Below are 137364 nucleotides of genomic sequence, written 5' to 3'. Positions count from 1 at the left end.
TTTAAGTTTGTCACTACTAAGATGTTTTTTTATTCAAGCAGTATAAGTGACTTATTATCTTTAAGTCGGTCATTATGTGTCAAGCAGTATATCTTCGTGTTCATGATATGTAAAGTTGGTATTTATTCTAAAAAAATTATTCTTGATTATCTTAGAAATACAATATCGACTTATTAAATAGAAAGCCACATAAAAAAGTAAAATGGATTGTTCGGAATCATTGTCCTAAGAAAGTTTTACCCTCTAATTTTCACTCAATCATTTCAGCCTTAACCTCGCCAACAATATCAGTGTTTCACTAGGACCACTAACTAAAACGTGTATAAGAACCCTTAATTTGTTGCCTTGAGCATTGTTAAAAAATAGGTTACCTCAGATATAATGTTATTTTATTGAATCAGGTTTGTGTGTGTGCAGAATTTTCAAATAATTTTTTTTTATCAATTTCACAAATTGCAAGTTTGTAACACAGGTGCCAAACTTTTTCGGACTCACAAACTTAAAATGTTGTGTCTCGATGATTGGCAGAGCTTAATTAAAATTCATGATTCAGTTGGGTTTTTAAAGTAATTATATTAAAGAGCTCTTACCACTGTCATTGAATCAGTTGTTTCTTTGTCTTGTGTGATGTCATGTGTTACCTTTCTTTAAGAAAACTTTGCACATTGCAACTTTGTGCTAATGCTCACAATCAATCATGCAGTTTGGTAATATGTGCTTGGTTGGCATTTCACAGGTCTGGGGATCAGAGAATTTATCGTTCCAATCATGCGAAAATTCACAGGTTTTGGTCGAAATAGAGTCATTTTAAAATAACATTAGGTTAAATTATATACAAATAATTAAAAAGTAATTCTTTTGAATAAATTTAGAAATAATTTGTCTTTACTTAAATATTTCTTTCACTTAAATTTGGGTCAAAATCTTTTTAGTCCTCAAATTTAAAAGTGATTATTTTAGTTCTTTAATTTAAAAATCGTTCATTTTGATTGTCATAGTTAATGTTATTACAAAATTTGTTGATGCGATTAATAATGTGTTTTCTAATGATTTTAAACCTTAAAATTAATATTAACAAATAAATTTCAAAACATGTTCTATGATAGTTTTAAACCGAAAAGTCCAATAAATTAAAACCAAAAGATCAAAGTAAAAGAAAATCGTTGCAATCTTTAATTCAAACACCGTGTTCACACATTAATTCTAACCACGAGCAATCATGCCTCAATCTCAAAATAAAATGCAAGTCAAAACTCATTTCCATAACGAGGTGACGAGGTGCAAAGGAGGGAGAGAAAGACAGGATGAGCAAAAGAGATGAAAAAAAGGTTCCTTACAAATATGTTTAAAGCCTATTTATAGTATCACTAATAAAAAGGCAACAACTAAAAATGTCCAAAACAAAAGGAAACTCCACTAAAAACATAATTGGTATAACAAAAGGCCTGAATTAAGCCCAAAAATATAAATTTATTATAAAAAATAAGTTTCACTCTAAGATATCTTCTTGTAGCTTTCTAATCCTTCATCCGTAAAATATAAAGAATAAGAGAAAAAAAGATGAGTATATAAGAAGAAGACGAGATAGGGTCACATTGTTGAGCGGCAATGGCAACGATCACCGAAAGGAAGAAAAAAAATGGGAAGAGAAAATTAAGAGGGGAGGAAGAATAGAGGCAAAGACAACAACCACCTCTTTCTTTCTTAGCCTCATAGAAATATTGACACATTCTTATTTTTTGGTGAAGACAATATTTCTCTCCACATTCACTGCCAACAACTTTTAAATTTGGGAACCAAAAGGAAACTTAACCCAAATTTGAGGAAAAAATATGTAATATTTTTACATGGCATGTTGTGATTACATTGCATATTATGATGTAGAGATTGTTGGTCAAAGTCAACAATGATTATAATGTTATTTATAACGAGAGATTAAAATGAGTTGCTATCATATTTCATGGGGGAAAAGTCTTTTTTTTTTATTTAATTTGGGAGGCCAAAAGAAAATTTGTATCATAAGATGAAAAAAATATATAAATTAATAAATTATTATAATGATAATTGATAACCGTTGTTATATGTATATCAATTACCGGTAGTATTATTCTCGGAGCGAGACGTATACGTATCTTTGTATCGTTGTTGATGTCCCTCTCATACTTAAAAACAGGGGTTACCCCACAAATGCCATGTTCCCATTCCCTTAATATTCTTCGCACGTAATTGAATGTGAGAATATTATAAAGTGACCATCTAGTGATATTATTGCCAGTTATAGATACCATACGAGAAGCAATTATACAGATACCTTACGAGAAGAAATTAAGTATTCTCTATTTTTCTGAGTAATAATATGCCCCTATCATTTGGGGTTGGAAAAAAGCCCGGTATAACAAAAATGTAATTAATTTGAATAAGTGTAGACTCTAATATCTTAAATAAGTTTTCAAATTTGAGTTTTATAAATAAAAAATATGATTGAAGATGAAAATTTTACTAAAAAAAAACAAATTTAACAAAAAAATCATCAGCACACAATTCACCTAAATAATATAATGACTCAAAATAAAGCCTCATTTGCTTTGCACATCTCAACAAACGACCATTGTTGTTTACAGTCCACTGTTTTAATTCTATTTGTGTGGACGGCTTGCCATGAGATAATGAATCATCTACAAGTCGGCCCACAAGCTGCATAAATAATAATAATAATAATAATAATAAAACCCTTTTCTTTCCATTGTTTTTTTACCATTTTCTAAGTCTTTTTCCAGAGAATTTTAATGTAATTAAAGGGATGGAAAAAAATTCTAAGATAAGAAAAATCTCAAAATTTAAAGAATATTTACATTCAAGATTATATTTAGCTTACTTTGAAGAGATAAATGAGAATTAGACTCGTGACTGAGCCAGATGTGCAATCTTATATTATTTAACTCGCATAGTACTACTTAATTAGAGTTCTATATCCAAATGTTAATACACATTTATTATTTTACAAAAAATATAATTCAAATTTATATATTTTTAATGCAACTATTATGATTCATCTTTTATATATATATATATAAACAATGCTGTTGTATGTTGTATAACTATAACTAATTATTTAATCTGTTGAGTTACTACATGATGATTTGACTGATTAGCTAACAAAACATATGATTTAACTTATTTGCGCACAAAATGCTGATCACACACACACATCAAATACAAGTGGTCGAACACACCAAAATAAAAGTGTTCGAAGTACCCTAAAAAGAGAATCTTGTTTGTGTGACTTGATACACACACCAACCCCCACCGAATACAAGTGTTCGAAATGCCCTAAAAAAGAATCTTGTTTGTGACCTGACATCCATATAAATGAATATGCATTGGCAAGTCAAAAAGTTAGTGTTCTAAACACGAACTATAATGAAAATTGAACCAAAAAAGAGAGATATGAACCTTAATTAAACCGAGGTATAACTAGTTGCATATATGGCTATATTATACATACATAAATAAAACATAAAAAGAAATGAATGGAATTAATTATAAACGTAAAATGATGTGATACCCCAGCAGTGCTATAGTAAATTTTAATTCTCTATAATAAATGTAAAATCATTTTGTATAAATTAAAATCAGAAAATTTTCTTTTCAACAAATTTACAATTTATTTTGTATCATATTTTTTTACTAGGCGTACATATTACTATCTCTTTGAACAATTACCAGAAAATATTTATAATTGCTTCCACTATGCATGTGTTTACAAAATTTGGAAAGGTTAATTCTCTTTGATTGGAGAATTCAATGCAACTTTATTTATCACTATCTAAGTAAATAATACATTTGTGTGTTGCATTGATGGGATGCTCACTGGGGTTTGAACTTTGATACCCATTCCGCAACATTTTCACTACAATACTTTTATATCCATATATTATGTAAACAGACAAAAATGCATCGTCGACTAAACCTCAATATATCTTGACTTGTAATTCTATACAAAATGAATCCATTATTTTGGCAGATAATGGAGTTTTTGCCGATTGAAATATAAACTATTTATATTTTTATTGGTGCGCATTATAGATTTTCAGAGTTAATATATTTTTACTTTGTTGGAGACGTTTTTCTCTGTATTCCATTATACATACTCTTTTTTATGTTATCATATATAGTAAAAGTTCTAGTATTCAACTAACATTTTTAATCCCAACAAATTCATAAAAAAAAATTATTAACTTTTAAAAAATTAAGGAATTCAAGATTAAACTAAATAAACTAAGGAGTACACGGGTGCTGCTGTGCTGCGATGCTTTTGAATGTCTTTCACTTGTACATCTTATAGCATGGGCATATATTGAGTAAGAAATAAAAACAGCAGTGAGTAGCTCTAGCGTTTTCCTAATCAATTATAAAGTAGTACTATTATATATTCAAAAACATTTAATTTTTTTGTATAAATATGTTTAATATTATTTTTTGAATAAAAGCATAACATTTATATTAATGTAGTATTATTAACAAAAATGTAAAACAACACCAAAATCTAAAAATTCCTAAATTATACTAGTAGTACATCATGGCTAACTAAGCTGGCCCAACAACTCTGCTCATTATCCCAGCTAGTGGTAACATTTTTTTGCATCGTGAATTTTTTGAAGATTAGTTCTTTTTACAGATTTTGAAGATTAGTTGTAGCATGCTAATCACGTACTAATAATAAACCATTTGAATTTTTTTTTGGTAATATCATAATTAGGACATTAGGTTTCGTACCGATATTTCAAGTATTTTCATAAATTTTGATTTTTTAATGACTGTGAGACTAATTTTATATTAAAATTTAATTATACTTCAAAATTTATCATCTTTTCCTAAAAATATATTATGTGAAAATGTTGAATATGATAACAATAAAAAATTAAATACCACTTGTAAGTACTCCACCATCATCATCAACATTTAACCCCATTTACTGATAATGATAATAAGTTAACGAAGTTATAAATGCCACTAATCATTCTGTTCAAAGTATCATTCATTCGTTCTTTCACTTCTTGATCTTGAATAAAGTATTTGCAGGTGAATTCCTTCCTCTAAATCATAGGAAAAGACCTTATTATTGTCCACCATTCCTCTTTTTTTTTTTTTTTTTGGTAATCTCCTGCGGATTCCTCTTCAGAATGAGAAGAACAACACCTATATAAATTTTGTCCTTATTTATCGTTAAGTTAAGCTAGCTAAAAGGAAATGAGATTATACCCTTTTAGACGTGCATATTTGATTCCATAAAAAAAAAAAAAAAGACATGCATATTTGACATTCGTTTGGGGTTCATTTAAACATTATCAGTATTGAACTCTTTTGTTTAAGGATTCTAACTCTGGTTTATAAAAAATAAAAAAAATATTAACGATTTATTTGCAAGCCACAATAATTTATTTTGGTTTTAGAAATTAACTCAATCTAATAATTTTTGTTTGTAAAACAATATTAATGATTTTATTGAATTCTAATTGTGAGCTATAAAACAATAAAGCAATGAATACTAATGATTGACTTATACTCAACATTAAGAAAGATAGTTTATTTAATTCAATTGTCTCATTTTCAATTAAAAATAAATATTTTTTCTAAATTATCATTCATTGAAATTTGATATTAAACATAAATTTCTATTAAATGAAGGATATTTTTTAATATAATCTCATTAAATAAGGTAAAAATAGTTAGGTTTTGTTTATATTTGAAAACAAAAAATTAAGTTTTTTTTTTACTTATAAAAGAGAATGGAGGAAATAAGAGTTAAGAAATTAAACAATGAAATGATAATGTCTCATTACTGATTTTGATGGGGGGTTTAATTTCTTTGTTAGTAGTTAAAAAAAAAAGAGGTGACAATAATTTTTTTTAATTATTTAACATGATGATCCAACCCAACCGAATTAAAAGACATGCATAAATTCAGAAGCATGAAACTTGAAAAAAACATCAAGTCCTCATTCAATCAAAGCAACCAAAAGAATGAATATTGAAACACAAACATTGCATTTGACAGAATAAAATCAGCACAACAAAATACCCTATAGAACAATCTTTAAAAGACATCCCATGACATGCTCAAGAAAAAAAATTGAAGGTAAGTCATGAGGAATACACTAAGATCAAAGTATATTTCAATTCACTAAGTTATCTCTTATCTCTCGGTGGATTCAACTGCAATTCGAAAGATAACCCTAATTATATTTTTGAAATCCATAATTAAAGATATACATCTCCCGTTGTAACCACATAAGAAAAGAGTTACTTTTCCTCCTTCCCTCCATTAAAACCTCCTCCCTCCTGTCTCTAAACCAAACAGGACATCTAATCAAAATCTTTTTCCTTCATTAAAATTTACCTTCCTCCTCTCTTTTGAACCAAGCAGTCCATAAAAAGTATCTGTCATGATTAATATAATTTTTTTATGAAACTTTAATAATACAAAATGAGTTACTTGAGGTCTGGTTACCAATTTAATAAATTAATTTGGGGTATCTATGTTGTGTAATTATTTATTTTAGAAAAAAACAAAAGGAGGTTAATTTAGACATGAGATCTTATTAATCTTACATTTTAATGAGCCATACATGATAGTTATAAGTTGTAACAAGTCAGTGATGTCAAATTTAATTAAAAGTAACAAACACATAATGTTTCTATTATGCAGAAAACTGAGAATCAAGCCCAATTTAAAAACAGATACTTATTTATTTATTTATTTCAAAATAGATAAAAAAATATTCTAGACATCTAAATATCAGTAACCATTTTAAGATAGACACTGTAAAATACTAACATCTTTTTTTACCCATAATCTACTCCTAGCTAAACTTTAAAAGACCATTTTTCCTTTTTAATGGTTTTTTCTAATATTTTTCAAAAAACAGAATGATAGCGACTGTTGTTTTTATCAATAATCTTTTTTATTTGCCGTCCCATCTCAATGTTTGCTGCAACAAATGTTAATTAACAAAAGGTTCACGAATGATTTTTTTTGGGAGATCTTATGGAATTAATTTATAAATATGATGTTCATGAGTTTTTTTATAATTCCATTTAATTTGTCTTAATAGATCTTTCAGTTAACCAGTGGAAAAATAAATTAATCATTCACCTGAATTTATAAATAAATTATCATTGAATAAGTTTTTTTAAAAATAAACACTTAACAAAACAGTTGGTGCAAAAACACGTCTTCTGTATTTTGAATCGGTTTGTTTAATTTTAAAAATCATGGTTCCATAATTTATATGTTTGTAATTATTTTTCAACACATTGATGATGACGAAACCATGCACTAAGCATGAAGGTCCCTCGCCACGTAGATCACACTCAAAAAAAGATGACGAAGCAGAGCCTTACGCCGGCTTTCGTAATCGGATCCACCCCGACGGTGACTGCTTAATTACCTCTGCACTTTTTTCATTTCTCCCCGTTTTTTTGTTGTCAATTTAAAAAAGAAATAAAAACAAACACAAGAGTTTTGCTTTTCTTCCCACATAGTTTTGTCCATGTGATGTTGTGCTAATAATCATGATTTCTAGGAACTTGTTAGTGCAAAGATGAGTAATGTCTTACTCGGCCAGAAATATAATAATAACATCCTTCTGAAACTTCAATTTCTATTTCTAATATAGTTTTGGAAAAGGTGATAACCAATAAGGCAATAGTACACACCAGTATAGTTATCTAATTTTAGTTCAATTCCCTTTAGATAGATGAGCATGTAGTTATCAATTTATATTATTTATTATTTATCTAAACGCGCTCCTATATATATACACTAGGGTATGCACTTATAATGATTATTATATTTTGTCCAACCACCTTATTTTTAGTAATCCCTCGGTTCCTATACATGATACCTAATTATTTAATTTATGAAATTAAAAAAATTGGTTAATTTAATTGATAATAATAAATTTCTTAAATTTATAACTTTTTCTAAAATTATTTTTATCATTAATATTCTTTTCTCTTTTAATTTTTTTATCAATATATTCTTTTTCTTCTTTTAATTAAAGGTATTTTTAGTCTAAAAAAACATTATACATTGAATCTTATAAAAAAAAATATCATTTTAAACTTCTTAGGAAGAACGAGAGTATTTTTTAGGGCGGACATTATTGTAACATTTAATTAAGGCATTTGTGTTTAAATTGAGATTTTCAAGGTTAAAATAATACTCGTAACAAAATATGAAGAATTTAAAGCTTACAACGTATAAATGTACATTAATTCAAAGTCATTATTACAAGAATTTTTCCAAATCCTTTATATTTATTTTTCTGTTTTATTTGCCCTTATATAGTAAAACTAGCTTATAAGCTAATTAAAAGAACTTAAAAGCTCCCCACGTATTACTTAACATATTATTCCATCTGTTCTAAAATATAAGTTGTTTAAAGTTGTTGCACAAGTATTAAGAAAAATAATTAATTTGTTAAATTTCATAAAAAAATATCAATGACTTTTCTAATATATCCTTCTATATCTAATTAAACAGTATTCCTACTTATTTATTCTCAGTCCAAAGAATTTGAAATTAATCAATGATATAAATGCATGAGTAAATACTAGTGATTTGAGAAAAAATTTACAGTATTAAAAAGACGGTTGTATTAATACATCAAGTATTGATTGAGAGTAATTATGAAAAAAATATTTAATGTAGTATTGATTTAGTAAAACAATTTATATTTTCGAATAATTTTTTTCTCTAAAATAATTTATATTTTGGAAAGGAGGAGGGAGTATAATAGATCGAGGATTAGAGTTATGACATTTTGAAAATCTATAATGGAGTTATTCTCTATAAATGAATGTGGAGTTTCAATGGAAAACTTACATAGCTTCTTCTTCTCTATCTCCATCTTATGATAAGTTTTTTTCTTTTTCTTTTGTTGTTGTAATGGTTGAATCGTTGTTTTGAACTTTTAAATATTTTAATCGAGTTTTAGTTAATTACATGCTTTGTGCTTCAGTTTGATGTGGTGGAAATCAACCAATTGAGTCTAGCTTAGGCATAACTCATAAGAAAGATTTTGAGTTGATTTGAGATTTAAAATGCATAATTTTTCATAGGGTCTAAGAATGAAGATGTTTAGGTTATGTGCGCTCTTTCAAAATCCCAAACGTAATCTAATACATGAGTTCTTAGTGAATGCATCTAAGGAATTAGGGTTCATGATTAGCCAACTAGGACACATTATCAAGGGAATTTAAGTGAATTTTCTTGAATGAATTTGAGTGTTGAACTAAGGTGCGGTGAGGTTGAAATTCAAGTGAGCAAAACTAGAAGCTAAGATTAGGGATCATAATTTATTTTATATGTGTTTATTTATGTGGCCTTTTGATATTGAGTAAGAGTGAGTAGATTTGGTGAGGCATGAAGTCCAACTTAATTTCTGAAACTAACAACTGACAATGACAACTTTACCTATGATCCACTTAATTTTTTTTATTGGCAAACAAAATTATTAATATAAATAGAAGGGTACCCGGGGTATCAATGAGAAGTACATGAACAAATAAATTATATAATCAACCCCATATATATGCATTGACATGGTCGATTCTGAATTTTTTTTGCCCTGGACGGACTAAAAAAATTATGTCCTCATAATCATTCAAATATTATCTGCACGAAATTACTATAACAATGTAATCAGTTTCCCTGCACCATGTTATGCCTGCCAGCACCCCGAGATAAATTTATAGCAACATATATAACTGTATTCAATCATTATTTTCCTCATTATATGATCCACTTAATTAAATGAATCAACATATGGAGGAGTTAATAACTTACTGTTTTCTTTTCTTTTTTTTTTTTTTTTTTGTTCTGTTATGCCATATTGGTTAGAGTTGATGCTTGGCTAGATTCGGTTATTGATCTACCTACGGATAATGGACATTCTATATCATGTTGGATTCAACAGGGGCATGAAAGCCAAAGTGGTATGGCATATGTTATGGACTTATTTATGATTTGATGTAAATATTGGATACTTATCAATGTACGAGACTAAAGCTTTCTGCTAGATTCAATCTCCATTAATTAGGGTTGCAATATCTGTATTCCTCTTAACTGATTAATCACTTGAGTTAACTGATCAATATGCTTCTAAAATTATGTTAATCAATAACAAATAATGCATCATTGACCAAAACAATTGATTATATATAGAGGCTTCCCAAAATTGATAAGTATCCCCCCTATTAATCCACGAATTTGATAATTTAAGTATGTTTCAGGTCTCACAACTTAAAACAATAAACTCTCGGTTTTACCATTTTTATCACCAAAATCACGAAAACAGAAGGTAAAATAAAAATAATGTGTTAATTGTTAATCAAAACATATCATTTAAATAAAACAAACCAAAATTAATCTCCCCTGATTTTTCACTCTCCGTACTGTCAAACAAAAGCAGAGAACCTTCTTATTAACACAGTCAAATATTTTAAAGCGAGCTCCTTTATGCTTTATACCATGACATAATAAAGATTAGTATCAAACTACAACGAATCAAGCATTAAGTTAAGGGCGAAGAAGCTTAATATCGTGGTGATAATTGGCATACAGAATACTTTATAAGTTAACCAAAAAAACTGATAATTTAAGTATGTTTCAACTACCTTGCAATTTTTGCTCATGATTGGCCAAGAGGTCTGCATATCTACAACCTCTTCCTGGATGTAGTAGTCTAGTCTGGCATGATTTTGTTGGTGCCAGTAGTGTTTTGTTACTTGTTAGTGATGTTTTGGCCTCCAATGCAGTAAAAAATAAAATAAAATAACAGGTCTCACAACATAAAGCAATAAAATCTTCTTTTTAACATTTGTGTTACCACAATGGCTATTGTAGAAAAGGAAAAAAATAACTAGCGTACCTTGATACTAGAAGCCCCTTGCTTGCTAACGGTATGGAAAATAGTAAGTTGTTGTACACAGTCTTCTCTATACGTATGCAAAGAAAATCTTTTTGAATTCGAACTCATGACTGATCGATCATCAAGACACAATTTTACTGATCAAGACACAATTTTACTGTTACAGTAGTAAAGAAAAACAAAATAACGTGACTTCTTAATCATTAATAAAACATGTGAATTAAAAAAAAATGATAAAATAATCTCAAGATTTTTCACCTTCCCCGAACTATCAAACAAAAGCAAGAGAACCTCTTCTTACTTACACCAAGTAGAATATGTAAAAGCAGGTCCCTTTATGCTCTATACCATGACATAATAAAGATTACAGCACTAATTGATATATAGTATCAAACTATACATCGAATCAAGAATATAAAAAAGCTCATATCTATAATGCAATTTTATTCCACGAGCACGTAACATCGATCCGAGCAAGTCCTTTTACCTTCATGGCTCGTTTTTCCTAACAAATAAATAGTGTGGGCCACCCCTTTGGTGTCGTTACCCTAAACGAACTGGTGGGTACACATGCCTTGCTTGTTTCATGTGTATTCCGTCAAAAATGACTCCTGAGGCTCCCTTTGGAGATAGGGTTGGCGAAATTTAACATCATCCGCGACAAAGGTTTTTGTCTTTGTACTTAGACTAACAATTTTAAACAAGAAAAGGCCATAGCACATGTTGGTGCTACCAGCCTACAACACTATATGAAAAATCAGAAACGGGATTATAATATGGTTGTCTTGAGTCTCTTATGATTGTCTCTCTGGCCACCCACACTGCAGATCAATCAATTCATATGAACTGGACTAGCTAGAGGTCAATGGCCATGTTGTTGTATAGATCATCGTTCCAATGATTCATTGGAAATATCGGTCATTTATGATACTTTTTTTAAATAGGTCATTCCAAATATTTGAAAAATATTTTGGCATTATTTATTTATATCTTTAATGCTACACGATGAGTTCAATAGATTCTTATTGCCCCTAATCCCATATATATAAGGGAGCTGACTAAAGTCAAAGTAGTAATGAAGTTGCATAGATACACGCTGAAACATTGTATAAGGTACAGCTGGTAAGAAACTCTGGGTGTATTGTCATAGATTCTAGTCCATGCCTCACACTTGTATAATATGCCCCTAACATCATTGTAAATGTATTTGTATTTATTATTATTATATTTTATGTGGATTCCTTGTTAACTTAGGCCTTAAAGCATCTTTGCAAGTATTTCATCATCATTTGCATCAGTTAGAACTCGTGGAGTTCAGATCAATACACTCACATGTCAAGGACATTTATTCTCCAGTCTTGATCACCTAATTGTGAGAGTCCGGACGACCACATTGCACACTTGGGATGAAATAGTAGAGATTGCACTGCAAGACGCAGTTACTTTTTTAGATGAATATGATTATTATAAATAATAAAACTTCACCTGTCACTCGAATAATTCGTATCAATTGATTCACACGTTTAAGAATTATTATTGCATTATTTTTAACCTATTTTAGATTAATGTCATAAAATAGTAAAGAAATTAAATTGATAATACACTTGATTAAGATTATTATTTTTATAGAAGAAATAGTTAAATGACGACTAGCGAATGCCTCACAATTATATTAATATTAAGAGCTTAGACTTGAGTATAATTATTTAAGAAAGTTGTGATATTTTGTATACTTCACTAATTGTCTTAGGAAAATTTTCTTATTTTTGGATATTTTAATGTTTTGCAAGTCATCATTCGACTAAGATGTGGCTAACATATTATAAAATTGTCTTCTCTCTCTCCCTCTCTATGCATTGATTTAAAAAAAAAAAAAAAGGTATTATATTTATGTATCGTATCCATAGAAATGGTAGCTAGTATCTATAAACATATTAAAAAATAAACTATTAAAATAATAAGTGGAGTTCCCTTAAAAAATAAAAAGTGGACTCTAAATGAGACTTGGAGACTAATCTTTTACCAACTCTGTCAAATTATATTGATTTTTGATTTTCATTTTGTACAGGATATATGTCCATTACGTAGTATGGAATTGGAAGAGATAGACCAGTGAAGGTAGGCAAAGTGGTCATGGTTGGTGGGATTAATTTGAGACTAAGATAAAGTAATCTCCCACGAGATTCACTTGTCGACATGCTTGAATTAAAACAAGCTCGTTATTTGGCTAGTTTTCAGTTGTTGTGTTTTTATCTTCATGTCCAAACCAATTTATTTTGTCACTTTTTGTCCGGGTTATTACTTAATTATTAGGTTTATGCAAAATTGATCGAAAATATGAAAATGTCCAAGTGGACCTACTAAGTGTCTACATCAACATACAGTTGCTAGTGCACCCAAGTGGTCAAGTTATATAGCAATTATGGCCTGACGAGGGATCACGAACCAAACGCAAAACAAGTTGCTATTTTATTGATGCTCGTTGAGAGAGAAGCATCTATAAAGTCAATGACGTCATGATTACGCCAAAAATTGGAGTGTGAACGTTGGCATCAAAAGGGTGCTAAATAATCAAGAGTTTCAGTAATTTTCCAATGTCGTGGACCAGTTTCCTTTGTCAGTTAGATTCCAATTGCAAAATTAAGGTATGTAACTATATGTATCACCCTGAGCAAGGCTAAATCTCAGCAACTCTTGGTCCACTCCCTTTCACACCAACAGTGATGTCTAACGTAATTACTTCTTTCACTTCATATTATTTTAAATGCTTTCTTAATTTTTTTAAGTGGTGATAAATATAATATTGAGACAATATTCTAATCAACCCAGAAGGCGTATTATATGAGACAGAGAGAGTTGTTTTTAACCATGTTCTTACTACAAATTTGTTTCTTTTAAATGAAAAGAATATTGCAACTTGAAAGCCCTTTGTGTGTTGCCAAATATGGATGAAAATATTTAGAAAATGCAAAAGGGAGAAAAACTTTGTAATTAGTAACTAAGATAGACACTTATGATATTTAAACAGCCAATATTGAGGCATCAAATTAAGGATAACGATCCAACTTTTATTATGAAAAACTTTCACTAGGAAAATGATTTGTTTTTCTATTTATCTTTGATTTAATCAGATAATAAAAATATGTATGATAGTGGACAGAAGTGGGTGTGCGTGTGTTCGTGGCTATAAGCATGAACACAAATTCTGGCAATGGAAAGAAAGAACAAGATAAAACAAAACTTGCAGACATTAAGTCAGCTGAAATTGAGAATCCAGTTCTCTTTTCTCTATTATTGACTTCAATCATTTCATATCATGATGCAAGTTGTAACCATAGGAAAATAATGAAACGTAGCCAGTGGTGAGACCAAAATGTTGCTTCTGAAATATTAATGGTAATCAAAAAAGCATGTGACACTAATGTCCCAAAAAAAAAAAATTCTAGCACTTCTTTGGAATAAATGTAAACATCGTTAGGTTCGCTTTAGGATTTTCTTTTTTTTTTTTACACTCTGTCTCTAGAAGAATATAATTTATATATACACTTGGTGATAGGAAAGAACATAACGATATCTTTAAATTCTCTTTCTCAATTTCTTTCTTACGAAAGAACCTACGATACCTTTGGGATAAGAAAGAATCTAGCAATATATACATATTTTGGGATAAGAAAAGAACCTCACGATATTTTTGGAATTAAATGTAGATATTGTTAGATTCAATTTAGGTTCACTTTGCAATTTTTACATCTCTACCTAATGCCCAAGAACTTATTTTTCTTTTTCAGATTTGAATTAAATATGGAAAACTAAAAGGATATATGTACTTGATGATTTTGCATAATCCTGTGGAGATCTAACAAATCATTAGCAATGTGCAGGCAACATATAAATATATTTTACAATGTAAAGTTTGTAATTAATGAAGTTTATAAATTATAGACAATAATAAAAATGTTGACAAAATATTAAACATTCAATTGTTTATAATAATGCAGTAATACAATTTTAAATTTAGCCTTTTTAATATTTATTATACATGACACCTGATAACCAAAACTTAATTATGAACATTTTGTTAAAGCACAGTCTACAGTCGCATGCTGGGCCAATCAGTTGACAAAAATTACAAACCCGACTCTCCTGTAGTAAATTTAATTTATTATATTAATTGAAATTGCTATTTGATATTGACAAAAAGAAATATTATACGACAGAGAAATCAAATTTTAAAATGTATTGGACGTATTGCATGTATTTGTTACTACCATAATAGAATCTGACCTTTTTTTCTTTTTGGTAAAGTATGAATAAAAGGACAAAATTCCAAGACAGAAATAGAATCACGTAACAAATAATCCAAAACATCCAGTGGAGGAATCTGGGCTTTATTTTCCATGACAATGAAATTAATTACTAGGGGTTTATTTATTGATCAATTAAAATGAAGTATATCTATAAATATCCCATAAAAAGAAATCAAATTAGTCTGACAAAATGAAAAACATGAAAACTATTGTGTGTTAGGATTGGGTTGTATGACTAAAATTTTTAGTGTATTTTTTTGTTGAAACAGCTTATAATGTATTTAATATTAAAATGTAATAATATGTAATTATTTGTTATTTAAATTGTTGATATGTGATATGTCCCCCACAACATATAATTAATATCACAAACACGACTTTCTCTCTCTATCTCTCTCTCTCTTTTATATATATATATATATATATATATATATAACTAATTAGTCCTTGGAATTGCACTATGATAGTGATTTGATGGTGTTTTCTTTGGTCAACTCACGTGTCAATTTGCTTTTGAATAATTATATGAACTAAAAAAGGGATGTCCTTTTTACTTGGGTCATAGCACACCCATCCCCATCTTTCTCTCGGTACTTCTTACGGCATTATCGTGGTTTTGTTTTCTTTTGCCTTGGTCGTTGCCAATTGGCTCTTTGGTTGAATACGAAAAAATGATGTCTGCATGCTCAGCAAAAACACAGCCGAAAAATCAACAAAAATACTCGAAAAGCAAAATAGGAGTAATTTAAACGGAATGAATTCACACTAATTTTGACTTTAATGAATGTATTGGGATCACTCATTTTATTTCTAGAGAGCGAGATGAAGAAAATTTTGGATTAGTAAGTTGGAAAATTCGCAAATTGTTTATTGTAAACATTCTAAGTCAATAAAGCTTCTATAAGACTATATGCCATAAGTTGGAAAAGTTTAGAAATTGTTTAATGTAAACATTCTAGTCAATAAAGTTTCTACAAGACTAATGCATCTTGCTAAAATAATTGTCGTGCTTATTATGATAGATAATACTACATTATAGATAATTACTTTTAGACTAACTGATTAAATTGAATAAGTTCATCAAAACAATTCATAGCAAATAATATAAATCATATAAAATATTATAAATACATTGTTAAAAAAAACATGACCTAAGATTAAAAATAAATAAATAAATTACTTGATGATACAATTTTTTCCCAACAATAACATACCAATCAACATGGCTTCATTTTGTCCAATTCTTGATTTCTGTTCTATTTTTTTAAGCAATAAAACATCAACACGTAAATTCCTATTGGGATCTGTGGATTTGGCTCTTCTAAATAATTAAGCAACTCATTAATAAAAATCAAGAGAGTTATCTAAAATCAATATTTTAAAAGATAAAGTAAGTAATCAAAATCATTATTTAAAAAAATCAAGAGAGTTAACATTATATTTACGTACATATCAAATTATGAATGTGTTAATATCAACAATTAATTTTCTGATCTTTAATTATGGATTTAGATTACTTATTTTACTCTAACACTTTAAAGAAATTAAGTTTAAGATTTTTCATACAACATAACAACTCCCGTAAATTACTTTTCGGTCACTGTAGATGGTTTCATAGTACTCGTTTTGATTTTTGGATACAAATTCATGGATGGATCATAATTATATCTAGATGACCAGTTTCGGATCGAAAGAATCAATTTTTTTTTTTATATATTGACCATAGGTACGTATCTGATAATTGTTGCGCTTATTAATTTTTGTATTCAATTTCCACAATAATTATCTCACTTTCTTCATTGATCATATGTTTAGATCCATTTTGTTAGGATTTATTTTCTTTTAGAAGTTAGATTTCATGTAGTTAGTTTTAGGAAAGTTAGTAGGCTTTTATTGTGTTTTTAAAGAGTCTTAATGCATTTGGAAGAAGAGTTGAGGAATTGAAAATGAAAACTATTCACCGCGAGGAGCAAATTAAAACATTTAGAGGAAGTACATGTGACAGTTACTAGCCAAGTAAGAAGTTATGTTCGATTAGCAAGGCCATTTAGTGAGCATTTGCTGTGCTAACCGAGTAAACTCCTCTACTAAGGAAGAATGATTTCTTATCACGATTAAGTAATTACACTTAGTTACAAGAAGTTATTTGAGTAGTTAATTGATTATAACAGTTATTAATTTTATAATACTTTGATGAATGAATCCTAAAATTATTTTTCATCTATCTTTCATTCTTTTCATTTTTAATATTTCTCTATAAACTCCTCTATCAAGGAAGATTTGGAATTTCTCTATAACTCCTTTGCGAATTGTTGCTCATTGAGTGAGTAGTGCATTTAGGAATGAATGATAAAAGAGAGATTTTGTGCAAATTTCAAGGGCCTCATCATTAGGCATATATAAGGAATCATTCTAGGATTTTGTCCGTTTGAGTTAAACAAATTAAACTCTTTTACACGAGTAATCATGATTAGAGTGCTATAAAAGATTAAGATAATATTAGAATAAAGATTAGATAAAGAAGATCTTTATAATTACTAAAATTATTGATTTAATGTAGTCAAATCTCCAATACTTCATTTATTTTACATTTAGTTCATTTTGTCCACCAATTAATTGTGTTTTTGTTTACCTTATATTTCTCCTATTTTTACTTTAAAACCAAACTTTATTTTCTACACTTTTATCTTAAAAACAAAATCTTTGCCTGGTTGGCTAATTTGCATGAATAGCCTAGCACAAATAAGTCCATTTGAAAACGATTTTTCTACTTAGTATTAAAAATACTATACCAATTGGTATGTTTCTCAATGATGTAAACAATATCTTTTATCTAAGGCAATTCAGATTAAGTCAAGTAAGAATATTATAAATAATAAATTTTTTTAAAATATTTAACACAATTATATTTAAGACTCGAATTTAAAATCAATAATTAAGTTAAAATTATTTCACGGCACTTACTTCATGTGATTCGGTACTGAATTGAAACATTAAGTATATATGATGAATGCATTGAATAGTTTTTATTTTCTCAACCCTTTATAATTTAGTTTAAACATAAAAATTAAGAAAAACAAAGTATGAAACGTCTCAAGGGAAACAAAGAAAATAATGCTAGCTAGAAAATGACACCACTATTACTAGTAGCTATTTAATGTCTATTCTTTATTGATATCATTGTATTTACGACCCTCAAAGTCATCACCATTTTGATCCACTATATTTTCGTACGCTTGTATCCATATATTCATTCCACAATCATCAGTTTCCTTATGGTCGAACTTCACAATGTTAAATGACACCAAGTCATTTTTCCACCATAATAATATTATAATAATTTCTAATTAGATTGCTATGCCCATTATCAACGTTGCTGCCACAATTTAATCCATGATCAACAGAACTCTTAGTCATGATCCTCAAATTTTCATTTAATTTATTAATTATCGAATACAACTAAAAGGTAGCCAAGAAAAATAACCTTATGTAAAAGACTGAAAATCTGAATGACGTGTGGATTTGGTAGTTGCTACATGATGTACTTCTTAATAATGAGAGCAACTCTTTTTATACACAAGCAGATTCAGATGGATGATGATCTTGTCTCCAGGCGTGGAGAAATGTCCGACTTAGATTTCCAAGTTATTCGCTGTCCCTGTTCTGTTGATATTTGGTTTAAGACCACTTATAGACACACTAGTTGTATCTAACTCTAAGGATGACAATTCATCATTTGGCAGGGATTATAACTTTTCTTTTTTAAAAGTAACAGGGATTATAACTATGTTTGAATTAGTTTTTAAATATTTGAGAATTTTCATGTAGATCCCAAAACTAAAAAAGTTTTTTGTTGGGTTCCCCACAAAACTGATGACATGATGAAACTAAACCCAAGGACTAAGTTAAAAAAAAAATCTTATAAAAAACTGTTTAAAAAAATAATTTAGACAAACATAAAAAAAAACATAAAGTTACTTATTTTTATTAAAAAAACGTTTCTTTAAAAAATAAGCATAAACAAAGGGGATCTTACTCATCTTAGTCTGTTTTAATTATTACTTACACAGACCCAATACATTTGTCGACGTCTCATCATTGACGTCTTTGAAACAAAAATTTAAGCGTAACTGCGTAAGATGTATTTTAGTAATTACAAAAATTAAATTTATCTTTCGTCGTCCAAATATTTTTGTTGCTTTTGATTTTATAATTTTTCTTTTAAGTATTAGTCTCAATAATCACTTAATTATAATGTAGTATACATGTCGATATGTCATATTACATGTTAGCTAAGAATAATTGCTTACAGACACACTATTACTAAACAGTGATAAGAACTATTTTTAAAATTTATAAAGATTAAAACGAAAACAAAAATTGGAGAACCAAAAAATAATTTCATCGTATTTAAGTTAAAAAATTAAAATAGAAAAACAAAAAACTTTATATCATATTCACATAATATAAGCACTTTACACAATGCAGCCACAAAAGCACATTAGCCATCATATGTTACAATCAATATGATAAGCAAAAGTAATCAAACACGCACGCGCTGTAATTTGATTATATATATATATATAATGGGACTAATCCTTATCTAAACAATTTAAACTTTATATAGTCAAAGTTTGATTGTTCAAATTTATTTTATATAGTGGGACGACGGAATATATGTTTTACATGAAATACATACTTATGAAAATAAATTTAATTCTCATAATATGCATGATATATAGTAAATATAAGAGTTGCAGCTAACATGTCTTATAAATTGTGAACATTTATTAAAAGTTGATTATATTTAGGGTTGAACATTTTCTTATAAATATTTTTTAATTTTGTTATTGGTACATAATATTTACTAACTTTGTTAATAATTAATTTTTATCAAAAAATCTTATTGATTATTTATAATAAATTTTTTCATTTTAATTATATTTTCTTCATTTACAAGACTCATATTTGATATCTTATTTAAGGAGATCAAGTTCACTATTAATCGGATCAATATTTTGTTAGTAATTATTTATTTATTTTGATAAGTATATTACTTATATGTCTTTTTAAGTATTTGTCCATTAGAAGAAAAAATACTCATCTCTGTAAAAGAAATTCAAACTTCTCTCCTGACTGTAGTTTTAATTTTTTTTTTTTCCTCTCAAGATTCTAACGATAAGATTCCTAATCTTTTTAATAATGTAATTTTTAATATATTAGTGACCGTGTATCACACATATGAGATGATGAAGTGCAGAAGAAATAGGCTAAGCCTTTTGGGGAGCAGAAGGAAAAAGTTGCCAAACGCATTTAAAAGCACGTTTAGCCGAGAAGGGATTCACGCAAATCTGTATTCGTCCAATAAGTTGAGACGTAGTTGGTATCCTTGTCAGCACTTGTGTGTGTTGTGAAATTGAAGTTTATAAAAAAGTCAACAAGTCCGGTGCACGTTCAAGTTCTTCAGTCTTCAAGTCCACACTAGTCTAATTTACCTTGGTCTTCAGTCTTCATCATCATTGACCCTGATCCAATGGCCATGAGTGCCCCATGGAGAGAAGAGAAATATAGAGCTGATAAAGATATATTAGATAAATATAAATAAAACAGAAATGAAAGATGCTTATTGGGAAAAAAAAAATAGGGAGCAAATGAGAAAAAAATAAAGAAATGAGTGAAAAATATAATAAAAAAATACATGTGAAACTCCTCACTTTTTAGTTATCTCCTCCCTATTTCTATTGGAGAATAATTGTAGAGGGAAAAAATGTTTTCACGAATAAATGCAGTATATTTTGTACTGAATGTTTGGCAAGGTAAATGTTAATTCCTCATTTTATTATAATTATTGTGTAAGAAAACATTATTCTAAAATAATTATTATTTTAACTTATAATATAATATTTATTATATTTTTTATTTATATTTCTTATAATATAATGATGATATAAGATTAATTTTTATAAAATTATCACTCTTTTTATTTGTATAAAATAATATAAGACAATAATTATTTTAGGATAGATAATAATAACTTATAAATATTTTTCAAATCATGTGTAGAATTTGTGCTAAATTTAAATTACTTTTATTCTTGCGACTATTGGTTTGAAATTTCTTCTATATTTAATTATGTCATGTGTTGATTATTTTTTATAGTACTTTAAGTTTTCTATTCACAAATTACATTTGATTTAATAAACATATTTATTGTCTACGTATTTAATCATATTTGATACATCAATGATCATTAAATGTGAACACATCTTTAAATAAGTTAATTCATCAAGTTCGTAAAAGATTAACTATTTCTACTAAATTCAACTCTTGGTAATATCTATTTTTGATTTTCTACATATGTTTATAAGATAATATATATGCTAATATCTGACTTAGAAAATATATACCAAGAAAATATAAACCTTACTATTGTCATATTAGATAGATTAAAAAAAAGATAAGTTGTGAGTACGTGATTTGAATCTCTTGTAATGCATTATATTTCTTTTTAATTTGTTTATTTTTTCTCTTTTTTTTCATTTTAAGTTTTATTATGAATCTTTTCCTGAAAAAAAAGAAATATATTAAAAAAAATGTTATTATATCACACCGGGCTCACAAGAGCTTGGACGTGATAGTAACCAATCTCCATGATCTAGTACGTGGTAGTAATCGGGCACTGCAGTCCGATAGTGTTCGTAATTAGTGTTGTGAACAGTTATTGTGTTCGAACTCAGTCTTATTATTTATACAAGAGGAGACACCCTTGAAAAGTTAATGACATTTTATTTCTACTAAGCTCTTAACTCAGGTCCTGACTTGAATGTTGAAGTCTTTTTTTAGGTACTCACCACATTATCATTAAAGGAGTTCATACACTAAGAGAGAAGGAGAAAAATATATCATATCAGGTCTCGAGATAGTGAATCTCTGATAAAAATAACTATATAAGTAGATTATATAATAGGAAACAAAAACTTCTTTGAGATCATTTTTAAGATAAATATGAGAGATCATAACATATTTCAAATTAATCAAAGAGTTAATTTTTAATATATTTAACTTAGTTGGTTAAATATGGTGTGTGAATATTATTGTAAATTTTCTGTTATTGTGTTAAATTTTCATGAATAAAAAACAAAGAATGAGTTAATCTCTATTTATCATGTTAGAGAAACTTTATTCATATTACTTAATTAGAAAATTCAAGTCTATGATAATGAAGCATCGAAGTGGAGAGTGATCATGTTCAAACTAAAGTTTTAATCCACGTCAGAATACGATTCTTTTTTATATAAAAAATAAAATAAAATTGATAACGAAGAATGTTTTGTCAAACCTTTAATAATATATATATCTTAAAGTATTAAATGTGTGATTATAAAACTGCCAACTAGAAATATTTACACGGTTAGAAAATAAAACTGAAAACGGTTCTGCACGCGCATTCATATTTTACGAATTAAAAGGCCAAAAAGAATGAGGTTATCATATTTAATTAAAGAGAGAGAAAATGAATAAGAATGCCGAAAGAAAAAATAACTGAAAAGAAAAAGTTGGTGGATAAAACCACCGACAACAGTTTGCCTTTGATGCCCAAACCCAACAACCACCGACTCCTTAAGAAAACTGAACGATAATGTGATGCATTTTGCGCAGTTATACAAATCTCGGAGTCATAAATATGTTAAATATTTTGTGTATACACTTTTACAGAATTTATGGTATTTTTTTTAAAGATTGTATAACTTTTATTGGTTAAAAAAATTAGAGGATGAAATATATTTTAACCTGTGTAAGTATAGTTTAACTTTTTTTTAATAATCAATCCATATATGATTCCTGATGTTCCTTTTATGTGACTTTACTTCTCGAGTGATTCAACCCCATGCATCCGAGTAGATAGATCTTTTAATACGAAAACTGCACATCTTCTTTTTATTCTTTGTGCTGATGACAAAAAGAGTAGTATAGACTACTAGCCTTTTTGCGTTTTCTCCTGGATTGATTATAGGATTTTCTTTTGGTTTAATTGTATTTTTTTTCAATTTTTTAAACTTTTTAGTGAATTTTATTCTTAAAAAAATAATTTATTGTATTTTATCTTTAACTTAAAAAAATTATAGATTTTAACCTCGGCCATTTTACTCTTAATATAATTGTATTTTTTTAATCTTATTTTTTTATTTTATTTTACAAATTTTATCTTTAATTTTTATGTTCATTAAACTTAAAATTCATAAGTTTCTTAAAAATTAAAAAGCTCATATAAAAGGGTAAACTGGACGTCTTACAGCCTGAGGAGGTCAATCTAAGTATAAGACAATAATTAATACTTTAGACATCGTATCATATTCTCATTGATTCAAATTTTCCTGCAAAGCTCATTCTTTTGTACTAAACTAAGATAAGCAGCAATAATTGATTAACGACACTTTTTCAAACGATATGTATCCAAATTTTAAAATGACACTTTTACTAGTCTTTTAGAGAAATTATAATTTATTAATTCAATTATCGTTTTAAATGTTTTTATGAAATATATTAAGATATTTTAATTAATATTGCATCACATTATTTTATTTAACATATAATATATTATTTAAGTCTACAAAATTAAAACTGTATGTATACCTGATATGATTTATCTTATATATCATCACGTGATTGGTTTAAATAGTATATGTTTAATTCTCTTTAAATAAAATTTCGCATTTCAGGATTAAAAAATCATTTTTCAAGAATTAACCTCATTATATTGTAAATTTTCTTAATTCAGATAAATTAATTCTGATATATAAACAACATATGTAATAAAAATGATACATTAATATGGTATTTAATTAAATATTATGTTATATATATTCTTAGAAAAAATTACGTTAAATTATTTAATTTTCAATTTAATAAAATGTAGTAAATAGAATAAAAGTATTAATGTAAAATGTAAAAATACTTACACTAAGTCAAATTAAAATCTGATTATCTTCCTTAAAATATCTCAAAATCAAATCATATATAAATCACAGTCATGGTACATCGATCCCGCCAGCTAATCTAAATCCATCTCAGTGATCCCTCTTTCCCACTGATCAGTGCATGAATCATGATTCTTCAAGTCATTATTATTTAAAATCCCTTATGCAAACTCAATTAAACTTATTTTACATGATAATCTTAAAATCTGAAACTCCCCATTTTCATTATGCATTTTTTATCCCAGGGTAAAGGACAAAGTGCATGCAGCATACGTTAGGCCTCCCTCAGTCCGTGTTCCAGGTCTATCTTTGTCTTTATTATCATTTTTCAAAATTCCTCTTGCTGTTAATACTAATTAAGTCTCGTAATATTCCTTGTCAAACAATAAGTCCGTTATCTTAATCCCCAGAACGAACCTCCCTCTTATTTTAACAGTCACCAACATAGCTCAATCAACTCATGCATCTCACTGTACATCTGTGTCCGTATTTATAGTCTGTCCTATCTTCTAACTCATTCCCATACTCCATTATTAATATATCAACACCAAATTGTTATCTCTTTTTTTTATTATTATTATATTATTATTTCTTATATTTATATTTATTTTTAAGTGTTTAGTGACACATAAGCGTTCATACATGATACATCACTTTTCCTACTCGTAAATATCCTATGTTTAAGTTTAACCGTGGAGACCAAAATTCATGCATTAAAGTTAAAGGGTGTGAAAGGATAAAAGTAAAACCCACGTCAGTTCGAGGAAGCAGCGAGAATAGGACCAGCTTGCATTTTAAACTCTCTCTCTCTCTCACTCTCTCACTCTCTCCATGTAATATACCAAAGCAACCTAAATTAAGCGAAAAAGGGATAATAAACTTAAAATTATCCATTATCATAAAATTACATATATCCACACATCTTAAGTCACAGTTCCATGTCCACGCTATAAAACCCCCCCAGTCCCTCCTTGGTTCTACACAACACATCTTCTATTGTTCCTGCTCCTCGAACCCTTGAGAGCGAGAAACCACGTTTCTCTCTTGAGGTTAATTATTATTATTATTGAGTATTGAGCATGGAGGCGCCATCTCTCACCAAACCCAACGACCCAACAAAACCTTCCAACACTTCCAGCACCCTTAGTCTGGAGGGGGGGCCGGGCGAAGCGAGCCCACTCCGAAAAATGTTTGCGGTGGCGTCCATCGCCGCCGGCATACAGTTCGGGTGGGCTCTGCAGCTGTCTCTCTTAACCCCCTACGTTCAGCTCTTAGGAGTCCCCCACGCGGCGGCCTCCTTCATCTGGCTCTGTGGGCCCATCTCGGGGCTGGTGGTGCAGCCCATTGTGGGCTACTACAGCGACCACTGCACCTCTCGCTTCGGCCGAAGGCGCCCCTTCATCCTCGGAGGCGCCTTAGCCGTCGCCATCGCCGTGTTCCTCATCGGCTACGCGGCCGACATAGGACACTCCGCTGGCGACGACATAACTAAAAAAACCCGACCCCGTGCAGTTGGGGTCTTCGTCATAGGATTCTGGATCCTAGACGTGGCCAACAACATGCTCCAGGGACCCTGCCGCGCCTTTTTAGCTGACCTCGCTGCCGGCGACCAGCAAAAAACGAGAATCGCCAACGGTTTCTTCTCGTTCTTCATGGCCGTCGGCAACGTGCTTGGGTATGCTGCAGGGTCCTACAGCGGTCTCCACAAGATCTTCCCCTTCACGGAGACCAAGGCCTGTGACGTCTTCTGCGCAAACTTAAAAAGCTGTTTCTTTTTCTCGATCCTACTGCTTCTCTTTTTAGCAACTGTTGCTCTGCTCTACGTTAAGGACAAGCAAGTTGAAGCAATTCCTCTGGATGATGCCACTCAACCCTCTTGTTTCTTTCAGCTTTTCGGTGCTCTGAAAGAGCTCAAGAGACCGATGTGGATGCTGATGCTGGTCACAGCTGTGAACTGGGTGGGGTGGTTTCCTTACTTCCTTTTCGACACTGACTGGATGGGTCGTGAGGTCTACGGTGGAACTGCTGGGGAGGACGCGTACGCGAAGGGAGTGCGCGTGGGATCGTTAGGGCTGATGGTAAACGCCGTCGTGTTGGGCTTCATGTCGTTGGCGGTGGAGCCGTTGGGGAAGATGGTTGGGGGAGTGAAGAGGCTTTGGGCGATTGTGAACTTTATTCTCGCGATTGGGTTCGGAATGACGGTGGTGATCACCAAGGTGGCGGAGCACCAGCGCCGGATGAACCCCGCCGCCGTGGGCCACCCCTCCGAGGGGGTGGTGGTTGGGTCCATGGTTTTCTTTGGGGTTCTTGGAGTTCCTCTTGCGGTAATGTTTTCTCTCTCCCTTCTCTCTCAACTAACTACGCCTGAACTAAACGACTGCGTTTTGTGTAGTAATTACTAACACTTATTAACAAATAATAACAAATTTTAGCTTTTTCTTTTAAAAATTATTTCAAATCATTACACCATCATTAGGGGAATTTAAATTTAATTAGCGTGTCTGATTAATTTTTGGTATTATATAGTTCTCCTTTTTGTTTTACTTTTCTTCGTACTTGGTTGGAAATGATTCTGGACGGTAATTTTAGTGGGTGGTGTTGTACAGTAGGGCCCTTCCCAGTAATATTATTTACATGATTTTATATAATAAATTTTTAGCGCTATTTTTTTTTTTTGGTTTAATACATGAGTTTTTTTTTTTGAAATTTTAATTAGTTTTTTAAATTAAAATAAAATTGTAATTGTGTCCTTTTTTATAATGAGTTACTCAAGTTAGTTTATAAAATCTTGAAACTATCATAAAAGTAACCATTTGTGATAGTTTTATTAATTTGAAGGACTCAATTATAAAATGTATGAAAAACTAAATAATCGATTACAAAAACATTAGTTTCTTTAAGGACTTATTTAATTTTTTAAAAATAATTTAAGGACCTACTAACATATTAAAGCATATATTTTATAAGCAAATAAATTTTGTTGACAAAAATGCAAATTGAAAACATACAAGGAATGGATGCGACAAGAGAAATTTTAGTACAAATTTATATCTCCTTGATTATTAGTTTTGTATAAAGAATCTTGAAAAGTCTTAAAAGGTAGACTGTTTTGACTGGTGGAATTTCTGTTTGGACTTCATGTCAGTCTTAATATGTTGGCAGGTATTACCTAATTTATGTCTGATATTTGCATAATTCAAATAGAGATTTAAAAAATGATAAAAGATATATGACTCTTTTTTTTAATGAAATATAGACATATGACCTTTATTCTTGATGTGAAGAGGAAGTCACATAAAAAACGAGGTTTACAGGACAATTATAAACACTGAAGCATGGAAAAAAGTTGAAAACCTTGAATAATGACCCAGTTGCTTTAAACTAATATACACCTTTTGTTGTTCTTGTGTTCAGATTACTTTCAGTGTCCCTTTTGCTCTAGCATCAATATACTGCAGCGCTTCAGGAGCAGGACAAGGTAAACAAATCACCAATTCACAACTTGTTTGAAATAGATTATTTTAGTTTACAATGATTTATACTTAATAAAGTATTTTATAAAAGTAACTTTAAAAAAATTATTTTTCACAAATTGGTTTTTGCTAAACACACTCAATTGTCCTCAAACTTGGGTGGGCAATTTCAAGTAGCCAATTGGGTTTTACACTTTTACTAACCTTAATTTCTTTCTTGCTTCAGGTTTATCTTTGGGAGTTCTCAATCTTGCAATTGTGGTACCACAGGTTAGAATCCACTTACTCATATATTTTTCCCTTAGTTACTTTGTCTAATTCATATATGGAGAAATTATTCTAAATAAAGAATAATAATATTATTAATAGGCAATTATTTGACTATGTTGTATACACATGTGAATGTACAGATGGTGGTGTCTGCATTAAGTGGTCCTTGGGATTCCTTGTTTGGTGGTGGCAACTTGCCGGCTTTCATGGTGGGTGCTGCGGCAGCCGCGTTGAGCGCCATAATGGCGATTGTCTTGCTGCCAACTCCAAAGCCAGCTGATGAGGCCAAGGCTTCAAGCATGATGGCAGGGGGCTTTCACTAGTTAATGGAGTTTTGCATGTTTCAGTTTTGTCCCCTGCTTTAATAGAAAGAAAAAAAAAACAGTAATAAAAGAGGAAAAATTGGATAGTCTCTTTTGATTTGAAGCTGGTGTGTAATTATGTAATAGACCCACCAAGTGCTACATTTGTAACTTTTGTAGCACCCACTGAACATAGTAATTGCAGAGTTTGGTGTGATTGTACATAATTGCAGTGGTTGGAACTTCTTGGAAGACCCTTCCTCTTATATAATTTTAGTCTGTTTCAGTGTTCAGAGGAATGTGGTGATTAAGGATGAGTCTTAGTTTAAGACTTTACATCAATTAATGATAATAAGGGAAATGCTACTTTTTACAATGTTCTCTCAAGTACTTTTTTGATAATTTATTTTTCTCTTAATCTCTCCTTATCACATTGCTTATCTTATTTATACTTTTCTCTCCTTTACTTATCTGTTTCTTTACATGTAAAAAGTATTATGAGAAAGTGTTATAAAAATAATATTTCTCATTTGAATAATGCTATTTTCTCTCACTGTTGATACAATATATTCTTTACAATATTACTCATAAGTCATAACAGAGCTACTGCCCCAAAACTTTAAGCCTCTACGGAAGAAGGTGCTAAGGCATCAGCCAAAAGACCAAGGGATAAAAAAATTGGAGGAAAATAAAAATAAAAATTAAATTACTCTTTTCAATCTTCATGCAAGACAACCCATGCTTTACAATTGTGTGTGGTACGTGTGTAGAAATGTGAATGAGACAACTGCCACGATGAGCCATATTCCGTATTTCTCTCACACTACTCTTAGCATTAAATATACTAAAGTAATCTTAAAAAAAAAAAATACTAAAGTGACATTTAAATTGATTTAAATTAACATTATAAATAAATATTCAAGGTATTATTACACTTGAGCTTTATTCTTATACTTTAACACCTTCAAAAAGAAAATTGCTTATACTTTAACTACCTGTTTGACTAAACTCTCGTACTAAAGTGAATATGGGTCAAGATGGATTGATTTTGGCATTTGAGGTGATTTTGAATCTGATGTGAGGTGTGGGCAAGAGTGGGTCGGGTCAAATTTGCTTAGATTAAATTTGAGCCTCTAAAATAAAGTTCAATCCAATAAATCTTTTCTTTTTTAGTGAGTTTTTGCAAGCAAAACTTACATTGTGTTACACAATCGGATTGAGCTAAAAAAATGTATTTATTTCAAGTTTAAAATTTAAAGCTCAAACCTTACATTTAATCAGATAGGTTAGAATTGACCCAGTTAGTTCAACCCATTTTGTCATTTTTAATTTTGAGAAATGTTTGCATTAAAAGAACTAAAATTATTTAAATTTCATAAAAAAATAAAATGTAATTAACACTATTTAAACTCAAGGGAAGTAATAGAGGACTAAAAATAGTTAATCATCCACGATTATATGCTTTTTATTTATTTAACTAACTTCAAAATTTATTAAAGTCCTTCGTGAAAATTGAATAATAGATTAATTTTTAATGAACATACTTTGTATAATAAGGGTAACACTTAATAGTTGTTGGGGGGCACTAACTTTCCCTGCCTGATTTCCTTTTTCTCTTACAAAATTTAGAAGATATGAGCAGAACAGTGGTCATTGGTTTTTTATTGGTCCATCTCCACCACCATAACTTTTGAAACCAGCCATGTTGGGTAGGTTAACATTTAATAACTCGTAATACCAAATCTAAATGTTATTGGGCTGGGAATTTCCACCCATTAATGACTGGGCTAAATTTAATGCCAATAGTTTTGTACATGGGGTAGAACGGCAGGTTATGGCTGGTTCCTTTGAGACTCCTACAAGTATTGTTTCTTCGGCTTTGTATATCATAAATATAAATATTAGTAATATTGTATATCGTAAATATTTTGTATATAACCAAAATTAAGAAAATCAAATATACAAATAAAAATAAGTGATAGTTTGATGAAATGGGTGAAAAACATGTCTTTTGGCTAGTTGCAAAGATATATAATGTGTGAAATGAACATTCCAAAGAAAAAAGAGAGTAATCGAGAGAGTGAAGTGAGCAAGAGTCATATTGTCCAACTTGAGGATTTTAATTATGATAATCCTAAACTGTTTCATAACATATCACGAATGCGTTCGTTTCAGTTGAAATCTATTTAAATAGTTTATTTAAATTTTACTTAAGATTTATTTCAAAGAAAATTATTGCTGTGATTTAAAATTCAAGTGATTCGTGATATTGGTTTCGTACCAAATAGCATTTTTTTTTTAATTTATAGTATAGGAGTAGGATAGCAAAGTTTGGTCCATGGTTATTTTATATTAACTAATGATCTCGAATTTAAGTTTTGACCATGTAATTCATTGATTATGTTGAAATACTTTGAGAAATTTTTTTACTACCAATAATAGTCTTACTTGATTCAGATATATATAATTGTCTATTAGAGAATATTTATGGTATCATAACAAAAATACCACAATACCTATTATAATTTTTTGGGTTAATCTTTATTTTATTGATGGGTGGTTTCCTTAAACGAGTAGTTTGACAAATTTTCAATGAGAGCATAAAACGATATAATTTTTTAAAAACATAGCAAACCTGTATATATATTGCGTTTGGACCCAATTAACAAGTGTATTTTCTGTAGAGTACGCTAATGGTTCTTTTTGCAAAAGAAAGTCTAATGGATCTAATATACATGATCCATGGATATTAGGTTGCATGAGTAGGATTTCAATTCAACCCTATAACATTCTCACTGTATTATCAATAGAAAACTTGCATGTATTTGTGTACATGAGATCAAGTAAAATAATGAAGAGAAGTGTTAGGATCAGACTCTTTCAAATGTTTTTTTTTAATTAGTTAAAATTTATTGAAAATTATAAAATCATAAGAGAATAATTAAATATGATGTGTGATTCAATTTTTTTTTATCTTTTTACTAAATTTTAATTAATAAAAGAAAGTATATTCAAAAGAGTGTCCGATAAATGTGTTCTTAATCAGCTCTCAATAATGAATTTAAGAATGATTTTAGAAGACATGCAATTATATATAAATATTGAGTATTTTATTATTTGATTAACCGTTTATATGTAGGTTATATTAGGTTTAGAATTCTAAAATTTATGTTGTGAAGTTTTTAAACTATTTGAAAATTTTGTGAATTTAGGAGTTGTTAGTGTGAATATTGGGATTGCCTAGCCATTGTGACGACTATGCAGTGTGTATCAACAAGTCAATTCTCACTTAGGCAATTGATTTAAGGAAAAGATTATGTGGTCAATTGAGTTCTACTATAGTTTTTTCATGTGTAATTATAGTTTATTCATGTTTTATAATTGTATGATTTTAGTCACTCAAATTTCATAAGTGTATTTCTAATATACATATGAACCACTTGAACAAATTCTAATATTACACTGTATTAAAAAATTAAAAATAATTTAATATAAATAAAAATCTATTTTTTATTAAATATTTTATTATTATACTTAGTAATTTTTTTAGTATTACATTATAATAACATATTTACTATATACAATAATATATTTATTAGTTTGTTAATATATAATAATAATTTATATTTCTATAGAAGTACATTAATAGTATATATCATAAAACAAATTATACTATTTTATAATCTCAACTAATAAATATAAACTATATATATACATTATTAAATATACGTGTAATAAATGTATTATTATTATTATTATTATTATTTAGAGTTAAATAAATTTTTCATCCTTAAACTATTTTTTATTTTGGTTTGATTTCTAGTCCTTTAAATTTTTGACAAGTTTTGGTTCTTTGTTAATTTTTCGACATGATTTTTTAATCCTTAATGTTAAACTGGTCATATTTATTAAATATTGATTTGTCAAACAAAAATATTCATCAACACAACACATGACAATCACGAGACATGAATGTCACATAAGATGTAATATATTATCTCACATATCACACCCATAATATTTACACCAGACACTAAATGGACATATCACGTATAGGGTATGTTATGTATCATCTTCATGTTGTATCACATAACAATATTTTATTTGACTTTTGACAATTTGATTTTAATTCCTATAAATTTTTATTCCTTAATTCTGGTTCCTAAAAATTTAAATTATAGTTTATAGTCCTTAATAAATAAAAATTGTATTACTTTAGTCATTTTTAATATATTTAATATTTTTAAATCATAAAAAATATTTAATATTTCTTTTAGCTGCGTTAGTCTCACGAGTATCATCACACAATATTATTCAAACCATTAATAGCAAATGATGAAATAGGAAAGTGGAATCACATGGCCTAGACATCAACCCAATCCACTCGAAATACCTTAAAGACACCTAACCAGAATTCCCTTAAACGAAAGCCCACCATTTGACCAGAACATTTGGAAGATTAACACTATTTTTATTAGGAACACTCGCCGATTATAGGTTAAAAAGCAAATGATATTATTTGTGGATAATGGTTTGAATGATAATTTGTGATGATATTGGTGGTATGATAGCAAGTGAAAAGAAGATATTAAGGATTCTAAAAACGACAACAAAAAATTAATTAAGGACTGAAATATTTAGAATTTAAAATTGAAGAATGAAAATTTATTGGAACTAAAATTTAAGGATGAAAATTTTATAATAATTAAAATTTCATTTTGAGTTTTTCTTAGGATAAAAGTGCCACAAAAAATATTGTGTCACGTCTATGTGTTAACATAACCTCCATGTGTGTCATGTGACATTCATGTTATGTGCATGTCTTTCATGTATTGTGTTATGTGAATTTTCGTTTAACACATCGACACTTAAAGGATTAAATTCAATGTTAGAGATAAAAAATGCTAATGAAAAATTAACGAGAGATTAAAATTTATTTCATCCTTTTATTTATTACTAAATATATGTAGTAAATGTAGTAAATGCATCATTAAATGTAGTAAATATAATATTATAATGTACATAAGAAAAAACTTTACTGAACATAATAATATATTTAATATTAAATATATTTTTATTTTATATATTTATGCTATTGTTCCTTACAACATAAATATTTGTGTTACTTTTAGTAGGTAGAATAATAGAATTTGGTCAATTGATTCAGATTTATAACAAAAGTTGCTCTACTTTTTATGTTATATATAATATACTGTAACTCTTATATCTATATCTATATATATTAATACAAATGATGTTGGTATAGTGGTTAATTTAGTAAAACCTATTGGAGTGTTTTGTAAAAATCAACTTATGAAACATTTAAAATTACACAGTTATGATATCCTCTTAAACCCAATTCATGCAATTAGAGCTTAAAAGTATAATTAAATCTTAATCTTACTTTTTATTCTTTTAAGCATAAAAAAATCTTAATTTATTATTATAAAAATAAAAAAATCTCAACATATATGATCATTCATACTAAATGATAGTGCAATAAACTTTTATACAGTGTGTAATGTGTGCGTGTATATACACATTGCATGCTGAAAGCTTTTAGAGATTTAATATTTTATTCAGTATCTTATGGCATAACAATATTCTATTTATTTTTATATTGTGATTCTAATAGTTGAGTTGGATTTAATTTGGTGTATCTTGAACTAGAAACCTTGGCAAAATTAAACTGGAAATGAAAAAGGAGAAATTTTGGGATTGTTTTAGGGGGTAAAGAGATAGAAAGTATATGTTGTAGTCTGCTTAAAAAAAAGTACATGTTATAGTCTTCTAGAAACTATGACGACTAATGGAGGCAAAGTTTTGGAGCGTATTAGGGCAAAAGGAGAGGAAGTATATTTTGTGTCGACTACTTTGGTGAATTTGACACGCAGAAGAGGGAGAGGACCGAAAGGGTTACACCATTACAGCTTTTTGGCCGAACAAAGAAAAATAAAAAACGTTAGTTACCTTTTGTAAATGAGTTTTATTTGGGAATAGAAAAAGAAATTAGTGTGTGGCATGTGAATTGGGTCAGTACAAGATTTGAGTTTGAGGTTCAGCATGAAAACTTCCACGAATCAATATTTTCAAGAACTAAAGACGGATGTAAATTTGTGAGGGCCCAGAGGGTAAAATACCTTTTTTTTTAACTCAACTAATTATATTCCTCACATTTAATTATTTTTTTTACAGAAATTTAATTATTTTAATGGCCAACTAAGTGTTCTGACAAACATATAAAATTTGTAAATCTTTCTTAGACAACCTTCTTACTATTTTATCCTATTAAACTTTATTTTAATTCCTGCACACATTTTTTATTCGCCTAAGTCCATCATATATATTTATTGTAAGGTATTTTAACTCTTGTTTTTTTGGAAGCACTGTTAATAATTATTTTCATTATTTAAGCTTAATTAAAATACATTTCCACAATTAATTGCAAGCACTGTTATTAAAAATATTGACCATCATCGCATAATAAAATAAATTTTTGATTTATTTTTGTGAATAAAAATAGGAAACATAAAATGGCATACAAATAATTAAATTTACAAAGAAAAAAAAATAGGCTCCATTTTGAATTTATTTAAGGCTATAAAAATTTGTCTAAAAATAAATAAGAGTTTTCTCACCTTTATTTTAAATCAACTTTTAAAAAAAACTAATAATAATTCATACATCTACTCAACCAACTAAGCTAGACCCTCTTGAGAGAAGCTAATGTTATATTATATACTCTTGGTAGAGAGGGAGACATGAGGACGACACAAAAATAATTAATAAATGTGTGTTCGCACATGCATGCATTTTTAGAAGAAATACATATGTTAGCAATCTATATACAAGTGTATTTTAAAATAAGTCAGTTACAATTGGCCAAAATACTAATTTTAAGAAATGAGTGGGTATATGTACACACCTACTTCTTTATTAGAAGGTGTACCTTAGTTTGCAAGCTACACTCGGGTACATTTTAAGACTAGTTGTAGTTATAATTTGGTAACATATTCATTGTGTTTGTGTGTGTGCGTGCACACTTTGTTGACTATAGTATCTTGTAGAAGTTGTGGTGGTCATGGAAAGATTTTATTATTGTAAAGCTTTTAGGGGAGAAAACTCAATTTCTATACTATATTGGATAAATTACGTGCTATCTAGAAATTATCAATAAGGAAGTTTCAAAGTAATAGACGTAGGGCATGATTTTTATATGGTGAAGTTTGACCTAGATTCCACAAGACTATGAATTGGTTAGTTGTAGGACCAGAACCCTTAGATTATGTATGATCACCATTCAGTTGTTAGGCCTTAGATATTAGACTTTGTTTCTTTTAAGGTTAAAAATAGAAAGCACTTTGATTTAGATAAGGTTTCCATGCTTAGGGATGAAGCATAATTTTAAATAGCATTTTGCAATCGCAATTATGACTGAAATGTCAAGGAATTTTGACTCACCACAATGTAATTGCAATCGAAATTGCGATTGCATTAGGCACATTTCCTGACAATATAAAGGCTTTCTGACTCACTAAAACACAACCACAACTGCAATTTAAAACCACGAGATGGAGTATTATGGTTAAAGTAACCTATTGGCTTTGGCAACTATGGTAGGTAGACTAGTGGAGGTGAATATTAGAACCATTGATGCCCTTGAGAGGAAAGTTTGCAAGAAAGTAGTGTGTTGAGATTAACTTGAGTCAACCAGTGGTAGGACAAGTGTGAAGTGAATCAATTGACCACTAGAAGGGGGTTGAATAATGACAATCAATTAATTGACCTTGGTCTTTTTCTGCACAATGAAAACACTGCTTTTGCTATATCTCATCAAGCTTGTATCTTGGATATCATAAGTTTATTAGAAGGGGATGCTTCCTTTATTATTTAAGATATTAAATGATAAATCAAAGTATATTAAATATCTTAAAGGATACTTCTCAAGATATCTAGAACCATCGATCACAAAGACATCCATCATTCCCAACATGCTCCTATGACACCTTTGGGATGCTCTCTTTAGTAAGGATCCTTGAGTGAAGGTGATTACAAACACTCAATGGGTTGGAAGAATTTGGCTTTAAATCCTAGAGAGTGTTTGGGCTAAGGAAGACTAGTATCATAAGAAAATTATTTTTTTGTACAACTTTTCTTCATACTTCTTGATCAAGTCCTATCTTAATTAATTCAAGTAATCGAAGAAAACCATTAGTAGCATGAAGACTTAGAATTTTCTTCTCAAAAGTTTGTAGTCTTTAAAACATTTTAGTTTAGAAAGGGTATTACTTCAACAAAGTGTGGTACAAATTTTTTTGGTTCAATGTAAAATATGAAGGTCTTCATATATATGCAAAAGATGTGAATCATATTGTATAGTCATAGAGATTGCATTTGTCCACACTCTAAGGCTGAAGCACAAAGGAAGGTAGTCAATTCGTAAGAACTTAAGCAGAACATGGGGGACCCAATGAGAACACGACAATCAACCCTAGTATTAATTAGGTCATTAATAAGGATAAAGGAAATAAGGGTCATAGGAGGAATCGTATGGATATTGGACTATTGTTACTAAAAATAAGAAACAACAAAAATCAAGAAATCGTGTGGTGGTGTGGAATCGTATAGTCATAGAGAAGGCAGCTGTCCACACACAAAGGCCAAAGCACAAATGCTCGTTGTCAATTCACAAGAACATAAGCAGAACATGGGGGACCCAATGACAACACGACAATCAACCCTAACATTAATAAGGTCATTATGGAGAAAGGAAATAAAGGGCAAAAAAGGAATTGCATAGTGAAAGAGAGGGCAATTGTTCATGCACTAAGGGTGAAGCACAAAGGTTAGTAGTCAAGTCATAAGAACATGAACATAACATGGGGGACCCAATGACAACACGACAATCAACCCTGACATTAATGAGGTCATTAATAGGTATTGAGGAAATAAGGGGAAAATGAGGAATTGTATGGAGATTTGACGGTTGTTACTAAAAATAAGAAACAACAAAAATCAAGAAATTGTGGCGGTGTGGAATTTAAAGGGATTATCAATGTTGGGCGACAATCAATGGGTAACAAAAAGGCTTAAAAACTTTCGAAGGAGGTAAGTTGACATAAATAAATTTTCAGAAAGGTAGCTCTAATGTTGGTGAGGCTCCAACTAATAAGGATCGGATTAAGGGAGGAAAACAATCAAAAGGACTACTCTTGATCTAGGTTAAAATGAGAATTTGCACATGACTCGTGTAAAAATAATTGCATGTGAATCATGTCCTTCTGAATATCTTGTAACAAAAATAAGTATATCCTATTAGACTCGTGAAATTGACTTTCCATCATCTTGTATTTCAAATATGTTTCTTTTTCATGGTAACCAACCATTTGATGGTTTTTGTTTTGTCATTTATTGTGTTTTGCACCCCAATAAAACAAACTTGGCTTGATGTTCTTTGGATAATTTAGGAAAAACCTTTTCCTTCACTTTTGTAATAAATATTGACTAGTTAGACATTAAAAATTGAAGGCCTAGGCTTGCAAAGTTGGAAGAGGGTTACTTGCCGCATAATGAGATGATGATGATGATGATGATGATGATAATAATAATAATAATAATAATAATAATAATAATAATAATAATAATAATTATAATAATAATATGTTGTTATTGTTGAAAAGAAAATAGCAACCAAAATAGTTATTGAAAATTGTAGTTACTAAAATTAATAATTTTTAAATTTATTATTTATAATTATTACTAAACAAATGAATTAAAGACAGACATATTAGTCACTAATTTATTTTTTAAAATTAAAATTAATATATTTTAGCAACATATTTGCTACCAAATTACTTTGGTAGTTATATTAGAGTGACTAAAATAATTTTTTTGTCCTCATAAATATACAAATATTTCAAATTCATCCCTGTAAAATTTTCAATATATTTTTGTTCTTCCAATATTGAAATATATCATTTTTTTGTTTGAATATAGGTTCAAGTAAATTCAAACCTATAATAATAACTTTTTATATCAATTATACATATAATTAATATATAATTAATGTAAATGTGATATTTTTTTATATTAATTATACATATAATTTATGTAAAATGTGATATTTTTTTTACATCAGTCATACATATATAATCAATATAAAAAGACAATACATATAAATCTAGATTTCAGATGTAAATTGGCCTTAATTAAATTATTAATATATATTTGATTTAACAAACACGTTTTATAAGGTAAAATTCTTAATTAAAAAACAAAAACCTTCTTAAAATATATCTTATTCGTAATTACTCAAACTCAAGTGTTAATTATGGGTGGAATGTTTTCAAAGAAAAACGGATACATTTTCTTGGGACAAATATTTTTGAATATTTTTCATATAATTTTGAAACCATTTTTACCATTCAATGCCAGTAAATGAAACCAATAAAGATTACATTTATTAAAAGAATTAATTGGTCCTCATAAATAGTCTTTAGCATTGAATGTCCAACAATATTTTGGTTAAAGTTACGTATTGTGAAAATAATAAAATTTAATGAACCCACGTTGACAAATGGATAAGGATTGCCACTCATCACTAAAAACCAGGCGAATACGCGACAGAGCTCTTCTAATTGACTCATATTTTGACTTAATGACTTATCCATCCCAATCCCTTACACCCTATAAACTCACCAACTCTCTCCCACACTCCTTCGTTCACACTCTCTGCTTCTTCTCTCCAAAGCTTTATATTTCTTTTTCTTTTTCTGCGTTTCACAATGGAACAACCTCCTTCGTCGTCTCTTCAGGTGGAGACAGCACAACAAGCAGGACCTAGTCCTCTCAGAAAAATGATCGCTGTCTCGTCAATCGCCGCGGGAATTCAATTCGGGTGGGCCCTACAGCTCTCTCTTTTGACACCCTACGTCCAGACCCTGGGCGTCCCCCACGCATGGGCCTCCTTCATTTGGCTCTGTGGCCCAATCTCTGGGCTGCTGGTGCAGCCCATTGTAGGGTACAGTAGCGACCGATGTAGATCTCGTTTCGGTCGCCGCCGTCCCTTCATCTTAGCCGGGGCCGTTGCTGTTGCCATCGCCGTCTTCCTAATTGGCTATGCAGCCGATATAGGACACGCAGCTGGCGACGACCTCGCAAAGAAGACCCGCCCACGGGCTGTTGCAATCTTCGTGGTCGGCTTCTGGATCCTGGACGTGGCCAACAACATGCTCCAGGGTCCATGCCGGGCATTTCTCGGCGACCTCGCCGCCGGGGACCACCGCAAGACGAGAACCGCCAACGCATTCTTCTCGTTCTTCATGGCCATCGGAAACGTCCTCGGCTACGCAGCAGGCTCCTACGACAAACTCCACCGCGCCTTCAAATTCACACAAACCGAAGCGTGTGACGTCTTCTGTGCAAATCTCAAGAGCTGTTTCTTCTTCTCAATTGTCCTTCTCCTCGTTCTTTGTTTCGTTGTGCTCACTTGCGTGGAAGACCCTCAGTTTACGCCACGTGGGGATGAGGACAATTACGAAAACGACGGCGTTTCGCGGTCGTGGTTTTCGTGCTTTGGTGAACTCTGCGGTGCGTTTAGGGGTCTAAAGAGGCCAATGTGGCTGCTGATGTTGGTGACCGCTATTAACTGGGTGGCGTGGTTCCCTTATGTGTTGTTCGACACTGATTGGATGGGGCGAGAGGTGTACGGTGGTAAGGTGGGGGACAAAGCATACGATTCCGGAGTGCATGTGGGGGCATTGGGGCTTATGCTGAACTCTGTGGTTTTGGCATTGATGTCGTTGGCGGTGGAACCCTTGGGTCGTTTGGTTGGGGGAGTTAAGTGGCTGTGGGGGATCGTTAACGTTATTCTCGCCGTTTGCATGGCAATGACGGTGCTTATCACAAAGGCTGCAGAACATGAACGCTTAAACGCCGTTTCCCTTGTTGGATATCCCTCACTTGGTGTCAAAGCTGCTGCATTGACTTTCTTCTCCGTCCTTGGTGTTCCTCTTGCGGTAAGCTTTTCTCATCATCTATGGAAATTCCATTTTTTTACTTTTCTTTTTCTTTAAATGTTTCTTACTTTCCTCATCTAGAAATACCAAAAAATTACTATTTCGTTGGCATACTAAAAAAAATACTTTTCAGATCTAGAAAACATTTAATATTTAAAATAATTAAATTATAAATACCTCTTTTTATCTTTTTAAACAAACTTTTTTTTTTAATTGGAAGGTTGAGGACCCATCAATAATGAGGTTTACAACTGACCGTTAGTAAAAATAAGAGTGAGAAAAAGTTAAAAGTTCAGATTTTTTTAGATCTATAAAATATGAAAAAAGGTTATGTAATATAATTTTTTTATAAGTTAACCAATTACAACCTATTTTATATATATATATATATATATATATATATATATATATATATATATATATATATATATATATATATATATAATATATTAAGTTTGTTATTTTTTAAAATAATTATCTTAAAATAAATTTAACACTAATTTATAATTAAATAATAATATAAAACTGTTTTATACTATAACACATTAACGTATAAAATATTTAAAATTTAAGATCAATAAATGATTATTCAGTAAGAGAGAAAATATTATGTTTCCTTATCCGTAGCAGTAAGTTATTTCATACCTTGTATGAAGATTGAATTTTTAAAGATTTTGAAAATGTATCTTATTCTTTTTATAAACTAATTCATAATTTTCAGATCCACAAAACATTTAAAGTTTTTAAAATCATTAAATGATTATTATTTATCATGATATTTAATATATAATTAAGAGAATATTTAATATTTTCACCCAAAAAAAAAGAGAATGTTTAATATTTTTATTTAAATATTTCAGTCATATTATTATTATTTCTTCATGTGGACGATACTTTTATAGCCGCCAAGCGTTGGTAAGTATTGCATATAATATATATGCAGATTTAACTAATAACCATAAACATATGAAAAATACCTCTTGTTTTTTTGTTTTTGTTTGGAAGGTTGAGGCGACGTGAAAAATGAAGTTTTCAATTGTCAGTTAGTACTTTGTAAGAAGAAGTATGAGAAAAGTTAAAAGCTTGACATCAATATATGTCATGCAAAATTGCAAATTAAACTAATACTCTCTATAATCTGCATGTGTGTACCCAGATTACTTACAGCGTCCCATTTGCTCTGGCATCCATATACTCCACCACTTCAGGAGCAGGCCAAGGTACAGTAACTCGTATCATTTAGACATTTAGTGTGTTTTTTATATTTAAAATAGTTACCAATAAATATTACTATTATTATTAGTTAAGTATTTTTATTTATAAATTAAGCTAGTTAGTTAAAATTTATAGAAATCGACCAACTGATATAGTCAATCATAAATCAAAATATATAACCTTTCTTTTTGCTTCAAAATTTTCAGGTTTATCTTTGGGTGTCCTCAATGTTGCAATTGTCGTGCCACAGGTTAGAATCCATTTACTTGGTATATTAGTCATCAGCAATACATTATTATGTCACAACTATATTAAGAACTGTACATGCTTTGTTTAGCGTAATCCTTAGCAATGAAATGAATTTAATTACATTTTTGGTAATTATTTGACTAATTATGTATATGCACACATTTATACACAGATGATAGTATCGGCTATAAGTGGACAGTGGGATAAATGGTTTGGTGGTGGCAACTTGCCGGCGTTTGTGCTGGGTGCCGTGGCAGCCGCCGTGAGTGCCGTGCTAGCGGTTGTTCTGCTGCCAAAACCAAAGCCAGCAGATGTGGCCAAGGTTTCTTCCGTCACTGCTGGGAGTTTCCATTAGTATATATAGAGTTTTACATGGGACAATATTGGATGGAGACTTTTTATTTAAATCTGGTGAATGTGTATTATTTAGGTATTAGACCCATCAAATAACTGTTTAGGGTGGGCTAAAGTTTTCTCCTTGTTTTCGATAATATATAAATGTACAACAACAACAAAAAAAAATAAAAACCCATCAAACGCTTCCTATTGCCATTTTTGCAACATAAACGTGTATGAACAGTCATCTTGCCGGTAAAGTTTTGTGAAGCAAGACATACTCTCAAAGTTTGATGATCGGAACCAAGAATATTCGATTATATATGTAACTCGAGATCTAACCATAAAGAAAATGAAGCAAAAATAAAAAAAATAAAAAAAATCCCCCATGGATGTTTTACAAACTACAGAACCTCGGCAATGCTTAGTACAATTGGTATAATTATAAGAATATTATCATTTTTTTAATAGAGATCGGATATTATCATATATAAATTTTTTAAAGAATTTTTATTACAAAACTATTATATGTAGAGAGTTATTAAGAGAGTCTTAGAGTGCAAATACTAATAAGCGTTGTGCTGTTACTTTTGTATATAACAATTTTCAGTTAATAACAAATTATCTTAACGCAAACTTATAAATATTTTTATACTTAATATAATTTACAAGAAAAAATTAAGTGTTGTTTAAATAAATTAAAAATAGTTATATTTCAATTGAATATTCCATTAAAGAAAAATTATTATTAATTATAAGTCATGTCATCCACAAAAATAATCTTAGTAATTTGATTATTCACTTTGTATTTATTTTGTTTCTAGAACAATAAACAATGTCATTTGATATATGCATGTCATTATTAGACACCACAATAATTCCATTTTTGGGAGAGAGCTAGCTACTGGTTGTTGCACATTTCCACGTGAAGTGAGGTAGAAGAAGACACCATTATGAAATTCACAGGGTGAGAACGGGGCGTGTGGTGTATGTGCGTTCTGTGTATCTCGATCTACCGAGATCGAGAAAAGGGTCATATGAAGAGTAGGTGTAAGTGTGTGTAAAAAGGAGAAAGTTGGTGGGTTTATAAGGCAGTAACATGCATTGGATCATGATAGGCCAAAATTTAAGTTAACCAGAACTGTATTGCGTAGTATTTAATGGTGATGGATGACAATGCTTATCCATTTTTCAAGTTGGGTTTCTTTATTTTAAGTGTTTTTACTTTTTACTTCTGACCTAGATATCCTTGAACATTAAATGTAAGAGACTTTTATAGCAGGAGCTTTTGTCAGTTTATAAGTGGCAGTTTACAAAGATTAATAATTCTTGCTGCAAGTTTTGGATAAGGGGTTGTCTAAATATATAATAACAACAAACAGAGTTTTAAAAATATATATTAAAAAGAAAAATATTTATCACATATAAATGTTGTATTTTTTTTTTAAAAAAAATAGTCCACCCTGCTTAACATTAATTTATACTTTGGGTTTAATTTTTTATAGACTCTAAATTGAATATTTAATTAAAACTTTTTTCTCATTATTATTAGTAACTATTATTATATGTTATTTTTTTCTCTTTTCGAAGTATATATAGTTAGGAATGGGTGGGGAATTATTTTATTAAATAGAAAGTGAGATAATTAAACTCAATTGTAGTAATGTAATGGCTGTGATGGTGGTAGACTGTGAGGTTTGCGTTATGGGGCTGGTCATTTTCATAAGTGACAAATTCTTAAGATTATGTGAATCAAGTTGTTCTTCAAAAGTGTAAGTTTTCATTTTTTAGATTATGCGAATAAATTCTATCAAAAGTGATCATAAGCAGTTTCAATAAGCTAAGAATAATGGTAGAAGGAACCAAGAGACTTGGAATTATGACAAGTATATATCCTGCCAGTTCAATTAAGTTTGACCGGTGAGGAGGATATGTCTTGATAGCGATTTCAAGCTGTTTTCAAGTTGAGTCGGGAACGTGATCATCAGAGTTTCATTTCAAGTAACTTGCCATTTATAATTATTATTTTCACTATAATCTAAATCAAGACTTAATACTTTTACAAAACTATCAAATTCATTGAATGACTTGATAATATTATAATAATGCATCGTTTGTTAAAAGTATAAAACTTTTATACTTTTTATATTGCATCAAAATTATCTTCTAAATATTATGCGTAATACTTATGTTCTATTACTAGAATTTTTTTAAATTACGTGCGAATTTTACATAAAAATCCAGATTTTTCTATAAACTTTTATTCACGTTTTTTTTAACAGATACAGGTTATAGCCTTATAGGGGTGTAGTTGAGTTGAACTCTAATCTCCTTATTAATTATGAAATTAAAGAGCCATATAATATATGGTCATTTATATATTACAGACAAATTGCTAATAGATTTAAAAGAAAAACTACTGTCCGGCAAAAAAAAGAAAGAAAAACTACTGGATGGAATAAGAAGATCTCTGTTATTATAAGACTCTTATATATAGAAAATAACAATTGTTGAACTAGTATTTAGTTAGTAGAAGATTCAACTTATTTGAAAATTCCCTAAAAAAAAACTTATTTGAAATTGCTGGTAGGAGAGAAAGGGTTGTAACCTTGAGATGGGAGATGGGAGATGGGAGATGGGATATATGTGAAAATAGAAAACAGATTACTAAAGTATATATGGGAGATGAGATTTGGACACCTTCTCCTTAATTCCTCTAGAAAAATTATAACAACCACTAGACTATATATGCAAACATTAAATAACATATATTAATATTATATAAATTAATAATATTAAAATTAATAAATATTATATATACAAATAAATTTATCAATATATACTTAAATAATTTTTAATATATTAAAATATTCTAATTTATGTTTATTAATATTAAATTTAATAAATACATGCAAATAATAATTATTAATAAATTAGAACTTGATAAATATATATTAATAAATATATACTAATAAATTAATACGAAGGTTTGATTTTATAATACTATATTTTTTATTTAGTTGTAATAAATATTAAGATATGTTAGATAAGACATTTCAGTTAACTTTTAATTTTTTTAATTTTTTTATTAACTAAACAGTTCATTTTTATTTTGTTGTTCGATAAATAAGCCTTTTGTACTAGTTTTCAGCATTTTTTGAAATGTTATTTGAAATAACATTTTTTAAAATGCTAGCTTTTAGTTTCTATCTTTCTATAATTTTTTTTTATTTTTATCCTTAATATATTTATCAAATTTTCTACTTATTCTTTTTAAATAAATTATAATATTATTGTTTTTCTAGTTATTTTAGGTTTTTCAGCTACTCCAACCATTAGTTTGATCAGACATTATAATTTAATAAACTAGTTTTTGAGGTACAACTTTCAACTAATTTTTCAACTTTCAATTAATTTTGTCGAATATGAACATAATGTAATATTAGTCCGTATTATATATTGTTAATTTATTATTAGTAGTAATAATATATATTATTCAGTAGTATTTCTTTATTTTAATGTCATCACTATATATTTAATAATATGAATTTTAATTTTATTAGTGTATATTTATTAATTTATATTATTAATATTAACTATAATATTATTAGTTTATATAATATTAATATTGTTTACTTTAATAGTACAAAATATATTTGCACTTTTAATCGTGGTTTAAGTTATATATGGTATAATTTGCGCTTCTATAACAAATAAAGCTAATCATCTTTTTGGTTTTTATCCATAAGAATGGAAAATACAAGAGAATTTTATAATAATACATAAAGTTAATAGTTTAGTGATATTAATATATATTGATTATGTTCGACAACACATCTCAGTTAATTTCTAACTATTTTTGTTAATCGAAAAATTTATTTGACTGTCGAAGAAATAATTTTTTTAATAGCTTCTCACTAACATCTTTTTGAAACATTACTTTAATTAATATTTTTTAAAACGTTAACTTCTAAATTTTAATTTTTTGTATTTTTTTCTTTTTATCCTTATTACATTTATCAAAAATTTATTTATACTTTTTAAATAAATTATGATTTTATTATTTTTAATTTATTTTATTTTTTTAACTACTTCAATAATTAATTTTATCGAATACTAATACTTTAATAAATTTATTTTTCAACTTCTATTTAACTTTTCAACTAATTTTATTGAAGATAATAATTATTATTTAAAAATTTAATTCAAAGGAGGTGATTCAAGCTCATCTTCCACGATTTGTTATTTATTTTCTATTTTTGCATATCACCTATGCCACATCAACATCACATAAGCGCCATCATTAGCCTATGTGCCAACTTCCACATCCATGTCATGTGATATTCCGATGAATTAGTGAAGAATATTAGCCAGATTAGAAAAATTACTCTAATTTATCTTTATACATTTCTACTACAAAAATTGAAATAATAAAATCAAACAAAACAAAGTTAGAACAAGAGAAACCACCAATTTCCTAATTTTCAGTTAAAGAGATTGTTAAATTTCAAAGGAAAACTTTATAGTATAATGCTTTCTAGATCAATTTTACAAAGAACCAATTTAGAATATGAAATTGTCAGTTAAAGAGATTGTTAAATTTCAAAGATAAACTTTATAGTTAAATGCTTTCTAGATCAATTTTACAAAGAACCGATTTAGAAATTTCTAAATTGGTAATGTTAATGCTCTTTTCCAGCTTTGTACTAAAAACTGATTTAGCAACTTATTTTCTACATTTGTTTTTTGCTACAAGCAATATCGAAAATCCATTGAAGTTTTTTCACTTAACTAGCGCACTCATATTTTCATTCTCGTTCCAATTTTAAAACCTATATATTCTATGGTTCTAAAATACCTCAAATTGACACACCCCTTGATACCTCAGAGGCTGAATTCATGTAAGGAACACAACAGAGTTGGTAAATTCGAATTTAAATTAGTGCATTAAAAGAGAACGTGGATGTAATTAAATTTGGCAAGATAAAGAACTTAGAAGATTAATGAACAAATTAAATTGAATCATCATTTTATTTTTATTTGTAGAAATTGAAGAGAATATCAGTAGATTTAAAATAACTGAATTAGACCTTGACAAATTGAATCATCGCTTGATTGTACAAATGAGAGAAGAGAAAATATTTTGTATATAGTTACAAGGTTGAATCTGATTTTTTGACTGCAAAGATTGAATCTATGTCATTCTACTGACACAGAAAAAGAAATACCAAGAGTAAGGGATCAATAATATTCCCCTCCCAAACACAAGGATCCACTAAGTAGAAACCAAGTTCCAGATGTGGGTGTTTTAATTGCTCACGAAACCCCTTCAGGCTGGGCACTTTAAAAGCAATATATTGCAAAGAATCATATGCTAATTCGAAGGGTAATAAGTAATAACCAGACAACATTTAATATAAACAGCCTTCTGAGAAGAAACTTTAGATACTTGAAAAAGATCGTCAGCAAAATTAATACGCCTTATCCGATTATTGAGCTCCACCGACTTCAATTGAAAATAAAACAAGTCCAACACGTTTTAGGACAAAAGGACCCGAAAATTTTCCAAAAAGAACCGATTTTTTAGCATAAAAGAATGCATAATAATACCTGGGCTAAAATGTAATTTTTATTTTTCTGTTTTTTAAATTTATAATTTTAGTTTTCTTATTTTTTAATTGAAATATTTTATTTTTTTAAAACACATAATTTTAATTTCCTATTTTTAATTGAGATATTTTATCTTTTACTTTTTAAAAAATATGTAATTTTAATCTTCTTTTTCAATTTCAAATTTAAAAATATACTTTTTTAATTTTTTTTAATAAATTAAGTTTGTTAACAATAAAATATTTTTTAAAGATACATTTGTCATATTAATAATAAACAAATACGTGTCAATGTTTACAAAGTATAGATAATGTTTGAAATTAATCATAATAATTTAAATTGTGGATTTTTTATAAATAAGAAATAAAATATCTCAATTAAAAAATAAGAATTAAAATTATGAATTTTTAAAAATAAAAAATGAAATATCTCCATTAAAAAAATAAAAAGACTAAATCATAAATTAAAAAAATTGAAAGAAAAAATGCATTTTAAACCCTAATATTTATGCTTTGATTGAGATATCTTTAAAGAAATCAATTAATTGCACCATATCTTTAACACGTTGGCCGACCAAAATCATGAGGTTTCTATTGGGGAAGACGACTAACCCAGGAAAGAGACATGGATTGAAATTGAAATGCCTTAACATTTTCACTGGTAATGAGGAGAACAAGAAAGCAATTTCCATATATGTTCAGTATACGTGTAACTAAATTGAGGTTTCGAGGAAGGACAAATTATTACATGATGCAAATATTCAAATTATCTGATGCCGACCAATTTTTATATGATACGTTTCTATTTAATTAAAAAATACAATTATGTAGTATGAGATCATCGAATAATTTTCTCCTTTAGTCAACGGCCTAGAAACAAAATGAATCCTAGGCTGTTAGCTAAAATCCCACAATGACACGCAAATTCAAAAATAATTCTATACACTCGGGCCCAAGGAAAAGCGTGAATTAGGGACTTATAATGGGCTATATTTTGTGGACTATATAAAAAGAAGCATAAGACAAAGGCAATTGCTTCCTACACTCCCAAATGTTTTGAAATTCCTAAATTACCCTCCCTTTGTTACGAAATGGTAATTCCTGCTGTGTATATGTATTTCAAAATTCCTATTCCAGAATATGAAAATCATATTCTAGAATAGGTTTTTCAGATCAGCTATGCACTTATGGAATAATTACTATAGAAATGTACAACTAATCCATAATAACTTCCAGAAACCTATTCTAGAATGACTATCCTAGAATATGAAAATCATATTCCATAATAGATATTCTAGAAAGGAGTGAAAAAATGTCAAGTACTAAAAAAGGTTTGTGCGCTCGTCTACGACATCAACTTATGCAAAATCCCTAGCAATTGAGATCAGATATCTCTCCTCTTCCAAGCGATGATGAAATTGACAGTGGTTATCGAAGACTTGGATAGATTCCTCGTAGAAAAAATGATAAGAATTAGTGAGTCATGGATACTGAAATTCATGGACAAGGTAAACCAACACATTCTAAGAATGACAATCGTAACCAGATCCATTACTATGAAGCAAAAGAATATTCAGAACATGAACTTGAGAGCAACCATGACTATCAAAAATGTCAAAGTAGTGAAAGCCTTGGGAGAAGCAAAGTCGCACCAAAACAAAATCTTCTCTCTTCTCTTGCTTCAAAACTTGCAACGATTATTGTTGGATGAAGGTGGGATGTGATGGTGTTCAATGGTAGCAATGGTGGTGTTTGCATGCAACAATTGTTGGGTTGAGTGGGGTGCGGTGGTTGACGACTAGGATTGTGCATATGAGGGAAATGGGGTGTGGACTTTTACACAAAGGGTAATTTTGTCCTTTAATTATTATTGTAAAGTGTGTGAAGCAAAATAAGGGAGCAAGAAGTAATTCCCAAGACATAATAGAGTGCATAATGCAAAAAGATGGTTATAGGGTTGACTGGAGTTGAATTTCCTATGGTCCATTTAGATAAAGTTTAGACTATGTGTATATATCAATTTAACAATGAATTATTTTAGTATTATTTGTGAAAGAAATTCAAATTTGAAAGTTTTTTTTATGTTGTGGAAATACAAAAAATAGAAAGAAAAAGACTAGTTGTGCCTAATAAACAAGGTTCCTAGTTAGGACATCAATAATTAACAAAGGTTTTAGTCTACCAGGACAAGTATCCAAAATAAGAAGATGATCATTTTTCGTAGCTCCTTTTTTGCGAGCTAATAATCACAAGTGTTCCCTTAACGAAGGGAGTGCCTGAACATGAGCTTCCAATGAAGGTGGAGGAAGCTTCTAATCTTTTGAATAAGAGAATAAAATGTTTGAGATGAAATGACTCCATCCGTGATGAGTTGAAGAGCCACTTTTGAATCTGATCCACAAGTAGTTAGATGGCAAACTCCATCAAGCCAAGCAACATTAATGTCGTGGTATATAGCTTGAAGTTATGGATTTGTGTTGGATGAAATTCCACATGATCCATAAAAGCCCACGATCCAATGACCATGATTGTTGCGAATAAGACCGCCAAACCCATCCTTGCTTGAGTTACCAAAATAGCTACCATGGACGTTGAGTTTGTGTTCTCCAGGTTGAGATGGTTGCCACTGGATGAGCCTTTGTTGTTGTTGACTAACATTCTTATCGCAGGTCCTGGTAACTATTTTGAGTAAACTAAGAATCTGGTTCATCACTAATACAATATGAATGACATGATCCGAAAAAGCATTGTTGTTCCTCACCTTCTAAATGTGTGAATAAGAAATAGCAAAAAGAACTCCATGGTCCACCAAGAAGTTTTCATTTCTTGCAAAAAAACATAAAAATTGTTTTAGTCTTTATAAGATGTGTTTGGTTTATTTTTCTTCCTTAAAGTGTTTTAGATAATGTTTAGAACAACAACAAAAAATTGTTTTGAACAATGAAAAAAATATTATCTAAAACACTTTAAGGACAAAAAATAAAACAAATACATTTTGCAAGAACTAAAAAGCAAGGACAAAAATAAAAAATAAAACATTAAATTTGCATAGACAAAAAATGTATTTAAGCCTTTAAATAATCATTTATTCACTATCTTAAAGTTACATTTTTTTACATAGGCTACTTACAAAGTTTTAGTAAATAATTTCAAATTGTATTTTGTCTTTTTTAGGCTACTTATACTATAATTTCAAATTGTATTTTGTCTTTTTTAGGCTACTTACACGAAAGAATATAGAAAAACAATGCATTAAAACTAGATTAATATCACTTTGTTATCTCAGCCTGTCTCTTATGTGGAGCATGTTTATTCAAACAATGTTCGTACACACACACACATACATTAGAAAGGAATAGAAGTTTCTCAACACTATCTGAAGATGACCGAAAGAATATAGAAAAACAATGCATTAAAACTAGATTAATATCACTTTGTTATCTCAGCCTGTCTCTTATGTGGAGCATGTTTATTCAAACAATGCTCGTACATATTAAAATGGATTTAAATTTATTAATCTTTCTTAATCTTAATTTGACTATAAATATAAAATAATTTTCTATTTTTCTAAAGATGCTTTCGGTCAAACAACAAAATAATTATCTTAGGGTAAGTTTAGCTGATGGCTTACGTTCTTAAACATGTCCTTTAGGAACTACACTACATTTCTAATGTCTAACGAGTACCGGATAGTCTTGCTAATAATTTAAGATATGAAATTACACATATCCATTTCCATCAAAACCATATATATCAATTGTTTAAAAGAAACACATCATCTTACTTTTACTATTTTTTTAAATCACCTTTTTTGTATTTAAAAGTGTTGAACATTATCACATATGAGTTTTCATAAAAAGGGAATTTGAAATAAATCTCTAAATTCCTAAGAATTTTATCTAAATTCTTAAATTTAATCACTTGTTATCGACAAAAAAATTTAACCACTTACTGTTATTTTAATCTACAAACGTGTTTTTCAAAGAATTATATTAAGGGCACCAGTTGTGCCAGAAAGCTGTCAAATACAATATACAAACATGTTAGTATTATTATTTTTATCAGTTGTTAGTATTATAATTTAAGTCATACATTAATTACTTGTAATAGTTGGACAAATATGGTTAACATATACTTTCAATGATTTTTTTTTTAAATTCATGGATTAATTATACAACATTATTTACTTTTAAGAACGGATATCATTTTATAAAATTCGCAGAAAATTTTTGGAGGTTATTTTTGTAGAAAAATCTGCAGAAATTTTTGCAGATTATTTTCCTGTGGAAAATAGCATGTTTAGTAGTCTTCTTTCTCAGCCAGCAGCGTTGTCTTCTTTGTTTATCATCATTGCTAAACTTTACTTTGGGAAGAACAGCCTAGGCTAGATCCTCTGTGATTGTCGTCTCATAAATTTTATCTAGTCTAAGGCACACAAAGAAGCTAAACAGAGGAAAGGGGACAATTACTTTCTCTTAATTATATTATACTTGAATTGATTTGATAGAAACATAGCACCACATGCTTTTCATAGGCAATTAATGTTTCGAATGAAATATTAACAACCAAGGCAACTAATAATTGGCGATGTAGAAGAACTTTCCAAGCTTCCAAATTCCTATATATATATAACACATGCTATAGTTAAACTTTAAAGTTGGTGTCTTAATTAACTTCAACTATAGATAAGCATCAGTATCATTACATTCAAGAAGTCCAATAAGAAATAAGGATGATTACATGTTAAAATTTATTTCAGATTCAAGATGAAGCTAGCCCCAAGTTAAAAAGTTAATAAATTAAGCTTTAGTCACTTATATTATAATAATCTTATTTAATTCAGACAAAATTACTTAAGCTAAAAGATCTTTATATTTATCAACAAGTCCTTGTTGATAAATCTTATAAATAAAAAAAATTATATTAATATTATGATGATAAAAAAATACTTAAGGTCTATAAAAAAAGGTTAAAACTTTATAAACAAATAATTGTTTCAAAGATAGATACTTAGTAAAGTTTAAAAGTGGTTGTCATTTGTTATAAAAAAAAAAGTGGTTGCAGTTTCCTATTTTTGTTTTGTGATTAATTGGTAGCCTGCAATTTTGAATACCCGTGTAACATATACCCTTCAATGATTCATACGAAGTTATTGTGTTAATTAGTTTCGATTGTGTCAAAGATGCCAACCGTGTACGAGAATCATAATATCTGGGAAGATCCCTAAACTTAACATACTGCTCATCATTTCCCACATTCCTTAATCAAAATTATAATAATACGAGAGAAGCTAAGACAACAGCTGTAGTGAGGCAAATAGTTTGCGTCGTGGGATGCAGACAAGTAACATCTTGGTGCCGCGGTGTCCCAAATAAAATATCTGTATTTTCAGTTCTCAAGAAAATACATAGACATGAATTCATGGATCATGCTATATATATGAAGGTCACAACTTGTACAACATTACATTCCATTCTCTTTTTGCTGAAAAATATTAAAACACACTTAGATCGAGTTTTTTTTCTCTCACAAGGCACGCTATTACAAATTATTAGATAAATTAATAAAATAGGGTTTCAATTTAACTTGTTTTTCCAACAGTTTTATTTATTTCCATATTTAATTAAATGTTTATACGAAAACCCTACAATTTTGTCAGATTTTCGTATAGACTCCTCTCTTTCTCCTCTGTATTTAATTTGCATCCTTTTCTGAGTTTATTGGTTCTAATCATACTCTTTTTAGTTATGTTATTCCCTTAACAATAGTTGAGAGTGAGTTTGTTAAATCTTGAAACACTTTGCGCATCATGCAATTTTTAAGGACAACTTGAAATCACACGTTTCAGATTTTTAGGTTAGTAATTGTAATTAATTTTGAAAGCCTAATTTTGAAATCACGCGTGTGGTTCGTAATTTTGGTTTACACAAAAACAAAATAATAGGGTGTGCATGCACATTTATAATTCTTCAAAGAGCATTTGTTCAAAAACACACTGAGAACGATCTCGTGTAATGGATGGTCGTTTAAATAAAATACAAAATGAATCATAACAACATTATTATTCATTATAGCTATCAACCTATGTCTTCATCCTATAGAGAACTAGTAAATTATTGAAAGGGGCATGCATGATGCATTCTTATCATCATCTATATATATATATATATATAAGATATTAAATGTGTTTGAATTATGAAATTACCATTTCATCTGTTTTCTTTTGATTTGTTTCTGAATGATGGCTAGGTTTTCATGAGTGATACTGTGATGATACCCCTGCTTGCTCCATTGCTCTATCCCCATCCATCAAATTATTTTCAATTTAACGACTGACACGATAGCTAGAAGTACAGACAACATCACCTTCTTTTCTTTACACCACTACAATTCCTTACCCTACGTTGCCCCTTCTCTTCTTTTTCATCTTCGCACGCAAAGGGTTTCCTCACGCAAAGTGAAAACAACATAAATTTTGGAAGCGTTTGTTTCTTTCTTGACAAAAGAGACTGTGAAGAAAAACCTTCACGTGGAGTTGTCTGACAACGTCCCCTCAAAATTTTCCACCAACCTGAATGAGAAATTGGGAAGCCTTCAATTACTTGTCTCCCTCACTCGTTTTCTTTTAACCCCACCATACAAACTCCTAATAACTCTTGCTATAATATTTCATGAGGTTAGTTCATCTAATATAAATGAAAATATTTATAATAGGTAAATAGTTGGATGATATCATGTGTTGGAAATACTTTGTTGATGGAGGTAAATTCAGCTTTGCTCGCGTGCGCGCATATATATATATATATATATGTATGTATATTTATTTTTCAAAATTAGTGTCTAATGCTGAGAAAGAAAACTAGTCTTTAATGGAATATCTTTATTGTACACAAAGTATATAAAAAAAATCCTAAAATATACATTAATCTTGACCTAAAACCCAAAAAATTCTCTTTATGCAAACTTTCCTTTACCCCTTGTTTATTTCCAGTAAAAGGAAGTTAAAAAGGAGTGGACTAAACAATAAAATGAGATGAACTTCACATTTTATATTCTATTTTAATTCAAAATTTTAATTTACTTTCATTTTATTTGACTTTATCAAACTCTCTATTAATTTTATATTCTAATTTAATTCAAAATTTTAATTTACTTTCATTTTATTTCATTCTATCAAACCCTCTATTAGTCAAAAAATACTTGAAATTGTACACATACCTTTATTTTATTTTTTTCATTTTTTATGGAATCAATATTTTTAATTAAGTAAATGAAAATAAAAATAAGGGTTGCATTTTATATTTGATTTGGGACATCGGTGATAGATCTCACATGGATATATAAGATATGTCTGACGCCAAAGGCATGTTTTTCTACCTTACCACTTTCTTTTCCCTGACTTTCCTTTTCCGTCATTCCCGTGCATTTTGAATTTCTAACCCCTCAATCTTTTCCTTCCCGGTTTAACCTTTTTCTTTCATCACGTTGAGACAAAAAGAGGTTTCTTGCATTTGGGATTTGATCTTCGTGTATCTTTACAGCTATTGTCCTTTTTCCATTGCAAGATTTGCTAGGGATATGCAAATCATAGAACTTGTTTGTGGTGGATGCTTTCTTTTCTTTCTTTTTTCTCCATTTTGGATTATACTTAATGCATCAAAGGTGCAGCCATATGTCAACTTTGGATTGCATGAGGCAATATAATGTGTCCAATATTTAGAGCATATTAATTAGTGTCCACATTATATAACATGTTTATATGTCCTCCTGGTCTCCATTAAAAGGACAATCAAGAATTTAGTATTTTTCCATCTTTGATGTTACATTTTGGGATCCTGCATTCGCTACCTAAGTCTGTTTCAAACACCAACTCCAATGTAAATAACTTCTTTCCCACTATTTCATGTTCACGGAGGAATAAACTCAGTCAGTGGTTATGGCTATTTGAGAAAGATAACTATATATTAAATAAATTTTTAAGAGAGGAAGTTAAAATATAATACTAGTAGTTCTTAGTAAAATTAATGTTTAACTTTTTTATTATTGTTGAATTGGAGCAACTTTTTAAGAAAACTAATGCACACGCGAATTACAGCTGATTGATTTGTGTTTAATTATTTAACTTTTTTAGTTATTTAATTTATTACTTAACAGAAAAATCTCTGTTTGAATTGGTACAAATTCACGAGGAAAAATTTCTTACTCTAATATATCTGTGCACTGCTTTAATTTTTAATAAAACAAGTTCATTAATTCTAATTATTTGTTAAACAATATTTTCGTATTACTACTCTTATATGAGTAATTGAGACATAACAAAATAATGGAACTATGACTATACTGCATGGCCGTCTTAATCAGGTGGAATTAATCAAAATATCATGTGATTCGTTGCGAATTTTTTAAGGATTTTATTTATATGATAGGAAGGGGGGAGAAAGTTGAATTATATTACTTGATGTGGACAAGGCTTATATTCACATTGGCAGATGCTTTGTGGATAAATCCATTTTGTCCCTTCAATTATAGCTCACGTTTATCCCAACAGAAGAAAAATCAAATAGAATAATTAAGCACAAGTCTATTCCAAAATGGAAAAAACAACAAATCAAATTTAGTTCACATACAGGAGAAGTTAGGTCACCTTTTAATTTGTTTGCATTCATTTGTCTTGGGATATGACAAGGTGTCTAAAATCAAAATTCTCATTGAAGAGGATCCCTATGTACTAGAGGAATATATGCTAATTAATAAAACCATAATCCTTGTAAGAAGCTCTAAATTGTGTCAATTATAAACATTTTGAGAAGAATAGGGTATCCAAGTTTCTTCGATTTCATCAAACGAATACTATATATAAAATCAAACGCTCTAATTAACCATTACTTTCTATGCATGACATTGACTTTTGTTGTATTATTTCAAAATTCAATGTATTCACAACCCTCAACCACCTTAGCTATATCTTGAATCATGACCAACGAATCTTAGCTTGTGTTTGAATTATATAGATTGCAACTATTGTTTAACTCAACCAAAAAGCAACTTTTTTTTCCACTTTTGTTCAAACCATGCAATATGATTTCAAATTATACTTTTTTTTCATAATTATCTTGATTCACCATATTATCTAAGACTCCATTTTTACTAGATTATCTCTTATTAGTATGTTCAAATTGTGGCTGTTTAGTGTCAATTATGTTATTTGTAGACTAATCTTCTATTTACACACTCTAAACCATGATTTGGGATGTACAAACTACAATCTGAACATGTACCTAGTACGGGAGTGATTGAATCAAAGGCAACTATAAAGGAACATGATATCTTGAAGAGAATTGAAGCGAACTGTTTGGGGCAATTAATATACAATAGAAGGGAAAAAAAGTGTACAAGGACAAATTCTTCAAGGACGGTACGTTTTGATTCCCATTGACACTGCATTCTCTCTTTGTCCAATGCGTATGGCATCTTGCAAGCCTTCTCAACTACCAAAGGAGCAAAAATTAATCCAAATACCCGGACCTAGCTTTCATAGATTTTAAAAGCAGTCCAATTGTAATTAAAGACACATCAACGTATTTTCCTACCCCCCACAAAACACTGATTCTAAAGAATAAAAAGATAACCTTCTTAATCTCTCCGTCTTATTTGACAACATTATAGAAGAAATTAAAAAAAAATTCTTAATATCCTTCTTCCTCACTTAGTCTATTATATATACACACACACACCATATCTTAACACAAAGTTTGTGAGTTGTTGTTTCCCCAGCTAAAGCCTATACAAACACAAAGAACAATATAACACTTTCTAATATGTTCTAGAGTCTAGATCTACTCATTCTCCTTATTCACTCTTTCTTGAGATATAAATGGAAGATTCAGAGGAAGAAGAGCTTCTGAATCTTACTCTTTCAGTTGATGCCGGTAGGGAGAGGAGAATTAAGAAAGGAAGGACAAGGGATAATAATAATAACACTAATTCTGTTATTATTCCTATGAAGTCCAATGACGGGTATGAAGGGAAGATCTTCAGGCTCCTCCAAATGAGGGAGCTGATGCTAAGACAAGACCACAGAAGAAAAGGAGTGCTACTTGAAGATGTGAACAACAACAACAACAATGGCCTTCCTTTGATTCATTTGCTTCTCTCAACAGCCACTGCTGTTGATGATGATCAAAGAAACTATTGTGCCGCTCTTGAGAATCTCATTGACTTATACCAAACAGTTTCCCTAACAGGTGACTCGGTCCAACGTGTTGTGGCCTATTTCGCTGATGGTTTGGCTGCAAGGCTTCTCACAAAAAAGTCACCTTTCTATGACATGCTCATGGAGGAACCAACAAGTGAGGAAGAGTTTCTTGCATTCACTGATCTCTATAGAGTCTCACCCTATTACCAATTTGCTCACTTCACAGCAAACCAGGCCATTTTGGAGGCCTATGAGGAGGAGGAAGAGAGGAACAACAAAGCACTTCATGTCATTGACTTTGATATTTCCTATGGCTTCCAATGGCCTTCTCTCATTCAATCACTTTCACAAAAGGCAACAAGTGGCAAGAGAATTTTCCTCAGGATAACAGGTTTTGGGAACAACCTGAAAGAACTTCAAGAAACTGAGGCAAGGTTGGTTAGTTTCTCAAAGGGGTTTGGTAATCACCTTGTGTTTGAATTCCAAGGGATTTTAAGAGGTTCATCAAGGGCCTTCAACCTTAGGAAAAGGAAAAATGAAATTGTGGCAGTGAACCTTGTTTCTTATTTGAACACTTTGAGTAGTTTCATGAAGGTGTCTCACACATTGGGATTTGTTCATTCTCTTAGCCCCTCCATTGTGGTGTTGGTGAAACAAGAAGGTAGCTGCAGGAGTCTCAAGACCTTCTTGTCAAGGTTCACTGAGTCTTTGCACTATTTTGCAGCCATGTTTGATTCACTGGATGATTGCTTGCCACTTGAGAGCACTGAGAGGTTGAGGATTGAGAAGCAGCTTTTGGGGAAAGAGATCAAGAGCATGCTTAACTATGACATGGATGATGGTGTGGAATATTATTGCCCCAAATATGAGAGGATGGAAACATGGAAAGGGAGAATGGAGAATCATGGGTTTGTTGGGAGAAAAATAAGCTCAAAGTGTGTGATCCAAGCAAAGCTGCTTCTGAAGATGAGGACACATTATTATCCACTACAGTTTGAGGAAGAGGGTGGTGGGGGATTCAGAGTTTCTGAAAGGGATGAAGGGAGAGTTATCTCTTTGGGGTGGCAAAATAGGTTTCTTCTCACTGTCTCAGCATGGCAACCAGTTTGAAAGAATAAGATACTCCTTCATTCCTAGGTCCTAACTTTCATCGTTTTGGTAAAAATCTGCACACAAAATGATGATAAATTTTAACTTATAATTTTCTAGAGTTTTGGCTAATAAATGTTAACGTTGTTGACTAGAAATATGTAGAGACTTTAGTATTTGATAGATTATCTAAGACTAGTAACCATTAAAGGTAAATAGATGAAGCATGTCAAATGAAGTTATCATTCGCTGCTTCCCGATTGGTTCAATAAATGAAGAACCCTAATTTAATTTTTTTTTCATCTTTTAGCTGAAAACGAAAAACCCTAGCTATTATATATAAATAAATAAATTATTAGTGTTGTAAAACTAGTTATTTGTGGGGATTTAACGAAATCAGTGGATATGCACCGAAATGAAGCCGTATTTAGAGTAGTAACTGGTTGGTACTGATTCAACTTAAATTGTTTATGAAATTCAAGCCAAACTAATTTTTTAAGATTTGGTTTGATTGAGTTTGTAATTTATGTAGTTTGAAAATTCTACTGGTAAGTATATTAAAAAAGGTTAAAAAGTTAGTTATTAATTAGACAAAATTTAAATAATAACTAGTTTAACGGGCAATGATATAAATAGATAAAAAAAATTTCAATTGAACAAAGTAAAATAGTAATTATTTTCAAATTGAATAATACTTGATAATATCATTCAACTTAAAAATATAACCATTCAACATAAAAATAAAAATAATACATAATATTTGTTTTCAAATTCAAACAATTAAACTTAAAAAAAATAAAACAATATTTATAATACTTGTTTTCAATTATAAAAACTTAAAAAGAAGATATCTAATAACCAAACACTAATAGCAACAATAATTTTTAAGAATGTTCACGGTACAATTTGGTTTAGTTGAATTTGCACTTGTCAAAATTGCTAACCAAATCAATAACTATCAATTTTTATAAGGTTTTTGGTGTTATGTTGGTTTGATTCAATTTCAAACATCTCTCGTAATAATGGGTTGAGTTGAGAATTTCTTATATCCTATCCCCAAAAGTTACGGTTGATGGAGCTGAAACTTTATGAAGTCTTGAGCTTTTTCAAGTCCTCAATCAAAATGTATACTTATTTTTTTCATAAATTATAAATTTAGGTTGCTTATTATTTATCTAATCATTTTAAATTTTAATGTCACTTCCTTAGTCCTCACATGATAATTGACTACAATAATAGATCTTAAATTTTTATGTTATAGAAACAATAATTGTGTACATAAATTTTTATCATTAAATAAATTTATGAAAATAAAATTATTTTAATAAATTTTATAAATTTTAACAAGAATTTTTATTGTACAGTTTTTTTATATTTAATTCATAGAATACAAAATTAAACATAAAAAATTAAGTTTGATATATAACATAACTAAACATGTTTTATACAAGAAAACTAATATATTAAAAGACTTTTTTGTCTAATTAAATATAAGTTTATGAATATATATAAAACTTCTTACGTTTATCTGTTTTAGTCACTTTAGGATGTTAATTTTCAATAGATCAATAGTTTTTTTTTTTAAAAAAAAAAAGTTATTTATTACATTGGAACTGATCGTTATGATAATTTTTGTTTCTTTTTCAATGTTTTTTTCTATCTCCATGTAAAACATGGTCACTTTATTATTATTATTTTTTTCAGAAAAAATTAATGCCCTGTCACACACGGTATACTGTTAGTTTTTATTGACATATAAGTAATGATGGGTTGAGCCTAAAATTTCTTAAAGTGTTTCCCCGAAAGTTAGGGATGATGGACCTGTGGTAACCTTACCAGTATCAATCTAATTCAAATATATTGAGTGGATTTGATCTATCTATCACTTTGCTGGCTTTGGTGATGGTAACCACCAAAATGTCAATGATGAATTAGTTGGTTTCAAAATGATGATGTTGATGGTGTGTATGTGTATGCTTGGGGTGTTGGACCACTACTGCTGATTGTTGCCAATGGAAAGGGATTCGTTGCAGCAACCTCATCGGCCATGTCATGATGCTCGACCTTCACGGTGAGATCCACAAGTCATTGATTGAGTTGAAACAATTAAAGTATTTGAACCTCAGTTCGAATTCTTTTGAATAAAGCCATATCCTGAGTTTCTTGCTTCTCTCCTCAACTTGAGATAACTTGATCTGTCATCGTGTCATTTTGGTGGAAAAGTTCCAAGTCAGATTGGGTCTCTTTCTCATTTGAAATACTTAAATCTTGCTTGGAATTATAATCTGAAGGGTTCAATCCCTCCTCAACTTGGAAATCTCTCCAAGTTGCAGTATCTTGATCTCTGAGGCAATTTTTTTGAAGGAAATTTACCATCACAACTCGGAAATCTCACAAGTTGTCTTGATATCAGCTTCAATCTTTTTGAAGGAAATATACCATCTCAACTAGGGAACCACTCAAACTTTCAGGATCTTTATCATGGAGAATATAAAGGTGGTGCTCTCAAAATTGATGATGGAAATCAGTGCCTGTCTAATCTCATTTCTTTAACCCATCTTCACTTGTCCTCCATACCTAATGATCTTCATACTTCTCATAGTTGGCTGCAAATGATTGCCAAGCTACCAAAACTAAGAGAACTACGTTTAATTGATTGTAGCCTTTCCGATCATTTTATCCTTTCATTGAGGCCTTCTAAATTCAACTTTTCTACTTGCCTTTTGGTCTTTGATCTTTCCTGGAACACCTTCACGTCATCCATGATATTATTCCAGAGGGTGCCATATCAAATCATTTTGGCATGGTAATGAATTCGCTTGAGCACCTTTACCTCACCTATACTAGTTTCAAGGGTGAGGTTTTGAAATCCTTCTTTATATAGAAACAATTTGACCCAAGACCTTCCGTCATTTCATATTTTGTCTAGTGGTTGTGTTAGACTCTCACTACAAGATTTGGATCTGTCAGGTAATCAAATTACTGGCTCTTTACCTGATCTTTCAGTGTTTCCATCTTTAAAAACATTGGATCTTTCAGAAAATTGACAATGCATGTGCTTTGTGGATCCGATCAAATACTTTAGAAGGTGGGATTCCAAAATCATTTGACAATGCATGTGCTTTGAGCTCATTGAACATGTCTTATAATAGCTTGAGTGAAGAGTTTCTAATGATAATCCATCACTTGTCTGGATGTGCTAATATTCATTGGAAAAGAATTATCTCTTTATGGAAACAAGCTAAATGGAGAGATTCCTAAAGATATTTAATTTCCACTTCAACGGGAAAGGCGTGCTCTGACTTCCATTTCGCTAATATGTCTAAGTTGTCCTACTTGGACTTATATGTTTGAAAAGATTAGGGCCAGGGCCATGAATTTCAAACAGGAGACTTGCTTCTTCTTTTTTTTTTTTTTTTACAGGAAGACTCTGCCTTTATTAGCGGTGTGGTTGAACTGAAATATAGATTACCATGTTTTATATTAATAATCAAAACTTTGGTTTGACAAAAACATGATTGAATTAAAGATATTTACCTCAAGAAATTCAACCTTTGGGCATTTGCCTCATTGTCATTTATTGAGTAATAAAAAGAAGCATATTACAAGGCACAAATTGTGAATCAAATGAATCTATCATTGCAATTTTGTCATAATGAAAACAAAATAGTTTGAATTGAAATATCTTTTAAGTTCATCATTAATATAGAAAAGATATAGATTAAGAAGTAATTAATGTTAAATTAAATATTAAATTAATAATTATTTTAGGATTTTTTTTCTTACTCGATAATCATGATGTAAAAATGAAATAATATATTTTAAAAAATCAAAATATTTATTTAATTTAGAAGAAAATTAAAAAAAAGACACAAAATGGATTTTTTTGAATTATATTTTTGTATTTTTTATACTTAATTTAGGTTGTATATAATATATACTCCAACATATTTTTTTTTAGCTTTTTTCTCATGGCCATGAGATTAATCCAAAGGCTATCGTTGTTGATAGAGAGAACCGGAGAGAGTAAGTTGACGAAGAGAATCCAAATCCGAGTTTTGACGAACCGGGAAGTTACGGCGGAAGAAAACCTCTTGCAGTTGCAGTTGTTGCTGCAGGTAGTTGAATTTAGTACATTTTGATTTTGTCACACGAAAGATTTTGCTGTGTTACAATGGAGGAGCTGAGATCTGCTATGGAGGAGCACATGGACCTTATGGCAGATCTTGTTCAGAAATTCTCTTCGGATCTTCGCGCTGGTTTTCGCCCCGCTTACGATAACTTTATCGGTTTTTTCCATGCCATTGACTGGAAGGTAGCCCTCCAATTTTAGTTTAATGATTCTCTGTTCTTTGTGGATTTATGGGTTTTCAATTTAAGCTCCATGTTTTTGTTCTTTGTTTGATGGGCTTTGAATTGTGGATTTCTGGGTTTTTAATTTATGGCTGACAACATCATTAGCTTTATGCATTGAATGTGAGTTATAAGTTTGACTTAGTGGTTGAAAGGTTGAGGGTGGTGAGTTCAAATCACTGTCATTCTAAAAAAAAAAAAAAAACTAACAACTAACATTGACTGATCCAAGAAAAGCATAATACATTGAATCATTAGCAGCTATACATGGAAAAGGATCAATGGAAGAGTTTTCCTGCGTGTTTTTGTTACGCTTCACGTCAAAATTGATCCACATCTCCAGAAGCATATATGTGTAGCTTCTGCGTCTTTAAAATCAATACCATTCAAAATCAATTGTTTGATGTTTTTTTGGCTCTTAACACGAATCCTTAGTGCAGTACCAAACACACACTTCATGTTTGTTCTTGGCAGCAATATCTTGAGATTTCGCAATCTATACACTGTACTATTTAGTGTACAATGCATATAAGTGATATAACATTTGGATAGGTAATACACTTTCTGAATCCTGACTTTCAGTGTTTTCTGTTCTCAGATTGTTCAATCTTTATCATATTTCTTTTTTTCTGAACTTTCTTACCATTGGCACCTTTTGATTCACTCATTTTTCTTTTCACTTTGTTTCAGGAACCTTGGCTAATGGGCTTATTAGGATTTCATGTTGTGTTGCTGCTTGTAGCTATCATTTCTAGGAAGAAGACAAACTTTCAAATGTTCTTGTTCCTTTTGACATGTATGTGACGCTCCTTATTTATTTTATCGAATGAATTTTCGAATCAACTAAGTAGGCATAATTAAAACTGCTCTATTGCTTTTCATGCAGCTAGCTTCATTCCTGTTTGAATTTGTTGCTTTCCTTTATCCTTGGTGATATTAAAGTTAATGCCTTGCCTATATGTGAAATGCCAAGCAGAAATTATGTGAAATTGACAGGAATGCTATCCTATATTCTGTTTGGCTTGGGGCTTCATCCATATATAGCATTTTTCTTTTCATGTTTTTATGATTGCAAACATACCGGAAATTTTCAAATTAGAGAGACAAATCTAGTCATTTTAACCCCTTGAAACTGTATATTCTTTTGCATAGTGAAGAGCTCAGATGATTGCGAATTCTCCAAATCATTTATATGTCAAATGTTGAAGATTCTTCAAGATTACATGTTGGAGTCAATATTGTAATATATCAGATGCAAGGGTCTTCTATATATTAATGAACTGGCCTGGCATCGTTGAGGTGTTTTCAGAGGCTGAGGACCAAGGAATGTATTTGTGGTCATAAGATTTGTTCATGTAATTTCACTAGACTGATGTTGTGTTAGCAAGTTACTTGCTGTGTCTAGTGTGACTGGCAAATATGGATATGGGATTCTCTGCCTGAGTCTTATATTTTGCTGAATTCATCTTTCTTAAAACAGAAAAGTTGCATCACACTTAAATGATGCACATGTGCACTTTACCATCTCAAAGGCCAGCTGTTAAAGTGTAAAATGTTTGTTACTAGTAGATGTTGGACCTTGTGGCCTCAATAATCTTAAGAGGGGTAGGCTTAGAATACAGAAGAAGCAACAACAATCAATTTAACAATGTTCTTTAAACATGCAAGACACAATTGATTGCAACAAAATAAATAAGATAAGGGAAGAGAGAATGCAAACACAGTTTTATACTGGTTCGGCCACAACCCGTGCCTACGTCCAGTACTCAAGCAACCCACTTGAGATTTCCACTATCTTTGTAAAATCCTTTACAAAGTCTGAACCACACAGGGACAACCCATCCCTTGTGTTCAGATGCTTTACAACAAGAGACTCACAGTCTCTTAACCAATCTCATTGAATAAGAAGAATGGAAGAAGAATTCTCTCTTCAAGAGAAGAATATTACAATGAAGATCCATGGATGAACTCTTAATGGATGTGCAAGTGTTTGCCCAAGAGTTCTTTGAGAGAGCATTTGACAATGAAGTTCTCTTGGAATCTCTCTCATTGTCTTTTGAGAGGATAAGACATTTTGGACCAAAAATACTCTCTTTGCATAAAATTCGTGCCCAAGTCACCTATTTATAGGCCTTTGATGGCCATTCACAAATCTAATGAAAAGATGTGACTGTTGGCGATATTCCTTGAAAATTTTCCACTGGTAATCGATTACAATGTTTGTGTAATCGATTACACAGTTATAATTTGAAGGGTTATGACTTTTGAATTTGAATTTCCAAAGTTTCGTTGCTGGTAATCGATTACAGACATATGGTAATCGATTACATGTTGAAAATTCAAATTCAAAACCTTTTCAACAGCTATTTCTCAACCCTATCTTCTGGTAATCGATTACACTTCCTGGTAATCGATTACCAGAGCCTTGCATGTCTTGAAAGCACTTTGTTTTAAGGCAAGGCTTGGTCTTTAGTGAATCTTGAAACAAGGCTTTGTTTGTTGAAGCAATCTTGAATTATTCTTGAAGCAAATGCTTATCATTTGAAGCAGCCTTGTTAGATTCTTCTTTGACATCATCAAAATCATGTATACATACATTCACATTCTCCCCCTTTTTGATGATGACAAACATGTGATTTCTTCTCGACACCATCAAAGCTTGCATGATTTACATCTCCCTCTTTCTCAAGCAAATTCTTCTTGATATCATCAAAATCTTCATGATTTACATTCTCCCTCTTTTTTGATGATGACAACCACCTGTAGGTTAGGAGCAACAACAAAGAAAATATCTATTTGCATATAGTTTACTCCCCCTTGGTTTTACAATGATTGCTTATATGAGACAATTGAAGATTTCATATTTTTCATATATAAAAAGTAGTCTCATAAAACAATAGATAATTTTTCTTACTATTTTATCTTTTATCTTTCTCTCCCCCTTTGTCAACATCAAAAACAAATCATGAATAGAGAGGAGAAAGATGTTACCACTTGTTGCAATGTATGAGAATCAAGTGATACCAAAAGGCATTAAAACAATCATTCAATATTAATCAAGCAAAAACAAGTACAATAACACATCAATCAAACACAATCAAATACAATCAATCATCAAATATTTCAAATTAAATTAATTAAATTAACAATCAACTAACTATACACAATAATTTCTATTATTAAAAAAAATTCAAAATTCAAAATTCAAATTTCAAATTTCAAATTTCAAATTTCAAATTTTTAAAATTTAAATTTTAAATTTTAAATTCCAACTTCCAATTTCAACTTTTAGAACTTCCCCTTCCAACTTCCAACCTCCATTTTCAACTTTCAACTTTCAATAACTTTCATTTCCAACTTCCAACTTTCAGTAACTTCCACTTCCAACTTCCAATAACTTCTACTTCCAACTTCCAACTTCCAAATTTTAATTTCAAATTTCAAATTTTAATTTTCAATTTTCAAATTTAACTTTTCAAATTTCAATTTTCAATTTCAAATTTCAATTTCAAAATTTCCTTTTCTAAATTTCAAATAGTTTTCTTAAAACATGAAACTAATTTGAAAAGTTTAATAGATTCTTTAAAAACAATCAAAAACTCAATCAGGAACAAACATCAAAGACAATCAAACACACAATAAAAAATACAATCAATCAATCATCAAACACAGTCAATCAAATTCAATCACAATCATCAAGGACAGTCTAAACTCAAGTAGAAAACAAGCATCAAAAGTAATCAATCAAAGACAAGTGACCTGTTGGTATCATTTGATATTACTTGTTGAGGTTGTTGATCAAGTGGCCTTTGTTTGTTGTCTCCATAAATCGCATATTCACTTTTCTTGGGGAGAAATATGAATAAACTTTGATGCATGCCATGTGTTTGGAGAAATTGCTATCAATGTATCGACTTTGCTTTTCCCCATTTTCATAGTCTTTCATCATGATACCCAAACTTATGATTTTCTTCTCTGAATCACTTGAATAATTTAAGACATTATCTTCCCAAGTGATATATCCTTTCTTTTCTTTCTTCTCTTTGAAATTCATCTTGTCGGATTTTTCCATTCTTCTTTTAAACACAGGACAATTGAATCTCATGTGCCCAAGTTGATCGCACTCAACATTTTGGGGCTAAAGAGGAACCTTCTTCTTTCTTCTTTCATCATCATTTTCTTTCTTCTCTAGTTTTTTTTTATGTAGTTGCATTTCTCTCAACCATTGTAGGAATGAATGAATCAAATTCAATGGCTTCCCATATCTTTAGATCTATGGCTTCTATAAAGATCTGCATTCAGGTTTTCCAATAATGATAACCCTCACCATTGAACATAAGAGCCTATAGATAGAATTTTCCTCAGAAAATGGAAATTTGGTTGAGGCCATATCTATTCTTGAAGCTTTTAAACTTTATACAAGAATCCCGCTCTGATACCACTTGTTGGACCTTGTGGCCTCAATAATCTTAAGAGGGGTAGGCTTAGAATACAGAAGAAGCAACAACAATCAATTTAACAATGTTCTTTAAACATGCAAGACACAATTGATTGCAACAAAATAAATAAGATAAGGGAAGAGAGAATGCAAACACAGTTTTATACTGGTTCGGCCACAACCCGTGCCTACGTCCAGTACTCAAGCAACCCACTTGAGATTTCCACTATCTTTGTAAAATCCTTTACAAAGTCTGAACCACACAGGGACAACCCATCCCTTGTGTTCAGATGCTTTACAACAAGAGACTCACAGTCTCTTAACCAATCTCATTGAATAAGAAGAATGGAAGAAGAATTCTCTCTTCAAGAGAAGAATATTACAATGAAGATCCATGGATGAACTCTTAATGGATGTGCAAGTGTTTGCCCAAGAGTTCTTTGAGAGAGCATTTGACAATGAAGTTCTCTTGGAATCTCTCTCATTGTCTTTTGAGAGGATAAGACATTTTGGACCAAAAATACTCTCTTTGCATAAAATTCGTGCCCAAGTCACCTATTTATAGGCCTTTGATGGCCATTCACAAATCTAATGAAAAGATGTGACTGTTGGCGATATTCCTTGAAAATTTTCCACTGGTAATCGATTACAATGTTTGTGTAATCGATTACACAGTTATAATTTGAAGGGTTATGACTTTTGAATTTGAATTTCCAAAGTTTCGTTGCTGGTAATCGATTACAGACATATGGTAATCGATTACATGTTGAAAATTCAAATTCAAAACCTTTTCAACAGCTATTTCTCAACCCTATCTTCTGGTAATCGATTACACTTCCTGGTAATCGATTACCAGAGCCTTGCATGTCTTGAAAGCACTTTGTTTTAAGGCAAGGCTTGGTCTTTAGTGAATCTTGAAACAAGGCTTTGTTTGTTGAAGCAATCTTGAATTATTCTTGAAGCAAATGCTTATCATTTGAAGCAGCCTTGTTAGATTCTTCTTTGACATCATCAAAATCATGTATACATACATTCACAGTAGATGCCCGGTGATGGTTATATTTATCTGTCACTAGTAGTCATTATTTTTTGTTGATAATCAGTGCTCTTTTCTGTGACTAGTTTTTCATTTTAACATCATCAACCTTTCACTTTTATCCATGTTACATGACTTTGAATTTTTGTGTTTGAACTTTTGCAATTCCTACTAGGAACGTGCTTTAACTTTTATTAATATTTTCCATCTCCTTGCAGTCTATTAAATTTTCTCTTCGTTGTCAAAATAGAACACTATGACATTGTTTGCACTTTGCATCATTTTTAGTCAATCTCCCTAGCGGGAAAAGACTTGGTTATTTTATCTCTTTATTAAATTAAACCATTCTTGAAGCTTGTCTTACTGACAAATTATTTTGATGCAGTGGCTGGTGTATATCTTGCTGAGAGTCTGAACAGATTTTTGGGTAAAAACTGGAAAAACTTCTCTAGTCAGAATTACTTTGATCCAAGTGGACTATTTATGTCTGTTCTTTGGTCTGGACCACTTCTTGTTATTTCTATGATAATCTTGGTTAGTACTTTCTTTGACACAACCTTTTCAGTGCTAGTATTTTTTCCATATCGAATATTGACTTGAAGTATCTTTCTCTATATGCAGATCAATACACTCTTCTCCTTATGTTACATGATTGTTAGGTGGAAAAGAGCCGAACTGAGACATCGTGCAAGGGCTGCTCGCAATAAGCAGGACTAGTGTTTTGTTGTGGGATTTTGATGGCTTAAACTCTGAAGGAGTTCATGTCAATGGCAACGTAATCATATGTTTTACAAGAGTTTTGTTTTTCCTTTTTTTTTAATTTTTTTTTTCAGATTTAGTACTTGTTATTTCCAGTTATGTTTGTGTACACTATTAACGGGATTTTTTTTCTCTCCTTTTATTAAAGGAGATGAGAATTTAACAAAGTGCTAATTAGATTGTATAGTTGATCACTGACAAAATGTGACTTCAAATTATAGGACCAAGATTTCCAGGCTTGAATTACACTGAACCCCGACAATCTAATCATTCCAAGAGTCCCATCAATTTAGGACATAGAAAACACTCAAGAATGTTTCCCAACCAATTCCTTTTCTTTGTACGAGACACTATTAAAAAGAAAATACTAAAAATTGAGCTCTAGCTATATCTTTCATATTTAATCTCTTTCCCTAAAAAAAAAAAGACATGTTTTTGTTATCATAATGATACGGATTATTTATTGACTTTATTCATAACTAATATTCGTCCGGAACCTAATCATTTTTAGTAAGGTTTTTTTCTTTTAATCACATTTTTTTCATCCATAATATTCAAATTCGAGAGGAGATATCCTATCAAAAGTGACTAATTAAGTTTGTCAACAGAAATTAATCATTGACAAAATTGATAAATATTTTATATTAATATGATATTATAATATAATTTTTTATGGAAAATTGTTATATATACGATGAATTTGATAATTTTTATAATAATTATTTTAAAAAATATATTAAAATTTTATCAACAAAAATATATTAAAATATTTTTTAATTAATTAATTGTAGAAAAATTAGAATCATGTTGATCAATATTTTTAAGAACACTGATTAAGGAATTATTAATTGAAAGCTCTAGACTTTCAAATTGTCTGCATACAAAGAATCCTGATCGAGTAAAAGCACACATTTAAAATTAAAAAAGAAAAATCCGCATTTAAAAACCCAGCCAGAAATAGCCGTTGGCCATTCGTAGTGATTCAAACTCATTTCTTAAAAGCCTCCTTCACTCCTAAAAAAACCAAGAAAAAAACAGCGTTCGTTAAGACGATGGGTTCAGAGAAGCAATCCAATGCGGAAGAAGAAGAAGGTGAAATCCCGGTGCTAACGGTGCTGAAGAACAACACCATCCTCAAAAACATCTTCATCGTGAACAAGCCCCCGGAGGAACAGGCACGTGCCGATCACGTGGACGTGCTCCTTGTTGGTCGTCACCCGGACTGCGACCTCATGCTTACTCACCCCAGCATCAGCCGCTTCCACCTTCAGATCCGCTCCAAACCCTCTTCCAGAACCTTCTCCCTCCTCGACCTATCTTCCGGTATTCAATCACTCGCTTTTCTTTTTCTTTTTTCTCGCTATCAATAAATAAAAGAAAACAAATGAGGGTTCTTGAATGTTGATGACGTGGCAGTGCACGGGACGTGGGTTTCGGGGAAGAGGATTGAGCCGATGGTAAGCGTGGAGATGAAGGAAGGTGAAACGCTGCGGATTGGGGTATCCAGTAGGCTTTACCGTCTGCATTGGATTCCGATTAGTCGCGCCTATGATTTGGAGAACCCGTTCGTGGCGCAATTGGATTCGGTTGCAGAAGAGGAAGAGGAAGAAGAAGAGGAGGAGGAGAAAATGCTGGTACGAATACGATATCACTCGCTATGTTTGCGAGATTGTTCTTGATTCTTTTTATTAATTTGCTTTGAATTGTTTTGTTCTGTTTGGGAGTTTTGGTAATTGAATAGGATGGGATAATTATTTGAGGTTCATAAATAACATGAATTGAGTAAGGGAAGCATTCGCATTTTAAAATTAGTTAGCGCACCAAGGTGCTGACAAGCTCGACTTAATTGCTAGATGGTTGAGTCTCTTAAACATGTTCAAGTGTTAAGGGGTTTGATTACTAGTCGTGTGCATGAAAAAAACTTTGATAAGAGAGATAAAATCCACTTTTGTTGATCTCTACCTCTCAGTTAAACATTAGTCTTTCAACTATGAACTAGGAAATACTTTTAGTGTTCATAAAAGTGAATACCACACAAGATGTTTTGTTTATTTTGAGAGTATTACAATAATTAGATAAAATAAATTATAGTAATTTATTTTGTTTTGAATGATTTGAGTTATGACCTTTAATAAAAGGCTTTGTTTATGAGAGCTAAGACTCACTTTGTTGATTTTGACGTCTCAAAAGATGTTAGACATTAGTTTCTGGCTGTCTGTTATGGAGTACTTTTAGTGCTCATAGAAAAGATACCAGAAAAGGTGTGGGCATGTATTTATGTCTAGCTTCATTTTATAGTTTTCTTTTTACATTTTTAAAAAAAATTATTTTTAATTTTTAATTTTATACAAGTGCAAATAGAAGTATTGCAATGATTAAATAAAATAGTATAACATTACAATATTATATTGTTTTTCTAATGATTCGTGTGATCACCTTTAAAAAATCAGTTCTCTTTTTCGATTCATATTAATTTATTTGCTTTATTATTAGCCAAGTCTTGTGTTATAGTATTTTTTTAAAATTTGCCACATGTCCCTTTGTCCAGGTTGTGTCGTAGACTTAAATATTTATTTCGTTGTTTTTTGTGAGTAATGCTTGAACTGAGAGTCATACTAGGCGTTGATTGATCCATGTACCAGGCTTGCTTTTCGGTTTTCTGTTGTAATTATAATATGTTCTTTACATTTCTGTTTTTGGGACCTGCAGAACTTGAATTGCTGTCCTGCTGAAATGGAAGAAATTGAATCAGTGGATTCAGTACTTGAGGATCTCAGTTCTTTATTCCTTAATGAGAATGTGGAACTAACTGTGACAGAGGAGATTCCCTTGGAACCTTGGATGCTGGAAGACATGGTTTCTTTATATTGTGAGGAAGAAAGGAAGAGCCCATCAAAAGAGGAAGCAATTGGAATCCCAAGTGACCCTTTTGGAACTGAAACATCATATTTGCCTACGATATCTGATGATGAAAACAATTTGTGTGACTCTGTAAGCCAGGTTCTATCACCACCTTATGTGGAATCACTTGTCCAATGTGATGACACACTTACAGAAAATTTGTCTGAGACTTCATGTTTGCCAGCTGTGGAAGCTGTTTTGGAGACAAAAATGCTGCAATTCCATAGTCCACCTGATACATTTACTTCTCCATTGTCATCTGGTCATGAGAATTCGTTTGAAAAGCATTATTTCAGCTTGCCTGTAAATACAGCTCCTTCATCTCTTGATGAGGAAAGTGCACCTGAAGCTGTAATAGTGCCTAAAGAAACTGAATGTGAATCTGAAGATGATGAAAGCATTATAGATATTTTTACAGTTCCAGAATCTCTTCATGCAGCTGAAGATGTAATAACACCTAATGAATCTGAATCCGAATGTACCCTCAGAGATGATGGAAGTGTTACAGATGCTTTTATTGCAGGAGCTGGAATTTTCAATTCTGAGGATATGTTTCTAGCAGTTGAGGAAGTTATGCCTGGCACCAAAGTTGAACAAATCAAAATTGTTGAGAAAGATATGTATAGGTCACTGTCACAGCTGCTGAATGATAAATTTTGTCAAGACCAAGGGCACTCACTCAATGAAATGGTTCAAGATGTTAGAAACAAGCACACAGATAGCACCTCCCCCACACTGCATCAGATAGAATCAGTCAATTTGTCAGTGCCAGAAGTAGTTTTGAATATTATGAATGAGGATCAGACCCTGCACTCTGAAATGGAAATCCTTGAAAGCTGCGTAAAAGCAGTGGAGAAAACTTCAACAAATATTTGGTCAAGAAGAGGTAAAGCTACTATTGCTCCTCAGGTTCGAACTAGCAAGAGCATACTGAAGAATGCAGCCAATGTTGAAGTTGCAATGAGCAGTGAGAAGGATATCAGAAACAGAACAATCTCAAAGAATCTTTCCTCTGTTCTGGATGGGGAAATAGAAGAAGAAGAAGACGAAGAAATTTACACTCCAGATAAAGAAAACATCAGTCCGAATACTCTCCACTTGCAATTTTTAAAGAAGGTTAAAATAGAAGAAATTGAACATTCCAAGTCACAAAGGTCACAGCGCATTTCAGGGGATACATTTAATTGCGATATCCATCCAAATGAAAGCATAAATCCCACTTTATGCAACATGAACAAGAAGGATCTTTTCTCTGTTTTGGATGGGGGGGAAGTAAAGGAAAAAGAAATCTTCATTCCTGAGGAGGAAAACTTCAGTCCAAATGCCCTTCAATTGTGGCTTCTGAAAAAGAAGGGTAAGGTAGAAGAAATTAAACGTTCCAAGTCACAAAGATCACCCCTTTCAAAGGGTACGTTTAATCATGACATGTATCCAAATGAAAACATAGGCTCCACTTTATGCAACATGAACCAGAAGGATAGCATAAATAGAACAATTTCAAGGGATCTTTTCTCTGATTTGGATGGGGAAGAAGAGGAAGAAGAAATCTTCACTCCAGACAAGGAAAACTTCAGTCCAAATACCCTTCAATTGCGGCTTCTGAAAAAGAAAGGCAAGGTAGAAGAAATTAAACATTCCAAGTCACAAAGGTCACCCCTTTCAAAGGGTACATTTAATCCTGACCTGTATCCGAATGAAAGCATAGGCCCCTCTTTATGCAAAATAAACCAGAAGGATATCATAAACAAAACACTCTCAAAGGATCTTCTCTCTAATTTGGATGGGGAAGAAGAGGAAGAAGAGATCTTCACTCCAGATAAGGAAAACTTCAGTCCAAATACCCTTCGATTGCGGCTTTTGAAAAAGAAGGATAATTTTTGTCCCAACTTATATCCAGATGAAAACATGAGCCACACCTCAACCAAAGAGAATCAAACTCTAAAAGGAGTCCAGGGTCAAAAATTGAAAAGAAAGCCATTCAGCAGCCATATCAAATTCGCACAGGAGCAAGATTATAAGGACAGAGTGGAAAGGGTACCCTTCCAATCACTGAAGATCTCAGGAGACAAGAGAAGATCAGGCACTTTTTGTCCTGTTTCTGCTTCCAAAAGCCTTCATTTCAGTAATTGTGGACAAATTTTAGATCAGCGTATTAACCCTTCTGTAAGTTGACATAGTAAAATATCACACATTCATGTTTATTGAGAATGGTTCAATACATTGTTTAGTGTATGCTTACTTACATCTGTTTCATTTGCAGGATATTAGTGGGGTGCCAAAGAAGAGCAGCTGGGACATGATTGTGGATACTACTTCTCTTGTAAACAAGGAATCAAGGAAAGCTATGCAGCTTTTACAAGGTCTCAAAGGGACTCGGTTAATCATTCCAAGATTGGGTAATGTGTTTTAATATATTATGTGCCTTGTTCTTTACTATTTCAAATGAAGTGGTGTTGTTTCTAACAAATGCAGTTATCACTCTGCAATGTCAGTCATAGGGGAACTTGAACGTATGAAGAAGCAGTTCACAATTTTCAGAAGAATTTCAGAGGCTTCTTTGGCATTGGAATGGATTGAAGAATGTATGGTGAAGTCAAACCGGTGGATTCATATCCAGAGCTCAGTGGATGAAGGAAGGCTAATTGCTCCAACCCCACCTGCTTCTCCTCAGGCTCAGTTTAGTGAAGAGAGTTGGACTTCTCTTTCACCCCAGAAGTTCTCAACGGAAATTGCTTCACCAACAGTAGAAGATCATATCCTTGATTTTGCTCTTCTATACAGAAGAAACAAAAATGATGGACAACTTGTCCTGCTTAGTGAGGATGTCACTTTGAAAATCAAATGCATGGCAGAGGTATCACAAATTATCTACATAACATTACTCCTTTCATATTACTCTACTCTCATATTTTAAGCTTGTGACTGCTTCAGGGGTTGCTATGTGAGCCAGTGCAAGAGTTTCGTGAGAGTCTAGTAAATCCATTCTCTGAGAGGTTCTTGTGGGATAACAGCGTTCCTCGAGGACAGACTTGGTCTTGCCAAGACGACGTAGTCTTAAGGGAGAAATATTGTCGTTTAAGGAAGCCATCAAAGGGTGTTGCAAGCGGTTTAAAGCTCATTCTGCTTCACAACTCTCAATATGGGCTCTGAGCCAGTGGCATACAGTTCAGTTGAGCGTGCTGAACAGTTTTGATTGACCCGTTTTCTCATTTGCTGGTAGCAATGTCTTAATTTTTTTCTTCTTGCAAACATTTACCTACAAATATATAGCAAACAATATTTTATTTAGCTTGGTAGCAACGTTTTAAAACCCTCCTCGCAACAGGGATTGTGAATAGTATCGCTAGCTACATCAAAATATTTTTTCAGTGTTTTCTCCTTAGATGTCAGTATAATGATAATTGTTTTACAATTTATTACTATAACATATATGATTTGTTTGGATAAACAGCTTAAATTAAGATCTTACTGAATAAGTATTTATCATGTAAATAAATTTTAAATTGCTTTTATAATCCAAGAAAAAATAGGATTAAACTATCTTTTGTAAAGAATTTATTTGAAGAACAAATTGTTTTGTTTAGTCGGCTGTATAGTTAAAGAATCGTTTTCAATTTCAACGCCAACTTATTTAATGCCTCATATATAAATTTATGTTTTTTTAATTTTGATTCCAATAATTTTTTTTTTTCATTTTTGTTTTTATTTTTATTTTTGTTTGATGTAAGTTTGTGTTTTTTTAATTTTATTCTTTCCTATCAAACATATTTTTTTTTATCCATAAAGTTTAGACTTAAAATTTTGAATAAATTTTTAGAATCCAACGCTATTCGAATCAATGACATTTGATATAAATAAATAATTTTAAAATATAAATTATATTTTAGATTTATAATAAATAAATTTATATTGTGATACAATATTATTTTAACTATTTATAATTTCTTTTAAAAATATTAAAATAAAAAATGAAATAATAATTTAAGAATATTAAATATATGAACAAAGATAAAAAAAAAAGTGATACGAGATCATCAATTTTTTTAACTTAGTTATTTGTTAATCAAATTAAAATTAAAAATAAGAAGTATAGTTTAAAAAATAAAATAAGTGCTCGTTATATGAAATTAAGATAATACATTTGATAACAAAACCTAAAAATTCTCTCAAAATAGTGTTTCAGATTTATAATAAATGAGTAGATTTAATATTAATATAAATGGTTGAAAATATTTTTTCTTCTAAAAAGATAAACTATTATTTGTGGGTTAACAAGACTATTATTTGGTTTCGTTTTATGAAAAAGGCAATAAAATTGGTAAATACGTAAAAGATATTTTTCATTACTTTGACATTATATTTTTCAAAAAGATTATTCTTTATATATCAAAATGGACGAAGTTAAAGACCAAAAAAGTAACATTCTTTTTTTTTTTTGGTAAAAGCTTAGAAGTTACCAAATCATCTTGTACTTCTCGCCTCTCGGCTAATTCATTTATTTTTATGCTCTGTCAAGCAGAGCTACCTTATGCAGGAATTAGAGGATTCATAAGAATCTAAATAATGAAGCCTAGAGTAATTAGTATAACCATAGGCATGAGCTATAACAATATTAAAAGCACGTTTAAATTAGCTTATTTTGATTAACATCACAAGAGAACTAACAAAGTATTTTTTTTGTTTTATTTTTCAAAAACAATCACAACCTCATGAATCTGGTATTAAGCAATCATCCAATTGCTCACATGGGAGGCCTTCCTTCATCTAACAGTTCTCGAGTTTGCTCTCTATATATACTGAATCTCAATCATATCCATTCGCAGGTTTCATTCATTGCCTCAAAAATATCTTGGAAATATGTTAGCAACTGGTTGACCCAATCAAGTTTGCTGAAAAAGGTTTGGACCATGAATTTTTAATCACGTGTAGGGTTGTCGCACATAAATCTTCAAAATTGTACTAAGTTATCAAAGTCACATAACTAGGAACTACAAATTTTAGGCATGCTAGTTCATCAGAGTAACAACTAGATATTGTGTTAAGGTGGTGGTAGGCAAGATTCTATTTGCTCTGTGTGAATGCGGATGACAGCTGGAGAAAGCTTTTCCATGTTTTAGTGACCAAACATGATACCGACAGCATCCCTAGAATGCAAATTCACATGTAAAATTGCATATCTAAAATGTTCCAGCATCATAAAGAAGGTAAAACGTAAAGTTAGTATCATTTTCTTAACAAAGGGATTAAGAAGAAGAATAGTGATCATTCATATCTGAATAGAAAAGTAAACAGAATAATCTATGCTTATAATGAATAGTATCATATGTTAATGTTAATGTTTGCAGTGATTTGCAGACTTCTCTGCCCAAAAATTTGGAAGGACGTGAATTTGATAGAATATACTATTTTATAGGGGTTACCTGCATGGATTTAACCATTATAAAAGTTATGTTTGTCACTGTATCACTGTTGGATAATCAACACTTCTTCAAATAAAATTATTTGTACCCATAAAAGATCGTGAGAACACACAAAGATTATACCGTAGAAAAATAATAACAAACACAAGAATTTAACATGATTCGGCACCTCTTGCCTACGTCCATAGAATGGTCTCAAAAAGTATTTCACTATCACAAAAATGATTACAAAATTATAATTCACCTCAAATAGTGTATCACTCTACAAACTTGAGTATTTCACTCAATGATTACAAGAAATGATAACACTCTCACACAAAGACATTTTTCTCTCAACAAAGAGACTTTGTTTCACAATCTCTTTTTTCACACATTTTCTCTTCATGTATTGTGTTTCTTCATTAATTTTTTTTTTATGATGAAGATTGTCACCAACTATAATAAATAAGTTCTCTTGGAAGTTGAAACAAAAACAACTTTTAATGCATCCATTCAACTAAGGTTTATCTAGTAAAATGTAATCTTCCACTTTACATTTAAGTCACCTAAATCTTAATAATAAAAATTTAATTTCTAATATACATATAGATTGTGATTTAGCTTGAAACTCTACACATCGATTGGAAGCTCCTTACTTTCTTCCAAATATTTGAAGAAGGCAGATAGTGCAATTTTATCATTGAAATTGTCTCTCTTAACCAACCACCCCTCAATAAGTTGGACATTTACATCCCTGTCAGAAATTGTGAGCCGTAGTTATTAAAGAAACAGGATAGTTGAAGATGGGAGAAACACAGAATAACAGCACTGATTAATAATTTATTTGCATTAAGTGTGTTCTACAAGTACACAAACTGAGAAAACAAAACCACAAAAGCAAAGATGTGAAGGAAGTTTTAGAAAGAAACATCAACACACCTTTTCAAGGCAAGCACTTTATAATTTCTCCGTAGGTAGCATGGTTTTTAAGGGCATCGTGCGCATATGGTCTGCCTACAGTCCTTATTGCAGCTGCATTTAATAAAGTTTCCAATGAACCATGCTTTTTAATAAGTTTTAGAGCAGTCTTCCGACCAAAACTAGGGACCAGATGTTGGATACCAGGAACACCATCAACCTCATCACCTACAATACATCCTACACAATCACAACATACATAAATCGAGATGTTAGTCATAATGGCATTACCATTTAGCCATTAAGTAATAACACAATTTTTAAACAGTGTAAGAAAAAATCCACTACGTTTTATTTTATCTCTGCAACCACAATTCTTCATGCCACATGGTTTAGATCAGCATACTTGAGATTTAGTTAGTGAAAAGCCCATTAAAAGGTATCTAATCAACATAATTTGTAACATAAAGCTTATTCAAAATAATTAAAATATTTTTTCATAATAGATTTTTTTTGTATAACCAAGAAGTAGTTGGGACTTCTTATTTGACACCCAACTTATCCCCCCTCCCACCAGATTGGCCCATTTGGATGTAAAGTGATACCACTAGTGGCCATTCCATGCCCAAGCTAGGGATTAAACCTCATTCCTTGATTAAAGCAATAAGAAAACAAAGAATGAAAAGAACGAGCCAGAAGAAGAATAGGAAAAGGGAGAGCAAATGAGAGAAGAATGGAGAGAGGAAGCCGCCATAGCGACCGAATGAGGGATACTAGAGAGTAGAGACCCCTCTCCCCTCTCTATGGTGATGTCAAATGTGGTCCCTTCGTTGATTTGTTTTTCGTCCACAAGATTTGTACTGCTTCTCTGTGCATTAATGCATATTTTTCTTTCCTCTTTTATACATTATGTTCCATCTTCTTGACCTTAAATGCTCTTTTTGAGAGTCCAATTGGTCACACAATCTTTTTTTTTTTTTTACTTTTTCTTTTTGCAACACTACACAAGTAAAAATAACAAATTAAACCCAAAGAAAATGATAAGCATGGTTAGAAATTAGCAATTGAAATCAATAAACAAATAAATATGATCAGGACACAGTGATTAATGTTCCAACAACGATGTAGGTTTTGATGGCGGTGTTGCATCACTATTAAAACACTAGATTTCCCATTAAATACTTGTAGTATAAGGAATAACTTGGGTCATACTTCTTGAAGACAAAAACCGATTGATTTTGGTCTTATTTTCAAAGACTAAAAGAAATAAAAGGGGAAGGGGTTGGCTCGAAGGCAATCAAAAAGTATTAAGTGAAAAATGAATTAATAAAATCACCAATTTAAGGTATCCAAATTTGATTGCAGGGTTTATCATAGTCCAAAAGGGTATGCAAATTTCACAGGCATGTTTGTCAATTTGAATTTCACTAGATAATCATATAGAAATTAATTAACAAGACTGAAATTACAATCACAATTATGAAGTAATACTAATATCAGAAGCATGGTTTAGATGATATTTTTAGTTAAGAAGTATATATCAGAAACTATACATGATTCAAATATCATCAAAAGATACTTTGCTGAACAGAAGAATGAAGAGTGAAAAGTCTATATTTTTTCAAAAGCACACACCAAAAACATTAGTATCAAAAGTCATACTTTAGTGTCTATAGAAGCACTTAACCTAGCAGCAAGTTGTAGAGAAGATCGGAAAGTAATCAAACTTTTGTTATAATAACACTCTTTAATTTGTTATTATATTTAATTATAAGTATTTAATAATATACTTTGCAACAAATGCAACTTAGAAATTAATAAAATAAGAAAATTGTGGTTATTATAAAAGAAAGACCAAATTGAAAAGAGTTTAATAATCATACAAAAATTTAAATGTTGTGATCTTTTCTCGTCAATATGTAACTAATGTTTTAATAAATCAAATACAGAAAAATTGAAGACAATGAAAGGGTTAACATTTGAATTCTATCCTGATAAACATACGAATCCATCATCTCATTTTTGTTCATTTCCCCTTTCAAAAACTCTTCATTAGTAGTGAAAATTAATGCATAATTTTAATGTTTTAGGCCAAACAATCAGACAATATTCAAGTGCTTGGTGAGAACTATCTACATTTTTCGTTTGGTCATTTGCATATATAATGCAATTTGTCATGCCTCATTAACTGTGGGGGGCTAAATCATGGAGCCATAAATCCAATGGCCACAAATTTTGAGTAGAAAAGAAGCCAAAAAGACATTTTGTTTCATGGCAAATTGTTTGGCACTCTAGACCAACATCGTTTACTTGGTTTATACTCTTAAACTAATAACTTGCCTCTTTTTAACTATTTGTTTGTTGTATGCATACCAAGATCTATGCACTCTTCGTAACGTGTCACTAGAAATCACCATCAAACTTGAAATCGTGGTGACAACTGGCCATGTGGAACCCCACCACACTAGAGAGAGATGTAACCCAACCGAGTTGTCTTAGATTCCTAGTGGTTCAATATCCCTTTCATTGCTTAAATGGTCAACACCAATTTGGAAAATAACTAACATACAAATTACTTCCTCCTATCAATCCGGCGAAAATAAGCATCCCTTGGCTGCCCTTAAAGGTATAGGCTACTTCTAATTATGTACAATCTAGAAATTACATCACATCTCAACACCTATGATTACATTAATTTCATCAACCTTTAATCATTAAGGAAGGACAATTATGGTACCCTCTTACATAGTTATGGAAAAATTATTTTCTAGGTTTGTCATTTTCTCACTTCACTTTACTTTCTTTTATATAGATTGTGTCAATTATTGTTTTCATAATAATAAATTAAGCAGTGGAATAAGTGCTTGTGTTAGCTTTTGCCTTCTGTTATGTTTAGGCACGCATGGCCCTGGCCTACCTATGAATGGCCAAGATCTTCCTTGAAAACGTAAGTGAGCATATATAGAGTGTATGTTAAAATTTCAATAAATTTTCATTTCAAAACGTTAGCTTAAAAGAGTATATTAAGGGTTTTTTTAATAACTTTTTTTATAAGTAGTTATAAGAGATAAAAATAAGAAGTAGAATAAAATATAAATTAAGATTTTCCGATAAGCTAAAATTAATTTGTCCTTAAACTTTAGAGATGCTAAATGAAGATTTTTTTTTATAAAAATTAAGTGCAAGTTTATTTTAGCTGGTAGGATAAGTTTAATTTTTTTTAATTTTTTTTATTTTCTTCTGATATAATATAGAACATATATATCTTTCATGAGATCCTAGGACTGTCTTCCATAGAGATAACTATGATCTAGATCATATGAAAAGAAAATAAGAAACAAACACTTAATACTATATTACTGGCATTTCTTTTAATCTTTTTTGTAGTGAATAAGAAAATGCATGATTTTCTAGCAGTTGAACTAAAACCTTCTTCTAAACAACTTTCAGGCCCACACACTCCCAAACCTACCGCAGAACACGCATTGTTTTTCTCCCTCTCTCTAATATCGTATACAAAGTGCTGATTGGCCAAGCCATGGATACAGAGGAGTTCAGTTTTCCTAGAATCAGTGATACTTGTGCACACAACATTGATTCACCTCCTCTATGGAACCTGTCACCAGCAGCATCTCCTAATCCCTACTACCAAGGAAACAAAAGAGTAGAAAATGAGTGTTTTGGAGCAAAACTAGTAGCAGCTGAGGCTCACAGGAAGAGTTTTTCATATGTGGAAAATAGAAAGAAAAGATTTGGTTTAGAGGAGGATGAGAACAGAATGGACATGTTGTGGGAGGATTTCAATGAAGAGTTGTATTCAACAACAGGGTCTGCTACCTCTTCTTCAAGGGAAGTGGTTGAATTAAGATATGCTCCAGCATTAACTGTTGCAAAGACCAATAATAGTTCATTGCTTCCAACTAAGAACAACAAGCCTGGCATGGTGGTGATTGTGAAGGTCATGAAAAAGTTGTTCTCCATCAACAATTCTCAAGGTAAATCAAGAAATAGAGTGAGATAATTCTGTGATCATTTGTCAATCAGGTGGCAATTGGGGTTTTGGGTGCATCAAGGGGGTTTAACTTAATTAGTTTAACAAGATACAGAGTTATTGTAAACTTTTTAATACACATATTTGATATAAAAAAAAAGGGTTCTTGGGATGATTGATTTAGAAAGAAATTTTCTTGCTTGATTAGAAAGAGTTTGAGTCCATGGGGGGATTTGACTAATTGTGCCTCTTGAAAAGCTAATGTACATGTATATAGAGAATATAAATTATGGATTCTTTGATTCATTGTTACTAGTCACACATATCCTTTTTGTTTTGATTTGTTTGGCGTACTAGTTTGAAGATTTAGCCAAACTAATGAGATGAAGTAAATAGCCAACAACATGTACGGGGAAATTGCCTGGAAATCTCTAGTTTGTGTTACCAGATAACTGTGAAGTTTAGGTAATTGACCATATTTAGAAATTGCTTTAGACAAGTCAACATTTTCTTGGGTACACAAAGCTCGTTGTTTAATTCAACAGTTGGTCTCTCATTTCTATCATTCCTTGTACTAATTTATGAGCATTATAGCTGTGGCACGAAATCAGTACTTGTCAAATTGAACTCTATACCTCCAAAACTGAATCAATTATTGTCAATAGCATCCCAGTTGTTGATTGATAATAAATGCTTAAAAATATTGTCTTCATATAATCTGGAAATGGAAAAAGGCTTCTTTTGTCTATTTTAATGGCAATTTTGGACAGACAAGCAATTTATTTTGGGCCGTTTTCACTTTGTTAGGTTCATTGTTCGTTGCAATTTCCAGTTATCTTGGTATGGATTTGTTCTTTATTTTTGAGAAAATTAGTGATTTTTCTTTTATTCCGGACTTTATTTATTTTCCATTTATTCCACAAGGGGCCACGATGGCTTTTTATGGAATCGCGGGTCTCTTTAGTAGTTTTTATTTTGGGTCGATTATTTTTTGGGATATAGGTGGTGGTTTTGATATCTTCAATAAAAAAGGGAAAAAGGACTATTTTCAAATGAAAAGGTGAGATAAAACAAATTAAAAACAAGAAATAATCTATATTTGTTTATATCTGAGAATTTCTTAGTGTATGAAAATAGGAAGAATAAGACATTATAATAACACAAATTGTGTGGTTAGCATGTTGAACTCAACAAATGAAGTACTATAATTAAGTTTATATGTATGACGTTCATTATAACACATAATTAAGATGTTTCAAATTTTAAGAATTGAAAAAATCTTTCATATCATATTTTTATTGTACGTTGATCATTGGTTGAAAGAATAAAAAAAAATTATGAATATTTATAGCTTTCAACAAAGAAACAAGAGATTATGTATGATGAAAAAAAATGTCAATTTACATGAAAAGAAAGTAAGTCTTATGAAATCCTAAAGATTTGAATAAAATTATTGAATGTGTATTTTCTATCAAAAAGTTTTATGAAATTTATCCTAATAAAGAATTCGTTAAAATTTATATATTTTTAAATATTATAAAAAAAAATTAAGTTATAAAAAATCTTAATTAAATACTGACGAACTTTATCATTTTTTTAATAATCTTAATTGAATATTATAAAATTTATTTTTATTTTTTAAAAATCTATAGAATAATACTTCAAGATTTTTTTTAAAAGAAAATCTTTTAAAATCCTAATTGCATACATTTTCCTTAAAACAAGTTTATTAAAGCATAAATATGATTATTATTTAATTTAATTAAGTAAAAACACAGAAATTAAAGGAAATTTGACTACCCTTATCCCCCCTCCACCTCCTTTAGCAACGGCTTCATCTCAAGCTTCTCCTCCCTCTGCTAGTGCTGCACCCTCCATCACGCCAACGTCATTGTCTTCCAGCGCAAGTTTTGCCGCAATCATCCAAATAAATTCAAGAATTATTAGGTTTTTATTTACATTGATATGATTTTGATACTAAAAAAATGACAGATTAATTCTAATAAACTGTAATGCCCCCGGTGGAGGATAAACGTGTAACTTGCTGACACGACACCAAACTAGTATGTTCCTAATGTTTTGGTAAAAATATACATTAGTTTATGCCTCGCGTAGCAGATACTAAAAATGAAACGTTTGGAGTTTACATAAACTTTTTTGGAGATGAAATATTACTAAATTACAGGATGAAAATCTTATTTAAGCTATAAACTTACCTATTTTGTTTTCTAAAGTGAATTAGAAAGAAAGGAAGATCCGAAACAAAATTATTTCCCTTTGGTTGAAAAGAAAGGAGAAAAAAATATTGAAATTTGAATTAAAAATAGAAAAATAACATTTGTATTTTTAATTTCATTTTCTATTTCTTCTTTAAATAAATAAATAAATAAAAAATACTATTCATATTTTCTCCGGCAAATTCTACCGTCCACGGGTGAAGTGAAGTAGTTAGTTTAAACCGTTGGATGTCAAATTAAAATAAACAAACGGTGAGATTATGAACTGGTTAACAGTAACTCCATTTACTTATAATATTTATTTAATAAAAGTTGTATTTTGTACTGAAGTAGTGTCGTTATTATTTAGATTACACTGATAAGATCAACTTTGTGTATTTATACTGTTGCAAGTCACATAATAAAAATATTACTGTAATGAAATTATTTCGATCCACATGACCTCCATCTCTGCAACATTGTAATTTAAACGCACAGAAAGTGTTGTTAAATTAGTTTATTTTAGTAAGTATGGAATTATAATTTTAGAATTTTAGGTTAAACTTCAAGTCTTATTATGTCTCCTGTCCGGATAAATTATTTAATTAAAAAATAAAATAAGAAGTGTAATAACAGTATTAAATAAGAAGGCAAATAAATATTTATTAAAATATTGAAGAAAAAAATAGAAATATGCAAACCTTACTTATTTAGAGAAGCATAAAAAGGTGTTACAAATTCAAAATAAATTTATTTTCCAAATTAAAAAATAAATACATTTACCATGCAAACAGTTATATTTTAATTGAATATAGTTAAAAATTAGTGAAATAAATTATAAATTAAATAAAATTAAACGACTTCTGAAAAACACATAAAGTGAAACATTTATTTGGTGTTGCTACCATATGTGATCAAGTAGCGATATAAACTGCTGAAGGGCATCATGATTTATGAACGTTTTCCTTTCCAACGGCTTTTCTATTTTTTCTTTTTTAGGTGGATAGCTTTTCTATTTATAACTATTGAAAATGAAATTTCTATAAATGTGACTATTGGACCTAAACGCTTTTAGCTTGTTATTTGGAATTACAGCACGTTAAATTTGATTCATGTTTCAGATAAAAAAAAAAATAATTGTGGATTTTTTTGCTTCTTTTAACTTGTTAGTTTGATGTAGTTGTTATTAGCTCTACAAAACGCGTCATATAAAACATGATCAACATGTACAATCAGAATCAGAAACATCTCAATACACATGTGGTTAGAGATTAGATTTTACAGGTTTATCTATGTCCCAATGCATGTATATATTCCTATATATAGCAACTAAGGTGAAAGGATTCCTATGGAGGGTGGCTCACAATAGAGTCCAAACTATGGATAACTTAAAGAAAACAAAGATTATTCCAATTAAGCGATTCAAATTAGTCTTGACTCACCCTAAAAATACAAGGGTCAACAAAAAAAATATAAGCATCTCATTGCAGAGATTTAGCATAGCCTTTAAGTCTTAAAGACAATTATTTTGACCGAAGAAGAAAAACGCGTTGAAGTACCAATTAATAGTAATTGTGTATTTGTGTGTGCATGTGTGTAAATCATGGGTAGTAAAAATAATAAAAAATTATAAAATCAAAACTCACTTCAAATAGTATAAAAAAATATAAGTGAAAAGATAGTTTCATTTATTTATTGAATAATTTTATTTTTTTAAAATAAATTTATAAATTAGTCAAATAAATTATAAATTAACTAATGCTAGTTGTAAAAAAATATATAGAAAGTTTCTTTTCACGCTTCTATTGCTATCCTATTTTTTCAAGTAGCTTTTATCTTCTGCTAAAGGTAAAAAAGAGCGATTCCTTACAAACATACTTATTTCATACGTCATGGCAAAAAATACATATTTGGTGTGTAATAATATTTCTATTAAAACTTTTCTTTTTCATTTTTTTTCTAAAAATGAATTAAATGGCATTTTGGTTAATTTCTAGTTATATTTTCTCCTCTGCGCTTCTCTTCTCTTCTCGTATAAAAGTGTAGTATAGATGCAGAATATGATGTTCAGGAATAAGATTATTTTGTGCATATTATTAGGAGGGATGATCAAGCCTCACTTATTTTAGGAATTGAAAGAAAATTTACAAGAAAATCATCCCTTATTTTCATTTTCACTTAAATGTGTTTGGATAGAAAATTTTAATTAAGGAAAACAATTTATCAGAGAATTTAAATTTCTTTAGTCTAAAATTCATTATTTAGATTTTTTATGAAAAATTTAAATTTTTGAAATTTTAAAACAGAATTTTAAACAAATAAAATTGTGTAATTTTAATTTCCTTCTAAAAGGTGAGAAATTGAAATTATCTTCTTGATGGAAGAATCTTAAAAAATGTTCATGTATTTCCTTTATAACATTCATGTCACCTTTCACCTCAAAGTTTTCGAAATCAACTCGCGATTCTTCTATCACACCGATGATCCTCTTTTTCAAGAAACACTGTCTGACTTCACGGAGCATCGATCGAGTGCGGGCGTAGAGGACACGTAAAAATACACCAACCAGTTAGGGAAGGGGTCGCCACTGCCTATCACGCGGTAGAGTAGGTCATCGTGTCCCGATTCTCCTACGGCTCCCCATACCGCATCAAATATTCTTTTCTTTGGAAGCACACTAACAATATTTTCTCTTCTCTTTGCATTCATTTTCTTTCATCCACACAATTTTAATTTTTTTCATCCAACTACAAAATTTTGAAAATAAAAAAATTTCAATCGAAGTATTTAAAATTCTTAGAATTTAAAATTCTTTCATCCAAACACACTAACTAAATATATTTTTTTTATATAAAAATGTCTAATTAAGTTAGCTAAAAGTTAATAGATTAATATAGTTATTGAATTATAAGTATTTGATAAAATAAATTGTGAATTTTTTTGATAAATATAAGATGATATAAAAAAATACATGTTTAAAACATATTTTTAGGTAATTATAAATTTAGGTATTTTTGTTCAAATTTGAACTCTTCACATTTTTATTTCAAGATTATTTTTTAAAAAATAGAATGATATTGAATGCGATGGTAACCGAAGAATTTATTAAAATGTTGAAGATGAAAACAAAAATAAATTACAAAATCAATCATTCCTAATTTTTTAGTAGTATCAAACAAAAGTTATAAATTAAAAGATAAATTTATTTATCAAATACATTTATTTTGACTTAATAAAATTATAAATTAACAAAATAAACAAATTATAATTTAACTTCGATTTATAGCTTCTCATTTAATAAAGTAGCCGTAAGTTTCTGCCAAGGGGCAAAATGAACATTTCCTTACCAACAAATTTGGTTCCTCAACCCCTAAACTATATGTTCTTCGTTAATTGTGTGTTTAGGGGCAAAATGAATGTTTCTACGTTAATTTATAAGTACTCATTTAATAAAGTAGCCTCAAGTTTCTGCCATGGAACAAAACTACAAGTTTTGCATTAATTATGCATTTAGGGTCAAAATAAACTTTTCTACATTAAGATTGAATTACAAATACGAAGTGAAATCTCACGGTAGAAATGAAAAAATTGAACATCATATATTTTGAGTTAAAATTTGATTTTAAATTTCCTTATTTGATAATTTGTGTTCATCGATGTAAATCTTGATATTTCCTCACCTCGAAATTCCCCAACAATTAATTTATAGTCACTCATGTAATAAAGCAGCCTTGAGTTTCTGTCAAGGGGTAACGTTTCCTTACCAACAAATCTAGTTCCTCACTCCTAAACTACACGGCACTAATTGTGCGTTTAGGGGCAAAATAAATTTTTCAGTTCATAACTGTTGAAAATGAAATTACTACAAATAGTATGTCTATTCCACCAAAACGCTTTCTACATATTAGCTAGTTATTAATTATCAATATATGTACAATCAGAACATGTTATTGGAGATATTTGATCGCCATATCCTTTGAGTCTAAAAGAAAAGATTAAAAAATAGTTTTTTTGACCGACGAAGAATGATACTTCAAAATTATCAATAGTATAAACGTTTACCAAATAATTGGTGTGTATAATCTTACTATCAATAGTATAAACAGTTTTTTTTATTTGTGTGTGAGTTGCCTGACCAATACGAGAGGCGCTATTTCTCATTTTTACGTGTCAAAGAACTAAAAAAAAAAAATGCGTGAACCGGTTCCATCCGACCGGGAAAAAAAGCACACAAAAAATAAAATAGGATTTGCACCCTTATAAATATGCCTAAGTACCCATGTTTGACATTTTTTTTATTTATGTGCGAGTCGCCTAAGCCATACAAGGGACATTATTTCTCATGTTTGCACGTCAAGAAACTCAAAAAAAATAAAAGCGTGAACCGGTTCCATCGAATCGGACCTAGAAAAAAAGCACAAAAAAAAGGATATGCACCCTTACAAATATGGCTAACTACTCATGTTTGGAAATTTTTTAAAATTATGTGCGAGTCGTCTAAGCCATACGAAGGGCGCTATTTTTCATGTTTTCACGTCAAGGAACTCAAAAAAAATAAAAGAGTGAATCGGTTCCATCGAATTAGACCTGAAAAAAAGCACAAAAATAAAAAAAAATAGGATCTGCACCCTTACAAATATGTCTAAGTACCCCTGTTCAGCATTTTTTTTTATGTGCGAGTCGCCTAAGCCACACAAGGGGCATTATTTCTCATGTTTGCACATCAAGGAACTCAAAAAAAATAAAAGCGTGAACCGGTTCCATCGAATCGGACCTGGAAAAAAAGCACAAAAAAAAAAAAAAAAATAGGATATGCACCCTTACAAATATGCCTAAGTATCCCTATTCGAATTTTTTTAAAATTATGTGCGAGTCGCCTAAGTCATACGAGGGACACTATTTCTCATGTTTGCACATCAAGAAACTAAAAAAAAAAAGTGTGAACCGGTTCCATCGAATCGAACCTGAAAAAAAGCACAAAAATAAAATAAAATAAAAAGATCTGCACCCTTCAAACTATGCCTAAGTATAGCTAAGTACCCCTATAAAAAAGATTGAAAGGGTTTATCATTTAATTTTTAGTAAAATAAGTGATTAAGGTATGCCTGATGTTTAAATTACAAAAATGAAAGCTTCAATTTTCTTAACTAACGTTTTCAGTTCAAGTATTATAAATAGAATATAAATACTTATGTGTTTGAATCATTGTTATTAATATATAATTACTTATATAATTAAGAAAGAAAGATGAGAGTGAGACATCATGAGTTTGAATCATTATTATTAATATATAATTACTTATGTGTTTCTATCATTATTATTAATATATAATTACTTATGTGTTTCTAACCAGCTTATAATAGAGAGATATTAATCGGTCAAATATTTATTTATGAAATTATTTAAATTTATTTATATGATATTAATCTTTAAGAAAAAATAATTTCATAAGATTTCAAAGTAAAATTAAATTATTAGTTATTTATTTTTTTTAAAAAAGAAGTAATTATATAAATTTATTATTCAATTACTATAATAATAACATACTTTAACTATTTTACATAATTCTGAACATATTATAATTACTCATAAAAGTTAAAAAAACAATTAATTAGTACCAACGACATTAAGCATCCGTTTTTCATATATAATACACATAACAAATGGGTCACAAACATAACAAAGCGAAAAAGACTTGTTTACACACTAACACATTACATTCACTTGAACATGATGGACACAAATATAATTTGCATGAAACACCGCAATATATAATTAGCATTCAATCCTACAGCAACGTAATCATCTCGTCCTCATTTTCCATAACCGATTTACTAAACAGAGCCAAAATTTCTATTGGCACAAATTGTTTTCAGTAATTAGACTCTACCAACACCTTCAGCACGTCATCGTCAGATTTCAACTCAATAATTTCAAATTTTAAAACTTTGTCGGAACACTCCAAATGAGCAGTTTGTCAAAAAAACAAACGTCTTACAAGTTGGGATTCATGAATCCCATGAGGAGGATTTCCTTTAAGTGCTACTTGCTTGATCAAATCCTTCAGTTCATCTATGGTACATCCCTTTGGAATATCAAATTTTTGGAGATTTTTTCCTGTGAACGCGTAACCTACAAAGTTGTTTTGCCGTGACATGTTCCACCTTTCGTTGTAATACAGAACCGCATCATGAGTAGGGGTCATAGTGCGTTCAAGTAAGTTTAAAATTTCATCTGATGTTCTACCAACGGTGCATAACAACTCAATCGGTCCAACACATGAAAATCGATCATTACACATTACCATTGTGTTCACATCCATGTCATCTTTCAATTGCATACATTAGAAGTAAATTTTGTTACTTGTATCTTCGAATGGTCGCCGGTAATAAATTTCATCCACAACTTGATTGTCGTTTAGCTGAAGGGTGTTATGTATTCTGCTTTTAAGAGTTGAAAAATCGCACATGTTTGGTACTCGCATGGGCACTGGAGTTGAACTTTGAAAATAAACCCCACACTCATTATGAATGATAGTAGTATTTACCGTAGGTAGTGAGTGATGGAACCATGGAAGAAACTCGCTGCCCAGATCTCACACTAGTTGCCAACAGGAGATTCTATCACGAAATATTGCACATTTAATGTCCTGTATTTTCTTTTATGCTACATTTAATGTCATTTTTTTTGTCTTTGCAGTATTAGTGTAATTAATTTTTGTCAAGAAAATTGATGGATCATTTTTTATGTTTTTTATCCACTAGACTGAAATCCGATACCTTAATCAAAAAGATCAAACTTAGTATCATTTGGGCTCATAACTTTTTATATTTAATGCCCTTTATGCCCATCACCAAATTCTGATGTTTTGTCCTCCGTCTATTAAATATAGCTGGACCAGGAAGGTAAATTCGTAAATGTCTGAAACTTTGGTTGCTTATAGTGCCAATAGTGCATTAAGCTTTGATGAAGTTCTACATTAGTCAAACTACACAGAAGAAGAGAAATTGAAAATCATGATATTGGTATCATGAGGAAAAATGTGGCTGTGAGTTGTTTCTTTATTTGATTTGATTTGTTTTGCTTTATAAAATATCAGCTTCGTTCGCGTGGGAAGAAGGGAAGTGTAGCCACTTATGAAAATGTGTGTTGATAAATGTTTTTTTTTTGGTACAATTGATAAATGTTAATTTAAAAAGTTTCTATCGACGTCTTTATTAAAAAAAAGCTTAACGAGTTCCTTCATATATTTTTTCTTTCAGATACCTTGGATATATAAGACATTTTTATTTTTTAATATATAATCTTATATAACCTTAATTTAGTTTAATATTTTGATTTGATATTATATTATTATTTAGTATATTATATAATATAAAATATGTAAAATTGAATGTTAAATTATTCCTTATATGGTAAAATAGTCAATAAATTTATTAACTTCAGAATAATAAAATTGGCGATGAATTTATTAACTGCATAACATTTTATTCTTTATTCTTTTGTTAGAAATAATTTAGCCATGATACAATTTAATTTTTGAATTTTCCAATTTAATGTTAAACTAGTCATTTTATAGCAAAAAAAAAAACCCACATTGGAGCATTTTATAAAAATAAAGGTCCAAGTTAGACCTTTCTATTGAAAGAGAGACCAAATTTAATAAAATAAATAGAAAAACCAAAGTAGTGATTTAGTCAATATGGAATAATTGTTAAGTTTAATATTAGTTAAGAGGAAAAATAGTTTTTTTTTTTGTTACAAGAGTAAAAATAGTCTAAAACGTGTGAAAATGAAAACTTGAAAAGTGATTTTTTAAATATAATAAATAAATATTTATTTTAATTTATTATCTTTTATAATTATTTTTAAATTTAATTTTCATATTTTTAAGAAAATATTAATAATTAAAATAATTATATATCACATTAAAATGGTTGATTATAAATTTAAAATATAATTTATATATTTAAATTTTTAATTATAGCATAATTTTCACATTAAGGAATATATATTTATCTGAAATTTTAATCATATAAAAATATTTATTTTGTATAAGAGAAAGACTATTTTTAAGGAACAATTCAATTTATTCATAAAAAAGGAACAACTCAACTTAAATGATTGAATGACCAATTTTGAAAACTAAATTGCATATTACATATTTATTCTATTATAAAAGTAAATGATTTTTTATGAATTAAAAGTTCAATAATCTATAGCTATAATAATATATAAAGGAAATATCATTAGCATTAACTGCTTTTTTATCTTTAATTTTTAAGATCATTTTACCCTTAATAATATGAAGTATTACATAGATATTAATTAATCCACTCGATCTTTCAAAGCGTGATTTAGTTTTTTCCATCCTTAAATTACTAGCAAACACAATTTTTCATTCATTAAGCCTTCTGCTTCACTCATCTCTCTCAAATGCCTTAAAATAATAACAAGAAAAAAACGTTTGCTACATAGTAGTAACTATTTTGTCGGAGAAATATAAAGGTTTCGTATTAAAGAAGAAAAATAATAATAAGAAAAAAGGGGTTTGGAGAAATCCATGGCAGCTCCTTCACCACCACGACTTCAAATTATTAACCAATCATCTCTTATGTCATTATCATATAAATATGATAAAAATGACATCCAATATTTACTTAACTTATACTGTGTAATTTTAGTGGTGCTTTTTTTGTCTTCTCTGGCAAACCTAGTTAGTCTTATTACGAGACGACCAGGTAATTTTCCATTTCATTTTCTCGGGAAAATTAACAGACAAAACAAATCCAGCATACGCTGACAAACTACAACAATTTTCATTTTGTTCTTGTTCTTTGAATTATTCCGTCGTTTTCTGCTACAGCGTGCGTGAACCGGCGAATGTACTGATCTCGATGTTTCTGTTTTGTGTGTGCTTTTGAGTTAGATGCGTGCTGAATTTCTGAACTGATTTGACATTTTGCAATCGTGATGTTGTTGTTGTTGCTGCTGCTGTTGTTAATGTAGATTTAGTTCGAATTGTTCGATTGCGATGGCTAGGAAGATGCTTATCGACGGTGAAGCTGAAATTGCTCAAGGTGGTGGAGAAGAAGTGTCGAATTTTGATTTCGACTTGTTTATTATTGGGGCTGGAAGTGGTGGCGTTCGTGCCGCTAGATTTTCGTCGAATTTTGGAGCTAAGGTTACTTCTTGCTTAACAGTTAACACCGAATGTTATTGTGTTGAAGATGATTAATCACTGAAAATAGTTTTGTCTTTGAGAATCTGAGCTATTGAAGCTTTTCTTGATTTTTGGAGGGTGGTGGGATTATTGTAAATATTGGAACACTTTTTCATGATCCTTTCTAAAAAAGCACAAGTTGTTTTAATTCCAAAATACTAAAATATAACTAGTACGGAATGACTTAAACTTTTCTTAATATTTTTGCTAATCTATTTAAGCTAGTTTCAAAATATTGTTGTCGGGTGTTATTCTCTTACGTATTTTACTGATTTATTGTCTTCTCTATAATATTATGCAACCTGTGTCTGAAGGTGGGGATTTGTGAGCTTCCATTTCATCCAATTAGCTCAGAAACAATTGGAGGAGTCGGTGGAACGTAAGTTATAAACTTGAAAACATTTCTTTCCTTTCCATAGATTATTTTCTTTCGTTTCTTCTCTCTCTTTTATCTAATGCATACATTCCTGGCTAATTACACAACGTTGATAAAAATGTCTACGTGTATAGTTGAAGAAATTTTTATAATACTCTCCACTTTGATACGGTTTTCAAATTCGTTTTTGATTTGTGCTACTTTGTTTACTATTTTTTATGTGATTAGTATTCAGATAATGGCTAGGTTGTCGCAGCTCTTATGTTACATTAGTTCTAAAGCTAGTATCTTAAGTGCTTTGCTTATGTTAACAGCTGTTTGCAAGTTTGCCAGTTGCCACATGTTTTTTCTATTAAATTAAAATTCTAATTTGGTGTGGCTTTCTGTCAAACCTAACCTGCACTATGCTTTTAAAAGAAATATCTGTATGATTAGGCCCTTGCCTTTTGCCAGATCATATATTCACGTTGCTCTTATGTCTCCTGATTCTACTCATTATGATTTCTGGGAGATTTTTCTCATTTTATTTTTTGATAAAATTTTGTTCTTTTTTATTGTGAATTTGCATGATAATTGTGTAATAGTCACTTCTACTCTGTAAATATTATATAACACAATTCTTATCCTGCATTTCATCCTTTTCCTCACTCCTCTCTGCTGATGATAGCTAATCAAGTTCAACTACTAAGTAGTTGATGAAAATGCTTATTTTTTTTATTTTTTATTTTTAATTTCAAAGGTGTGTTATTCGTGGTTGTGTTCCCAAAAAGATTTTGGTCTATGGAGCATCTTTTGGAGGTGATCTTCAGGTAAGTATTTGTTCTTATATGAATTGCTGTCAAGATGAATTAGTTACTGGATATATAGCATGATTGCTGTAATTTTTCCAATTTGTTTTTATTTGGTGTGTCTGGTTGCCATGGAATGTGTGTATTTTCTAAGTTGTTTCATTGCAGTATTGCACCCAAGTATGTGTTGGGGTAGGGTTATGCTCTTAGCTTGCCTTTGGTGTTCTGCCTGAGGCAACAACAGAGCAGCCATCTCTGATATGCAAAGGGACTCAGAAACCTTGCTGCATTCCTAGTTTCCTTTTTTTCATATAAAACATGACAAATCGTCACCATCTTCATCTTGATTAATGAGTTGAATATTTAACATGGATACTTTTATATTTTATTGGCTGCACAAGAATATCTGTGTTTTAAAATTTAGTTATTTCATAAAAGCATATGAATACATGAATTTGTATGTCAACCAACTCTGCTACTTTGTTTCGTTGTCACGTCCAAGATTTTTTTTTTTTTGCTCGGCCAAAATATAATATATCATTAATGAGTACCAGAGGTACTGAAAAATACAAGTTTTAGAGATAGTTGACATGTAGGTTAGTAAGTAGCATAGTTATACAAAGCTGAAAGATGCTACTGTACTCAATTAAGAACAAAGTAGTGTAGTTCCCTATATTCCTGTCCTACTAAAACCAGATTTGATATTTGAGGACCAATGATTGAAATGAAGAGTGAAATTCTTTTCCAAGCATCTTAGCCATGTCCATAGAAGAAACACTGCATCATCCATTAATTTGTGAGCATTGAAATTAGCATTTGAGAAAATGATGTAAATTTTTTATTGCTTTCTGCATACTGTATTTTTATATAATGTGTAGAGAGAGTGGGGTGGGGTGGGGAGGGGGGACAGATAGAGAGATAGACAGACAAGATCTTTTTTTGATATCCCCGAAAAAGAATAATTTAAGGTTTGTTTGTTTAAGCTTGGGGAAAAGAGTTTTTTAAATAAGGTTAAATTGATTCGCGGCCCCCCATACTTTTACCTCATTTTCAATTAGGTCCCCAAACTTTTTTTTCCCTCTTAACTGGGTCCCCGAACTTATATTTTTTGTTCAATTGGGTCCTCTCGTCTAATAGCCGTTATGAAAAATTAACCCCAAACACCTAATTACCTAATAATTAGAGGTGCAAACAGTGAATTGGTGCTTCTAGAGTTTGTTGTAAGCACAACTGAGTCTGTTGTGAAACTTAGCATAAATTTCTCACAATTGACTCAGTTGTGCTTACAACACACTCCAGACGCACTAGTCCACTGTCTACACCTCTAATTAGGTGTTTGCGGACTGGGGTTAATTTTTCATAACAACAATTAAACGGGAGAACCCAATTGAAGAAAAAAAAAGTTCAAGGACCCAAATAAAAGAAAAACAGTTCAGGGACCTAATTGAAAATTTGGTAGAAGTATGAGAACCCACAGAATAATTAAACCTTTGAAAATATTTATGATGATTGGATAAATTTTGGAAAATAAGAAGAAATTAAAAAAAAAACAGTTTTAGTGTTTCTTTGAAGCTACAAATAGTAGCTTTTAAAAGAAAGAAAATGCTAAACAAAAAGAACTGCACGAATAGAGACAAATGCATTTGATTGTTTATTTTTTATGTTTAGCACCTCGCTTGTTTTCCATCAAACACAAATCATCACCGATTGTTTCTCTTAAAATTTTACACGTGTACCATCGTATGTTTTGTGCATCTAAGGCTTCGTAACAAATAGAAGTCCTCTAAAAAGAAGTCTAATCATAAAGGTGTTTTTGTTTTTAAAGCTTATCTTGTCTCAGTGCACCTGTATTACATTAAATCCAGGACGTGTGCCTCATCTAAGCTCCTAGGATTTATTATATTTAGAGGTATATGTTATCAGATCTGGTGTGATGTAGTTACAGTAGGATTGGTTCAAATTCTTATATTCCATCAGATAATGTGTCGGTTTTTTCAAATGTTTTTTATTCATGCTTGTTCGTAAATATTGTAATATTCTTTAGTGTTTTTGAGATCATCATCCATTAAAAGTATGACTGTGCTTTGACAGGATGCCAGGAATTATGGGTGGGAGTTGAGTGAGAAAGTTGACTTCAATTGGAAAAGGCTCTTGCAAAAGAAGGTAGTTGAAGATATTCTTTATGTTTAATAATGTAAAGCATTGTTATTTCTTGTTAGATTACATATTATTCTCTTATTTATGATTAGATAGTAATTAGTGATTTAGTCCTTATTACTCATTATTTGATTGATCCTATGTAATCTATACTGATCCTATTTGCTCATTATAAATAAAGGCTTAGTGTGGTCATCCAAGACACAACTTACAGTAAAACACTGTTATATTTTTCTATCAAAATCAAATTAGCATATCTTCCTTAAGAACTTTTGAAGATATAGTTTGGATTGTCTTTGGTTTTCTAGATGTTGCTTTGTTATAAACTGAACATACATGTCCTCCTGCTTGTCTGCTTATATTGAAGCAGAAAATGGTTTATTAGTACAAAAAAGACAGTTTATTTGTTGGTTGTTCAATAATCTTGGTTTTGTCAAACTGCAGACAGATGAAATAAACAGATTAAATGGACTTTACAAGCGGATGTTATCCAATTGGGGGGTTAAATTATTTGAAGGTGAGGGAAAGATAGTTGGTCCAAATGAAGTTGAGGTGACACAATTGGATGGCACTAAACTGTCCTACTCAGCAAAGCACATATTGATTGCAACTGGCGGTAGAGCTCAATGTCCAAATATTCCAGGACAGGTGAATTTGCCTGTTTTGAAATATCATTGCAAAATGATCCTACTTACATGATTGTTACAGTTTGAGTATAATATGCAATATGTACATGTTAAGAATTGCAAGTTAAGGATTATGATAGGAGTAAAATAACAAATAGAGACCATGAACTATAAGATGCTAAATTTGTATGGCGTGTAATAATAATAATAATGTGATAAAAAAATTCTAATACTTTTGGTTCTATTTGTTGGAAAAGTTGTCTTAATTGCAGACACCCCTTAGCCTGCCTTAGTAGGGAAAAGGCATGAAATATAACAAAGTCAAGAAACAACTTCTTAAATTGCTTCCTGATTTAGATGAGTTAATTGAATCTACAGTATATTCCTAGATAATGTAAATATATTTTTATTATATTCTAACAGTGTATTATTAGTTTATCTGTGATGTTATTAATCTGGTGGTGCTTATTGTTGGACAAGTGGCCTCAGAAATTTTAAGAAGGCGGGGTTGAATTAAGATTTCGTTGACTATTCCTAATTGAATATTTCCCTTACTTAGATATTCCCTAGATTCAATTATTTTTTTAATTATAAGTTACTCGAATAATAATTAAGGAGAAGTAACCTTAAAGAAATATAAACACAACAGAAAGTAAATGAGATTAACGGAAGAGAGAATGCAAAACCGGATTTATACTGGTTCGGTCACAACCCGTGCCTACGTCCAGTCCTCAAGCAAATTTCACTTGAGCATTTTCACTAACCTTGTAAAATCCCTTTACAAGCAATGAACCACAAAGGACTTCCCTCCTTTGTGCTCAGTGTTTACACCAAGAGGCAATCCCACCTCTTGCAATGAACCCCAAAGGACCTTCCTCCTTTGTGTTCAGTGATTACACCAAAAAGCAAATTTCACTTCTTGCAATGAACCCCAAAGGACGTTACTCCTTTGTGTCCAGTAATTCAACCAAGGAACAAACTAGTTCCTTGAACCAAGTAGACTGTCTCATGAAAACTTTTACAACCAAGAGTCGGTCTCTTGAAAAGCTTTTTGTAAGAATGGAGGAGTGGAAGAAAATAGAATAGCACAAGTTTTTGCCCAATGAACTTTTCTTGACAAAGCAAATGTTGAACAAAAACTCTTAAAAAGATGTTAAGAAATAAGCATTGGAAATTCATGTCATGGTCACATATTTATAGCCATTTGATGGCTCTTGAAGAAACCATGTTAAAAGTTGTGATTGTTGACAATTTCTTCAAAACCAGTCACTTTAAAAGTTGTGACTCTTGACAATTTCTTCAAAACTAGTCACTTTAAAAGTTGTGACTCTTGACAATTTTTACAAAATCAGTCACTGGTAATTGATTACCATAATGATGTAATCGATTACACAGTTTATTTTATCAAAAGTTGTGACTTTTCATGTTAAGGTTTGAAATACAACGTTCAAAACCACTGGTAATCGATTACAAATATTGTGTAATCGATTACACTATTTTGAAAATATTTTTGAACGTTACAAGACAATGGTAATCGATTACATGTCCATGGTAATCGATTACTACTTTGTAAATCAGTTATAAAATGTTTTGGGCTTCTGGTAATCGATTACTACCTTATGGTAATCGATTACCAGAGAGTAAAAACTCTGGTAAAGGATATTTCTTGAAAAATTCTCTTGGACAATTTTGTGTTGTTCAATTTTTCTTTGAAAAATTCTTTTTAACTTACCTTGATGTTTTTCTTGAGGTTCTTGCATATCTTGAGTCTTCACTTGAATCTTCTTGATTCTTTAATCTTGTTTGAATGGATCTTTAATAATCTTTGGCATCATCAAAATAATCTTGGAAGCTTTGCTTCTACACTTATGAATTTAGGTGAGCAAATAAAAATTTAGCACTGCATGAAGAGAACAAGTATTCAGTTTTCATGACTTAATATCACAAATTATACTTCAGATTTTTGCTTAAAATTACAACCCTAATCAATATTACTGATTAGTGTTATTGCCAAAATACTGTTTGTTTTTGGTCATCATTAGACACAGACACACCGCCTTCTTCATCATGTTGTTCCATCCTTCAGGGATGTTCGGTAGGTGTCCGGGCTTCCTAAAAAATCCTTCTGGAATCTTCAAACGAATCCAGCGAAGCGAGCGTGAATCAGCAGCCTGTGATTCCCGAACTTGAACCTCCGCTTCTCGATGATCGCGTAAGCGTCGTTTGCCCGTTGCCAATAGGATCGACTTGGGTAGGTAAGAACCGATTCACTTCCTCACAACCTAGCATTTTATGTCCCTGGGTACCTTTACTCTAGTTTCAAAGGTTTGTAGCACTTGCTTACTGAGCTAGGGGGAGCTCCTGTCCCTTGCTATTGCGGTCACATAACGTGGATCACACCCGTATTGAATGTTAATGTGGACAGGTCAGAAAGGGCGTAGCAGCAGCAAAACAAAAGACGGTTGAATCTTGGTAGTTGTGGTCGTGACAGGCACTCGGGCTGACAGCCATCTTAGTGAGGTAGTATATTTCGAAACGGGAGTGAACGAAGGACCAACGAGGATTCAGGAGGAGTTGGGGAAGAAGCGGGGTAGCTATGCCTGGTGGTTTGATGTTAACTTTCCTAACTTACCTATTCTGGGTGCTGTGGTATGCGTCCTCATTCACCTACCTTCGGAGACTGCAATCAATACAGGGCTACAGTCTTAGCTCTTACTGTTAATCCCCAGTTTAGCAAGAATCTCCTGTTCAGTCAAATCCTTGCATTTAACACTCCCACCCCCCTCTCCAAAAAAAAAAAAAAAGAAACCTCTTTCACTGAATTTACCTTTGTACTTTCCTTCAAATGCTTGACTGAAGGAAGAAAATTTGTGTGGTATGTTTGACTTTTAAACTTTGGATTAATGGAGAGTTTTAACTGTTCCATTGTCCCTCATTCACTCTTAAGAAATGCTTCTGATACATTATTGACGTTCACATTCTTAATTAAAATTTTAGGATGTTTGTAATATGAGTTCTGTTGCTGTTGTCTGATTGTGCAGGAGTTGGGTATAACATCAGATGAGGCGCTAAGTTTAGAGGATCTTCCTAAACGTGCTGTGGTTCTTGGAGGAGGGTGTGTATGTCTTCTTATGTGTTTTTAGTTTAACTACTTAGTATCTCATGGTGATTAATTTATATTTTGTTTTTCAGTTATATTGCAGTTGAGTTTGCATCTATATGGCGTGGGATGGGTTCCACAGTTGATCTAGTTTTCAGAAAGGAACTTCCACTGAGGTTTGGCTTCGATGTACATCTTGTGTTTAAGTTTTAAGTTATCATAAATGGGGCCTTCTGGCTATGTCTTTTTTTCCCCTAGTTTTCTTTTAAGTTTTAATATTAGCAAATCAATGTAGACATGTATTTAACAGGTGTAGAAATGTTTTTGCATTAATCTCGACATTATTTGAAATTATTTGGACACAAAAGTGCCATTGTTACTTAATATTGGTTATACAGGCACTAAGTGCCTCTTAGCCAAATAAATATGCCGTGATTGGAAAATAAGATAAATTTCTAATAATTTTACAGCTTCTAGATGTCTGGTATAGTTATGACTTATGAGGGGTTTGACAATTATAATTTTATCGTCCTAATGTTTCAGGCTTTCTAAAACATAGGGAATTGTATCAGAACTATGTACATTCAAGTTTAGTTGAATAATTAGTTGTGGCTTACTTTTAAATCATAAAGAAGTGGAGGATATGGAGGGAAAAAAGGGTAAGATACCAGAAAGGACAGGAAAATAACAATAAGAATTTTATGGTAGATGGAAAATACTTAAGCCTCAACTTATTTAGAACATAATTCTTACCTAAAAATAGGAGAGCTTTTGTGTGTAGAAATTCTAATGCTTAACATTTCATTTGTCTAAAAGATAAGTTTCATAGTGTACACGCTTTTGAGACAGCAACCTTTTCCTATTCCAAAGTGGGGATTTGATTTGTGGAATGGTTTTTTGTTTATACTACTCACTATTAATAGGTTGCATTATTCCCTAGTTTTTGCTAACATCATTTTTGGCATACCTTACTCCCCACTGAATAAAATTCTGTTGCAGAGGTTTTGATGATGAAATGAGAGCTGTAGTTGCAAGAAATCTTGAAGGCAGGGGAATTAATTTGCATCCAAGGACCAATCTGACACAGGTATTTCCTTTGGATTTGGGGGTTTGCTACTCACATTTGTAGAACTTCTTTTTCATTTGCTTTAGTTGGAGGCTTAGCTAACGGTAACGAATTTCATTTTTCTAGTTGATCAAAACAGAGGATGGCATTAAAGTTATTACAGATCATGGTGAAGAGCTGATTGCGGATGTTGTACTGTTTGCCACTGGTAAGGATACTATAGAGAAGAAATATCTGAATGTTGTGTGTCTTGGAGGCACACACATGAATGCTATTTATAATAGGTAAGCAGGGTACACTCAAATACAAAATCAATCACTTTGTTGGAAAATCCACCTTAATGGCAGTTACCCCTTAGCCTGCCATAGTTGTGGCCTCTTTGGGGGTTGCCTGAAGTGCAACCTTGAGGGTTGTGGTTTAGTGGTTTAGTCCCGCATCGACTAGAGATAGGGCCAAATTAAAGTATATGAGTGGGGGACAACCCTCACCTTATAAGCCGGTTTTGTATGATTGGGTTGGGTCTATAACCCACTTTCTGAGATGACATCAGAGCCTATTATAGATCCATTGTTGGGCCACCTGCATTTGGCATGCTCAAGGATGGAAGTCCCAGGCGTGAGGGTGAGTGTTGGAAAAGCTGCCTTAATTGTGGACACCCATTAGCCCGCTATAGTTGTGGCCTCTTTGGGGGTTGCCTGAAGTGCAACCTTAAGGGTGGTGGTTTAGTCTCATATCTACTAGAGATAGAAACAAGTTAAAGTATATAAGTGGAGGGACAACCCTCACCTTATAAGCCGGATTCATAGGGTTGAGTTAGGCCCATGTCTGAGTGGAATGCACTCAGGAAATCTAATATTTATGTACTCTTAGGAATAAATACAATTTCTCCAGAAGGCACCTTTTCTCCAACAAAATGACAATCAATTTCTGTGTTTGGTCCTTTCATGAAGACCAGATTTGATGCAATATGGAGTACAACTTGATTGTCACATATAAGCCTTATCTCCTGAATATCTTTCAATTTTAGCTGTTGGAATAGTTGTCTAAGCAATGTAAGCTCACATGCGGCTGATGCCATAGCACGATATTGAGCTTCTGCGCTGGATCTTGTAACTATGTTCTACTTCTTGCTTCTCTATGAAATTAGGTTTCCTCAAATAAAAACATAATACCCTAAAGTGGATCATCTGGCTGAAAGTGATCCTGCACAGTCAGAATTAGAGTAGCAATTGATTTTTGTGTTGCCTTTGTCCTCATATAATAATACTTTACCTGGTGCATTTTTTATGTGTCAGAGAATTCATAATGACTGTCACAAGAAGCATTCAGAAAATAACAACACTTATAGCAAAAGTGATGCAGGTCTAGTTATATAAAAGTAAATATTTATCCTGTGCAAATGCACATACTAAATACTATCTAATGTATACAACCCTGATAAACTCCTTAGACTCATCTCATACTTTGTAATAGTATCTTTGTTAATTTAAATATTTGGTGGCGTCTTTTTGTATAATCATCTGTCAAGTTTGTTGATACTTGATAACTTGAACAGCTCATAAAGAATGTTTACATGCTAGCATAGCATAAAACTGGAATATCACACTTCAACTTTACATGGAAGTAATGAATAATATATCAAGGTTTATGTTTTGGAGGTTGGGGGTAGAATGCATCCTGCAAGTATTATCTCATGGAATTTTTGCTTGCCTTTGAAATTCTATATCTCTCAGGTGCTTTTTCGTTGCTGCAGGTAGGGCTCCTAATTCTAAGAGGCTGAATTTAGAAGCTGTTGGTGTTGAGCTTGACAACACTGGAGCAATAAAGGTTCACATCTCTGTTTTAATCACTTGATTCCATGAAGTCTAATAAGAAAAAGTTGTTCTCATTTCAGCATCTTGATGATAGGTGGATCCATTGTGATTCTATAATACTAGATTGTGGTATTCATAGCTGGTTATATAAATACAAACATAAGACTGTTTTCTATTGGAATACCAACCTGCAAATGCCAGATTTTGGTTATCATGTTGATTGGTGTGCCAAGTTATTGGAGAGCTCTGGAGAAATTGTAAAGTATAAAGGAATTTGTATATCTAATCCCTTCCAAGAAGAAGTTAAAGCAAGGTGAAGGAATACCAATCTGCAAATGCCATAATATGTTTACATGCCTTTGAAAAGGTGAAGGAAAGTACTACCTTGTAAAATAGGAGAAACAGAGGGATAATTGAGAGAAAATCATGTGTCAGAGTACACAGCAGATGCTTGTATATATAGACTGATAGTAATAGTTAAAGTTTGAACTGATAAAAATGGGTCAATGACTGAGTGTTCTCCACTCAGCTGAAGGCTGAAGCTTTTATATATTATATGAAATGACACAAAGGTCAACAAGTACAAAAAGAGAGTAGAGGTGCCGACACCTTAGAAAACAGCTACAACAGAGAAAAGCTAACTACAAAGATAAAAATTAATATAAAACACAATAATTTTAACCCCCGAATCCAAGGTCCTTTCAAAGATTTGGTCAAAATATCTGCAAGCTGATCATTTGAGCTGATAAATTCATATTAATCTCCTTGGATAGCAGTTTCTCCCCGACAAAGTGGAAGTCAATCTCTATGTTTGGTTCTTTCATGAAACACTGGATTGGAAGCTATGTGGAGAGCTGCTTGGTTGTCACAATACGATTTCATTTGTTTAACTTCACAAAACTTCAACTCTTGAAGTTGTTTGATCCAAAGGAACTCACAAGTGGCTGTGGCCATAGCCCTATATTCTACTTCTGCACTAGACCGAGCAACGGTGTTTTGTTTCTTGCTCTTCCAAGAGATAATATTGCTTCCAATATCCAGTAGTGGACCTTCTATCTATGGGGAATCCAGCTCAATCAATATCACAATACCCAGAGATTTGGGTATTTCTTTTTTCCTCATATAACAATTCATGTCCTTCGAGCCTTTTTAATATACCTGAGAATGCACATCACAGCCTTCCAGTGATCAACATGAGGAGCCTGCATGAATTGGCTAACCACACTAACTGCAAAACAAATGTCAGGTCTTGTAATTGTGAGATAAATTAAAGGAGATTAAGTTTCTAAATCAGATATGTTTCCTATAAATCAGGTCATAATCAAATCTATATAAATATTTTTTATCCTCAACATACCTTTTGGAAAAATCTTTGTATAATGAAGCATTCTCTTATCAATTCCCACGTGAGTGTGAATGTAATGTCTGAAGCAAATTGATCTTTGGGTTTTACCATCTTAAATGCTTTTGTCAATGACTGGATATTGATTTGAACAATTGTTTAAAAGCTAGACAATGATTACGACTCATAGTTCTAAATCAGATTCTAATCAAATCTATATAAATATTTTTTATCCTCAACATACCTTTTGGAAAAATCTTTGTATAATGAAGCATTCTCTTATCAATTCCCACGTGAGTGGGAATGTAATGTCTAAAGCAAATTGATTTGAACGATTGTTTAAAAGCTAGAGAATGATTATGATGCATAGTTCTAAATGTTCTGTGATCCTTTGTGTTTAGGTGGATGAGTATTCCTGCACAAGCATACCTAGCATATGGGCTGTGGGTGATGTCACAAACCGAATGAATCTTACTCCGGTGGCCTTGATGGAAGCATCGTACTTTGCTGTAAGTATTCAGATATTTAGTGTATAAGTATACCTATTTATGGAGTGGGTAGGGAGGAGCAGCAGTTGATTGGTCTAGTGATGATCTTATTTGTTGTTGTTTGACATTTTTGTTATGCAGAAAACTGTATTTGGTGGGCAAAAAATCAAGCCAGACTACAATAATATTCCCTATGCAGTGTTCAGGTATAGTTGCTTTTGCATTATAAAACTTACAGTGGTTAACTATTTTGAATATGTTAACTTATGATGGTATATACCCTTCTTCCCAATTTTATCTCTCACCATTTTGTTTCTTTTCTGTGGTTCTGCAGCATTCCGCCACTTTCTGTAGTTGGTCTCAGTGAGGAGCAGGCAATAGAGCAAACCAATGGCGATCTGTTGGTTTTCACATCAATCTTCAATCCTATGAAAAATACCATCTCTGGGTAAGTGTAGTGACCTGGAATTTTCACCCACTTCACCTTTGTTGCAAATCAATGACTTGCAGAATTCATGATAACTTGGATAAGAGAACAATATTTTTTATAGAAAATACTGTTTGGTACATACATTTTAAATCCTTTAGGCATTGGTTTTGATTATTTACTCCATTGCAAATCTTGTTACGGATTTTAAGAATCAAAATGTTATGGTTAATCTGGATTTATGATAGCCTTTATTATCACTACATGCTCTTCAATTCTCAGTTGGACCCAGTATTGGTTATGTTTGTTGAAGCATAACTTTCTTATCTAGATTATTGTTACTGATATTTTTCAAATAGGCGACAAGAAAAAACTGTTATGAAGCTTGTTGTTGATGCTGAGACAGATAAGGTTCTTGGAGCCTCGATGTGTGGACCTGATGCGCCTGAAATTATACAGGTATCCTAATGGTTTCACCATATTGTCTATTGTTTAGAAACCTTTATACTTTACTTTTACTGCATCTTTATTCTGGAGTAACCTTATATTCTTATTTTTTTGCTATCCTTGCTGTATCTTGGCTTTTCTGTTTTAGAAGAATGGAAGATATATGGTCTGTTTTGTTACTTTGCTCTCATAATTTTTTTCTTAAAAAAGAGAATTTTTCATAATTTTAGAAGTGATTAGCAGTACTTTATATGATAACTATAACATTGATGATATTGATATATCTATCTTATGCATCTTACATGCCACGTGCTTCTGTTCATGGGCGTGCTTTAAGAAGTTATTATTAAATGGCTTTGCAATTTTCTATTCTTTGTATCGATTATTAATATTAATTAAATAATTAATGATATTAATATTGGTGATCAATAGGGTATTGCTATTGCATTACAGTGTGGAGCTACCAAGGCACAGTTTGATAGCACGGTAAGTTTACAGCTTTCTTGATTGTGTTTTCCTCTCCTGCCTTCTGAGGACAGTGGTGGGATATTTTTACTGGAAGGGAAATGATATAATGACATCTGGAATTAGCTTCACTTATCTGAAATATTTGCGCAAGAATGTCAACATTTGTGTGCTGGAAAATGCAGTGTGCAAAGTATATGGTCTTATGGTTATTCAGAAATTATAATGTTAGATAAATCAAATAATGCTTCAAAACATATAATTGTTGAATTACTGGGATAAAAGTGTGCAGATTTTTGAGAAAAGAGGACACATGAAATAAAGAAATCTGTGAATAATGATATTCAACAATTGCAAAATGCAATATGGAAAGAGAAACAAACAATTGAAAAGTGTATACTATAAGATTTACTGCTTAAAATCATTACCAACAAATGCAGAGATAAAAAGGAGGGAACAGAAACATACTCACTCAGTGGTTATCAGAGAATACCAGAGACAACAGGAGAGTGAGTTTGTTTCTCGGGTGTCAAGTTTTCTTTAATTTGATCAGAACATGTAGTGATGATGCATGATAGCAGAGCAGGGAGACTGGGGTCTTGTGGGATTTTAATGATTGTTTCAATTTAAAACATTTGCTTTAAAACATGTTTTATTCTTTTCTCTAGCGTTTGTGGTTGCATCGTGATTACTATAATTGCGAAGAATTGCAGAATGCTACTGCATTTGTAGCCACAAACAAGTAGGACCTCCCGAACCACAATATTCTCCAATTGTGGTAGTAGACAGCAGCTGTTCCTGCTCGCACCAAAACTATGTCAATTTAAGTGAACAACAGTATTGCTGATTATCCTAATAATTGAATTGGCATAAAAGGCATTATAACGAGTCCTTGTAGGGAAATAATCGTAGTTCTTGAAGAAGAGCTAACTATTGTTTGATAATTGTAGGATCCTCTGCAAAACTCTAAATCCAAGTTTTTTAGGCTTCGTGATTCTGCTATTTGTTTTATATTCTATTAGGAGTCAAATTATAAAGATAAGCAAGCATGATTCCACAATGTTGTATGTAGTAGATGTTTGCAATGGAACTATCATCGCATTAACTCTTGTTTCGATGTCCTTTTTTCCTCTATTTAGTTTGGATTTAATTTTTGAATCTTTTCGCACCATCACTTAATGATATTCTGGAATATCATTAAAAAGGTTTTAACTATGGAGTACACAAACTTGTATTGGCATGACGACACAGTTTCAGGGTTGGCCAAGAGTAAAATAACTAAAACTCAAACTTTAGGCCTTCCAAAAAAAACTATTATATAGTTATCATATTTAAAGTAAAATATTTTTCTTAAATTTTGTTTTAGGTCTGATTCACCGTTGGACCGGCCCTACACAGTTTGATATTAGTATAAAAATAATTTATTAGCTAATTGTCGATCAAAATCATGCTTTTTTGTGGCCCTTTTTATATTTAAGCTTTCTCATTGAAGTAAAAAAAAAAAATGTAAACTCTATTTCGGCGGTCTTTTTTTTTTCCATTGCAAGAAGTTTTCTTGATCTGTCTTCATGACCCTTTCCTTTGTTGCTATTATTTTTCTGATTACTTCACCTGACTCTTTCATCTAGGTGGGAATACACCCATCGGCTGCTGAAGAATTTGTAACCATGCGGTCAGTGACAAGGCGCGTAGCCGGAACTGGAAGTGCCAAACCCAAGACCAATTCGTAAAATGTTTAAAATAAAAATACGATCTGCTTGATGGTAGTGTAAAGATGCAAATGACTTCTTTTGGTGACCTTCCCATTACTATAGATCACAAACCCATCTGTTTTTCTTTCCCAAAAAAATGTTTGTGTTTTTTTTTCTTTGCGAATTTCATTTTATTTAAAATTCCATATTTAGAACAGTTTGATTCATTGGCATATAATGTAAGAACGAGTGATTGCCGTTAATTGTGGTGCCTTTAGTTTCATAGAAGATATATTGGAGATCGAAGAATATTTTTTCTTGTGTATTATGGAATGATTGGCACATTTATTTATTTATGTGAAGGCTGAATCAAGCTATAAAATTTAGGAAATATCTTGTCAAATTTCTAAATATAATTTCACTGTTCTCTTCAAGTCAGAGCATATATATCATCTACTTTGTTACACACACACATAACCTTAGGACTCATGTAAAGATGTAATGAAGATGTTTTGAGCAAATAGATCAAGTCTTGATGCTGGAGAGGATTTTTTTTTTCCTGAGAAAATGATGAGGTATAAAGTTGACTGATTGGCATACATAAACATGGGTTAAAGTATACAAAATCACTGCAATTTTATTATTTACATTAGAATTTTCTCTCGTAATTATGATCAATCAAGTTAATCCACCAAGTTAATATTGATCTCGAAAACCTCATGCTCGAATTCATGCATGTTAGGCTACAAGTGTCATCGCAGATAGTATGCATCCAAGTAAATCAATAGATTGGTGAGTGATTTCCCCAAAAAAATGTGGGATAAGTTAGTTGAGAACGGAGGATTATTTTTTAGAATATATATATATATATATATATATATATATATATATATATATATATATATATATATATATATATATATATATATATATATATATATATATTAATTTTTATTCTTTCACTGTGATTAAGATTTTTTATATACTTTGATAATCCTCAAAATTTTAAAAACATGCAAATAGTCTCCTAATTTAAATAACATGAAGAATTCTAAAAAAAAATTCACATGGTTTTTTAAAGTTTGATAATCAAATTCATTGATAAAAAAGTAGAGATGCCGTGCTTGACAAAAATTATAACTAAGCATTTTTTTTCTTTGGAAATTTGTTTTACAGAATTACGTCATACCTGATGTGAACCACTTGCATAGTAACCATTAAGTAGCCACTTTGCAAAGATTTATTTAGGCTTACCAAACAAATCAGTTTCATTCCGCCTGAGACCGAGTATGAATATGTGCGTGCAAATGTAGGGAGCAGCGTAACTTTTACATTGAACCTTTACTCTAGTTTTACAGATAATACCAAAATAACAGAGAAAACTATTTAGGTGCAAATACTTCCTGTACACAATGTACATACTCAATCAATCAGACAACTTGAGGAAGATGATGTACAGCAACAACCTAATTAGCGTGGAGAGTGAATACCACCAACTTTGGCGTACGGATGAAATATGGGAAATCGATTAAGTTACAGGAAACTTTACAGGAAGGTTGACGGACTTTCAAGAAGAAAAGGAAGTTTCCATTGCTTGTAAAATCGAGGCAGTATCAAATCTGAAATTCCTAAAGCTCTTGCCAGGCCCCAGGTCAGGGGTGTGAGAATCAGGTTCAGGTTTTGTTGGCTGGATATCCATTACTGTGGAGCTACTTCCAATAGAACCGGGTTTTGCTTTCCACACGCAAATTCCTTTATAAAGTAAAGGATTCTTAGCATTCCTAACTAATGTAAGAAGAATGTATAGTTTGGAAAATGTACAAAGGATCAAAAAACTAGGAATGCATTGCAGTACTGAATTTGAAACAAGTAACATTTATGCAAGTTCATCCATAGTTGGTTTTCCCTTGGAATCACTAGACAAATCCTGCACTGAAAAACCTTCCTAGCAAAGAAATCTGCACAATAATGTCGCTAAAAAACCAATACCATGTACTAACGAATCAGTGGTCAAGACTAGGTCTTGTAAGATTACGACACACATAACGTAGTGCAACAGATTGAACTAGCTACTGGAAATCAACTGATCCCAACACAGCCAAGCATTGAGTAATTAAACTTTCACCCAATGACCTCAGGCAATAACAAAACTGATGTTTGTAAACAGACAGTATTTTAGAGGGGGGGGGGGGGGGCGGGGAAAAAGGACTTACCTTTAAGAGGCAAATCGGGCCTTGGAGCCATAGCAGGTTGGTGTGTTGAAATCCATGATTTCAATGATCTGCATGAAGGTAGTGAATCTTTTTAACTTTTGACAATACAAGGGACATTTACTGAAACTATCAAAACATATGCAGTTGTTCTCACGCTAGAAAAGGGGCCACCATATAAAGCTTAAGGCCGGTGATGCTACGCGATATCACTTCATCACTTGCTGGTTGAAGTTCATCAAGCCGGTGCCATGCTATTTCCTGCAGGTAACACAATTTCTCAGTATTAATGTTGAAAGTTCTCAGCCACAACACACTCAATTGGAGGTGCAAGGAACAAACAGTAAAGACTAAATACATATCCAAAATTCAGAGTAATAAAGATTCAAATTATTGGCAACTCTTTTTCTTTTGGTTTCTCTGTTTTTGGAAATTGACTTATCATCCCAGGATTGTACTTTTACATTCTACTCTAAACAAATTTCTTATTTAATCCTATACTAAACTACTATATAAGAAATTATTAAAGATAAGTCTAAGTACATAGGATCATAAGAAACTTAAAAATAAATTATAATAAAGAAATATAAAGAATCACATACACTGATTTCCTTTTTGGTAAGAGGAGCAAATGCTGTATCATCTTTCACTCCAGCAATAATGTAAAGCCTAACTCTCTGTTGTCCAAAAATAACTTCAAGGTATTCATCCTTGTTCAGAAGTTTTGAAACATCAAAACCTGTTTCTTCCATGACCTGTGTTCACCACAAAAAAAAAAAAAACAAAAACAAAACTAAGCCAAGACTCCTAATAAGACGTGAATTAGCCAATTAATATTACTTAGATTTTCAATCTATATCAATTTTTGTTATGAACAGAATACAGATAAGTATTTTTCCTAGACCTACAGTCCAAAAGCACATAGAAAAAGAGTCATTTACTGAGAAAGTGATAATTCTAAAGAAGCATGCTTACTTCTCTAATGGCACATGCATGATCTTCTTCGTCTTTGCTCTTTTTTCCACGAGGGAAGCTCCAACTTGAACCTTTCCATCCCTTCACTAGCAAGCACTGTCCAGTGTCCACAGCAGGCATGTAAGTAAATATGGCTTAACATAGCAATAAATAGCTCTGAAAGAATCTCTTAATACTATTATATCAGTTCAGAGATGAAACGATCTTCGGCGGATGCGTCATCTCTAACATTTCACTACACTTAGAATTTCTTTGCAAAATTATACTTTTAATTTGCCTGCCTTCGAACAAAACTGTTTACTTCCAATACACACTTTCAAGAACACTGACCACCTTTTGGAAAATGACATGAAGCATCTTTCCCTAAAAGTGTAGGTTGTTAGGAGGTGTATGAGTATGAGACTCATGAGTGGCTTTATTATATCCCTTACAAGTCACCTCATGATAGCCTATGGGCTTGAAGCATAAAAACATGAGGTTTTTATCTTAGGGCTTGATGCACGAGTCCTCTCTACCTTGAGTTGAAACTCAAATTTGTAGGCATTCTTAGTCTAAACCACTAGGTCAGAGGCCAATAAGTTTGTACTTTGTATTATGACATGGACCGACTCTCCTAAAAGCTTTAGATGTTAGGTAAAAGCTTGTAAACAGCCTATATCTATAACTGAAACAAATAATGCTATCCTGGTTTTCAAAAGAAGTTAACCAAGTGGAGTAATGAAGATTATAAAAAACCAAGTCAAGAATTCACTGCATGTACAATACTGTGGACAGCTGAGATAAAAAAAAAAAAAAAAAACCTGTGGACAGCTGACAATATACATTCTCCTAATAGCCAACTTGGGAACATAAATAATTTGGAATTCATAACACAGATCGTAACCATGTTCAAATACACTGATTACAGTAACTAAACATCAAAACATAGATATACCACAAGAAAACAAGGAAAGCAAATAGATTTGTCTTACTACAGAAAGCAAAAAATAAGTACTGCTGAAAGTGTTTATTCTTGTCTTACCCTTTCATATGTTTCATCAAGAATTATTGCCCCAGTTACAGGAACTCGAACCTTATAGGAAGTGAAGTCCTTGAAAATATCATCTATATGGGCCACATAAGGCTTCAAAACATCACAGCTATTGAACACTGCTAAATGTTAAGGAAAACAGCATCTAATATATAAATTGATATGGATAGAGAGTATGACCATGAAAATACACTGCCATGATGAGTAGCTTTATTTTAGGTAAAGCCTAGTCAACTGTGCCTTATAATGTCTACAATGTAAATCATAAAGAGATACCCTTCTCTCACCTGGTCAATGAATGTAATTGGAGAATAACATGGTTACAGTATTACATTGTCTTAATAATTATCATTTTGAATGTGTCCATGCACAAGCATTTGAGCATGGCTAACAAGCTGAGCATAAATGCAGTCTTCATTGATAAACTCAAAGCAACCATGCATAGGATTTTATGAAGAAAAAAAGGGCAAGGGGACAAAGGGAATTCCAGATGGGAGCCTGTCAACATCTTTATATGCCTTATCATGCAGAGATAATTTTCCACAAGCAGTTTGGCAAATGTACACTGTTTATATGTTATGTACAATGCAAGAATACTAAGGGGAAATTAAAGGAACAAGAGAATTCTCCCTGTTTACGAAGATTTGGTTCATATAATATAAGAAATAGCATGGGAGAAGAATAGAACAAGTAAATCATGTGAAGCAACAATTTTTTTTACCAAATTAAAGGTTTTAAAATTCTGAGTTAGAAATAAACATGATTCACAGCAGAACATTATTGCATTGTTTCATCCATTTACCAGATCCTACCTAGCAAAAACAGGCTTGGTTGTTGTTGTAGGAATAAATTTCTATGGGCAATTCATATCCTCCTCTGACATTCTTTCATTTCACATTTTCACCACCAAGTTCAAAAGCAAAGAAAATAGCTTACCATACTATTTTCCCTTTTTAGTGAAAAGTATGGAAGAAACCCACATGAATTGTTCATAAATTATTATAGTCAAAAGGAATAAGAAAAGCATATATTCAGCTACTGTAAACAAAAAGACTGAAAAAAAAACAGTTATAGTAAGGATACGTAAAGAAGTGAACTCCTTCAGATTTAATGACTTCAGAGATGGATTATTTTCTACAGAATTATCTTCATAAAACCAATGTGCGTACTCCACAAGAAACAAGATCCTTTCAAATGACTGAAGATCTTCCTTTGGCACATTTAGCACAAATCGGCTGCAATATAACAACATGAACATAGGAAGACACAATTATACTCAACAAAATAAAGGGAAGAATGTCAATGCAAATGATTTTGTGCGTTACAGAGTTGGAGGAAAACATCACTGAATATCTATGACAGATCATTTCAAAGATCTTCACCATTATTAAAAAAAATAAAAAATGAACGGTTATATAGCAAAAACACATTCATTAAAGTTCTTCAGACAAATATCCAGCAGAACCTTCCCTTTCAAAAAATAGTATTGCAGTGTAGGAAGTAAGAATAATTTACTCATTTAGCAACAGAAAAGAAACCATCATCTACTGCTTGAAGCTTAATTACAACCATACTCATTCATACAACCCAAAATCACATTGAAGACAACAACAACAACAACAATAATAATTAAAAAAGTCTCATCCACAGTCAGCAGCTGATAGTACTATCAATTCTTTAGGTAAGACAGCAATATCAATTAGAGGAATAAAGTATAATATTTCTAATGTGGATAAAAAGAAAACAGAAAATTAGAACAATTCAAGGGTTAAAAAAAAAGAAGAAGCTAAAAAACTCGGTAACTTTCAGTGCCCTAATTTCGTGCTTTATCGGGGAAACCAGACAGAGAAGCGAGAAAAAGAGAGACCTGCAGAGATCGTCAAGGAGTTCTTGAGGTGGAAGACCGTTCTTGGAGGAAGAACGGTGATGATTAGACATCGCGACACAGTGCTGATTCTCAAACCCTAAAACCAAACAATAATTTTAAAAAAATAAAATGCTCGAAATGGAAAAGCTTCTTCAACAATTTTCTAACAGATTCTCTCACTCTCCGTATTCCAGCAGCAGAAAGAAAACCACGTTCGGTTCTTCTCGGATCGGATCTTCTTCGCATTAAATAGTGGTACCCGCCACTCAAGTTCCACCAAAACCGTTACTCTTTTTAAACCAAGTTTTTTTTTCTTCTTCTCAAAATTGTATCTTTAATTAATATATTTATTTATGCAAATGCCTTTATTTAAAAACTAATTAGTTTAATATTTTTGTTATGTGTTGCGTAACAATTATTTTAATATTCTATAAAAAAGGAATTATTTTACTTTATTAGGAATTTTTAACATAAATAACATTAATTAAATAAATATATAAATTCAATAAAATGATTTATATACATGTACCTACAAATTTATCATCAAAATATAAATTTCTTATAAATATTCATAGAAAATTATTTTATCAATTTGTTGTCCTCTTTTGCTATCCACTTGTATTTTTTTTAAGTACTATGATTTTTTATTATTAGTTATGGACAATTCACAATTTTTTAGTATTTTTCAATTTGAGTGTATATAAATAAATTACAATAACAATATCGCTATCTTATTTTTGAAGTCGGTTGAAGACCAAAAAATAAATAAATAATACAAAGCATAAATGGGAAATAAATTTCTAAGGGCTTGCATGAGTGACTTAGGTAAAAAAGCCTAGGTTTCCAACCCATTTTATAAAGACTGAATTTTTTGCTGCAAGTAAGTTGATAAAGACAAGGAAATATTGGTGTGACACCAATTGAGGAAAAAAGGACAGAAAAATGATTCAAGTGATTTGGTCATGTATACAAAAAAGGACACTGGTAACAAGAATAAATAAATTGCAAGTTTTTTTTCTAAGTAAAAAGATAGTAAATTATTTCTTTCCAAATCCATCTATGTTTGGTGAAAGGGTAAGAGTTTATTCCATTTCTCCCTTTATAAAACCCACACATTTGACGAAGGTTCCGGGCATCGCCATCGACATGCCCAAAACAACTCAATAGAGGGTTTCTCACCCTAAACAAGCTTTTACTCTCTCACGTTTTTCGTCTTTTATCTCATGCTTGCCTTTTTACTTTTTTTTTCCCATTGTCTATAGCATACTCGAATTTGAGACCTATTCATTAAATTAAACAAATAATTTTACGTTAATTGATTAATGTATTTGATAATCAATAAGTTGTTAAAACATTTTTTCCGGAATAATCAATTTTGGGTTATTGAATCATTTCTTGTGGATCTCATTATACCACATAAAATGTAATAATTTTTATCATTTTTTATTTTAGCTATAAAATCTAATTTAGCTTCTTGGATTAAAAAAAAGAAAAAGAAAACAACAAAGTCTCTTTTTTATATCAAATAACATTAAAAAAATGTTTTGTTTGAAAAAATAGGAGTTAGATCCTTAAAACTCATAGGATGAAGAATTCGTAAGCAAGAATAGTATTAAATGCTCTAAGCTCAAGAATCAAACTCAACTAACTCTAGTAAAATTACTCTTAGTTAGAGTGATACTAGATATGATTATTTTAAGTAAGATGTGAAGTCTGAGTTCATTGAATGAAAAAAAAATGATTTAAATTTTTTTAATAATTTTCTTTCTTTGTTTTCTATGAAAATGTTCTTATTATTTTATTTATAAATTAAAGGAGTCTTGGCAATATATTTTCTAACATTTCTTTTAACCTTATTGAATGCTGAAGAAGTTAGGAACACTTATGGTAAAAGTCATTGTCTAACTTTAATAAAGTTAGTCGTTTCTTCACAGGAATATTACTATCATTGTAAGAGATAACAATTGCCTTAGCATGAAATAACAACTTACATTCATGCCACATGAAACAATGTTATCAATGATCCCAAAAATGTTCATGATAAGCAAAAAAATAAAAATATTATTGGTATTTGATAGTGTTGATTAAAAATATTTACGGGACAAAAATTCAAGGATAAAGACTTGTCAAAATTTTCATATAAAAAAAGGGACTTGTCAAATTTTTGATTAGGGAGTAAAAGAAAAATTAAAAAAAAAAAGTGACCAAAAATATTATACTATTTTCAATATGAAGTCTTAGAAAATAAAATTTACATATTGACATTCTTATAAGTTATAACTAAAAAAAAAACATTTCCTCACGTCAAACAAACAACCACTCATCCTATTTCTGATTCACCTTCTTCTGTCTTTTACTCTTTTGTCATGTAACTGACTCTCCCCTATGCTCTAAACACAAAGAGAATATTGGGATATTTCCAATGAAGACGGAGCTGAACAAGAGACACAGAGACCCTCCACGAAATGCTGTCTATTATTCCTTTGGATATCTCGGTATCCTCAACTCTTGCCAAAGTCTCACCTTTCAATAACAGTTTTAAGAAACCAACCTCTTTCCCATCCAAGCTTTCACCTTCCTCTGATGAATTCTCTCTCCTTTCTCTCTCCCACTCAGGTAGTACTTCTTTGCTTAGTTACCTGCAGCTCATGCTTCATTGCACTGATGGGTTGTGCCTTGTTTTAAGTTCTCTTTTATTGGCGTGGAACAAGTTTCAACCTTCAAGTAACTCAGTGTGGTACTGGTTGTTGGATTTGTTGTCTTAGCACATCTATGTATTATGTATAAGTATAAGCCTTTAATTGTTAGGAAATGATGAAGTGGATTCAAGATAGGCCTTTTGAAATCAATTACTTATTATAAATAAAGCAGAATTGCTGCTATTTTTAGCCTCTAATGGAGAAATTATTATATAATATAGTCTAGGACTATCATGATTCTGACCAATTTTCATGTGACTTGTAGTCGAATTTTGCAATTTATGAGAAAGAAATAATTAAACTCGATTATGTGTCATATGGAGATTAACTTGGACTATGAGATAGCTTGGAACCATGTAATAGGTTTTTTCAAGAGAATGGTTTTTGCCATTTTGTAAAACGATTGTGAAATACCCTTCATTCAATTGGTCTTATTCAAACCCTTTTTCAAGTTTACTATTGTCAACAATGTGGAGCATCTAGTTACATTATATTATGCAGTTCCATTTTCACTTCGTAGGTTTTGATTTCAACTGATACAAAGGTAACAAAGCGTTCTGAGGATGCATGCTTTCTACTTATTACACTCAGAGAGATGTCATCCTTAATAGGATATAAAACTCTGGTGTTTGGTGTTTGAATTCAGGAATTTGCAGGGCTAGTCAAGTTGTTGATTTGTTCCCAACCGTGTCCCCCGAAATTATTGTCCGCGAGGCAAGGTTGGAGGACTACTGGGGAGTGGCAGAGACGCACTGCAAGTGCTTCTTCCCTGAATATTCCTTCCCATTAGATTTTGTGCTGAGGATAGACAGATTGGTGGTGGCTATGTTAGCAGCTATGTTAGCCGGATTCTTTAGGCCTAGAGATTGCAGAAGAATCTGTTTGGTGGCTGTTATTGACAGCTCACTTGATGAGTCATTTTCATTTGAAAGTGAGGGTCTCAAGATTGGTGGTTTTGATGGGAAATTCAGCCTCAACAAGGGCTATGTGGCTGGTATATTAACAGTAGACAATAATGCAGACTTTTTACCAAGAAAGGGGCCACGACGACATAGAAGGTGAGTGCAGCACGTACTTTTGGAGCTTAAGGAGTTTATATGTCTTAAGGACCAAAGATATTATAATGTTGTCAATTTTTTACTTGTCTAAGTGTGGATTCATGCTTCACCATCTTCTTTAAGAAACTGACTTCCAAATAAATTGTTCTTATTACGTTTGTACCTTGGCTAATAAAATTACTACCTCAACATACAAAATTCCAATTTTGAAATGAATACTTATGCATTGATTCATAGTTTGGCCATGAAACAATAGATGATGCATTTGATCATTGTAAGCTTCAATGTGACATGGGTTGCATCCAGTGGTCGATTCAAGACCTTAAGTTAGTGGGATCAAATTATAAAAAATAAAATCAGTGAGTTCAATTATATAAATATATATAAAATAAAATACAAAAATATAAGATTTTATTTACAAATTTGATGAATTTTAAAAAATGAAGGGGTGCAAGTGCATCCCCTCATTTGAACGTAGGTCCGCCACTGGTTGCATCCTCTTTGAACCGTATTTGATCTCAAACTTCAAGCATAAAATTTTGCCTTATTACTTGATCATTCACAGAAATACCTCACTATGTCTTGAATCCATCTGCAAACCATGACCAATTTCATATACAAGTCTTCTGATAAATTGATGCCCTAAAATGACTTCTAATGGAAGGGCAGAGAACTGTTGTCCTCTGAAGAGGCACAAAATTTTTTAGGGGGAGAACTCTTATGAACTTATGCAACATGTTAAGCTTTTTTTTTTTAATATTGCTGAATGAATTCCTCACAGGAATCAGGGCACATATCTTTTTTGTAGGCATGCATATTTTAGAATGAATGCATCAAACATGTGAACGATTGATATCTTTCCTGTGATATGATATCCAAGGCATATGGTCAATAGAAAATACATTATGTGTTATCCGCAAAATGTATTTCTGCATCAAGCATAAGAAAAGATTTTCCAAAAGTAATATTTAAACTAACACCAAAAAATGCAGAAAATGTTTTCAAGAAAGTTACACCTCCAGCTATAATTAGCTTGTCCGATTCTGAAGTCTCAAATTTATAACCGTTACATCTAGACCTTGTATACATATGCCCACTTTTATTGTCCTAAAAGTTATCACTTGATGATTTCCCTCTATAGAACACAAGTTACACGACATATATGTCATTTAATCATTTATGTTACTAATTACACAATCTTTCATCACACATGCACAGTTTCTTCTTGGCTAAACTGTAGCTTTCATTTTGTTACAATGGAAATTCTAATCTGTTGACAATGATTGCAATGGTAAGAGTGCACTTGCCTTTAGATGTGCTAAAAAATAGTGTCACACATAGATTATGGTCTTATAAAGCTTTTGAACCATCCATTACCCTTCAAAGCAGATCATGGTTTTACCATGTGAATCCTTATTGATGATTGTAAAACAAATTATTTTTCTTGTAGGACTGGAATTGCATACATATCAAATGTGGCGGTCCGGGAAAATTTTCGGAGAAAGGGGATAGCTAAGAAATTGATAGCAAAGGCAGAGTGTCATGCCAGAAGTTGGGGCTGTCGTGCCATTGCATTGCACTGTGACTTGAACAATCCTGTGGCCACAATGTTATACAAAGGACAAGGTTACAAATGTATCATGGTTCCAGAAGGAGCAAATTGGCCTCAGCCAAGAACCTCACCAGACATCAGATTCAACTTCATGATGAAACTTCTCAAAAATTCACTTGGGAGGAAGTAATATTTATTCTATAACACATTATCTATTATATATATAAAAAAACAAAAAACAAAAGGAAGTGTTAGGGGAGGCTGTCTATTATTGGAATGTGTATCTATATACAAGCCAAAGAATTACGTGCAAAATTAACATTTTAGTTTGCATTATGCCAACTTTAAGCATTTTATCGGCTCAACGACTAACGAATAGTGTACTAACATCCCACAACTAGTTACGCTTGATAATCACTAAAATGAGCACTTGAATTTTTTAGAGACTAAATAAAAATTTAGTCAAGAAATTATATTAGAAAAGATAAAGAGTGATGGTTATAAATAATTTTTGCATCCAAAATATTTGCTTAACATGTAAAAATATAATGAAATATATATGCAATAATATATATAGCACAAAAAGTGATCTTTTAAATATTTTTGTTCGTCTGTCCTTAAATAACTAATTATTAAATATTTTTATCAAATAGAAAACTCATTATCATGAATAGTAAATTAAAAATATCCATACGATGTAAAACAATACAAGTAACTTGTGTATTATTAAGTACATATAATTTCAAATAGATTAAAATATATTTATGATTCCTAATATATGGCTGACTTTTATTTTTGATTTCTAACAAAAAAATCCGCTGATATTTAAAAAAAATTATTTTAAGTTTTTTTGTTAATTAGTTAAATAATGATATGCTCATTAAATATTTGATAACCGTGATTTGTGGTTAACTCCTAAGTAAACCAACTCAAACTGGCCTAATGGTAGGAAATTTAGGTAATTTATACAAAGTTATAGTTTCAAATTAACTTGTTATTGTTCACGTAAAAAAATAAACCTACTGAATAGCCTTTGACTTCTTCGTTTCTTCTTAAATATTAATATATCATCTACGATTATTCAATCTTATGCAGCATTGCATAGGATAAGCTTCTTTCAAAACAAAACAAAAAAAGAAAAAAAACACTTTACTTGGTTTATATTTTATCTATTATATATTTTTTTATTTCATAATAGTTTGTTTGATACAGCATTGCATAGGATAAGCTTCCATATGTAATATGTAAGAGTGTGTCTAGAAATCTATTTGATTGGCATTCAATAGAGGATTTACACTTTCTTTTCTTTTATTTTTAAGTGGCGCTTTCTATTTTTGATTTATAGAGGATTTATACTTTCTAATATACGGAAATAAAAATAATGAGTGATAGATTAATGTTAAACAATTAGACGAAAGTAATATTCAAACATATACTAAGAGGTGATACATCTATTTAGTGGAAAAATTCTTAATTTTATTGAGTCAACAATAATTACATATCGTAAGTGAAATTAATTTTTAACTTAAGGGTTGGATAACACCCCTAATCTCTTATCTAGGAAAAAAAAAAGATTTTACCTGCTCACTGAACCTGCAATTAGAAGGGATTTTGACTTTGGCAATTATTTTGTATGTGCGGAGGGTTGTTTATTAATATAATAGCATGTTTGTGTACAATTAGAAACACAGTTTAGGGCCAGAGAAAAGTTGTCTTGGGCATTTTGATTTTTAGTATAACTATATATTTGTAGTGCAAAATATTTTTTAAAATATCTAGTAACATTAATAGAATATTTATTACGTTATTCTATTTATTAATATAGCATAGAAATAAAATATTTTTTAAACATTTGTGTAAAAATAATTTATACTAATAATATATATAATTCAATCTTCTCATTTTTATGTCTTTTACATTTTTTATAAATGAATAATTTTTTATGACTACTATTTTTAGAATCTTTAACTCAGGTGAGATATGAAATATCTGCATAAATTTTAATTCTTTGAGCCGTCTACGAGTTTCACATGCTTAATGCTTCAAAATTTTATCTCTATTTAAAAATATACTCTATCGAAAGAATCCAGATCCTTTCCTATAACTTCAGGGAATGGAGTTAAACGAGTCACCTCAATAGATTGATAAATGGACAATTATGCACGCATTTTTCTATTCTTAGAGATGGAAGAAGTTACTTGCACTCCTTCCATACGTACCCTACTTTGATAGAGATGACTAGAAAAAAAAAATACATTGGAATAGTAACTGTAATATTAGGCACAAGAGGTAGGTGACAAAATTGACCCAATTCTTACATATATATATATATATATATATATATATATATATATATATATATATATATATATATATATAATAGCAGGGCCAGTTTAGAGTAATCAGAGTACACAAAAATACAAAAGATGTTGGAGGGGGAGAGGTATTGATCCTTGTGAAATCTTTATCAAAGTTGTAATGATCAAGCATAACTTAAAGCATGGGAGATGTGCATGACATTTTTCGAAAGAATATTTCCCATCAGCAGGACAAAATTCAAGTAGCTGAAATGATTGATGCAATCGATTGAATTTAACAGCAAATTATCATTTAATTTAATTGTCGGTTGTAAAGTTGAAATGAGATCATGACATGTTGCCAAATCCTCAGAAAGAGTCTCTCAATGTCATAATTAGATTAATATATGAGCCATTAGTCTTACCTTTCAAGGCATGGATGCATTTTTATCAATAATCATCATCATTTCTTCTCCCACCGCTTCTCTTTCTTTTTCTTTTTGTTGGTAGGTTGTTCTCTTATGTAGGTAATTTACATTATCGTAGACAACTACTTTTTTAATTTTTGAGATTTTTTTCCTTTTTATTCTGTCCTTTGGATTAACCTCAGATCCATATAATGAGTAGTAATTTCTGAAAATTTTCACCAAACTAGCAATCTTTTTAAACATCATAACAAATTGATTCTTGAATTCACTCCTAAAAGATTTAGTTATAATCAAGATATTAGCCCTTTAAAATATAAAAATTTCATCTTTACTCGTAAAAGTTACAAGTATATAGTCAAATAAACTTTCCCCCAAGATTGTAAGCATTATTCTATTTAGTGTTTGACTTTATAAAACTTTCATTTAGTTTCTCACTTTGTAAAACGTTACTTAAAATTTATTCACTTTAATCTTCTTTTTCATTACATTCTTTTATTTTCATTAAAGACTATTAGGCATAAAAATAATTATACAATATTGAACAAATTTAGATTTAGGAATTGAAATAATTATTTTGTAAAGTCAAAAACTAAAGTGAATAACACTATTTTAGGGACTAACGTAAAACTTTACTCAATAATACAGTGATATTATTCCTTTTCAAGAATTAATATGTCTAGTGCCTATAGAGTAATAATATATCCGAGGTATTGCCAAGGGTCATTGTGAAATTTTAATATCATCAAAGACTAATTTGCACACCCATAAATTTCTGCGAAAGAACAATTCCTTAATGAAACAGTTCAACACATGGAACTAATTGATCAGTTGCATGTGTTGGAGCCAATATTGTAAGTTTGCAACAATTGGTCCATTGCACAGTTTGCTAAACAGAGCAATATAAGAAGAATCTAATACCAAAGATGGAATTGATCAAGAAATTCTTATCCTTAAAATAAACTGCATCTTCAGGTATTGGCGTATTGCTCAAAAGCATAACTGGCATATATATTCATTTCAGTTTGCAGATATTAGGAAAGGATATTCCCAAAACAAAATATTAAAGGAAAGAAGGCAAATTCCAAAAGTTCCTTTCCTGACTCAACTCATAAGTTTTGCTACAAATGAACTGCAAAAAGAATTTGCTACAGGGAGGAATATTTTGAAACAGAAATTAAAGAAGAAAAAATGAAAAATGATGAGAATAAGTAACAAAACTCCTCCTGAGTACTGCTACAATTCCTAGACCTAAAATGGCTAACACCCTAGTGACTCTACCGTCTTTGACTTGCATATCTCTATCCCTTGTTCTTCGGTTCTAAATATAGCTACAATATGATCATGTTGTATTTTGCTCATATCCCCCCATTCCAGCCCTGTACAAAAATCCAATGAGAAAAATAAATGACAAATAAAAAAAAACACCAAGACTAAGGTTTTTTAACTTGCGGTTGGCATCAAAATTGTGGACACAAATATGGCTGATGCAGTCACAACCGCAACCACGACGCAGTTGCAGACACCTCAAAAACCTTTAACATTGCAGTTTTGTAGAATGCAATTCAAAACCTTGAATAAGACATGACTCAAGAGAGGAATTGAAAGAGAATTAGAGAACTCTCTCAACTAAGATCCTTCTTCCCTTGCCCCCCCTCACATGTATTCAAGGGTAAGGCTGTTGTTAGTGTTTGGAATGAGTTCTGGTGAGGCAGCAGAATCAGTTGCAAAGCCAGATTTGGTGCCTGTCTTGTTTCTCATTTCAATAACCTTCTTGTGGGAGTTGGAGTGCACGGCCGCGCAAAATGTTGGGCTTGCTGCAGGGCGGTATTCGGGGAAAAGCCGGCCTGACTTGTAGCGCACGCCACAAGCATTGCAGAGTGTTTTCGGCCCCATTGGCCCTGCCCTCCACTGTGGTGTCTTGGTTATCTCACAGTGCAAGCATTTCCTAACTGCCTGTGATGGTGCATTCTGCTGCTCTTGACCTGATGAGAAAGTCACCTTGATCTTCCTTTTGTTCTTGTGCTCCCCAGAGGCCTGCTTTGGCCCCTTGATCACTGACTCGGCAAAATTCTCGGAATCTGATGAGGCCGCCTTGGAAGTGGTGGTGGCGTTGTGCTGCACGTTCTCGCCAGTGGAGGATGCAGGGGAGATTAGCTGCATCACTGGATGGGGGTTGAAGGTTGCAGGGCGTGGGCGCTTGCTGCGCACACGCCCACATGGCACGGGGATGTAAATCTCCGGGCCGCGAGATGCAGCCTTCTCGCCGGAGCAGAAACTGCTGCTTTCAAGGACTGAGACCGGGCTTGCTGTCTGAAATTGGGCATGAGCTATGTCCTCTTTGGTGGTGGTGGTGCATTGTGGCTCCTCCTCTTTCTTCATGGTGATGCTCCCACCAGAGAAAGAGTCCTCGACAAAATTGGACAGCCATTCTAATTGCACTATGTCGTCATACTGAAATAAGGACACATTGAACATAGTTAGAGTTTAAGTTTAACATTCCCTAGCCAAGAAGAAAAAATTGCTCATACAAATGACATAAGTCACATAACACATATGCTATTAAACTAAACTCACAATTCAAGCAAAAAGGTAAATGGTAGGATGAAAAAATATTCTGTTGAGCTTTTTTTATTTTATCAATAGGTAGCTACAAACCCTTATAACACTATTAGCATAAGAGTTTTCTAACCGTTGCCCTAAGAGAGTGCATTTTTATGCATCCCAGTAAAAAAATTCCTCTGTTATCATAAATGATAGGGGATGTAAAGCATTAAGACACTAGTTAGCATTTGTCTTATCATAAATTCTTTTTATCATATTTTATTAAATTTTACAATAAATCTCTATTGAAAAAAAAAATCATATACTAAATTTCTATTAAAATTAATCTATATGATTAAATGCATATCAAGTGTTTAATTAATGCACTCAATCCTCTCTGGCTCTCCTCATTCAATACTCAACCCTCTTAATCAATAATCAATAAATATTGGCAATTAAAAGGGGACAGAATGAAAACAAACCCCATTGGTGAATACTGCAAGCTCTTGTAATGGAATAATCGAAGGGTGAGCTTAGCTTAAGGATCGATACATAAAGAAGAATGTCAACAAATACTAGTACTATAAAGCTTAGTAAAAAAAAAAAAAAAGCATGAAAACTTTTTATAATCAAATATTACTGGTATATTTCTTAAGTAACTTAATTTTCAATAAATACTTTTTTTTTATTCATTCCTTGACTAATGTCTGTGAGAGAATCGTTAAAAAGACCTATCACTAAAAGCTTTGTTATTGAAAGGTTTTTTTACTAACAAGTGTCATGTGTCCTAAAAGCACTAATTTAAATATTACCAATAGATAAAATATTTTTATTCTTTTCTTTAAATGTTTTGACGCTACTTTGACTTCACTTCTTTAACTAATTATCAAGGTAACAGATTTTGACCATGACCAAAGCACAGTTCCTCGTGAAGCATGAGCTGCTACTACTAACTAGAGTAACGACCTTTCTAAATGGCCATTATGGCGTCACATGACAAGGCACGTGACCTTCAATAATGATAGCTTAGGCAGCGCAACCCCACCAACGGAGTGGAGGATGTGCCCCTTGTTTCTCACCGACAGAATCTAGTGTCCTTCCCGAATGACCAAATTACCCCTTGTCTAAGAATTTTTGGAAAGTTGTACTAACCCAAATCCAAAATTATAATTAGATTTCTACATTAAATTCCCAAAAAATACCCGTCTATGAATATTGCGCGTATTTAAGTTGTGACGGTGCGGATTAAATATTTTTTAAAAAAATCGAATTCCGTGAAGGAAAATGTTGATATACAACTTTATATTAATTTTCAGAGAATATTATTGAGAAGCATATGTATAAAAAATAAAATATTAATTATATACTGTAATTAATCATAAACTTTGATATACAAATAATTTTATTGACTTTAATATAAATAAATATAAAAATTCTTTTACATTATGATTGAATTTTTTTTATAATAATTAATCAAATAATTCTAAATTTTCCTACAATATCCACCTACATTTTTTATATAATATGTATAGGTATTAAATTTATTTTATTCTTTCAAGCATTAAATGTTTTTAGCTTTTTATTTAATATTTTTTAAGGGAGTAGGAAAAATTACAAAAGAATGTAATAAAATTTAAAAGTCATTATTCCTGATAGGTTACAATGAAAAATTTATGCATGCCTATTAAATTTAGAAGAAAAAAAATTGTTTTACAATAATAATTAAAAACTAAAATATTTTTTTATTAAAAGTTATGATGGAAACACATTTATAAAATTTAACGTTAACAAATTTCAAGAAAAAATAAGTATATTTAATACTGATTAATATGATATTTTAAATAATGAATCTGTTTAAAAATTGGACTGCCATTGTCTGGAATATTTGAAACTCTGTAAACTCAAAATCCAAATTCCAATTTACCAATATTTTTTAAAGAAAAGTTTAGACTATTAAGAAAAAAAGAAAACACAAACAGTAGACAAACAAAAGACATCAAGAACTGAAGCAAAAAGCCACAACTAGAAGAACCAAATTTTCATGCAACCCCATTACGCGGAGTAACAGACATGTAATAAAAACACCAACAAATTAAAACCATGAGCGTTGATAAAGTTACACGCAACAAGTTTAGGGTTTACGAGTCGAGTGCACACGTGGACGGACAAATGAGGCGTTAGAGACTCACCGAAACAGAGAGCTCCGCCGAGAGGTCCGTCACGGAGTTGTCGGAAAACACCGTGTAGGAGGCGGGGAGCGAGTCGGACTCGGCGGACCAGAAGTTCGCCGGAGGAGCGACCGGCGCGGCGTTGTCGTCGGGGAATTCGAGGAGGTCGTCGATGTGGTCGAAGAAGCTGCCGCAGTCAATGTCGTCGATGAAGTTTCCAATCATTTTTCTTTTTCTTTTTCTATTTTCCTGAGAAAATGAAAAGTGTGAATGAGAAACGAAGGGGAAGAAGAATGAGAGTGTGTGCTTTATTTTTATTTTTTTGTTTTTAAGGTTTTGTTTGTTTGAAGAATGAGTTATGAGACTGTGAATGGTTTCGAAATCCGTTATTAGTAGTAGCGCCCATGTCGGGGGACCCACGAAAGGAGCAGGGTGTCCACCGTGAAAGAGAGAGCGCACGTTAACACTTGTCATCAAAGTGTTTTGTTTTTTATATTATTATTTTTGCAAAATTTTAAAATTTATGGCAATAATTGAAAAGGAAAAAGAAAAGAAAAATTATCATTTTTACAATGGGTATTTTAAAAGAATAAAAGATAAATGTTATATTTTTTAACAATTTTTCTATTATTTTGTAAAGAAAATGTTAAATAAAAAAATATATATTCAATGTCTTAAAATATAAAACATATATAATATGTAAGGTTTTATCCAATGTCGGTCAACGAAAAACATATTGAATATTTATTGTTCAAGGAAAGTGAGAGAATTAGTAAGAAAATATTATAAGAAAATTTAGAATTATACAAAAATAAAAAAACTTACCTACTTAGTTTGTATGATTATTTTTTGGTGAATGTCCTAGAGGCTAAAACAGCCGAGGAAGTTTGTATGATTGTTTAAGTATTTAGTAATCTAATAGTAAATTGTTATATATGATAAATTTTTTAACTTTTATAATGAATATTTTTTTTATATTAAATATGTTTTTCATTGACCGACATTTTGTAAAACCTTAAAGAGTTTTACTTTTACATTTACGGTTCATGTCTTTAAACTCATTTTTTTTAATTAATTTTTGGATCATAATTTTTTTAAAATTGTTTTCCTGTTATTTTTTGACTGTGCATGTATTGATTTCCTTTTATTTGAGAAATAAAATCCAATGAAGTTTATCCCATATAGGTTTTCTGAAATTTTCAACATTCTAGCATTGGAAATTATAGGAAAGAAATTAAAAAAGAAATCCAGTAAGGTAAACTTTGAATTAGATTTTAAGTAACTATTTCTTCATCAAAATGCAAAACAATTTAAATACTTCTGCTAAAAAAAATCAATTCTCTCTTTTACTTAATTTGAAATTTGAAGTAAAATCCGGGATTGAAAATTACGAACGAAAATAATTTTGAAAAGGTGCAATTTCAGCGAACAATTGGCATATGTTAGCGACAGCTGGTCCAAAATTTGTTCCACACTGTCTTTGAAGACGAAGAACATTAGCACATTGAATTTTCATTATCCTTCAGATTTTTATTTTTTTAACTATACAGTTTATAAAAATTGAGGTAGAAGATGCAGAACACGACCTAACGTACCTTTTGTTGTGAGTGAATTTCAAAACCCAAACCTAAAAAAGAAGAAAAACAAAACAAAACAAAACAAAATCAACTTGGGAAAACACATGATAAAATTGAAATTGAAATAAATCAGACCTAAGGAGGCCAGGGTACGTAATACTAACTAGTAGTAAACCCTCAACATTTTTTCATTCTTGACCGAATTCCTTTCTCACAGACGTGTAAAACTTAAACCATGATTCATCACGTTAAAAGAGACTAAGTGCGTTTTTAGTTTGCCATTAATTTGCACAGCTCTGAACGTCCGTTCACGCGTTCTAAAGCGACAAACGGCGAAACGACTATACTGTTAGATTGAGAAAAAAAAACGTTGGTTACGTTGAACCCAACGTTCTTCCGAAACACACCCTAATTCTTTCCATTATTAGACTTAGCTCTCCCATTAGTAAATGAGTAAAATGTGTAACAAATAGTACTACTTATGAACCAAATGAGAAAAGCAGAGGCAAACCTGAAACCAATTAACAAACAAGTTAAGGAAGCTCCGAAGTACTGTCCAAAAACAACGTTAATAGCTCTTCTCCATGATCACAACAAAGTACAGTAGTGTTCTGAAAGAGGAAATAAGAGGGGTTTTGAAAAGAGAAAGAAGCGAGTGAAGAAGCCTTAAAAGAGTGGTAAAAGAACTTAGTAGGGAAGAGAGAAAAAAAGGTGTGATAGAAAAGAAGAAAAATGTGATGGGCATCAACGTTAGGTGATGCTCCGCGTTTATTGCTAGCTGTCTTTTACTATCCCACACTGTCGTCACGTTGAAGTCTTTCTTTGATTTCTCTCTCTATTTTTTAAAATATTTTAAAAACACTCATTGTTGCGTTATATAAAATATTTGGAGAAAAAAAATATGAATTATATAATTTATGATATGATAAAAAAATTAAAAAATGTTTATGTATGATTTTTTTTCTCTCTCCTCTTATTGCACACGGGTCCCATGCACTCACACCCAACACAATGCACCCCATTCACGGATTTTCACCGCTACATAACAACAACAATCTTCAACTCTATCGCAGTGCATATTGCATGCCCCATGAGAGAAGATTGAGAAACTGCTTCCCTTCTTTTTTTTTTCTCACTTTTTCTGAAAAAGAAAAAAACGCCAATGAGTTTCAAAAATTGGGGGCGAACGTTTTTTGAAACAGAATTATATTTAGTCAACTTTTTCCTAGACCTTGAATGAGAAATAAAAAAAATATAATAATTAATATGAATTTAATAATTATACATTATCAGTATTAAAACTTTTAAACCGTATTATCCATTAATAAAACTTTTAGAATAATTATTATAAAGTTAATGGTAATTTATAATTAAATAAAAGGTATATATTATGAGCATAGTACAATCTATTTTTTTATATTAAATATTACTCTTTTGAGTTTTACTACGGTACGTACTGTACATTGCAACTTCTGCATATATAATAGGCCTCGGTTTGCGGAAAGTAGAACCACTGATTGAGAAACATAGAAAAGATAAAACAGAGGCTTAGAATTTATGTAGATGTAGTGTGGAGGGTCCGAATTGCAGAATAGTAATGGCAGGGCCCAGGCCATTGTTTCAGTTTCAGACCACCTTTGTTTTTGTTGGATTGGATGAGTTTTATGGTAAAAACTAAATTTTTAACTAATTATAATATTTGATCAGGTGAACTCAATAATGCTATATTGCTTTTATTATTTTTCTTATAATTTTGATCTAATACCTTATAAAAAAGGTACGAAATGGAAAAGTAAAAAGTAAAGTAGTAAAAATATAAAATATATTTAATACTTACAACACAAAGAAAAGTAGAAAAATTGATAAGATGTTATAGTAGAATTATTTTAATATAGATTGGTTTGGTTTTTAAACTTTTTTCAATTAATCTGAACTAAATCAATTTGATTGATATGTTAGTTTCATTCAGACTATTTGTTAAGCTAAAAATTATTATATTTTTGAAGTTTTCATTTTAATATCAAATTCCTCTTATTTACTACTTAATTCAAGATGATTGTGCTAACTAAAGAACAAACTCATATTCTAAAAGAACGTGTTTTTTATTTTTGCTCTAGACATTAGAATTTTGTTGATGAATAATATATAAGAATTCTATAAGTATTATTTGAGTCTTGAAGTATTATATAATTCGGGAGATCTAACTCAATTAAATTTTTTAAAATAAAAATTAAAAAAATCAAGATGACCCTTACTTATATTTAACCCAACTTCTTTTTTTTCTTCCCTAAAGGCTACTTTATGGTGGATCAAGAGCTTCGAAGTCCTTTTGATATGTCAAATTAACTAACTTTTGATTAGCTTATAATTTAGTTTGTTTAACTAAATTAAGATTTTGATAAATAAAAACGAATATATCCTAAAATATCCTAACTGAGACAGCAGTGCAAATATACTAAAATATTTTTTCTCACAAAATACTAAAATATATTTAATAACATAAGTATGAAGCAAAAATGATCAAGCCCAAAAGGTGAGAGTATAACATTAAAAATATAAAATGTTTTCAAATAAATCAATATAAAATACTTCAAGGTGTTAAAAAAATTGGGGAAAATTACATCAAATAAAAAATAATATTTTAAAATATTAGGACTAAGAATCATCCCCTTAAAAAAAATTCAAGTTTTAATTATGAAACTATATAATTAAAAATCATAATTTATTCTCGAATAAAATACCCCCCACCCCTAAAAAAAAACTTCTTCCTCTTCTTATCTCATTTTTATGAATTATTATGATTTTATTTAACCTTTGCGAAGGATAACCATTTAATCAGATCATGTTGCAAGAAAAATTTGTCCTTTTGCTCCATTCAAATTATATATTGCTACTTAAAATTATCGTTTATAGCTTAGAGAAAGGTGTCAGCACACAACATAAGGAAAGGGAAAGAAAAGAAAATCACGCACACAATGAGAGAGTGCAAAGAATGGAGGAGACAAAAAGAAAAATCCAAATATGGAAATAAATTAAGTTTCAGGACTCACATAAGGACCATCGTAAATTCTCTCATTCTAGCCATCAATTTTCTATGAATTATTATTGATTTCTTACATGTTTTTTTAAGGAGATTTCTACATGTTAAACATTAATAAAGATTAAATAAAGCTAACGAAGAAATTCATACATTTATTCAACAAGTATTTATAAATGTTAGGTGAAATCTTATTTTGAAGGCCGTGAATGGTTATAACCTTTTAAAAAAATTTGTTGTGTTTTAATTCCTACTTGATTGTTTCACTTGTATAGGAAGTGTATCTTGACTCTTGAGCAGACTAGCAGACTTTTACATCACTCAAGACTAAACTACTTTCTGTCGATTTTCATAAGTGCACTTCTCACAAATTGGTGAAAAAAAATCCAGAACACTCAGTCAAAGTTTTAGCTTGAGTAGTCAAAAGCACTAGCTTTTATTATATACCTTTAAACTATTTTTGGCTAAATCGTTTCTAATTAGTTTTATCAACTATGTTCAAGCCTTTCAAAAAAAAAAACTATGTTCAAAATGAGAGCGAGCTAGCCTTTTTTATTCTATAAGGTGTTGCTCTAAACTTAAAAATTAAATTAACATATATATATATATATATATATATATATATATATATATATATATATATATATATATATATATATATATAGTGCAACTTTTAGTAGATATCTTATTTTTATCTCACAATTAAGAAAGATATCAAACTAGTGGCGGGCCTCTTTCTCTCACAGCCTTTTCTCCTTTCAATTTTTCTCTTTTCCCTCGTAACTAACTTGATTTACACTCTTTGAATCATTCATTCATTTGCCTTAAAAATTACTCCCTCTCTCTTTAAAAAAAATGTCAAAAAGGCAAGAGATTGGAGCATGGTGGTGTGCTGGTGCTGCTCCATTTCATCCTTTACTTCTTTAACTAACTTGGGTTGCACTCTTTGAATCCCTTTCCTTCTATAAGACTTCTCCAACTGGGATATTAGAAAAGTTAATAATGATTGGTTCAGAACCCAATTAAATTTCAAAGATTCAAGTGTTAGGCTTTAGTCACTATATATAAGTGTGTTAAGATAGCAGCCTCAAGGTTGTTGAAAAACAACGTGGATTAGTATTAGTGCAATTTTGGAGCATGCATGGGATGAGTACAGTTCAAGGAATTAATTAATGCTTAATAATATATAGTGAAAGAAGTACACCTTTCCCTAAACGTGGTTTCGATGGAAAATTGGACGTATCAATTATCGTTTCCCACCCACCACCTACTTTTTTATTTTTTCTTAAATAAACACAAACAAGTTTTTGGTAAAAATATTGTAAACATAATAGTATTTAATAGTGTTTAATATTATGAATTTTTTAAATTAATGAAAAGGTAAATATTATTTTGAACATTTTAATACAATTATTTATACTACTTATAAAAATTTATTAAAATGGAAAGTTTGAATATTCAAATAATAAATATAACTAATTATAAAGTATTTTAATTAAAAAAACCATTCGTAATAGCTAACATAAATAAAAAGCATAGTGCAAGCTTTGAGCACAAGGTGTACTACAGCTTAGCATAAACAGAATTTACTGACAAAAGCAAGATGGGGAGAGTTACATAAAATAGCGCGCCAGCTTTACAACTGAATTCCTACAACATCACCTTCTTCTTAGTATGTAACATTACCCTCATAATATTTGGTAGAATAAACTAAAAGTATAATTTATGTACAATATGTCATTAAGAGTAAGTTGAAAAATATTTGCTTTACAAATTAGAGAGCCAAATAAAATATACAAAGGATAATATCTACCATGTCCATCAATATCAACATCATTGGAAGGAAAATGAAGCACATACAAATTATCATAAAAAGTTGCACCTCTCATCATCTAATGTTGTAAATGATCCATGCCCCCTAATTGGTCCAATTGGAAAAGTTAACTATTTTTAGTCAAGCGTGAGCTTAATCTTTTTTTTTTTGGAGTTGAAATGTTTAGCTTATGTTCTTCAAAGTAACAACTAGATTTCTGGGTAAATATTACGATTTGAATACAAATGCTTTGGCTGTATATCCAGATGATTGAGTTGGCTTGTTCCAATGAGGACTTCTGGAAGCTCCTTATCTATGTTTCCCTGAATATGTTATCAAATGTGTAATTTTAATTTTAATATGGTAACATAGAAAGAAACCTTTTCATATTAAAAAAGAAAAGAATTACAGAATAATAGGGAGTAGGCTCCAGTTATTAAACTTACAAATATGAAATAGAAATAAGAATATAAGAGAAAAATGTGCAATTTTTTACCCAAATTACCTAAGCCACCCTAGACTATCTATCTAAATATCGTATGTCCCCATCTCCCTTGTTAATCATATTCACATCACTTTCAATGGTTACAACACTTTTTCCACTAATATCCAATTGCCATGTGTCCATTAAGTTTGATGACTCTTTGTCCTACGTAACAAAATTTTCCATCTACTACCATTTTCAACTCATGATCATACACCTAACAAATTTCTTCTACACCCAACATATTTTAAAAATTTTCAAATTTACTCTTTTTTACTTTTTATTCTCCATTCCTTTCCTTCCTTTTCTCTTTTCTTTATATAGCCTACGGATTTGCAATCCGTAAGACATTATTCATTTGGAATTTTTGGCGCATCTGTTGATCTCCTCCTTCTCCTCTGCGAAATTGGTGTTGGTATTGTTCGTGGTGTGTGTTTGCAATCCGTGGCTCCTCCATAGTTTCTCCTCCGACAGTTCCTTGTCGTACTCTGTGAGTTTTTTCTCCTCCGTTGCTATGAGTAGCGCTGCGTTGTCACCAGTAAGTTTTTTTGCCTTTGTTTACTCCATACGAATTGTCAATCCGTATGATTCATGAGGAATTCGTAATTTTCATACAGATTGACAATTCATAAGGTTCATATAGATTGACAATCCATATAAACCTTACAGATTATCGATCAATCCGTATGATCCATACGAATTATCAATCCGTATATGTTCAATATACAAAAAAAAACACAAACAATAGAACTCATGATGACGATAGCAGAACGAAGGGGGACACCAACGACAAGCACACACAGATTGATGAAGATGAACCACTGATTGAAGAGAAGATGAGAGAATTTGAGAGGAGAAATGAAAAACGCGTGAATGAATGGTGCAAACGGACGGATTCTCAATCTGTATTTCATATTTAAGTGTTAATGAAGGAGGGGCAAAATTGCTTTTTCACTCAAAATAATGGGTGTAGAAGAAATAGAGTTATGAAGAAAAACCCTTTCCTTTTTATAGTATAATATGTGGATTGGAGGCCCATCGGCACAAGGCCCACCAATTGACCTCACATATGACTTTCACCATAAGCTTAAGGTGAAAATATAAATATTAGGTTTAAATAACTACAAAATTCTTATAAATACTACGATGATTAGGTAAATGAATCCATTTAATGATCATATATTCAATATCTTGATTCAAATACCTTTTGAATGGCAAAGACTTTTGCAAGAAACAACCTACAATTTCCATGCAATCCTTAGATGGAAAATTCAGAAGTATTTTGGCTTGAAAGACAAATAGGTAGGCAAAGAATGAAATTCCTTCATTAAAAGTGGAATGTGATTTGATTTATCAGACATAGCAACCTTTCCTTATATTATATGTGACTTGAGATTCCACATGTAATTTCCTATAAAATAATTTAGTTGATCTTCTTTCAAAATATATTCAACCAATTCTAAAATAAGGGCCATTGAAATGATTTGATACACTCTGTAACCCGAGATAAAGCATCAATAGCACTATTGTCTTATCTTGGTGATCCACTTTAGCTATTCCTTGGTCAAAACTTATTGCTCTAATAAAAACTTAATTTGATGATAAGTAATGTCCTAACAAATATTGCCACACCACCTTTTGGACTACCAAAACTAAGCCACTATCTCATTTACTATAGACAAAATTTGCCTTACACCTCTCAAATAACACATGGCTACTGGCTAGTGGATGATAATACTCTACCTTGCTATAAGGAATATCCCGATACCATACCCTTGCGAATTTGTTTCAATTTTGAATAGCAAGTCAACACTGGCTTTAGCAAAATTGAGCAATAATCCTCAAAAGAAACCATCGGCCTCTAGTGACCAACAGAAGTTGTTTTTCATCAAATGTCAAGGGACTTGGCAATCACATGGTAATTCTGCATTAATCTTTTGGAGGTGGTCACTATCTTTGTGTAGGTTTGTTTTAGTCCCTTCGGTTGAGATGATATGCCAAAGATCTTCAACTATATCACACCAAAACTACACCTTTTGTAATAAACACAAAATTAATTTCTAATTTAAACACCATTACTAGGTGGTGGCTAAGATGAGAATGAAAATCTAGATTGTTTACAAAATTTTGTAAACCCAAAACGGCTTAAATATATTTTTTATCCTTAAAAAATATTTAATTTTTTATTTTCTCTCTAATAAATTTTTGTTTTGCGTTGAATTTGTAATAAAATAATAATTTTATTTTGGTCTCTAACACCTTTTTTTAATCTTTAATAAATTAACAAATTTTATATTTTTTCTCAGATAAAAAATTCATTTTAATTAGTTGAGACTAAAAAAATTATTAATTTATCAGAGAACAAATATAAAATTCTCTAATTTATCAAGGACTAAAACAAAATATTAAGGATAAAAATAAAATTGTTGTTTTATTAGAAATTCAATGCAAAATAAAAATTTATTAGAAAGAAAACACAAAAAATAAATATTTATTAGGAATCAAAAGCATATGTAAGCAATCCAAAACACATTTCCATAGTGAAAAGATTGTAAAGTCAATCCCTCAAATTTGGAGTGATTTAATGACAACAAACCATTTGGTTAAAATGTAAGTAAGATAAGCCCTTA

The 137364-nt window shown here is 30.9% G+C and overlaps 10 protein-coding genes and 1 long non-coding RNA gene across 14 annotated transcripts; 8 read left to right on the top strand and 3 right to left on the bottom strand.

The window, feature by feature from the left end:
• The first annotated feature begins 25181 nt into the window (after positions 1–25181).
• On the top strand, positions 25182–28654 carry LOC114383794 (sucrose transport protein SUC8-like). Its single transcript, XM_028343533.1, has 4 exons — positions 25182–26546; positions 27637–27700; positions 27922–27965; positions 28106–28654. The coding sequence occupies exons 1-4, from the start codon at positions 25302–25304 to the stop codon at positions 28286–28288; spliced, it is 1536 nt and encodes a 511-aa protein (XP_028199334.1). The 5' UTR covers positions 25182–25301; the 3' UTR covers positions 28289–28654.
• Positions 28655–38931: 10277 nt separating this feature from the next.
• Positions 38932–42309, top strand: LOC114383785 (sucrose transport protein SUC8-like). Its single transcript, XM_028343528.1, has 4 exons — positions 38932–40284; positions 41441–41504; positions 41706–41749; positions 41921–42309. The coding sequence occupies exons 1-4, from the start codon at positions 39052–39054 to the stop codon at positions 42101–42103; spliced, it is 1524 nt and encodes a 507-aa protein (XP_028199329.1). The 5' UTR covers positions 38932–39051; the 3' UTR covers positions 42104–42309.
• Positions 42310–57399: 15090 nt separating this feature from the next.
• Positions 57400–59277, top strand: LOC114383779 (protein SCARECROW-like). The gene has a single exon (XM_028343523.1). It carries the CDS (start codon positions 57568–57570, stop codon positions 58996–58998), a length of 1431 nt encoding a protein of 476 aa, XP_028199324.1. The 5' UTR covers positions 57400–57567; the 3' UTR covers positions 58999–59277.
• A 3668-nt stretch (positions 59278–62945) lies between these two features.
• On the top strand, positions 62946–69816 carry LOC114383773 (transmembrane protein 18-like). The gene is made up of 4 exons (XM_028343519.1): positions 62946–63292; positions 64021–64126; positions 69190–69338; positions 69426–69816. Exons 1-4 carry the CDS (start codon positions 63152–63154, stop codon positions 69519–69521), a joined length of 492 nt encoding a protein of 163 aa, XP_028199320.1. The 5' UTR covers positions 62946–63151; the 3' UTR covers positions 69522–69816.
• A 718-nt stretch (positions 69817–70534) lies between these two features.
• LOC114383769 (FHA domain-containing protein PS1-like) lies at positions 70535–75840 on the top strand. The gene is made up of 6 exons (XM_028343510.1): positions 70535–70886; positions 70980–71197; positions 72273–74627; positions 74725–74860; positions 74957–75318; positions 75396–75840. The coding sequence occupies exons 1-6, from the start codon at positions 70616–70618 to the stop codon at positions 75612–75614; spliced, it is 3561 nt and encodes a 1186-aa protein (XP_028199311.1). The 5' UTR covers positions 70535–70615; the 3' UTR covers positions 75615–75840.
• Positions 75841–78074: 2234 nt separating this feature from the next.
• Positions 78075–79640, bottom strand: LOC114383766. The gene is made up of 3 exons (XR_003660600.1): positions 79130–79640; positions 78803–79021; positions 78075–78617 (listed from the first exon to the last, which is right to left on the bottom strand). It is a non-coding gene; the product is annotated as an uncharacterized LOC114383766 (long non-coding RNA).
• A 2378-nt stretch (positions 79641–82018) lies between these two features.
• Positions 82019–83091, top strand: LOC114383756. Its single transcript, XM_028343488.1, has one exon. The coding sequence runs from the start codon at positions 82320–82322 to the stop codon at positions 82800–82802; it is 483 nt and encodes a 160-aa protein (XP_028199289.1). The 5' UTR covers positions 82019–82319; the 3' UTR covers positions 82803–83091.
• A 10509-nt stretch (positions 83092–93600) lies between these two features.
• On the top strand, positions 93601–109389 carry LOC114383740 (glutathione reductase, cytosolic-like). Of its 2 annotated transcripts, none has more exons than XM_028343481.1 (17): positions 93601–93729; positions 93998–94172; positions 94526–94590; positions 95327–95396; positions 97467–97538; positions 97977–98180; positions 101200–101273; positions 101351–101434; positions 102258–102345; positions 102451–102532; positions 104078–104151; positions 105882–105989; positions 106110–106174; positions 106303–106416; positions 106755–106854; positions 107275–107328; positions 108936–109389. In XM_028343481.1, exons 2-17 carry the CDS (start codon positions 94023–94025, stop codon positions 109035–109037), a joined length of 1506 nt encoding a protein of 501 aa, XP_028199282.1. In that variant the 5' UTR covers positions 93601–93729; positions 93998–94022; the 3' UTR covers positions 109038–109389. The 2 variants fall into 2 exon arrangements, with proteins under 2 accessions (XP_028199282.1, XP_028199277.1); XM_028343476.1 differs by lacking the exon at positions 93601–93729 and adding an exon at positions 93736–93873.
• Positions 109390–110193: 804 nt separating this feature from the next.
• LOC114383730 (mRNA-decapping enzyme subunit 2-like) lies at positions 110194–115346 on the bottom strand. Its single transcript, XM_028343466.1, has 9 exons — positions 115261–115346; positions 115081–115177; positions 114297–114448; positions 113205–113332; positions 112184–112279; positions 111811–111963; positions 111366–111469; positions 111212–111279; positions 110194–110750 (listed from the first exon to the last, which is right to left on the bottom strand). The coding sequence occupies exons 2-9, from the start codon at positions 115149–115151 to the stop codon at positions 110566–110568; spliced, it is 957 nt and encodes a 318-aa protein (XP_028199267.1). The 5' UTR covers positions 115152–115177; positions 115261–115346; the 3' UTR covers positions 110194–110565.
• A 2084-nt stretch (positions 115347–117430) lies between these two features.
• On the top strand, positions 117431–120754 carry LOC114383721. Its single transcript, XM_028343458.1, has 3 exons — positions 117431–117696; positions 118426–118837; positions 120288–120754. Exons 1-3 carry the CDS (start codon positions 117546–117548, stop codon positions 120577–120579), a joined length of 855 nt encoding a protein of 284 aa, XP_028199259.1. The 5' UTR covers positions 117431–117545; the 3' UTR covers positions 120580–120754.
• A 3420-nt stretch (positions 120755–124174) lies between these two features.
• LOC114383707 (GATA transcription factor 8-like) lies at positions 124175–130141 on the bottom strand. 3 transcript variants are annotated; one of them, XM_028343438.1, is made up of 4 exons: positions 129912–130140; positions 129419–129450; positions 127845–128072; positions 124175–125565 (listed from the first exon to the last, which is right to left on the bottom strand). In XM_028343438.1, the coding sequence occupies exons 3-4, from the start codon at positions 128046–128048 to the stop codon at positions 124768–124770; spliced, it is 1002 nt and encodes a 333-aa protein (XP_028199239.1). In that variant the 5' UTR covers positions 128049–128072; positions 129419–129450; positions 129912–130140; the 3' UTR covers positions 124175–124767. The 3 variants fall into 3 exon arrangements, with proteins under 3 accessions (XP_028199239.1, XP_028199247.1, XP_028199233.1); XM_028343446.1 differs by lacking the exon at positions 129419–129450 and having other exon boundaries at positions 129912–130141; XM_028343432.1 differs by lacking the exons at positions 129419–129450; positions 129912–130140 and having other exon boundaries at positions 127845–128307.
• Positions 130142–137364: the final 7223 nt, after the last annotated feature.

The sequence above is a fragment of the Glycine soja genome, chromosome 2 (assembly GCF_004193775.1).
Source record: "Glycine soja cultivar W05 chromosome 2, ASM419377v2, whole genome shotgun sequence".
NCBI lineage: Eukaryota > Viridiplantae > Streptophyta > Magnoliopsida > Fabales > Fabaceae > Glycine > Glycine soja.
The sequence above is the reverse complement of the archived record's forward strand: the minus strand, read 5'-3'. Positions and strand labels throughout refer to the sequence as shown.

Excerpts from the sequence above, each read along its gene's own strand:
- LOC114383794 (XM_028343533.1), top strand. The coding sequence starts at position 25,302 with ATGGAGGCGCCATCTCTCACCAAACCCAACGACCCAACAAAACCTTCC. Across the intron at positions 26,547-27,636 it reads TTCTTGGAGTTCCTCTTGCG|ATTACTTTCAGTGTCCCTTT; the intron begins GTAATGTTTTCT and ends TCTTGTGTTCAG. Across the intron at positions 27,966-28,105 it reads TTGCAATTGTGGTACCACAG|ATGGTGGTGTCTGCATTAAG; the intron begins GTTAGAATCCAC and ends GTGAATGTACAG.
- LOC114383785 (XM_028343528.1), top strand. The coding sequence starts at position 39,052 with ATGGAACAACCTCCTTCGTCGTCTCTTCAGGTGGAGACAGCACAACAA. Across the intron at positions 41,505-41,705 it reads CACTTCAGGAGCAGGCCAAG|GTTTATCTTTGGGTGTCCTC; the intron begins GTACAGTAACTC and ends CAAAATTTTCAG. Across the intron at positions 41,750-41,920 it reads TTGCAATTGTCGTGCCACAG|ATGATAGTATCGGCTATAAG; the intron begins GTTAGAATCCAT and ends ATTTATACACAG.
- LOC114383779 (XM_028343523.1), top strand. The coding sequence starts at position 57,568 with ATGGAAGATTCAGAGGAAGAAGAGCTTCTGAATCTTACTCTTTCAGTT.
- LOC114383773 (XM_028343519.1), top strand. The coding sequence starts at position 63,152 with ATGGAGGAGCTGAGATCTGCTATGGAGGAGCACATGGACCTTATGGCA. Across the intron at positions 63,293-64,020 it reads TCCATGCCATTGACTGGAAG|GAACCTTGGCTAATGGGCTT; the intron begins GTAGCCCTCCAA and ends ACTTTGTTTCAG. Across the intron at positions 69,339-69,425 it reads TTATTTCTATGATAATCTTG|ATCAATACACTCTTCTCCTT; the intron begins GTTAGTACTTTC and ends CTCTATATGCAG.
- LOC114383769 (XM_028343510.1), top strand. The coding sequence starts at position 70,616 with ATGGGTTCAGAGAAGCAATCCAATGCGGAAGAAGAAGAAGGTGAAATC. Across the intron at positions 71,198-72,272 it reads AGGAGGAGGAGAAAATGCTG|AACTTGAATTGCTGTCCTGC; the intron begins GTACGAATACGA and ends TGGGACCTGCAG. Across the intron at positions 74,861-74,956 it reads GTTAATCATTCCAAGATTGG|TCATAGGGGAACTTGAACGT; the intron begins GTAATGTGTTTT and ends CTGCAATGTCAG.
- LOC114383756 (XM_028343488.1), top strand. The coding sequence starts at position 82,320 with ATGGATACAGAGGAGTTCAGTTTTCCTAGAATCAGTGATACTTGTGCA.
- LOC114383740 (XM_028343481.1), top strand. The coding sequence starts at position 94,023 with ATGGCTAGGAAGATGCTTATCGACGGTGAAGCTGAAATTGCTCAAGGT. Across the intron at positions 94,173-94,525 it reads CGTCGAATTTTGGAGCTAAG|GTGGGGATTTGTGAGCTTCC; the intron begins GTTACTTCTTGC and ends CTGTGTCTGAAG. Across the intron at positions 106,175-106,302 it reads ATTCCCTATGCAGTGTTCAG|CATTCCGCCACTTTCTGTAG; the intron begins GTATAGTTGCTT and ends GTGGTTCTGCAG.
- LOC114383730 (XM_028343466.1), bottom strand. The coding sequence starts at position 115,151 with ATGTCTAATCATCACCGTTCTTCCTCCAAGAACGGTCTTCCACCTCAA. Across the intron at positions 113,333-114,296 it reads GAAGGAGTTCACTTCTTTAC|TGTTCAATAGCTGTGATGTT; the intron begins GTATCCTTACTA and ends AACATTTAGCAG. Across the intron at positions 110,751-111,211 it reads GCCCGATTTGCCTCTTAAAG|GAATTTGCGTGTGGAAAGCA; the intron begins GTAAGTCCTTTT and ends TACTTTATAAAG.
- LOC114383721 (XM_028343458.1), top strand. The coding sequence starts at position 117,546 with ATGCTGTCTATTATTCCTTTGGATATCTCGGTATCCTCAACTCTTGCC. Across the intron at positions 117,697-118,425 it reads CCTTTCTCTCTCCCACTCAG|GAATTTGCAGGGCTAGTCAA; the intron begins GTAGTACTTCTT and ends GTTTGAATTCAG. Across the intron at positions 118,838-120,287 it reads GGGCCACGACGACATAGAAG|GACTGGAATTGCATACATAT; the intron begins GTGAGTGCAGCA and ends TTTTTCTTGTAG.
- LOC114383707 (XM_028343432.1), bottom strand. The coding sequence starts at position 128,297 with ATGACAAGTGTTAACGTGCGCTCTCTCTTTCACGGTGGACACCCTGCT. Across the intron at positions 125,566-127,844 it reads CGGCGGAGCTCTCTGTTTCG|TATGACGACATAGTGCAATT; the intron begins GTGAGTCTCTAA and ends TCCTTATTTCAG.